Source organism: Sorex araneus, chromosome 1 (genome assembly GCF_027595985.1).
Source record: "Sorex araneus isolate mSorAra2 chromosome 1, mSorAra2.pri, whole genome shotgun sequence".
Lineage (NCBI taxonomy): Eukaryota > Metazoa > Chordata > Mammalia > Eulipotyphla > Soricidae > Sorex > Sorex araneus.
Genome location: NC_073302.1, coordinates 11,165,521 through 11,282,896, shown reverse-complemented (window position 1 = coordinate 11,282,896; position 117,376 = coordinate 11,165,521). Strand labels below are relative to the sequence as shown.

At 53.6% G+C, this 117,376-nt stretch overlaps 2 protein-coding genes across 4 annotated transcripts; one reads left to right on the top strand and one right to left on the bottom strand.

The window, feature by feature from the left end:
* Window positions 1-6,103: 6,103 nt before the first annotated feature.
* RBM18 (RNA binding motif protein 18) lies at window positions 6,104-30,416 on the bottom strand. Its single transcript, XM_055135301.1, has 6 exons — window positions 30,269-30,416; window positions 26,658-26,786; window positions 19,361-19,487; window positions 15,769-15,855; window positions 13,636-13,721; window positions 6,104-8,127 (listed from the first exon to the last, which is right to left on the bottom strand). The coding sequence occupies exons 2-6, from the start codon at window positions 26,768-26,770 to the stop codon at window positions 7,968-7,970; spliced, it is 573 nt and encodes a 190-aa protein (XP_054991276.1). The 5' UTR covers window positions 26,771-26,786; window positions 30,269-30,416; the 3' UTR covers window positions 6,104-7,967.
* Window positions 30,417-30,431: 15 nt separating this feature from the next.
* On the top strand, window positions 30,432-101,615 carry MRRF (mitochondrial ribosome recycling factor). Of its 3 annotated transcripts, none has more exons than XM_004613347.2 (7): window positions 30,432-30,502; window positions 38,444-38,642; window positions 49,294-49,449; window positions 58,575-58,693; window positions 65,831-65,922; window positions 89,033-89,192; window positions 98,198-101,607. In XM_004613347.2, exons 2-7 carry the CDS (start codon window positions 38,459-38,461, stop codon window positions 98,273-98,275), a joined length of 789 nt encoding a protein of 262 aa, XP_004613404.1. In that variant the 5' UTR covers window positions 30,432-30,502; window positions 38,444-38,458; the 3' UTR covers window positions 98,276-101,607. The 3 variants fall into 3 exon arrangements, with proteins under 3 accessions (XP_004613404.1, XP_054991261.1, XP_054991266.1); XM_055135286.1 differs by lacking the exon at window positions 30,432-30,502 and adding an exon at window positions 38,098-38,233 and having other exon boundaries at window positions 98,198-101,608; XM_055135291.1 differs by lacking the exon at window positions 30,432-30,502 and adding an exon at window positions 45,739-45,916 and having other exon boundaries at window positions 38,504-38,642; window positions 98,198-101,615.
* The last annotated feature ends 15,761 nt before the right edge of the window (window positions 101,616-117,376 follow it).

Below are 117,376 nucleotides of genomic sequence, written 5' to 3'. Positions count from 1 at the left end.
GCCCCCGCCTGGCATCCCAGTGTCCTTGTCATCACTGATGGAGAATGTCAGGAGCATGGAGGCCTGAGTTGAGTGGGGAGTCCTCGGCTATGTGCTGCTTCTCGAGAGAATTTCGTCCTGGACACATGATCTGAAGCAAATCTCTCTCTCTCTCTCTCTCTCTCTGACCTTTTTGGTCACACCTGGTGATGCTCAGGAGTTTCTCCGGGCACTTCACTCAGAAATTACGCCTCGCGGTGCTGGGTGAACCACATGAGATGTCGGAGATTGAACCTGGGTCGGCTGCGTGCAAGGCAAATGCCTCACCCACTATATCATCACTCTCCGGCCCCTGAAGCCAATCTCTCCCACTAATCTTTTTCACAGCAGAGAGGAGGGAAGACTTAAAACAGGCTAGACTGGAATAAACCTTGAATGAAGAAAACTTCTGACGCAGGAGTTTCAAAGCATAAAGGCCGAGACCCCATGGATGGCTTCTGAGTCTGTAGGGGACCCGGTCCTGTTGGGGGTTTGGGACATGACTGAGATACAGGCTGGGGACAGATTTGAGGGGAGTTCTTTCTGGAGTGCTGAAGGGATTGGAAAAACGTCAGTGAGAAGACTGAGGCAGCCACGGAGGCAAGAATAGGAAGAAGGAATATAATAAAAATGGAATGTGCCACTTGATTATAATATGATCATTTTGGGGAGGGTGTGTCACATCTGGTGGTGCCCAGAAATACTTCAAGCTCAGTGCTCGTGGGTCACTCCAGTGCATGTGGCTGGAGTCCATGTGCTACCAGGGATCAAACCCGGGTCACCTGCATGCAAAGCAGGTGCTCAGTCCACTGAGCTCTCTGTCCCTAGGCAATGTGATTTTTTTTTTCTTGCTTTTTGGGTCACCCACGGTGATGCACAAGAGTTACTCCTGGCTCTGTACTCAGGAATAACTCCTGGCAGTGCTTGGGGGACCATGTGGGATGCTGGGAATCAAACCCGGGTTGACCACGTGCAAGGCAAACGCCCTCCTGCTGTGCTATCGCTCCAGCCCCGGCAACATGATCATTTAAAACATAAGAGGGCCTGAGAGCTGGCCCTGTGTCCGGAAGCCTCTACAGAATTCCCCGTGCACTGGGGCTGGGAGGAACCCCTGGCCATCTCTAGTGTGGCCTCAAAAACAAAACCCAGGTAAATGTAATCTATACATGTTCATATGAGAGATGACCACATGAACATTGACACGCGGGACACATAAAAGTCAGATCTGACGTAACACAGAACCATACCTGTAATATGCACGTCATACAATGCTACATCACACCACTGACTATTCCTATACGAAGCTGGTGGTTTGAGGACTTAAAGGCCGGAAGTGGACAGCCACTGGGTCTCTCGTTTTTCCTTCACTGTCTTGTTTCAAACACAACACGGCAGTGCCTGGGGAATGGGGCAGGGGGGAGGGAGGAAAGGGGCCAGTTTTGGTTCCATGGAGGGAGTGCCAGGCGGCTGAACTGGCCGTGTGTGTTTCTAGCTCAGGGCACAGGCTGGAGCCGCAGCCGGGCACTTCAGGACCTCAGGTCAGGGATGGGGGCAGAAACGTGGCAGTGACGGGGCTTATTCCCCAGGCAGAAAAAGGCGACTCGAGTGCTTCCCAGTTTGAGGAGGAAGCAACGGACTCTGGCTCTTCTCTTCTGTGCAAATACTTCTTGGCTTGGTTTTATTATTTTATTTGGCCATACCCAGCGATGCTCCGGGTTTACTTCTGGCTCTGAGCTCAGGGATCACTCCTGGCAGTGCTCAGGGATCACTCCTGGTGGGACTTGGGAAAGTGTATGCAGTGCCTGGGGTTGAACCCAGCCTGGCAGCATGCAATACTAGCGCCTCGCCCGTTGTGCTGTGTCTCCAGCCCCTGTGTATCCTTTTTATGATTATTTTTGTTTTGGTGCCACACCCAGAAGTGCTCAGGGCTCACTCCTGGCTCGGTACTCAGCATCACTCCCAGCAGGCTCCGGGGGTAACCACCTGGGGTGCCAAGGACTGAACCCCCGGGTTAGCCGAGAGCAAAGTGCAAAGCAAGCGCCCTACCCGCTATCTCTCTGGCCCCAGTGACTCCTTTATAAAAGTGATGAAGCGTATCTCAGGGATAAGTGCTAAAACAGAAGCCTGTACTGAAGAAGCAGGAAGGGGCAGCAACCGCCTTGCAGGGGTGAGGATGGGCGGGAAGATACGGAACGGCGCTGGGAGGTGGCGCTTGCGGAAAGGATTGTGCAGCCGGAAGGAACATCCTGTACACAGACACCGGGGTTGGGAGGTGGCCTTGTGCCTGGGGTGTTCCGTCGGGGTAGGTGGGGAGTGGACGCTGGGGAGAATGCAGACTGGGCGAGGCCCCGACTCCTGGCTCGCCCGCCGGGGAAGCTCCGTTGTTCTGTGAGCGGGAGAGGGCGCATCGTACCCAGCTCGGCTCAGGGCTTACTCCTGACTCTGTGCTCAGGTGGACACTCTTGGGGCACCTGGTGGGGTACCTGGGGATTGAACCAGGACTGGCTGTGTGTCAGGCTAACTTCTGTACCTTTTAGCCCCTGAACCTACAACGAAAAATGTTGCCTCCAGCTTGGAGAGATCACAGGGCACCTTCCCAGCGATGTCACTCTGCAGAGGCAGTGACCTGAGCCAAGCAACGCTGACCGCAGAGGAAGGAAGATACGATCTTAAATCCAAGGATAAATCACAGCAGATTCTTTTTTTTTTCTTTTGGGGTCACACCCAGCGATGCTCAGGGGTTACTCCTGGCTCTGCACTCAGGAATTACTCCTGGCGGTGCTTGGGGGACCATATGGGATGCCGGGGATCGAACCCGGGTCGGCCGCGTGCAAGGCAAACGCCCTACCCGCTGTGCTATCGTCCCGGCCCCAATGGCAGATTCTTAAAAAGATTTGTTTTGGGTCTACACCCGGCGACGCTCAGGGCTTATTTCTGGCTCTGTGCTCTGGGGTGACTCCTGGCGACTCTTAGGGGAACATGTGCGGTAGATCAAACCTGGGGTTAGCCATGAGCAAAGCATGAGTCTTAACCCGTTACTATCTCGCTGGCCTTTTTTCAAAACCTAGAATTCCCCCCCTGCCCCCCCGCCACTGGCCCTCTGGTTACTATTAGAAAAGCCTGCCTGAGAACGAAACTTATTAGCCCAGAGGAAAACTCAATCTAGATTCCTGGGCCAGACAGATGATATAGGGGCTCAAGGTTTGCCTTGCACACCGCTGACCCAGGTTTGATCCCCACTACGCTGCATGATCCCCTGAGCCCTGCCAGGAGCCCTGAGCACTGTCAAGCATGGTCCCCAAACTAAAGCACAAGAGAGATTCCTGATCATATCATTCATTTGAACACCTTTTCCGTTCCATGTGCCGATACTTTTGCCTCTGTTGGGAGTGAGGAGCTTCTTGTCATGGGAACTGAGTCTTGCCGACTGGCTGGCACTGCCAGGGCTGGAAGCGCAGCTCAGGCCTAGTTGGTTGCCAAACTCTTGGGGCAAACGCTTCCTGTGCCCTCGCCTGTATGAGGGGACGCAGCCTGCACATGGTCTACATGAGACGTGTAGAGGCCTGAAGAGGGACTGACAGTACTCCCTGTCCATCATTCCCTCCTTCCTCCCCTTTCTGCTGCTCTTTTTTTTTTTTTTGAAGGGGGGAGTCGGGGGCTGGGACCACTCCTGGTTCCGTGCTCAGATGTGACCCCTGGTGGTGCGGAAGCATATGTGGTGCCAGGGATTCAAAGGGGACAGATGTGTGTGTGTGGCAAACTTCTTTTTTTATTTTGCTTTATTTTTTTTTTGGGGGGGGGGTCACACCCGGCGATACTCAGGGGTTACTCCTGTCTCTGCACTCAGGAGTTACCCCTGGCGGTGCTCAGCGGACCATATGGGATGCTGGGAATCGAACCGGGTCGGCCGCGTGCAAGGCAAATGCCCTCCCCGCTGTGCTATCGCTCCCTTTTAAAGCCCAACTCTGTCTCTCCAGCCCCCGCTGCTTTTGAATTTGCTCCTAACACCAGAGCTTTGGGCCCACCAAAGATGAAAAGGCATCGTCACTCATGGGATGTCCTGGAGAGCGGGTGCTCTTAGCCCAAGGTCAGAGGGCGAATCTCGTCAGCTTTATGGGTGGTCGGAGCTGAATTACTCAGCTGTCCTGTTCTGCAGTAGGGGGAGCAGCCCTCGAGGGTCTGTAAATGGACTGGCATGGCTGCTTCCCAGGAAATGTTTATTTATGGACACCGACACTGAAAATGCATGCAACTCGCACGTGTCACAAAGCAGTCTTCTTTTGGTCTCCTCTAGTCATTTGAAAAACACGGAAGCATATCTCACAGGGTCCCCTGAGCAAGGCCAGGATTCATTCCTGAGGGTAGAGCCAGTATCCCTGAGCATCACCAGGTGTGACCCAAATAAATAAGTAAATAAATTAAGAAAAAAAAGATAGATCTACCATGGGTTCAGATTCTATTTTAGGAATGTAACAATTATATATAGGAAATATATATTTTTTTCTTTTTGGGTCACACCCGGCAATGCACAGGGGTTACTCCTGGCTCATGCACTCAGGAACTACTCTTGGCAGTGCTCAGGGGACCATAAGGGATGCTGGGAATCAAACCCGGGTCACCTGCGTGCAAGGCAAACGCCCTACCCGCTGTTATCACTCCAGCCCCAATATATAGGAAGTATCTGTAAGGCAAGAATGAACCCCATTTTTTTCTACATGGGGTGCTGGGGATCAAAGTGGTTGGCCACGTGCAAGGCAAGCGCCTTACCCTCTAGAGTATCTCTCCGGTCCCTGAACCCCAATCTTGTAAGAAATCAGACAGGCTTGCTGATTCAGAAACCAACTGCTCGTGCCTTCTCAGAAGGATCAGCGTTTTAAAAAAGTTCTGAAAATGTGCAAGTTTCTCACTTTAAAAACCTTTCCAGGGGGCTGGAGAGATAGCACAGCGGGTAGGGCGTTTGCCTTGCACGCGGCCGACCCGGGTTCAAATCCCAGCATCCCATATGGTCCCCTGAGCATGGCCAGGGGTAATTCCTGAGTGCAGAGCCAGGAGTAACCCCTGTGCATTGCCAGGTGTGACCCAAAAAGCAAAAAAAAAAAAAAAAAAAAAACCTTTCCTGTGTTCCTCTTCCCCATTGCCGAGAAGCAAATGACAGAAAGTGAACTGGGGAACGTTAAATTTATCAAGCCGGAAAGTTGGAGATGAGACTTGGAAGACGTCCTCACCTCTCTGGTGAACAGCTCACTTCCTCATCCCTGTGTAAATAAAAACACTTCTAGAAAGAGAATAAAAAAAAAAACTAAACAAACAAACAAAAAAACACCCCAAACCTTTCACTAACCTGCTTTCGGCATACTGAGGACATAAAACTCATTTGTTGGAAAGCTTTTTTAGTTTTTCCTTTCCTTCTTTTTTGGGCTCATACCTGGCGACGCTCAGGGGTTCTTCCTGGTTCTGCACTCAGGAATTACTCCTGGTGATGCTCAGGGAACCATATGGGATGCCAGAGATTGAACGTCAGCTGCATGCAAGGCAAGTGCCCTACCCACCTGCTGTACTATTGCTCCAGCCCCTCAATGGAAAATTCTACTTTGAAAGAGAGCCAGCGCCAGAGCTGGAGAGACAGCCCAGTGGGTAGGGCGTTTGCCTTGCACGCAACTGACCCGGGTTTGATTCCCAGCATCCCATAGGGTCCTCTGAGCACCGCCAGGAGTAATTCCTCAGTGCATGAGCCAGGAGTGACCCCAGTGCATCGCCGGGTGTGGCCCAAAAAGCAAAAACAAGAAAATGAAAAGAAAACAAAGAGGGCGAGTGTGATCCGAAACACAGGAGCACACTCCTCTCGGGAGCTTCCACCGCAGACCTGCAGGGGAACAGCTCATCTCTCTGCTCTGAGCGCAGAAGCTGGCAGGCACACGTGTGGAGAGGGGTGCTGGGGCACCTCTAGCTGGAGCCTTCTGCAAAGAAGAGGCTGTCAAGACGGCGCACCGGCCCGGCCCGAGTCCCAGTCCCAGGCGGAAACGGCCTGTGGAGAGAGTGGAGGAAGCGGGGGGGGGGGGGGGGGGGAAGAGAAGACACCACCACACACAATGTCTTGCGTTTATTCACACAGGAGAGTAAGAATCGGTACAAATAAACATCGCTTTAAATACAAATAAATAGCTCTGGTTTCTAAAGGGAAAGACTCTAGAATTCAAAGTGAAGTATTTTCTAAGATCCTATTAAAAATAGAAGACTATTTTGCATCAAGTCAGTCCTATCTCACCATCGCCCTCTGAGAACGTAAGGAGAAAATGGTGAGCTCTATGCTCTACGAAGTTACCAGACCAAAAAAAAAAAAAAAAAAAAAAACCAAAAAAGAGGGGTGGGGGAGTGCAATTGTGCCACCCTCCTGGATCTGTCCCCCGAATGGAAGGGACGCATGTCAAATCACTAAGAAACGCAGAAACTACGCAACAGACCTAAGGTCTCTTAAAAGGGCTACCTAGGGAAAGGCGCTAAGAATTTCTCGGACTCGGTTCTAAGAACCTGGAGATCTCGCCAAGCTGCCAGTTTGAGTTCAAGAATCTTAAACTCACGGAGGCCTCCCGGGAGACTTGATGTTCCTCTGATCCAAGTTTCCTCTCACTAGGAGCAGTGCTCGAGAGTCACTCGCTGAGGGAAGCAGCAATGCTGGGGCCCCAAGGACCGAAGCTACGGACAGAAACTAAGTGACCGACGTCGCCGGCGCTGCCAGGCTCGCTGCTTCTCCCCGGGCGCTGCTGCTCCCCTTGGAAGGCTCCTGGCAGAGTCTGCCCGGGGAGAAGCTTTGGGAAAGAAGCTCCGTCCTCTCCCGAGGCTTTAAACCGGAAACGGGGAGCTCGCTGCTATGGTGCCGCCTGGCTGGGGCTCACGCCTGGGCCTCTGGGCCCTCCCTCCCGGCCCCGGGCACTCACACGTCCTCTGCTCGGACCCCTCCCTCCCGGCCCCAGGCACTCACACGTCCTCTGCTCGGACCCCACTAAAATGACTAGAAAAAAATGTTTGCGAGCCATCATCCAACGGTGTCTAGGGTTCTCAAAGAAAAAGCTTGCTTTTCTACTCTGTTTGACCAGGACACAATTCCAAATAGAACATTCTCATGCTATACAAACAACCTCATGCAGGTAAGAGCGATTTAAAAAGTCCCACAGTTAAAGAACATTTGATATTACAGAAGGCGGCAGGGCTCTTTAAAAAAAAAAAAAATCACTACAGAATAAAATTCCAAATAGAATTTCATTATGGTTGGTGTATGATACTGAATTTTGTTCTCGTTTTGTTGATGTCGAGTTTTAAGCCACACACCATGTCTGCCTAGTTGAGATTTTTGAACCAAGGAGCATCACTCGAAAGAAGACCTCAATACTTGCTCTAAGAACCAGCTTTCTCTTGCCGAGGACTCTCTCCCGCAGCGCAGCTAGCGGGGCTGCCGCAACGAACTCGGGAACACCAGCTCCCAACAGGATTCCAAAGACTTCACTTCCTTCCCCGTTTCTCGCTTTGCAGGTTGCAAAGACACTTGAGCACAAGAGGGAAAAAAAAAAAAAAGCTCTATTATTTTTAAGACGGATGTTAATAAATTTAGTTTCCTGATTGAAATAGTAACTTTTTTAAAAAAGTTTGCCTTTCTGGCAGCAATATATGTTGTTTCTGGAGCTACAAATGCAGACGGACCAGCCAACTAGCGCATCCCAGAGTTTGAGTCACAGATTTGGAGGGAATCCTATTTATTCTGGACAATGCTCAATTCCACACATACTTCAGGGGAGCAAGAGCCGTGAGAACATCCAAAAGCGTTACGTCACCACGGTCCACCGTGTGCTGCGTGCGCTGCTGGGCAGTGCCGGTCACGCGAGAGGGAGGACAGAGGCGCAGGCGCTGAGGGGTCGGGGCCCCGTGCGCCTGCGCGGGGACGGGAACCGCAGCCATCACCTCCGGGACCTCCAGGCTGTTCTCGAGTACGGAGTAGTCCTTTTTTTATCCGGTGGCTTGAAGTAGGAGTACACCGGGGCGGCGGGGTACTCGGCATCCGGGTTCTCGGCCATCATCTTCAGCTTCGCTTCGATGGCTTTGATCTTCGCGGTGACACTGTGGAGAGGACAGCAGAGGGTCAGAGTAGGGCTGGGGACGGCAGGTCTCACCTGTCCGGGACACATGGGGACGGACACACACACACACACACACACACACACACACACACACGCTGGTTTTAAGAAAGACTCGAAGGTCTGGACGTTCTGTGGTCACACACACACACACACGCTGGTTTTAAGAAAGACGCGAAGGTCTGGACGTTCTGTGGTCACACACACACACACACACACACACACGCTGGTTTTAAGAAAGACGCGAAGGTCTGGACGTTCAGAGGTGGTGTGCCACCTGGCGGCAGGCAGACACTGGCAGAGACGCGAGGGTCAGGGGGCTTTGTGGCTATGCCAGTCTATATCGCCCAGTCACACAAACTCAGAGCCCCTCCAGGAACAACTTTCACGTATCCGAGACACCTAAAGGTCGCTAAGCACCAGGCAGCGCTCCGGGTTTTGCTGGGAGCCAGATGCCGTCAGGAGCGTTTCAGTCACTATCACCGAAGCCCCAGGCCCAGAGGCTGCTCACCGTCTCACACCTGGCAGTGAACAGGGACGCAATAAAATGAACTTGTGCAGGAATCAATAGCAGGGCCGGGAAGAGGGAGTGTACACCCAAAATGTTTTGCTCCCCTGCCCCACCTGTGTTGTCTTTTTGGGTCATAACCGGGAGCACTTGGGGCTTACACCTGGCTCTGTGCTCAGGGATCACTTCCGGCAGAGCCTGGGTTGGGGGGGACCATGTGGGGTGCTGGTATCTGCCTTTTTGAGACAGACTTATTCCACTACTTCACTGACTTAGCTTCTATGAGACACTAGCAGTCACTAAGATCACAGACACAAAGTAGGCCCGTGGTTGCTGGGGGGTGGGGGGGAGTGGAGGAAGTAGAAACAAAGTTACTGTTTAACAAAGTTTTCATATTACAAGATGAAAACAACTACAGAGGTAGATGGTAGTGATGCTTGGACAACACTATAAATTATTTGTAACAATCGATGATATACTTAAAATAATTAGGATGCTGAATTTTGTTATGGGCATTTTGTAATTAAAAACACTGCAAGGGGGCTGGAGCAATAGCACAGCGGGTAGGGTGTTTGCCTTGCATGCAGCCGACCTGGGTTGATTCCATCATCCCATAGGGTCCTCTGAGCACTGCCAGGGGGTAATTCCTGAGCGCAGAGCCAGGAGTAACCCCTGTGTATCGCTGGGCGTGACCCAAAAAAAAACAAACAAAAAACAAACATTGCAAGAACAGGGCGGAGCAATAGTGCAGTGGGGACGGCACTTACCTTGCACGTGGCCGGCCCAGGTTCAACCCCCGGCACCCGATATGTTTCCCCGAGCCCCACCCGGAGTGATCCTTGAGTGCAGAGCCAGGAGTAAGCCCTGAGCACCCTCAGGGTGGCCCGAGAACAATAACAGAAACTGAAAAAATTCATGAAGTTCTGACAGCAATATTGCAAAGGAGGCTTCTGGTCTTATTTTTCAGATAAAAGGATGCCAGGCACAGAAACCTGTTAGCTGCCCAATGTTCTCTAGCTGAGACTTGTGAATGGACTCTGAAGCCCATTCTACTGACTATGGTACTAACTTTTGGACCATTGACAATGCGAATAATTCCTGGGAAACCATTAGAAATCTCTCTCTCTCTCTCTCCTCTCTCTCAACAAAGTTGTGTCTGTACAGATGTCACTTACATGGTGCTTACACAGCGCCAGAGGCCGTGCCCAATGCCTCTTGGAGTTTTTTTTTTTTTTTTTTTTTGGCTGAGAACTCCAGGTCTTCTTGGCGTGGGGTGGGCGACCTCTACACTCCCCCCTGTACGTTCAGAAGCCCTGGCAGCAACACCCACATTCTACTGCCACTGCCATATAAGCTCTCTGCCCAGTTAAATATTCTGGATTTTCGGAGCGTGTGCCTGCATTTATGCAACATCTCTTGGAGTCTTTTGAACCCTTGCACCACCCTTGTGAGGTTTTATTTCATTTATTTTTGCTCTGGGGTCACACACCTGGTAACTCTTGGTTCTGGGCTCAGGATCACTCAGGGGACGGCATGTGGTACGAGGCATGGAATCTGGGTCAGCCGCACGCAAGGCAAGAAGACTGCGCGCTGTGCCGGCTCTTGGGCCCATTCTTCTAAGGTTTTAGAAGGAAAAGCAAATACGGAGGGCAGAGCTATGCCCCAGGCTCACACATCTCACAGGCCGAGGGGCGGGGACTCAAGTCCAGCCTGCTGGGGAGCAACGTCCTTGCTCCTTCCTCTCCACCAGGCTGGAAGCTGAGCAGGCGTGAGAGGAGAGAGGAGACGGAGCAGAGCTGAGCAGGATCCCCTCCCGCCGCGGGCCAGAGCTGGGTCAGGAAGCAAAGCACACGGGCAGCAGGCGTTTCATCCATTTCTGATGCTGCCAACGGCCTACAGTCAGAGGGACTTAATGGGGATACACCATGGACGACCAGACCCCCTCAGAAGGTAACGGCTCATCCTTCTCCGGGGCACTGGAACGTTCACAGATGGCGCTTTACCAGACTAGCAGCTGCTCCATGAACAGGGCCAGGCGGCCACGCCTTCCCCCAGCTCGAATCACAGGGCAACAGCCTTCTCGAATTAGGCAGGGAGTGACGAGAAAGCTGTAAGCTCAGGCTCTCTAGATTCAAAAACTGATGACGAGCCGGAGCAACAGTGCAGCGGGGAAGGCGTTTGCTGTGTATGCGGCGGACCCGTTTTGATTCCCGGCATGCCATATAATCCCCCGGACACCACCAGGCGTAGTTCCTGAGTGCAGAGCCAGGAGGAACCTTTGGGCATCACCAGGTGTGGCCCCCAAATTCAAAAATTCAAAAAAAAAAAAAAAGATGAAAAACACTAGTGCAAAGTACCAATTTGGAAAATAAACCAGAGTGGAGTTCACTGTTTTATGAGGCTGTCACCAAGCACAAAAGCAGCCACCCACCTGTGATCAAGGTTAAATCCTGATGGGAAGAGGCCGGAGAGATAGCACAGTGGGGAGGGCATTTGCCTTGCAAGCAGCCGACTAGGGTTCAATCCTTGGCGCCCCATATGGTCGCCTGAACCCTCCAGGAGTGATCCCTGAGTGCAGAGCCCAGGAACCACCCCTCAAAACTGCTGGGTGTGACCCCAAAACTAAAAGACAAACAACCCCCGCCTAACCCCCCCTCACCCAGTGCCAACATTAGCAGCAGGAAAGTTAATACCAACAAAGATGAACAAATCAAAAGCTGCAAAAGAAAAATAATAAAAATTTATTTTGGACGTTTTTTTTTTTTCTTTTTGGGTCATACCTGGCGATGCTCAGGGTTTACTCCTGGCTCTGCACTCAGGAATTACCCCTGGCGGTGCTCAGGGGACCATATGGGATGCTGGGAATTAAACCCGGGTTGGCTGCGTGCAAGGCAAACGCCCAACCTGCTGTGTTATTGCTCCAGTCCCTGTTTTAGAATTAAAAAAATTTTTTTATACCAAGCCGGGGGTTGGTCAGAGCTTACTCCTGGCTCCGCACTTAGGGATCGTTTCTGGCCAGGCTTGGAGGACCAACCAACCATACGTGGTGTTGGGATTGAACCAGCGTTGGCCGAGTGCAAAGTCAGTGCCCTGCCCCTGGTACTCTCTCTGGCCCCAATCAGCATTCTATTTATTTATTTATTTTTGCTTTTTGGGTCACACCTGGCAATGCACAGTGATTACTCCTGGCTCTGCACTCAGGAATCACCCCTAACGGTGCTCAGGGGACCATATGGGATGCTGGGAATCGAACCCGGGTTGGCCGCGTGCAAGGCAAACGCCCTACCCGCTGTGCTATTGCTCCAGCCCCAGCATTCTTTCTTTTTAGTCAGCCTCACCTGGTGGCATCCAGGGGCCACACCTGGCTCTGTGCTCAGGGCCACACAGCAGAGCTGGGACTCGCACCGCTCTCGCGGCTGCAGCCACGTGCTAGGCAAGTTCCTTAACCTTTGTAGTATGTTCCGGGCCTGGCAGAGTTACTTTCAGTCTGTTGATCTTGTCATTCTTAAAAATGTCTCAGGCTTCCCTTCCCCGGCAGTTTAATGATATGCGTGCGCCTCCTTTGCATGGTTCAGAAAGGAGATGAGAAAGGCTCTGGCTGTGCTGTCCAGCGCGGTCACACAGCCACTGCCTTCCTGACTGTGGGACAGAGCACTGACATCTGAGCCTTCTGAGGCAGTGAAATTCCTCCATAGCGCTCTCTCTGTCTGTCTGTCTGTCTCTGTCTTTTGGAGCGTGTGTAGTTTTCTGGGCCACACCCGGTGTTGCTCCAGAATCACTCCAGGCAGGCGTGTGGAGGACCAGATGGGTTGCTGGGAACCGAACCCAGGTCAGCCGCAAGCAAGGCAAGCTGCTGTCTCCAGCCGCATCCTTCACGCACCCCCCTGCTTTCTGGATCAGTTTAGAGCTGCACAAAGCCCAGAGTGTCCCTGAAGAGGTGACGAGGCTGGAGGCCCAACAGTCCCAGCTGTAATCTGGACGCTACTCTTTGCATTCCAGGCCGAGGTATTTTACCCCACTAAGTTTGTCTCCTCCTTCGTAAAATGAGTGTAACAGAACTTTTACCAAAATATTTATGATAATTCGCTGACATACAGCATCTGAAGTATTCAGCACAGGCAGTGCCTGCCTCACAGCAACCTCCTTAAATCCTGGCTATTGTTAGCGTTATTGTTATAATTTCTCCTGAGGTTATGATGCAAAAATAAAAGAAAGAAAGAAGGAAAAAAAAAATCCTTCCACTTCTGTTCAGCCGTCCACTTCCCCTTTCTCTACCCAGCCCACTGCTCCTTCTGTTTTGAATTAACTCCAAAGAAGTAACTGACAATTTGTACATATTAGAACCCAAACTGTTAGTCACTGAAACGGCACAGCGAAGGGAAGCCCTGCACACTGAGAGCCTGGCGGGGGGAGCTGAGGTGACCAACACCAACGATACTCGAGGTGTGAGTCAAACGTTTGTTTTGAGGCGACTGGCTGTGCCAGAGGCAGCTGCCTTCCCAGGACTGAGGCCGGGAGCAGTACGAGCAGTACTCCTCTCTCTTTTTTATTTTTATTTTTTAAATGGTGTATGTTTATTTATTTTTTTTGCTCTTTGGGTCACACCCGGCAATGCACAGGGGTTCCTCCTGACTCTGCACTCAGGACTTACTCCTAGCGGTGCTCAGGGGCCATATGGGATGCTGGGAATTGAACCCGGGTTGGCCGCGTGCAAGGCAAGTGCCTTACCCATTGTGCTATCGCTCCAGCCCCCCTCTGCCTCCTTTCTGCAGTTCTATAACTGGGTAACACGTGGTCCTGGGGCGGCAGGAGGAGAGATGCACACACCCTGGAGACTAACCCAGTCCATCTCCCAGCGTGCCAAAGGTTAGCGGATGCTATTGTCAATGCCCGTCCGGAGATTTCCCGGACGCAGAGGAAGGCTTGCCGGGAGGAAGCGGCAGGGCTCTGGGCGAGTGCGCGGCTCCCCCGGGGCCCGCTTACCTCAGGTTGGACTGAGCAGGCTCGGTGCTGGAGGATGGCTCGAGGCTGATGGGGAGGATCTTATCGTTCTTGTTGTGATCGTACCTCTGGAAGGAAGGAAGAGGGAAACCACTCGGGGGAGAGCTCCAGAAAGCCCCCGTCCTACGAGAGTGACCAGCTCACTCACAGACAGCTTGACAACTGCTCCCCACGGGGAAATAATGCAAACTCCACTAAGTATGAATTTACAAAAAAAAAAAAATTAGAATAAGCATCCCACTGAGTCATAAGTCCTCATTTCGTATAGGAGGAACCTCAGCTTTTAAATTCATGCCCAGCACAAAAACACAGCGAGGTGTACTATTACAATCTTATTAAATAAGTGTATTTTTTTTGGGGGGGGGCGGGGAGGCACACCTGGCAGTGCCCAGGGCTTACTCCTGGCTCCGCTCTCCGGGACCACTCCTGGCGGGCCTCAGGGGACCATCGGGTGCCGGGAATCCAACCGGGGTGGGTCACGTACAAGACAAGCACCGCCCTGCTGTACTGTCGCTCCAGCCCACTGGGCTGAATTCAACTGTTACCTATGGCCTCTTAGCTAATCTCTTTTACTGCCCTCCCGGCACACGATCCCTGCTCCCTGAGCACAGAGCTGGGAGTAGCCCTCAAGCACCCCCAGGTGAGGCCCAACTTGCCCAGCGCCCTCGCTGCTTCAAACGAGACCAAAACAGTCACTGGCAGGGCTTCGCGGGGCACCGAGCGTCGGTGTCCAACTCTAAACTGATCTGCACGAGCAAGAAGAGGAGGGACAGTGTTTGCAGCCACTGACGATGCAACGCTCTGTACTGAAGGAGCAGATACACTCAACATCAGATCACCATCTGCTCCCGGTGACAGGGCGAACGTTAGAGAGCAGGCAGGAGCCTCGGGCCCACAGAGTTGCCGAGGAGAGGAGCGCGAGCAGGAGGAGTCGAGAGGGACGGGAGCGCTGGTGTCTCCTGCGTGTCTGCTCATGAGGTGCGGGAGGGACCGCGACAGCCTGGCAGTCGAGACCTGACTTCCTCCTGCATAGAAAACGCATGTGGCAATGCTTCTCGCTGCTTCTGCTCTAACTGAGAGGGCTCCGTGATCACCTGAAGTGCTCGCCAGGCTCCAAAGAGTCTGACTTTCAGCTCGGATGCTGAGCTCTGAGCGTCTGGTTCCCTGTGCCTCTACCGGGCACTTCCTGCTCAGACGCTGCCCCCAGAGCTAGAGTGACGCCTCGACAACTGGAACAGAAGTCTGGTAGCGAGTCCGGGGAGGGCTCAAAGGGCGTCCTGCAGGCCACACCTGGTTCTATCCTCAGCACTGCGGGGGGGACCTTGCGCCCAGAGCCTGGAGCAGCCCCGTGGAAGGAGGGGAATCAACGCGGCACCCCTCCCACCTCTGCTCCGGGCCTGAGAGAACGCCACCCGCCTTCTCCAGCACGTTTTCAGGGGCCAACTACAGAGGAATAAAAGCAGTTTGCCCTTCTCAGGGTTCCAAGGGAAAACAATACGCAGATACCGTAAAGCTGCACAAAAGAACCCCCCAGCTCTCCGGAGTGAGAGGCCAGTGCTTAGAGCAGTCCTTCCGACGGCCCGTTTCCCAGGCACTTAGGACAAACACATGCAAGCTCCCCACAGAACTGGGACGCTGGGAGGAGTCTAATAATGCCTAAAGCAGCTAATTTAAAAAATAAATACAATTTTCCCCTCCGAAGAATGAGAGCGAGTGAGCGAGAGAGAAAGGGAGAGGGAGAGAGACAGGGAGGAAAAGAGGGAGAGCGAGAGAGGGAGAGAGAGAGAGGGAGGGAGGGAGGGGAAGGAGAGGGAGAGACTGAGTATACACATCAGCCACATGGAAAAATCAATCAAAACCAGAATCTGTGGGTATGTGGAGAGAAACAACGAAGGAACTTAATCCCTCCTGAGATGGCTCTCAAAAGAAAAATCTGGCAACACATGGTAAATACAAGGAGGAGACCAAAGTCTGACTGTTCCAGATGTGGAGAGGCTGGGAGGCAAACGGTGAGTGGAGAGAGGTCTCTCGGCGGCTCGTTTGGGAGGGCCGTCACGCAGTCTCTTGGCACCTCCCCCCCACGCCCTGCAGCCCCCCACCCCTACCCCGACTTACCTTCACTTGGGCATGCGCCCACCGTACCACCAGCTTCTTGGACAGAGCCAGTTTGCCATTGAGACACTGGATGGCTTGTTCCGCTTCCTGTCCGGGAAAGGGCTGATGTTAGTGGACCAGGCGGAGGCCCAGGGCACGGCCCGTCTTGCTGGAGGGTCTCACTAGCTTCGAGGGCCGGGATTCTGACCCACTGCTCTTGGGAAGCGACTGGCTCAAGGCAGTGACGGCTAAACACAGGCAGAGGAACAGAAAAGGGCGTGGGCCCAGGACTCCGCACCCCGGCCCTGGCCTTGGCCCTGGCTGCGTGTGTCAGGCATGGCAGGCCCCACGCTGCCTCCCCTGAACAAGTGGATGGGCCAGCCGCGTTTCACAGGGGGTGGGTGGGGGTGGAGGGGAGTGGGGGGAGGTGAGGACTCGGAGCCCGGGGCCTGTTTCAAGCACCACATCAATGTTTGATAGCAGTATTTTTTTGTTTTTTGTTTTTGTGTTTTGGGTGCCGGGCAGCACCCGGGGCTCCCTGCTGGTGGGAGCTCAGGGGGTCACATGGGGTGCCAGGGATCAAACCCAGGTCGGTCGCATGCCAGGAAGATGCCCTACCTGCTGTACTATTGCCCTGGCCCTGGACAACAGTACTGATATTTTTCTACATATTCCACTTGGGTGAGGTAGCACCTACTCTCTCAGAACGGTATTCCAGGGGCCTCTATGCAGGGCCAAGGCTACACCCGGATCAGGGCTGCGCCTTCCTGAACTCAGGCCGAGAAACAGCGCTGGCTTCAAAGGGCACGGGAGGGAAGGGAACCAGGCCGGAAAAGGCAGGGGTGAGTCAAAGTGACCGTGAGCAGGGTATCGGCGCGGGCCAATCGAGGCACCTGGCTTGCAGAGCCAGGAATTCCCTGACCCTTTCCCTACCGCAGAGGCGAGCAGCAAGCCTGAAAGGAATTCCTGACACTGGGTAATGGTCACTCCGGGCCATTCCCAGGAAGCCTGGCCGTACTTGCCCATCCTGCCAAAGCTCTGCTTCGCGTGTGTGCAGGAGGCACGGGGCCAAGTGCACCCCATGCTGACCGGGGGTGAAGGAGCCCTTGAAGGAACAGGAAGAGAAACACAGGAGTCTCTCTGAGGCCGCACTGGGACCCCACGGGCAGTCCAGGCTGCTCATTCCCCGGGTTACATCAGTAAATTGATCTTAAGTTTCTGGTCAAGTTTCACTCAGTCAACGTGAACTTGGAAGGTCTTTTTAAAACAAACAAACAAACAAAAGCGAAAAAACAATTCTGTAGTGCCAGCAGTAATAGGATGTCAGCATGATGTCTGCCTTCAAATTTCCTATCTCAGTGTATCACTTCCAGGTTCACGGAGTCGGCAATACCATTGAATGCCGATGGTGACTGACAGGCCTCCACTGATCCCTCCACTTCCTGCGCCTCCTCCTCCCCCTGCTGCTGCTCTCACACTCAGCCCGGTGCCCGCCTGGCGCTGCCCTGAGGCTCTCCTATGTTCTGGTCGGGGTGATGGAGGCTGTGCCCTCTCGTGGTGCTGCCAGGGTTTCGGGGAGGCCGGACACTGCTTGCAGCACTGGGGGTCACCGACACAACTGCCTACTGGGGAATCCATGCGGGGAGAGACAGCGGGGTGGCGAGCGCCCTGCCTTTCAAGTGTGGGGTAGGAGCCCCAGTGCCACACCGCAGTCCACTGCACCCGGGGGCGAGGGGGCGAGGGGGCGTGGAACCTGGGGGAGCACCACAACCAGCCACCACCTGGGTCGTGCCATCCCCACTGCAGGGAAGAGAAGCGGGAATGCTAACCACACGGCCAGGCCGTCGGCACCCTCAGAAACGTCTGAAGAATTAGAATGACACGTCACTTATTGTCTACGGGACTTGCAAATATTTTAGAAAATAAAAATTTCCAATACGAGAAAGACAACTGACAGCTTCCTACAATCTCAGAATACAGCGGTTTTTTGAGGGCAAGTTGGCAATTGTATTAAGAAAAAAATGTTTTCTTGCTGATGTCCTTTGTTTTCATAAACATACAGAAAATATGCACATTGTCAGACCTGCATGAGATTCCCAACGGATACTTAGGCTTTCGTGGGACAGCCTGAATCGCAAATTTAGAGAGTCTGTCTAATAACTTACCATATGATCATATGAAATGACACATTATGCAGCCGTCGAAGTGACATTGGTGTATTTTTATTTATTTTTGAATGTTGAGGCCGTACCTGGCTATGCTCAGGGGCTATTCTGGCTGTGTTTATAGTGGTCCTTAGAGGAGCTTGGGGGCCATGTATGACGTCAGGGAGTCTAACTGGGGTGGGTGGACTGCAAGCAAGTGCGGTGACCCCTGTACTCTCTGTCTAGTTGCTATTCTCCCTTTTATGGGGGGGTGGTTTGTTTTCAAATTAAGGCCTGCTTTTGGTTGTTTTGGGGCCACAGCCAGCAATGCCCAGGATTACTCCTGGCTCAGCATTTAGGAATCACTCCTGGCAGTGCCCAGGGGACAATATGGGACGCCAAGGATTGAACCCAGGCCGGCTGCATGGAAGGTAAATGCCTTACCCACTGTACTATTGCTCGGACCCCAGAGGCTTACTTAATGTATAACAGAATGCATAAACATTAAGGATACAGCTACCTTGAATTTTTACATATGTACATACATTAATAGCTACGGTGGTAAAACCACAGTATCGTGATATATAATATTATTTTGATGTGTGTTAGGTGACAGAAAAATTTTAATGCACCTAGTGGTAAACATGATAATATGATCCTATCTGTGCTATGAGCTATGAATGTGGAAAGACTAGAAAAATATATAACTATCAGCGTGATTATTTCAGGCTGAGAGAAGTTACTTATTTTCATCTATAAATAAGCACGTTACCTTTAAAACAAGAAAAACATTCAAATATAATTACTAATAAAGTAATTAGCCAGGCAATGTTTTTACATATGAATTATCGAGCTATCGCGGGGACTGAGAAGTGCCTCTGCATTTAATGACATTCAGATTCAGTTTCTTTATAAACGCATGTCAACTCCCAGGCAGAGACTTGCCCCCGCCCCGCCCGCCCCCCCCAGAAGATACCTCTGTGTGTGTGTGTGTGTGTGTGTGCGTCCTGGCCACCGCAGGACTTTCTCTTCTACGTACAAACGCCTGTGCCTGCATTTGTTCCGGGCCCGAGACAGGCACATTGTAAGGAAAATGCAATAAAAGAGCCTGTGGGTGGCTGACCACAGACGAGGGGGGCTTCTGCACCACGGGGCAGAGCTACTGGAAGAAAAGGAGGCTTTGTTGGCCAACCGCGGACGGAAAAACAAAACAGAACAGGGGGGGAGGCAGCCGTGTGCTTCGTGCGGGCACCCCAAAGCGTTTGGTCGGGAAAGTGGGTCAGGCGCCTTCCAGCGTGGGCCCAGGGAGGAGGGCCGATGTGGAAAGCGGTCACGAGGTCAGTGGGGCCGAGGTCCAGCTCGCTGGAGGGCCCCAGGGCGAGGTGCTCAGAGACCCACCAGACGTGGCTCCGGCCGGCCGGGGAGGGTCACCGGGAGCAAGGCCCACCTGACGCCCAGGGCTGTGTTACCTGCTTAGTCTCAAAGTTCACGAAGCAGTACCCGCGGGGCTGGCCCTCCAGGGCACCCGACTTGTGAAAGAGGAAGTCGAACTGCTTCACGGTGCCGAACTTCTGCAGGAGCTTGAGGAGGTGGTACCTGTGGGGAGACAGAGCCCATGAGCCCCCGTCACTCAAAAGCACGAGCTCATTTTTTTTGGGGGGGGCACCCCTAGTGATACTCCTGGGTTACTCCTGGCGGTTCTTGGAGGCCCCATACGGGATGCTGGGGATCAAACCCGGGTCGGCCGCATGCAAGGCAAACGCCCTACGCGCTGCGCTATCTCTCTGGCTCCCGGAGTTCACAGACCCCGGGAATGAACTTGATCCCTGCCCACGTCCCCCACCCAAACTGCTGCGCTCCTTTATTTGGCAAGCAGGGTTGTTTGCCTCCATGTGGAACAGGAACTCTCGTGGCTACGGGTCTGTCCGGCACAAAAATACCAAACAACAACAACAAAAAAAACCACACCTCACAAACAGCTGTCTGGCCCACAAACAGGGACAAAGCTCGAAAATAGCGCCGATCTATTTATTTTTAATTTCTTGGCAACGCAATCGCATTTGTGAATAACTCGAACTTCATCAGAAACACACGCGCCCACACCCCAACGCCAGTCTACCCTATCTCAGAAACAGAGCAGCCCGTACCCGTCAACAACGCGACAACAACGCAACCGCCCTGGCCGCCTTCCCGGCTGGCTTCCTTTGACGGCACTGGGGGAAACGGCCCAAACCCACGCCGCGGCGCGTGGCGTGGCACTAAGTGCTCGGGAGCGACTGCATGTTAGGGCCGTGACCGAGGCGGGTCCCAACAGGGCCGGGGGAACCAGGCCCGTCCTACCGAGCCTCCCGCCTCGGGTCCTCAGCCCCCCCATCCCCGGTGCCTGCACAGGCCGGTCCCCGGGAGTACGCAGGGATCAGGCACAGGCGGGCCGAGGAAGAAAGGCCTCCTGCCGGGGGCTGCCCCCAGCGCCCGCCACTCCGGCCCTCGTCCTGGCCTCGGTTTCTATGGAGCTTTCAAGTGACTCAAACAGATGTGGCCAATCTCAGTTCTGACTTCCTGTCATCTGAGGTGCGGGTGAGACAAAGCGAGCACTCTCCCGCTTCCCTTTTCCTCTGGCCTTCCTCCTGGCATCCTCCGCGCTATTCAAACGGAGTCAAGGCTTTCTCGAAACAATGCTGCCCCTGTGATACTAAAAAGGTATCGGTCCACATGCTAAATCTGTTATTACTGGGAATTCTGCCCCACAGGGAGTCGGCGAAGCCATCCCTTCAGCCACATTTCTAGTCACATTGTTTCGAGGACCCGAGGCAGAGAGAGCCCATGGGGACCACGTGCGGCCCTGGACTGGGCCCTAAGGTACCTCCACGGGCCCATCACCAGGGGTCAGGGGCCCGACAGTGGGCCAGGCAGACAGACAGACAGACAGACAGACGGAGCACAGGGCTCCGCTGGGGCAGGAAGCAGAGATCCCAGTGTGGGCCATGGAATTGAATGTGGGCATCAGACCTGTTTTGAAAGGGAAGAGAGCGGAGAGAGCCCAGTTCCCACATATTCCATCAGGGGACCCACTGCGGGAGGGAAGAGGTGGGGGGACGGGGGAGGGCAAGGTCTGGGTAGGTCGGGGGGTGGGGATGGGGGCTGGAGACTTTTCAGGGGAAAGCGAGATACCTCAAGTGCAAATTCTGGTTTTCCTTGAGTGTTTGAACAGGCAGATGACGGGGCCTCTCAGAGAACAGAGGAACTGTGATTCCCGCCCGCATTGCAATGGGCAGCTGCACCTCTCACATCCTGTGCCCACCCAAACCATCACGCTAACTGCCAGTGAATGGTGGGGCCAACTTGGCTTTAAAAAAAAAAAAATCTCAGGGCTACTGTGGGCCGGTCATCTTTTCATTAGCTGCATTCTGCTTAATAGCAGGAAGGTAAGGCGATTGGCATTTCCTAGGAAATGAATTTTAATTTATTCGGTGGCGGGGGGAGGGTGTGTGGAACGCCGACAGATCATTCTTTAAGAAGCTGACAAACACGCGCTGCCCGAGAAATGTGACCTTAAGATTCCAGGAACATCTGCTTAGGGCCGTGTCTTTCAACTTCTCCGGGATTTCTTTTCTTGTTTGATAATTTCTTGAAATTATCGGAACGCCGAAACAAAAGGAATGAAATGTTTACTATTTTGCTTCCTGGAGATGGGGACTGCAAGCTCTGATAGTGAAAAAGGCCTGAAGAATCTTGCTTTCACATCTGCAAACACTTTCATCTGCCGCTGAAGTCTGAGCGCGCGTTCGCTACTCATCAGCCGCGCTTCTCCAAATGAAATATGGGCCCCGAAGCCCGAGGGAGCCAGGGGATTTGTATGCCAGTTCTATGCGTACGCCTGCAACTTCGTCAGTTTTCTTTTTTCTTGATGTTTGGGTCACACCTGGCTGTACTCAGAGTTTACTCATGGCCCTGTGCTGGGGTGTGTGTGTGTGTGTGTGTGTGTGTGTGTGTGTGTGATTGCTGGTGCGTGTGTCTGTGTGCGTGACTCCTGGACTCCTGGCAGTGCTCAGAAGACCAACCATAGGGGGCCGGAGCGATAGCACAGCGGGTAGGGTGTTTGCCTTGCACGCGGCTGACCCGGGTTCGATCCCCGGCATCCCATATGGTCCCCCAAGCACTGCCAGGAGCAATTCCTGAGTGCAAAGCCAGGAGTAACCCCTGAGCATCGCTGGGTGTGACCCAAAAAGAAAAAAAAAAAAAAAGAAGACCAACCATATGTGGTGTCAGAGGCTGAACCCAGGCTTGGTGCTTGCAAGGCAAGTATCTTACCTGCTGTGCCATCTCTCCGGTCCCTTCATCAGAGTCCTCTGTCCTGGGTCTTGGGAAGGACCTTCCTGGGCCAGGGGAGGGGCTGCCTGTTCTGCCTGCAGGGGGCTCTGGTGTGACCCCCAGTACCACCTGTCCCCCAAGCACTGCCAGGCGCTTGGGGGACAGGTGGAGAAGTGCTCAAGCACCGCCCAAACCCAACGACAAATAACAAACACTTGTTCAAGCTCAGAGGCACGAACATAAGCACTTTCGTAACCGGGCTACCTCCACTACACTGCACAGATAAAGCGGCCTGCCTGCAGTGACGGTCTACGTAAGTGCTACAAGCCACATGGAGCACGTCAAGTCCTGTAGTCACCTGACTATGCAAAGGAGTAAGACTGGGCCCCCTTCCCGACCTGAAATCTCAACCTTTTTTTTCTTCACCATCCCCGTGGGGTGGTTTTGGTGCCCAAGAGCTCTGGGTTAGAGAACATTCTAACAGCTAACATACTAACAGGCCACGAAACAGCTCAGCACTTGCCACAGAGGCATGGGCGTGAACAGAGGAAAAGGCGGCGGAGAGACGCTCCCGGAAAGTGAGGTGCCTGAGCACGACAGTGCGGGGAATGCCAGGGGCAGAGGCGTGAGGGGAGGGGTGCAGGGGAGGGGGTGAGTGCCCAGGCGGCACGGCAGGCAGGGCGCTGGCAGTGAAGGCCGGACGCAAGTCTGGCGGGACTTTTACTTTGACGCTGAGTTGCTGGGAGACAAATGAAAGGGCAGTGGGGAAGGTTCTCAGTGTACGAGTGACTCCGAGAAAATTCTCAAATAATAATAATAAAAAAAGACGATGCGAGATACAGGTCTTTAACGTTCTCTGTATGGGGCGTGATCCAAATGTAAGTAAAGGCTATTTCACAGAGACCAAGGCATGGAAAGAAATCAGGGCGGGAAAATGAGGACTGGGCTGCAAGAGAAACTGGAGGGCACTTGCCTTAGATGCTGAGACTTGACCTGTCCTTCTGAGTTCCACTCCTGACAGTGCAGGGTGTGTGTGTGGGGGGGGTAGGAGGGAGAGAGGGGCACAGAGAAGGGAGAGAGAGCGGAAGGGGGAGGGCGAGAGGGAAAGGGAGACAGGGAGGGAGATGGAGCCAGAGGGGGAGAAGAAGGAAGGGATGGAGAGAGAGAGGGAGTGGAGAAAGAGGGAGAGAGGTTCCCAGATTATTTGGCCTACCACTTCCTTTTCAGGAAAAAAACAAAAAGTTACTTGGTGAGTCCCAGAAACCTTCTGGAAATGAACAAGCAGAAAGTGCTCCCCAGTTGCACCTGGGGTAATACTGTGCACCCCTGGGGGCAGCACCGTCCACTCTGAAAAACATTGACTGCAGCATAGCATGACAGGAACGGGGTGCAGGAGTGTAAGTGCTTGGAATACTCTGGAAGGAAACTCTACATTTCCATAATGTACGACCCGCTTTGCTAAAACATTAGGACTTTTTTGCTGTAACTGGGTAAAGAACCCACGCAGCAGAGCCTGACAAGCTCCCTGTGGCATATTCAATATGCCAAAAACAGTAACAAGTCTCACAATGGAGACGTTGCTGGTGCCCGCTCGAGCAAGTCGATGAACAACGGGACGACACTGCTACAGACAGTGGGTAAATAAAATGAGTAGACAGAGCATTTCATGTTCACCATAAGCTAACACTGGTAGTTATGTCTTTAAAATACAATTGCTCTCTAATAAATTTGTTTGAGAAGGAAAATACCTGTAGAGCACAGAAGAAAGCGAGTCAGAGTGATTTCTGGGGCTGCAGAGGCGGAAATCACGTGTTGAGCCAACAGACCCTGCTGCACAGCCCAGGGCTTGGGGTCTGCCTGTGGCCCAGTGTCAGAGGAGCAGGGACACTGGTTTGGTGTCCATGTCCCTCGCTTTAGGCTCAGCGGAAGGAACAACCCTAGCTCTAACCGGGGACGTAAACTGAGGTGGTAGACGCCCATTTGAACCTTCCCACAAAGCGGCAAGATGCGGTGAGAACAAGAATCTCGTTCCAGGGACAGACAGACAGCGACCGGCGTTTCTCTTGCCAGACTGCGATGCAGACAGGCAGAGGCGAGGACGGGAACCATTCTTGCCACTTAGCGGGACACGGCTTTTCGGCTCAGCAGACACTGAGAGGCTGGGCAGAACCACGGGCCCATCCATCCTCAGAGCTGCACGCTGTAGAGAGAAGGCAAGGGGCTGGAGCAATAATACAGTGGGCGTTTGCCTTGCCCGCGACTGACCTGGGTTTGATTCCCAGCACCCTATATGGTCCCCTGAGCACTGCCAAGGAGTAATTTCTGAGTGCAGAGCCAGGAGTAAGCCTTGTGCATCGCCCGGTGTGACCAAAAAAGCACCCCCCCCACACACCAAATAAAAAAAGAGAAGGCAAATGAATTCAGTCCATTCCCTGATGACGGGGACAGGCTCTGCAAACGTCGTGATTGTCCGCCGTTTCCAGAGGGACAGTTACCTACACTGAGTTGGTTTGAGGTCGAGCAGGATACAGGAACTAAGCCTTATTACAATCCTGATGCGTTAGTTCACATCCATTTTCCACTTTCCTTTTCTTTTCCCTTTGGCTTTTTGGGTCACACCTGGAGATGCACAGGGGTTACTCCTGGCTCTGCACTCAGGAATTACTCCTGGCAGTGCTCAGGGGACCATATGGGATGCTGGGAATCGAACTTGGGTCAGCCGCGTGCAAGGCAAACGCCCTCCCTGCTGTGCTATCGCTCCAGCCCCGCCGCTTTCCTTATTTCAGCTCATATTCCTATCTCCTCTCCTCCCGACTTACAGGAGAGGGGAGCCCGGGTCTCCCCTGTTCCTGCTCCGAGACTACTCCAGAGGGAGGAGCCTGATCATTCACTGCATGCCCGCTATCACTGACCCGACAGCTCAACCCGCTCACGGTTACCCTCTCCAACAGAACTGAAAAACACCCCAAACTCAATTCCCTCTGCCAGGAACTTCCTTTCCTTGCCATGAGAGCAGGAGGTGGGGAGCCAATAATTCAATCAGCCTTGTGATCCCGTGGCCTCAGCGCCTCCATCTCTCGGGGCCGCTCTCCTTCGCCGGAGAAGAGAGCTGGACCACGTTAGGCGTCTGCAAGGGCGCTGCAAGGGTGCTCTGAAGGATCGCCAGGCACAGGTGGCCCTGGGCAGAAGGTGGTGGCTGCACTTCCTCCCTGATCGCATCAGACCATCTCTGAATGGTTATTTTTGCTGAGTGTTGGTTACTTTTAAGACAAGGCTCCTGAGATTGAAAAAAGTTTGTGTGCTACTTAGCACGGCACTCAGGAGGCTCCTGAACCACCTGACGAAGGAATAAAAACCGGAAGGGCTTGGCGAGCGCCTGAGACCCCTTCGAGCTTCCTTCACAGGGCTGTGGTCCAATGGTGCCTTGCTGTGACCACGGCGGTCTCCCGTGGGCTCTGGTCTAATGCTGCTGCTCTGTGGCAGTACCACGACTTCTGGATTCTTCATTTTGAATAGTAAAGGTATGCCGAGGCTGATTCTAGAAAATAATTCCCTACTAGCCTAAGAAGCCAAGTAATGGAAAATAATAAACCATAACTCCATCTGTAGCAGGAAGGAAAAGAAAATGGAGTATGGAGTGCAAAGTAGGATTTTTTTTTTTTCAACCTGATGTTCAGGGCTTACCCTGGCTCTGGGCTTAGGAATTATTCCTAGAGGCGTTCAGGGGACCACATGGGATATTGGGGATCAAACCTGGGTCTGCCACGTGCAAGGCAAGTGCCTGATCCGGTACCTTTTCAGTCTCCAGGCTGGAACATTCTGCACCCACCTTTGTCCATCACGTGATGCAGCCTAGAGGGGCAGGCTTTGGTGACCTTGGGTCAGACTTTTTAAAGTTACTTTTTAAAGGTCACGCCCAGCAATGTTCAGGGGTCACTCCTGGCAGTGCTCAGGAATGCCCAGGATCCAACCCAGGTGGGTTATGTGCGACGCAAAACCCCTACCCATTCTCCTATCGCTCCAGATCTGAAAATAGGGTTTCTTAAACATTTTTCATTGGTGACTACTTTCACCTAACAAACACAATACAGGTAAGCTCTGCCAGAAACGCCCAGTCATGAAGCAGATGATTCTGAACGATCTTTCTGCTTGCTGTGTATTCAGACACCCTTTACCGTCACTGCATTTTCCGTGAGTTCCCTCCCACACTGCTCAGCTACACGGGATTGTGATCATGGTGAAGAAATGAGGGTGTAAAGGCAAGCGAAGTCTATGAGCGGGTGTAAGAACAATGGCAACAGAGAACACGACATCCCTTCCGAAGAGAATTGAAACACAATTAGAAGTAAAAAACACGAATGCCCCGCTTCCCTTGAAGATCTCTGTAAACATCAGTTATTACCACCCCCCCGCCCGCCGTTTTGTAGACTGTTCTTTAAGATGACTGATACTTACTCTGTGATTTTGGGGTCCAGGTTGCCGATCCATAAGCGGTGCCCCTCCTGGAGGGAGCCCTCTGAAAGGATGGATGCATTCTCCAGGGGAAGAGTTTTGGTTTCTGTTTCCATCAATCTCTATGAAATACTAAAGAAAACGTGGACGTTAGGCAGGAGAGAGGACAACACGCTGCTAAAGGAACAGCGAACACGAGGCTTCAGATTCAGCAAACGCTGAGTGGAAGAGAGTCCGGGGTGGGCAGTCCCTTGGAGGCCTTGGCCACCCCCCAGCCCTAGGCCCTGCACCCACTCCCCCGGACAGCTCCTCGGGCACTGATGAAGTTCATGAAAGGGGCGGGGCTTCTGCCCGAAGAAACTCAAGCTTTCCACCTTCTGAAGCCAGGGACCGACGGGGCAGGAGGCCAAAGGCTCCACTACTGTATGAGAACCCAGTTCCACTGCGATTCCAGTTTGGTGTCCCCAAGCCAGCTGTGGATGCCACCAATGCATCTTACTGATCCCTCTATGTTTTCTCATGGGAAGAAGACTACGGTCAGACACTCTGGAGTTAGAACTGGGTGCAGAGCGCTGTGGGACCTGATGAACTCTGGGCTTTAGTTTCTTCTATGTGAAGTGCAGAGATTAAAGATAAAAACCTCACGACACATGGCAACCAGCATTAGTAATCAATAGGTGTTAGCCCTTTCCATTCCATCAGTACTAATCTGGGAGAGTCTGGGAAAACTTACTTCCTCCCTGGTTATCCCAGTGCCAGCACTTTGGAGAAGCGTAACACGGGGGAAGTGACCTGACTGCTCTGTCTTTGTGGCCTCACCTGTACACTGGGTTAGTATCTCCCAGGACTGTGCAGATTCACTGAATTAAAACATCCTCAAGCATTAAAGATACTACGTGGCACCTACAGAGTTTCCAACTAAGGTTAGCTGCTCTCACACCAAAACGCACGAGCAGTACAATGGAAATAGTCATAAAAACAACCTGTGTCAAAAATCCTGACTTTTCGTTTTAGCATTTCCATGGCAGAACCTAGCAAGCTCCCCATGGCGTATTCGATATGTCAAAAACAGTAATGATAGGTCTCATTCCTCTGACCCTGAAAGAGCCTCCAATTGTTGGGAAAGACAAGTAAGGAGAGGCTGCTAAAATCTCGGGGCTGAGTGTAACAGAGATGTTACTGGTGCCTGCTCGAGTAAATTGACGAACGACGGGATGACAGTGATGACTGGAAGTCACATCTCTCTAAGCTTCTGGTGCCTCATCTCTACAGGATGAATCTTGCATACATACTAGACCTGACTGCTTAAGTTTATTGTGAGAACTGAAAAATGAGATGAAGGCTGGAGAGACCATACAGCGGGAAGGGCATTTCCCTGCACACGGCCGACCTGGTTCAAGCCCAGACATCACATATGGTCCCCTGGCACTGCCAGGAGTGATCTCTGAGAGAAGATCCAGAAGCAAGTCCTGAGCACTGCGGGGTCTGGCCCTCTGCCTCCTACCCCACAATAAACAAAACGCTGAAAGACAGAAAACAAACAATGTGGTAGAGCAAGAAAGGATTTTCTAAAAAACTAGGAAGATGGCTGTCTGTGCCAGACTTCAGACGTTCCTGCCAGAGAAAACATGTGTCCTTTATAACCAGGAATGCCTCAGGGGTCAGAGCTGCGGGAGCTGGGTCTTAGCGACCACAGCCGCCATACACTGAGTGCCACCGTGCCATGCCCTTGTACCCATAGCAGCAGACAGCGTGTAACGAAAGGCTAGGACACAGTAGCCCCCAGGTAACTGCTGACTGCGGGGCCACAGCCTGCTTCCCCCGTCCCCAAGGGTATTATGTTTCCTTTCCCATTCACACAGTCTATCGAGTGATAAATGAGTAACAAGCATCTACTAATAATTACTAGATCCTGGCCTGTGTGCTGAGGATAAGAGAAGTGAATGAACTATGGCTCTTACTCCTCACTCCTGAAAGATGAACCAGACACAGAATTCCAGGGATGGAAAAGGGAGGAGGAACGTTCTGCCACCTCCTTGCTTCCCTTGCCTCCTCTTTTCCTAGAGAGTGTTCCTCTAAACACTCTATAAAGTTTAACTGAATTGCTGTTTTTTCGCCACTGGTGACAGAGCAGCGAACACACAAGATCTCAGACCTCAGCCCGCTTATAGTTGGAAGAGAAGGCAGACAAAAGCAAAATAAGCAAGACGTCTTTAGCAATAAATGCTTGCACACACGGCTGAGCAAAGTGGCCTGACAGGGAGACTCAACCGGACAAACTCACAATTACTGGAGAGCAGAGCCAGAGGGTAGCCCAGGGGCTTAAGCACTTGCCTTGCGCGCAGCTCACCTGTCACTGCGAGGTCCTCCAGTACCACGTAGCTGTCATACACTAAAGGCTGCCGTTCCCTCATACTCACTGCGGCAGCTACCCAGACAGCAAAGAGCTGCAGTAGCCCCTAAACGCTGACAGGTCTTCACCCCCCAAAAAGATGACATTAAATGAAAAAAACTACTGGAGAGAAGAGCTCAGAAGATGCCACTTGAGATGGATCTGGAAGGACAGGACCTCTGATTCTCTCCACATCTAAAAATAGCACCAACACCCACAGGCACTTAATACCACAAGGGAGGAAGCATTTTCAGGAAGAAGCATTCAGGACATGGACCCCAAATCCTGGCTTTCAGAACTCCTTGCTGCCTGACGTTTGTAAGACATCACCCCGAAAGTTCCTTTGAACGGGGGCCACTTTCATTTCCACACCCATTTACCGGCAATGCAGTGAGCTCCTGTCCCCTCTACCTTGGGTTCCCCTCGCCAGAATCTAAGTGCCCACAGGGAAGGGCTTTTGCCCAGGGCTGACCGCTGGCACTCAGGGCACTGCTCTGCTCCAGGCTGCTGCTCCACAGTCCCTCCATGTTCGTGACACGCCCCCACTCCTGTCCGGGGTCAGTTTCTTTTCCTCCATGGAATGGCCCAAGGATCCCTAGTCCTTGGCTTGGGTGTGAGGCTGCAATCTGACATCTGTGCCAGCTCGATGCAGAGCGCATGGTGACACGGAGGGTGGAGTGAGAAACCCAGATGGCATGCGACTATCAAAACAAACAACAACAAAAAAACAAAACCACAGCCTTTGCGCGCAGCAACTGAGACAACAACCCCTTCGATGCACAGGGTTGGCCAAAAATAGGAGTCTCCATTGCTCTCCCGGCTGAGCCTCTGCCACCCCGGACGTTGTGTGTGTCCGTGCGCGCGCGCGTGTGCATTGTGCAGGTGTGTGCGCGGGTGTCCGTGCGCGCACGCGCGTGTCCGTGCGCGCGCGCGCATTTGTGTGTGCTCGCGTGAGTCTGTGCGCGCGCACGCGTGTGCATCTGTCTCTGTGCGCGCGCGCGAGTGTGCTGAGGAGCGGCCCCGGCCCCGCGGGCTGGGTTCGGCCCGGCCCAGCCCGGTCGCTTCCCGGTGCCCGGGCATCCCCCGGCTTGTTGTTTCCGGGCCGGCGGCGGGACGATCCGGGGCGGGGCCTCGGCCGCCCGCTCGGCTCGGGCAGCCTTTCTCGGGGCGCCGCTCGCGGGGTCCGCGTCCAGGTGTCGGGACGCGTCGCGACCGGACTAACCTCGTGGCCTCGGCGTCGTCCCCTCGGCTCATGCCCCCCGAAGCACGTCCCGATTCGGCGCCCCCACGGCCCTGTAGACGCGTCCTCCCGTACGCCGCCGGCTGCCTGGCCGCCCGTGACGCACTACGCCTGCGCCGCGGCGCCGCCCCGTGACGTCACGCGCCTGCGCCTGCGCCTGCGCCGCCGCCGCCGCGGGCGCCTGAGCCTTTCCCTAGTGTCCCCGGGCGCCAGTGGGTGAGTCGGCGCGGGCACGAGGCGCACGCGGGGACGGGTGCCGGGAGCTCGGCTCGGACCTCGGGGGCGCCTGAGAGGACCGCGACCCCCAGCCCGGCGCGCGCTCCTTGCGAGTCCGGCTTGACCTTTAAGGCGGGGCGGGGCCTGCGGGTGGGGGCGGGGCCCGGCGCCGCCGCCGCGCCGACCCTCCGGGCCGGGTTGGCCGGGAGTCCTAGCCGGCACCCGGGTTGGGGGGCTGCGGCCACGGCCTCGCGGGGAGGGCGTGTGCCTGGCACGTGGCCGGCCCAGGCTGCACCTGCAGCATCCCACCTGCTCGCCCGAGCACCCCCAGGAGCGGCTCCCGGGTGCGGAGCCGGGAGAAACCCCCGAGCACGTTAGCGCGGTGGTCAGTTCGGGGCAGGTCCCTGCTGGGGTAGGCGCGGCCCCCCCCCCCCCCCCCCCGGCACGGAGAGGAGAGCGCGGGAAAGAAGCACTGGCGTGGGCACAGCCGCCTGCAGCCTTTCCGAGGCTAGTCACTGAGCTTGCCCAAGAGTCTGAAGTCTCAGCTGTTCCTCACTGTTCAGTTACAGTAACTCCGCGAAGTTCTGCATCCCTGACCTCAGTTCTGTTATCCCGTAGTCCTGACCACGCCGGTACTGGCGTGCACATTTTGCAGTTGAGATTGAGGTCCCCAGCGTTTGGCCTATGTAGGGCCACATAATCTAGGAAGCTTTGGAACCAGGACTTCTGTCTTTTTATTTTTATTATTCCCCCCCCACCCCCCCCCCCAATGTTTGGTACTTTTCCCCCTTTGGCCACGCTCTTCCCAGAATCTGGCAGAACTTTATAGTTGGAAAAAAATGAAAACCTAGTCCGATCGTTCAATTAACAGTTGATGGAACAAAAGCAGGGTTGGAGAAATGACTTACTCTGTAAGTCCCCAGGGTGGTTGAGCTGCCACGAATAGTTTTTTTGAATACGAGGTGGCTGGATATCCAAAGAGGAGGTTTGGCAGGAGGAAATCCAGATTTCCTAGTTCTTAGACAAAAAAAAAAACAACCTCTTTTTCCACTTGGTGGAGTGCATCAGCCCTCTTTTGAGCGTGCCAGGGATGCGGTTCTGTTTGTACCAATACCTTAACGTGGCACTGAAGTTCCTGAAGGACATGCCCTTTTTTTTTTTTTTTTTTTGCTTTTTGGGTCACACCCGGCAATGCACAGGGGTCATTCCTGGCTCATGCACTCAGGAATTACCCCTGACGGTGCTCAGGGGGACCATATGGGATGCTGGGATTCGAACCCGGGTCGGCCGCGTGCAAGGCAAACGCCCTCCCCGCTGTGCTATCACTCCAGCCCAGGACATGCCCTTTAATCTCAAAGTGAAAATCCAATAAGTAAGCCGAGAGATGTATTAGGGTCCAGGACCTGCTTTCTGGAGACCGAGAATCCAATTTTTTTTTTTCTTTTTGGGTCACACCCGGCGATGCACAGGGGTTACTCCTGGCTCGTGCACTCAGGAATTACTCCTGGCGGTGCTCGGGGGACCATATGGGATGCTGGGAATCGAACCCGTGTCGGCCGAGTGCAAGGCAAACGCCCTACCCGCTGTGCTATCACTCCAGCCCCCGAGAATCCAATTTGGATGCCAATTTAGTGTTGTTAGACAAGCACTTAATCTTTGTGGGCTTTCGCTCATAGATTTGTTAGATACATTTAGCATCTTCCTTGTTCAGGCACAGAGAAACCCTGGGATACAGCAGTTTCTGACACTGGAGGTCATTCCTTGCGTGCTGATTGTCTTATGGAGGGAATGAATGCAGTCGTTGAATGTACGACTCGTGGTTAAATAAGGGCTCATGTGGTTAAATAAGGGCTATGGAAAAGCACGGGAAAGTGGTTTCCAGCTGTCAATCCAGGGACCGCTCCAGGGCCATACCTGTAAACAAGGTTAAAAAAAAAAAAAACCCTCCCCCCCCCCCCTCTAAGGTGTTAGAAAATGGTCTACAGGACATTTTACATAGCTGGGCCAAGGAAGGTGTCCTGAGAAAGTGGTGCTGAATTTGCAAATTGAAAGGAATGTGGGATGCCCAGGAGGCATTTGAAGAGGCGGGAGAAGCTACCAGCAGCTTGAATAGCACTGAGTGCAGAGCAGGAGAATGAAAGAGAATGAGATTTCACATTGCTTATTTGTAAACTAAGGGTAAGGATTGCGACCAGTTATTGTGAGACTGAGGTAGTACACATAGAAGTATTTTATACAGAATGCGTGTTTGCATGTGCACACGTCATATGTTTAAAAACGCACAGATTCTGGAATTGGCCTGGGAGGGGTTGCTGGGGCAGTGGATAAACCTGGAGTTTGTGTTCCTCATCGTCTTCCTTCTGAAATCAAAAGGCCTCTTCTGTAAAGAAAAGGGAAATTATAGTTTTTCGACTCTTCATTTTAGAAAAAAAAATATATATGCTTCAAGTAGTTTGGTTGTTTTTGTTTGTTTTGGGGGCTAAGCTGGTGATGGTCAGGCATAACTCCTAACTCTGCGTTCAGGAATTATTCCTGGTGGGGCTCGGGGAACCATATGGGATGGCAGGGGTGTAACGTAGATCAAGGCAAGCACTCACCTGCTGTGAAAGCTCCCAACCCCTCAAGTAGTTTTTAAAAAGACTTAGTAGTTTGAATAATGCCTTAGTAGCTGCTATTTATTGTGTACTCACTGGGTACCAGGGATTATACTGTTTCACATACACAGTATAATATCATAGTGGAGAAGTAGACTTTGAAGCCTGAATGATTGAAATCAAGGCGTGGGCAAATTGTGCCACTGTTTCCTCATCTGTCAGATGGACATAATAACGACAGTTGTAGGTTTGTCATGAGGCTCAAATTAGTTAATGTATGAGTGTAGCACTTAGAATTATTTCTGGCACGTAGTTACCACTATGTAAGTAGCATTGTAGTGCTGTCGTCTGGAGCGGGCACCAGTAATGTCTCCATCATGAGACTTGTTGTTACTGTTTTTGGCATATCGAATATGCCACGGGTAGCTTGCCAGGCTCTGTCATACGGGCGGGATACTCTCGGTAGCTTGCCAGGCTCTCTGAGAGGGGCGGAGAAATCGAACCCGGGTCAGCCGCATGCAGGGCAAACACCCTACCTGCTGTGCCATCCCTCCAGTCCTATGTAAGTATGTTTTATTATTATAAAACATCACTGTCATCCCGTTGTTCATTGATTTACTCGAACGGGCACCAGTAACATCTCTGTTCATCCCAGCCCTGAGATTTTAGCAGCCTCTCCTTACTTGTCTTTCCCAAAGATTGGAGGCTCTTTCAGGGTCAGGGAAATGAGACCTGTTATTGTTACTGTTTTTGGCATATTGAATACACAGGGAGCTTGCCAGGCTCTGCCGTGGTTATAAAACATAATATTTTCTTTTGTTTGTTTTTGATTTGGGGTTACTCCTGGCTCTGCGTGTCAGCTCAGTGCAAAGCAAATGCCCTATCCGCTGTACTGTTGTTCTGGCCCCCCTAAAACAGTAATTCTTTTTTTAAATTTTTTTTATTTTTTACTTGTTTTGCTTTTTGGGTCACACCCAGTGTTGCACAGGGGTTACTTCTGGCTCATGCGCTCAGGAATTACTCCTAGCGGTGCTTGGGGGACCATAAGGGATGCTGGGAAACAAATCTGGGTTAGCTGCATACAAGGCAAATGCCCTACCCGCACACGCTCCAGCCCCAGTAATTCTTTTTAAAGACATATTTGTATCATTGTGAGAAAGATGCAGTGGAAACTATGGCTCAGCGATGCTAAAAGAACTACCCAAGGTCGCACTGCAGTGAGCAGAGGAACTGAGATTTCGGTCCCAGATTGCATCCAAAGCCCAGATGCTTCCCGCTACATAGCTTCTCCCTGGAGGTTCATTTTGCTAGGTAAAAGCCGGGCTCCCATAGTAGTTTCTTTGCTGGACATTTTGGTATTGGTTTGAAAATCAGTATGCATGTTCTTAAGGCAAAGGGCCCAAAGAGATTGCCTTTACTGAACTCACACTTTGAGATTTCCTGACTTCTGTGCAATTAAAATACTCCTTAGGCATCTCAGCAATGTGGTTTATTTATAGCATTGTCTTCCGGTTCACGTGTTCTGGATCTGCTTTCGGGTGTTGCATTTTCTGTCAAAGGTTGTTTATTTCTAACCCATTTTTATTTCCTGTTTCTTTGTGGATTGGTATTATGACCTACAACAGGAACACCAGGAAACTTAAATGGAGTAGCTCATTTGAGACCCTGTAGATTAAAAAAAAAACCAAAACAAACCCCAGCAAAAACCACACATTATTGTGCAGCCATATTTGGAGGTGTGTGGAGGGCCTGAGCTTGCCTATATTAGGCAAAAACCTAGATTTAGAAACCTCACTTAGAGCCAGGTCTTTGTAAACAGTTTGCTAAAGTAGGGTGGGGCTGTGAGCGCCACACCTTTGGACAGTGTAATCTAATTGAACCCGGTATCTTCATGGAAAAATGGAGATTATGATGCTCTCTCTGGGGCATTATTGCAGGTTAAATGAAATGATACGGTACAGTAAACAGCCCAGGCCTGACTTCAGTGAGTTGTAACTTTTGATAATAATGAAGAGGAAGAAAGAGTCCTTCCTTTAGGAGGTCCACCTTTTTGTTGCCTTTGTTTTGGGTCTCACTTGACAGTGCTCAGGGCTTACTTCTGGCTCTGCGCAGGGTCATTCCTGATGGGACTTGGGGAACCGTGTGGGTGGTCCAGGGTTGGATAGGGTCAGGATGTGCAAGGCAAGCGCCTCCTTACCCACTGTGCTCTCTGGCTCCAGATACAATTGTTTTTCCTGGCCCTGCACACTCTTCCTTCCCTACCCCCCCCCACCACCATGGTGACCACTTCTGGTGACTTGCAGTTGTGGGGGGCTCTGACCATCCAGTGCTAGGGCCCAGGCTCGGGGAGCTGCGCATGCCCAGTAGTGCTGGGGTCTGACAGGCCCATATCCGGCTGTGTTGGAATGGTGGCGAGGGTGTGTGGTGCAGGGACTCAAACCCAGGACCTGGTGCTTCAATCCTTGAAGCTCTCTCTTTGGCTCTAAAAAATAAAACTATCTAAAGAAATTATTTTTATTTTTATTAATTTTTTTTCTTTTTTGGGTAACACCCGGCGTTGTACAGGGTTTACTCTTGGCTCTGCACTCAGGAGTTACTCCTGGCGGTGCTCAGGTGACCATATGGGATGCTGGGAATCGAACCCGGTCGGCTGTGTACAAGGCTGCCTACCCGCTGTGCTCTTGCTCCAGCTCCTCATTTGCTTTTTTTCTTTTTTCTTTTTGGGTCACATCTGGCGATGTACAGGGGTTACTCCTGGCTCTGCACTTAGGAATTATCCCTGGCGGTGCTCAGGGGACCATATGGGATGCTGGGAATCGAACCTGGGTCGGCCGTGTGCAAGGCAAAGGCCCTACCCACTGTGCTATTGCTCCAGCCCCCTTGGGTCAGACTTTTTAAAGTTACTTTTTAAAAGTCACGCCCAGCAGTGTTCAGGGGTCACTCCTGGCAGTGCTCAGGAATACCCAGGATCCAACCCAGGTGGGTTATGTGCAAGGCAAAACTCCTACCCATTGTTCTATCGCTCCTGGTGGTGGTCAGGGGACCATATGGGAAGCTGGGAATCAAACCTGGGTCAGCCATGTACAAGGCAAATGCCCTACCCGCTGTGCTCTCGCTCCAGCCCCTCATTTGCTTTTCTTTTAAGCAATTTTTGATATTCATCATCAGTTAAGCAAATACTATATTCTTGGCATGGTGCTAGGTGTTTTTTTTTAAAAAATCATTAAAGATATATATACAGTCGAATTCACAGACATTTGAACATCAGTTCAATTGGAAAGGTGCTAGGTGTTTTACATGTATTCACTATTTCATTTTAAGAAGTTGTAGAGAGAAAAAATGGCTTTTTTTGTTTTTCAGAATGGGTAGTGATACCCAGAGAGTTGGGGTGAGTTACCAAAAGTTGAAATTCTCACTAGAACTCACTGTCTCTAGGCTACTCTGTACATCAGTAATTACACACATAATTTCTTTATTATTTCTGACCCTGGCTTGAAATCCCTTAAAAGAAAGGCGGTAACTCTCAGTAGGTACCCTAGTTTTTGACTCCTGCTATCTGCTAGGCACTGTGCCAGCTGGTGTACTTATATCACTTCATTTATTTCTCCCAACCCTAAGAGATAACCATAATTATACCTAGTTTATAGCTAAGGAAACCAAGGTACAGAGTTATTCAGTTAGCCAGGACGGTATTGTTGGGGTTGGATTTTAAATCTTTCTGACCTCTTCATTTAGGTCATTCTACTACATCAAAAATTTTGGATGAGGGTTTTTTTTTTCTTTGCTTTTTGGGTCACACCCAGCGATGCACAGGGGTCACTCCTGGTTCTGCACTCAGGAATTACCCCTGGCCATGCTCAGGGGACCATATGGGATGCTGGGAATCAGACCCGGGTCGGCCGCGTGCCAGGCAAATGCCCTACCCGCTGTGCTATCACTCCAGCCCCCAGTTTTTTTTTTTATTTTTTATTTTATTTTATTTTATTTTATTTTTTTCTTTTTGGGTCACACCTGGAGATGCTCAGGGGTTACTCCTGGCTTTGCACTCAGGAATTACTCCTGGCAGTGCTTGGGGGACCATATGGGATGCCGGGGATCAAACCCGGGTCGGCTGTGCTATCGCTCCGGCCCCTCCCCAGTTTTTTTTTAAATGAGTTATGAGAATATTTTTTCCCCATTTTGGGCCACACCCAGTGGTGTGCAGGGGTTATTTCTGGCTCTGTGCTCAGGAATTACTCCTGGTGGGGTTTGGGGATCATGTGGGGTGCTAGGGATCAAACACGAGTTGAGCATTTGCAAGGCAAGCCCCCTATTCACTATTCTATTGCTCTGGCCCCTGTTTTTTTTTTTTTTTTTTTTGCTTTTTGGGTCACACCCGGCGTTGCACAGGGGTTACTCCTGGCTCATGCACTTAGGAATTACTCCTGGCAGTGCTCAGGGAACCATATGGGATGCTGGGAATCGAACTCGGGTCGGCCGCATGCAAGGTAAACGCCCTACCTGCTGTGCTATTGCTCCAGCCTCCTCTGGCCCCTGATTTTTAAGGAGAGTTTCTTCCAGGTATTTGATGCTAAGTGTTCATAATTTCATAGCTGCATGTTAGCCAGATTCCTAGTAGAAGCTATTAGTGCTACATTTGTATTTGTCAGTCAGCTAGTTCTCTGGTCTATCTCCGAGGTAGCTTTTGGCTCAAACATCCTTCCATGGTCAGAGGCCCGAGTATAATGTGGAACTTGTGTTAACACAAAGCGGGGTACATTTCCCAGAGCTTCAGTTCTATGACATGGAACCTCAAACTTAAACCAGGCTTTAGGCACACATTAAAGTGCGCTCTAATTGGTAATCAGTGCATAAGGAACCAAAGAAAATTTTAATTAAATGCTGTCGTGTGAATTTTCCAGTCATTTTATGCCTGTTGAAATGGTTTTCTTACATCGTTTCAAGTCCTCTTCTGGTGCGCTGCCCTCCTTCTTTATAGTATAACTGTGTCCAGATTTTCTGCCTTTTCTCACTCTGGGGTTGAGTTTGCTTATTTAGAGCAGAGGCTGATGGACACTCACTTGTCATTAGAGGTGTATGGTGCGTGGGAAAGAGCACGTGGATTTGGTGACCTACAGACTTCGCAAGGGAAAGCTCTGTGAGTTTTGGTGTTTCTGTCTTATGAAATGGGCTGTCGTATTTCCTTGAGTAGCTGTTGGGAGGAGGACTCGAGAGCCTTAGATTGCCTAGTCTGGTAACTCAGCTGGTAAGATTTGCTCAGTACAGGGGACACAGTCTTCTCTGGCATTGTGATAGAGTCAGTTTGACATAGATCTTTCTTTCTCTCTCTCTCTTTTTTTTTTTTTAGTTCCCGTCTTCAGCCATGGCCTTGGGTTTCCGGTGCTTCCGCTGGGTCCAGCCTGCCCTCGGCAGCTCCCTTGCAGCCTTCGTCAGACCCGTTTCCGGAGTTCCACTGCAGACAGTGAGCGCAAGCAGGAATGGCCACAAGCAGCTCATGACCTGTCCGGCCGTGCCCATCCGTCATTTTGCTACCAAGAAAGCCAAAGGTAGAGACGTGGGACCTCTGTCTTTAATTCTGTCCTGGCGTTGGCGTAGTGGGCAGGGGACCCCAGAGGAGTACCCAGCCTCCCGCTCTGCCCAATGAGGACCCGAGACCTCGGTTCACTCCATCAGGTCACAGGTCACAGCGACGAGCTGGCATGTTGGATCTATTCTCTCCTCACCCAGCTGCCGGCCGGGCTCTCGTGGGGCTTCAGGAAGCGCTCCGTTCCATCTTTCAGGTTCCCAGGCAGAGGGTATGAGTGCCACGCAGATGAGAGTGTTTGTGGCCGGCCTCAACCTCCTCGCTCCTTATCGCAAGATCTGTGCTGGGAGTAAAATTAGAACCAGAAGGTTGCTGGGAGAGCAGGTCTAGAGCCGTGGATTTAGATGGATGATCTTAATGGCCTGTCTCGCCCGGGAATGCGACCGCTGGGCGGCAGCTCCAGCTGCAGCGTCTCCTCCTCCGGGAAGCCTCTCGCTGACCTCCTGGACTGGGCCAGGACCCTGGTGCGCAGCCCTTGGGGGCTTTGTCGTTTCATCTCTGATGCTGAGGAGAGCGCAGTACTCGTCAGTTGTCGGGCTGACGACTGTTGCCCAGATGTCTTCCCTGCTATGAGGGTGGGTCTGGTCCAGCGCCTATCGGGGCCTGACACTGATGAGGGGTTAGTCCCAAAATTTGCGATGAAGGGCGGAGCAGGTGATAGAGTGGATGAGTTCACCCTCCAGGATGGGGCTGGAAATACGTTGCTCAGTATTCTTTTTTCCCGTGGGCTTTTGTTTCAGGGTTTCGTGCAGGCCTCCCCTTTTCCTCTGATGGGGAAATCGACGAGCTGCTGAAAAGTGCCCGATGTTCTGTTACAAGTGATGATAATAATCTCTTTTGATCTGTATGCAGTTATTTTGGAAAACGTCACTTACATTTAATAACTAAATACTCATAATTATCCTTTGAAGGAATTATGTTGGTCCAGAGAAGAAATTCCTATGTTGTTTTTTGTTGTTCTTTGTTTTTTTCTTTTGTTTAATTTTTGAGTCACCACTGGCGGTTACTCCTGGCTTACTCCTGGCTCTGCACGTAGGGATCACTCCTGGCGGTGCTCAGGGCACCATTTGGGGTCCCAGGGATCAAACCTGGGTCAACCACATGCAAGGCAAGCACCTTCCCTGCTGTACTATCCCTGCGGCCCAGTTCCTGTCTTTCTTGAGTGAAACACAGACCTCTCCATTCTGCACACGAGAAAGCTGAGATCCAGGTGTCGACATTGGCCATTGCTCCTTAGCGGCAGAGCTGGACAGCTGGGCTCCTGCCACCCCAGCTCCTGTCTCCTGCCGCCCCGTTCCAGCTGTAGCCTGTGAGCACCTTATTATGAGAACTGGCTACTTACTTAGTTTCTGTAGTCTTTCACTTACCTTTGTAGAAAGTCTTTGGTTTGCCTTGTTCTTTTAGCCCTATTTGGATTCTTTCATTATTAGGAATACCCCGTGGATTGGGTTATTACCAGAATTTGCTTCATGATATCTTTTGTACAACATGAATTTTTATTCTGCCATGTTTCCTAATCTTTTTCTTTATCATCTGTGCTTTTGTCTTTAACAAATCTTTCCATATCCTAAGGTCAGAAAACTGTTGCATGTCTTCGAATACGTTAAAGCCTGATGCTTTCCATATTGGGTTTCTTAAACTGTATGGAATTTTCTTTCTGAATATGGTGTAAGGTGGGAAGTGTGACTTTGAGTTTCATTTCTCCATGGGTGCGTCTCGGCGTCCCGTAGTGGTTTGCTCGTTCTTACTCTGGGACCTGTGATCCTCCTCTGTCATGGCAGGCTTCTTCTTATATTTATGGCTTCAGTTCTGAGTTCACAGTTTAGGTGAACTACTCACTTAGCTGTCCTTACGCTGCGTTCCTTGCTATCTGAAGCGTGCTCCTCAGCTGAAGTTTTACTCTTTTTTAAAAAACCAGGCACACTTCTCTTTATGCAACCGAGGTTGAACTGTTCGGTATGAGATGCCAAGACAGGCCTCCAATACATGGTGCCTTGGAACTGGGCATCGAGGGAGTGGGCCAGGGCCCCCAGGGCGCGTGTGGATGCTGCCAGGAAGTTCACAAAAGCAAGAACTAAGTCCAGAGCACATCAGAATGTGTCCCTTTTAGGGTTCCTGCCAAGGAGCCCCAGCCCTCAGGTCTGGAGCGAGGAGGCTCAAAGGGCCCTTCACCGCTTTGCGTGCGGGAAACCTTGCTTTACAGACAGAAACCCGCGCTTTTAAATCGCACAACGCGTAAACAGCTACTTTTCCCTTAACATAAGCACTCACAGTAGAAGGTAACACAAAAGTTCCAGGGGAAAAAAAATGTTTTAAGCAGGAAGTAAAAAAAAGCCTGAAATGTTAACAGAAGCTGAAAGCTTTTTAGTTTTTAATGTTTTGGTTTTAGGGACATACCTGGCAGGGCTTGGGGCTACATGGCGTGCTCGGGGGCCCGTTGGTACCGGGCCATTCCTTGCCCCTGCCCCCCCCCCGTCCGTGCCCCCCAACCTCTCCCACCCTCGTCCCCCAGTGCCTGTGCTCAGCTGTTGAGGCATATCTCTGAGCCATCTCTCTGGCCTCTAACACCCTGTCGTTGAGCCAGAATTTTGATGGATTAGCACAGAGGTTCCCAGATTTACTTGGCCTGCCACCCACTTTTCAGAAAAACAAAATTTAATCAGCTCCCGCTCTGGAAATCTGCCATCTTTAATGAAACAAACACAAACACACCCCCACATACACTTTTGCACCTGAGGCTTCTACCTACCCTGTTCCGGTGGGCTCAGGGAACTGTGTCAGAAAGGGTTGGGTAAGAGTAAAAATTAGATGAAAAAACTTGAGTCTGGACACATACAGCAGCTTCAGAGTGTCTCTCCCTGTTCTCGAGGATTTTTTTCGACGACTTTGTGATTCAGACACGCTCTGGGCTGCCGTGGATAGAGTCCTTGAAGGCAGGTGGTGGTTCTGCCTTTGTCCCAGCTGCTTTTGCCACCCCCCGGTGGTGGTTGTGGCGAGGGGCTGGCAGACAGGTCTGGTGGTCCCCTTTCTGGTACCTGATGGGATGGGATGACCCCGCAGTGCTCAGGGTTTACTCACTCTGGCTCTGTGCTCAGGGATCACTCCTGGTCGTGCTCAAGGGACAGTATACTTTCCCTGGGGTGTAACTGGGGCTGGATGTGTGCGAGACAATTATTTGCCTTACCCCTGTGCTATCATTTTTCATAGGATATTGTCAAGAATTTGCTTATTTTTTTAGTTAGTACTTTGTAAGCAAATATATTCTTCCCCTATTTTCCTAAGGGTTTTTGTTTCCAATGGTATTGGGTTGTTTTTTTTTTTTTTTTTTTTTTTTGCTTTTTGGGTCACACCCGGCGATGTTCAGGGGTTACTCCTGGCTCTGCACTCAGGAATTACCCCTGGTGGTGCTCAGGGGACCATGTGGGATGCTGGGAATCGAACCCAGGTCGGCCGCATGCAAGGCAAACACCCTACCCGCTGTGCTATCGCTCCAGCTCTCAGGGTGTTAAGTGTTGATCAAATGCTCTTACTGAGGTGATGGTGTTCTGATCCGTTCCCCTTTTAACACCTGGAACCAGCATCAGCAGCTTTTTCTGACATTAACCTATTTGCCTTCTTGGCATAAGCACCACCTGTTCGTCATAGAGAATGTGTGCGTACTTTGCTTGATATTATCATTTGTATATATTTACTGGGTTTCCTGTAGCAGCTTAGATTCACTGAGTTTTAATGTGAGATGTGTGCTAATTTAACTTTCTGATATGGGTGGGCGTAACTTTCTGGAATTCTCCTTGTCTTCTTCAGGTCTCAAGACTATTTCATCTTGTAACTTGAATTGGGCATTTCATCATCCATCCCTCCTTCCTTCCCTTCCAGTGGTGTGGTATATGGAGTTGGGTCTGTGAAGAGCAGAATTCTCAGTTCTTTGCATGGTTTGGACCTGCTGTTAGTATATATGCATACTTGTGGATAGACTTTAAATCGTGGTTCTGATTTCTTTTAATAATTTAAGACATTTTATTTTTATTTTTATTTTTTTTTTGCTTTTTGGGTCACACCCGGCAATGTACAGGGGTTACTCCTGGCTTTGCACTCAGGAATTACTCCTGGTGGTGCTCAGGGGACCATATGGGACGCTGGGAATCGAACCCGGGTCAGCTGCTTGCAAGGCAAATGCCCTACCCGCTGTGCTATCACTCCAGCCCCAATAATTTAAGACATTTTAGATTTTTCTCCTGTTCTTTAACTTTTAGTAAGTTACATGTTTTTAGGAGATTTTAAACTTTCCTAAAGTTTTCAAAATTATTGGTATAAAGTCCTTAATAATAGTCTCTTAAGAGGATTAAGATCTTTATTACTTTGATAACATATTTCTCTTATTTATTTTCATCTAAGTCATGTTTTCTCCGTTATTCTTTCAAATTTTTTTTCTTTTTTTTTGGGTCACACCCGGCGATGCACAGGGGTTACTCCTGGCTCTGCACTCAGGAATTACCCCTGGTGGTGCTCAGGGAACCATATGGGATACTGGGAATCGAACCTGGGTTGGCCGCATGCAAGGCAAATGCCCTACCCGCTGTGCTATCACTCCAGCTCCCTTCTCCATTATTCTTGATGAAAGTTTGTCAATTTAAAATACCATCTAAGGCGAACCTTTATTTATTTATTTATTTATTTTCAGGATTACACTACTTAGAAAAGAACTATTTTTTTTAAAAATTTTTTATTGAGTCACCATGTGGAAAGTTACAAAGTTTTCAGGTTTAAATCTCAGTTATACAATGCTCGAATACCCATCCCTTCACCAGTGCTCATACTCCACCACCAAGAATCCCAGTATAGCTCCACCCCGCCCCCTCACACCCCAACCCCCCCACGCCCCTAGCCCCCCCACCCTAAGCCCCCCCCCCCGCCTGTGTAACTAATAAATTTCACTTTACTTTCATTTTAATTGCATACAATATTTCAACAAAACTCACTATTATTGTTTGGAGAGTCTCTCCCCTAAAGTCAGACCTACTGAAAAGGAAGCATCAGATAATTTGTTTTCCATTGCTGAGGATGAAGAGGTATGAGGTTGAGTGCCCACACTTAGCGGCCTCTCAGTTTTGGGTTTCTGTAATTTAGTATTTTAGTAACTAAGTCCAGAGAGATATCTGCCAGAAGTTGCATCGTTGCCAACTTGTACTTCTCAGTTACATTATATTCCACATATGAGTGCAATCTTTCTATGTCTGTCTCTTTCTTTCTGACTCATTTCACTCAACATGATACTTTCCATGTTGATCCACTTATATGCAAATTTCATGACTTCATGTTTCCTGACAGCTACATAGTATTCCATTGTGTAAATATACCAGAGTTTCTTTAGCCAATCATCTGTTTTCGGGCACTCTGGTTTTTTCCATATTGTGGCTATTGTGAACAGAGCGGCAATGAACATGGAAATGCAGATGTCATCTCTACTATACCTTTTTGCCTCTCCGGGATATATTCCCAGGAGTGGTATTGCTGGGTCAAATGGGAGCTCAATTTCTAACTTTTTGAGAATCGTCCATATTGTTTTCCAAAAGGGCTGAACCAGTCGGCATTCCCACCAGCAGTGAAGGAGAGTCCCTTTCTCCCCACATCCACGCCAACATCGGTTGCTTTTGTTTTTGGGGATGTGGGCCAGTCTCTGTGGTGTGAGATGATATCTCATTGTTGTTTTGATCTGCATCTCCCTGATGATTAGTGATGTGGAACATTTTCTCATGTAAGGCGAACCTTTAATTTTGATAAACTCTCATTGATCTTATTGATTTTTCACTTTTGTTCTTTACTTTCCCTTATTTCCTTCTTGTTTCTTATTCTTTGAGCCAGTTTGCTCAAGTTTGACCTTTATTCTTGCAAGCTCTTCAGGCTATAAATTTTTGTTTCAGTCCAACTCTAGGTATCCCGCAAGCTTTTGCTACACAGTGTTTATAAATTACTGTCATTTCTAGGTATTTTCAAATTTATATTGTTTTTCTCAAGTGAGTTATTTTGAAACATTAAAAGATTTCAAACGTTTTTTTGTGAAGTTAGTTTAATCCCATTGAGGTCAGGGAATATTTTCTGCGTGGAAAAGATTTCTTTGATATTCATAAAGGTTTGGTTTGTGGGATAAGACGGTTGCTTTTGTGTGAAGGTCAAAGTATGCTTGAGAAGAACATGGATTCTCTTGAAGTTGGGTTCACAGTTCTATATATAATAATTAGATTAAGCTGGCTAAATTGTGCTATTTCAGTTTTCTGGTGTTTTTTGTTTTTTTGGTTTTTGGGTCACACCTGGCGATGCACAGGGGTTACTCCTGGCTCTGCACTCAGGAATTACCTCCAGTGATGCTCAGGGGATCATATGGGATGCTGGGAATCGGACCCGGATTGGTCGAGTGCAAGGCAAACGCCCTACCCGCTGTGCTATTGCTCCAACCCCTGGTTTATTTTTTAGACATGTTCAGTTTATCAGATATGAAGTCAGGTGTATGAAGATCCTCTCTCTTACTGTAGGTCCATCAGACTTTCCTTTCTTTCCAGAACATTTCTTCTCCTCCCTCCCCTCTGTTGTCTGGGCTGGGGGCTGCCACACATGTCTTCATGGGGCTCACATGAGCTGTGCGGCTGGGGGCGCAGAGGTGGCCCACGTTGTCGGGGCCTGGGGGTCACGTCGAGGCCCGTGGGAGACGCTGGGGGCGGGGGTGGGCTCTCAGAGCCCCCAGCTTGCTTGCCGGGCAGTTGGGTGACCCTGCGCTGCCCCCACACCTGCCTAAAGGCCAGGCGGCTGTGTTTCTCGAGGCTGGAATTCTGTCCTTCCGGTGAATGGTTTGTTATTTTTGAGGTGGCTCTTTTTCTAATGATTTGTTTTTTGTCTCCAAGCCTGTTTTGTCTGATATTAATGTAGTGATGGGAGGATTATACCTCTTCCGTCCCGCTGTGCTCAGCTTTCGGTGATCTTATGTTTTTGTAAATCCTCTGTTATTTGTTGCACATGACTCGATTAAAACCTCCTGATTGAAAATCTCTAACTTCTTTTTGAAGGGGAAATTGGTGGCTTGGGCCACACCTGTGGAGCTCCAGCGCTTTGCCCGGGTCAGTGCTCAGGAATCACCCCCAGGAGTGCCTGAGGACCAGGCGGTGCCCGGACTCAAACCCGGCAGCCCTGTGCGCTGTCTCCCAGCCCTGCCCACCTCAGACTGCCAGCTGCCTGCCTCTTTTGGTCTGTTGATTTGTACTGTGGTGATGGCGTATTTGTATCTATTGTTTTGTGCTTTGTCTTCATTTTCTTTATTCCCCTTCCTTCCTGTTGGATTGATCATGTTTTTTGGGGTGGTGGTGTTGGGGAGGGAGCTACAGTTCTTGTGCAAGGGGGCATCCACTTGCGGCATGGGGGGCGTCAACATGACGGAGATCCCAGTGCTCCAGGTTTGGGGGGGCCGCAGGGACGGAACTAGGACTTCACACGTGCAGGGACTGCACTGTGCCACGGAGCCACATTTCTGGGCTCCTCAGTTTCCTCTCCGGGAGGAGGGCCTCTCCGGCAGTGCTTGAGGGCCCCTGCAGCCTCGCCCGGCAGTACTGGGGAGCAGGGATTGAACTCGGAGCTTCCCCAGTGTGGGGCCCGCACTCTGCCACTACAGCTCCCCGCCCCTTGTCCTGTTTCATGGCCTCATTGCTCCACATTATACTTGTCAGGTTAATTGAGATTCCTCCGGGTCTCCGTGGTTCTTTCTCATGGCTGTATCATAGTTCATTCATAAATGTCACCACCTACTCTAATATCGATGGGAATTTCCTCCTCCCCTCTCCCCACTACCATGGTACCGGGGTTAGAACCTAGGACTTCACACATGCCAGGCAAGTGCTCTGCCAGCAAGCTGCCTCCCCAGCCAGAACTTAGACTGTTAACATGCACAGTGGGTTTAAGAAGTGTAGAGTGGAATGGATGACTTCAGTTGTTCCGGCAGCGTTTGGGGGACTTTGTGGTGCCGGGCATTGAACAGGGGCCTCGGTGCTCAGCCCGTTGGGGTATCCCTCCATTCTTGGGCAGAACATTTAGAGGGCTTATGCCTAGATTTCTCGGCTCAAGGGGGGCAGTAGTAATTGATATTCTCTCTATCTTAGGACGATGCTTTGAATAGCTGGTAGAATGTACTAGAAATTGCACCACAAATTATAATAGGCTATACAAATAAAATAGTACAGGATCCGTCTAGCACATTATCGATTCTTAATAAAATGTATTGAGAATGATCTCAAATATCTGTGACTAATGAATAACCCCAAGTATATGGAGTTATGGAGTTATTTACACATTTTAATTCTTTTCTCCTTCCCTAACCTCCCTAAAGAAATACAGAGGGGCTGGAGGAGTAGCATGGTGGGTAGGGTGCTTGCCTTTCAGGCGGCCAACCCAGGCTCCATCTCCAGTACCTCATTGGGTCCTCCTGAGCCGCCAGGAGTGATTCCTGAGCACAGAGCCAGGACTAAGCCCTGAGCACTGCTGTGTGTGGCCCCCAAACAATACAACAACAGCAAAAGAGATACAGTCTTTGCTTTACTCCCGGGAAAGGTCTCTGTACGTGGATGCTCTCTAGTGGCGTGTGATGATCGCGTCCCTGCTGCCCTGCTGCCCGGCCTTTGTCTGCACAGCTGTCAGCTGCTCTGCGCATCCCTGTGTTGGTGTCTTGTCAGAAGCAAGTATGTTTCCTGTGTCTCCAGTAGACCTTATGGAGAGAGTCAGATGGAAAGCGCTGGTCTAAAGTTAGGCAGATCTGGGGCCTGGGCTCGAGCCCTGGCACACATGTGATGATCTGTAAGCCCTGATATGCCCCAAAACGAAATAAGATAAAGTTAGACAGATCTGGAAACAAACCTTGGGTTGGTTTTGTTTTGCTTTGCCTTTGGGTCATTCTCAGCAATGCTCAGGGGCTACTCCTGGCTCTGCACTCAGGAATTAGTCCTGGTGGTGCTCAGGGGACCATATGGGATGCCTGGGATTGAACCTGGATTGGCTGCTTGTAGGGCAAACGCCCTACCTGCTGTACTACCACTCAGGGCCCTTGGATTTGTTTTTAATTTTAGGCAAGTCCCCTTACATTTTCCATCTTACATTTTTTTTCCTGAAAAGTAAGGAGTTATGTGGACTGTGCCCAGTGCTCTTTTAGGTTTTGACTGACTTCATTTGTGTCCTTAGAGCCACCTAGCAATGTCGGCCGACCCAGGTTCCATTCCCCAGCACCTCATATGGTCCCCCAAGCCGCCAGGAGCGATTCCTGAGCAAGAGCCAGGAGTAAGCCCTGAGCACTGCTGTGTGTGGCCCCCAAACAAAACAACAACAAAAGAAATAGAGTCCTTGCATTACTTCTGGGAATGGAATAATGCAAAGGACCATGTCTTGCACAAATCCCACCTGAGTCTGATCCTTTGATCCCAGCCCTTTAATCAGTCATGGTCCACGGACCACGATTGATTATCCCACTTTTATAAAGAACATGTGAGAATAAAGTAACTCACCCTGGGCGTTTCATTGTAAGCAAAGCTCATGCCTTCACTAATAGCTTAAAGTCTTTTTTTTTTTTTCCGGGGAGGGGGATCCCAAGTAGTGCTCAGGGAGTCACCTGCACTACTTGGTCATTTGGGCGGGTGGTGCAGTGCTCTGGCCCTGTGGAGTTGGGGGTGGGTCACCAGGTATACGGTGTTGGTCCTTGAAGGTTTCTGGGACTCCACCTGGCAGTGCTCAGGGTCTGCAAAGTCACACTCAGCAGTGCTCGGGAGCCATGTGGGGCTGGGGTCCAACTCAGGTGGGGTTTGTGCAAGATATGGTCCTAACCCTTGTGCCAAATCCCTTGCCCTTTGAGTCAAATGATTTCAGGAGGAAGGGCTGAGGGTTGGCTCCAGGCACCGCTCAGCGGGCTCAGGAGTCACAGCCAGCTGTCCTCAGAAACGCTCTGTTCAGTTCAGTAGAGCGTTTTATTTTATTTTATTTTTAATTTTTATTTATTTATTTATTTTTGCTTTTTGGGTCACACCTGGCAATGCACAGGGGTTACTCCTGGCTCTGCACTCAGGAATTACTCCTGGCGGTGCTCAGGGGACCATATGGGATGCTGGGAATCGAACCCGGGTCGGCCACATGGAAGGCAAACGCCCTACCCGCTGTGCTATTGCTCCAGCCCCACAGTAAAGCGTTTTAGAGTACGGACAGCGATAGACAGGGATCTAGCATTTCCCAGCAGCTGGCATTTTGCCCCGCATATAAATAAGTAGTTTTGTTTTTTTTTCCCCGTGTGTGTGTGTGTGTGTGTGTGTGTGTGTGTGTGTGTGTGTGTTGAGGGGGACAGGGCATTGGGTGGAAGTTTGAGCCACATCCTGCTATGCTCAGGGTTGCTTTTGGCTCTCTGCTTAGGGATTGCTCCTGGTGGGTCTCAGGGGGACCATTTGTGGTGCCAGGGATAGAACCCAGGTCATCTGCATGCAAGGCAAGAGCCTGCTTCTCTGTCTTATCTCTCTGGACCTCACCAGCAGTTTTTCACTCACCATTGATCGTCTCTGTTTATGCTGCTGTTCTCGCATTCTCGGACGCTGACCGTCCAGCCAAAGGGAAGGGACAGCCCCAGACCAGAGTGAACCTCAACGCTGCCTTGGTTGAAGATATTATCAGCTTGGAGGAGGTGGATGGAGAAATGAAGTCTGTGATGGAGGCGCTGAAGGATAACTTCAATAAGACCGTCAATATAAGGACCTCACCAGGTTAGTGGCCGCCCGGTGTTCAGGGAGGGTGGACGGAGTGGACAAGCATGGCTTTCACAGAGCGGGATTTTTTTTTTTATAAATAAATTTATTTATTTTTAATTAATGAATCACCATGAGGGTACAGTTACGGATTTATACACATCTGTGCTTATGCTTCCCCCATACAAAATTCGGGAACCCATCCCTTCACCAGTGCCCATATTCCACCACCAGTAAACTCAGCATCCCTCCCATCCTCCCCAATCCCATCTCCCCCCCACCCCACCCTGTCACTGTGGCAGGGCATTCCCTTCTGTTCTCTCCCTCTAATTAGCTATTGTGGTTTGCAATAAAGGTGTTGAGTGGCCACTGTGCTCAGTCTCTAGCCCTCATTCAGCCCGAAACTCCCTTCTCCCACATGGCCTTCGACTACATTATAGTTGGTGATCCCTTCTCTGAGTTGCCCTTTCCCCAGAATGTGAGGCCAGCCTCCTAGCCATGGAGTCAACCTCCTGGTAGTTGTTTCTACAATTCTTGGGTGTTAGTCTCCCACTCTGTTATTCTATATGTCATAGATGAGTGCAATCTTTCTATGTCTGTCTCTCTCTTTCTGACTCATTTCACTTAGCATGAAACTTTTCATGCCGATCCACTTAAATAAAAAATTTGTGACCTCGTTTTTTCTAACAGCTGCATAGTATTCCATTGTATAGATGTACCAAAGTTTCCTCAACCAGTCATCCGTTCTAGGGCATTCGGGTTTTTTCCAGATTCTGGCTATTGTAAACAGTGCTGCGATGAACATACATGTGCAGATGCCATTTCGATTATACTTTTTTGCCTCTCTGGGATATATTCCCAGCAGTGGTATTGCTGGGTCAAATGGGAGCTCAATTTCTAATTTTTTGAGAATCGTCCATATTGTTTTCCAGAAGGGCTGAACCAGTGGGCATTCCCACCAGCAGTGTAGAAGGGTCCCTTTCTCGCCACATCCTCTCCAACAGCGGTTGCTTTTGTTCTTTTGGATGTGCGCTAGTCACAGAGCAGGATTTTAATCTCAGCCCTGTCGCCTAATAACTGGTAACCATGGATGGTGACTTGGCTTTTCTGGTCCTCAGTCCTCGTGTCTAATTCCTGTTTCCCAGCCTTGGGGAGGTGTTAAAGGAAAGGAGGCGGCCTCTGTACCGACTCGAGCACAATGCTTGTTGAGAGAACATTCATTTTGCAATTCAGCAAATATTAGTGTCTGTGAACAAGGCATTTTGCTAGTACAGCGTAGTGAGAAAAAGTAGGCATGGCCAATGCTTCTCATAGAATTGTACTCTGAAAAATGGAAGCTTTATTATAGCCATCCTGTGAGCCCCTGCAGTTTTTATTGTGTCTCATAACTCTTTGGTGTGATTTTCCCAATTTGTCCTACTTGGCCTCGCTTATGCCTTCTTGGGAACCGAGTCGCTGCAGCCCTGCCCACCTGAAGCGCTTCTGTACCCCCACGCTTGACCAGGAAGATTCCATTTGGGTTAATGACTTCCTGAAAATGGCTTTTTTAAGTGGGAAATGTCAGAGCTGTGTGGGAGAACTGTTTGCAGATGTGATCGAAGAAGTGGGTTGTCAGCTAATGGTGCAGGCAGGCAGGAAAAATCCAATTGCTGTTAAATTGGCCTTGTGGAAAATTGTCATCCTTCTGGAGTCGATGGGACCCCCTCTGAAGCCGGGGACCCTCTGAAGGGACCTGCGAGTGTTTGCACGGCTCCTGTTCACGTGTCGCCTGGCCTGGTCAGCGAGGAAAGTTGGAACACTTTGTGAACTTGTTCTGAAGAAAACCAAGTGAAAAATGTACAGCCCCGTTTATAAACACCGGCAGAAACGTACTGGTGTCAGAGACAAGACCCGCTAGGAGACCAGAAGACCGTTTCATCATTTGTCAGCCGCTGGGCTGGGCCGTTTCTGCCCCTGCTGACAGTAGAGCGTGCCATTCAATCTCTCCCAACTGTTTGCTTTAAACTTGCTTATTATTTTAGGCACGAGGCTGATAAAGTGCTCTGTCTCCCCTGTGCTTTCTGGCCTGTTAACATTCTGCAGCCGGAACCAGAGCGCGGTCTGAGAGGAGCTCGGGGAGAAACGTGATACTCACAATTAGCCAGCGAGCTCCGCTCTCGTTGAACTTGAAAAGATGATGGGCCTGGAAGGAGGCTGGGAGTGTAATTTGTTAAACGTTAACCTCTGAGAGAGTGAGGGGCAGGAGGGAGGCCGAGGGAGATCCTCGCTGGGGACAGATTGAGGGAAAAAGGATTTGATGCATTATGTCGGTCTGGATTTGGGGCACCGGCGCACCACAATTACATGCTGGGAAGCCCGTGGTGGGACCCTGGGGGCCGACGCGCTCATGGCGGACCAGGAAGGCCGCACTAGGATCCGCTTTCAGGCCTCCCTCGGCATGTCCCCTTAGCTCCTTTCTCTTCAGCGTTCTGTGTGCGGAATGTCCCGTGGGGAGCCTGGGCTGTGAGGAGAGGGGGTGAAGCAGGCTGAACTCAGCCATTTTTTCCCCCCCAAATTAGCCCATTTGTTCTTTTATTACCACCAGGACTAGCAGCTACTTTTTTCTCTTATACTTTCACCTAAATTAGGACTGGAGCGATAGCACAGCGGGTAGGGCATTTGCCTTGCACGCGGCCCACCTGCGTTCGATTCCTCCGTTCCTCTCGGAGAGCCTGGCAAGCTACCCAGAGTATCCCGCTCGCATGGCAGAGCCTGGCAAGCCACCTGTGGCGTATTCGCTATGCCAAAAACAGTAACAACTCTCATAATGAAGACGTTACTGGTGCCCGCCCGAGCAAATTGATGAACAGTGGGACGGCAGTGCTACAGTGCTACCTCCATCTACCAGCATTTTTTTTTTGTGTGTGTGTGGCGGGGAGCAGGGGGGCATGTCCCACTATGCTCAGGACTTGCTTCTGACTTGGCACTCACGGATCACTCCTGGCAGGCTCGGTACCATATGGGGTACCAGGGATTGAACCTGGGTCAGCCACATGCACCTTAGTCACCATATTGTCTCTCTGGCCCCTTCCAGCAATTTCTGTTTCCAAGATAGTTGGTTGCTTTTAAATATTTGTCTGAGATACAGATTTATTGATCAAGGCATCTATTGAGCCCACATCCTGTGCTAGTTACCTGGCGCTCGGGTACAGAGAGGAAGGATGTTCTTCCCCCTCGGAGAGCCCAGAGCAGCCTGGAAAGGGAGAGACAGGCTAGTCAGCCTGTAGGAAGGAGGGGAGGACCGTGGTGTGGAGATTGACGGAATCTGGTCTGAGGGCAGGCTCCACTATTAAGGTCTATTGTGACCTCGGGCAAGTTGCTGTCTGTGCCTCAGTTTCCTCCTCACCAAGTGACGGGAGTAATAGTTACCGTCTCGGGAGGTATTGTGATGATGAGAGCCAATGAAGCATAGAAAGCCGTGAGCACAAGATTATACTCAGAGGATGCGTTCAGTGCTTATTGGTCATCGTTGTCATAGACATGTGCTCGGGATGCGTGTAGCTCATAAACGGGTGAGTAACTGAGTCTAGGAAATCACAGAAGTCCTGAGATTGGATGCTCTTACCGCTGTTAAGGAACAAGCCACAGCAAAGTGAGTAGGGAAAGACAATCTAAGGAGAAGGAAATACACATGCTGAGGGGCTGGGGAGATAAAACAGGAAAGTCAGGAAATCATAATAATAAAGTTAACATCTTTAGGACACTGGCATCTACCAGGGGCAGTTCTTTGTGCTCCTGTAAATTATTTCTTTTTATATCTTCAGAACAGCCCTGATGAGATGTGCCCAGCACTTACACTCATTCAGAGAGCAGGAATCCTGCCCCGAAGGTTGGGGCACCTTCTGGTTTCCCCTGTGACTGGGTAGTGAAGTGCAGGGGGGTCGAGCCAGGACCTCAGCCTGCTCGTTGGCTCGCACAGACATGGAGACATTTACCATCATACCTCCGGCCCTTTGCCGAGAGAAGCCAGTGATGTCACCAGCCTTCTGTCTTGCTGTGCCATTGGATCTGGTTCAGTACTTCCGGCCTGATCTTTGGGACTTTGTGTGGGGCCGTGTTAGTCTACCAACAGTTTGCTGGGCCAACTCCCTGTTTACTTTTTTTTACTTTTTATTTTTATGAATCACTGTGAGATACAGTTACAGACTTTTTTTTTTTTTTTTTTTTTGCTTTTTGGTTCACACCCAGCGATGCTCAGGGGTTACTCCTGGCTCTGCACTCAGGAATTTCTCCTGGCAGTGCTTGGGGGACCATATGGGATGCCAGGGATCGAACCCGGGTCGGCCGCTTGCAAGGCAAACGCCCTCCCCGCTGTGCTATCGCTCCGGCCCCTACAGTTACAGACTTACAAACTTGCATAATTACATTTTGGTCGTACAATGGTTGAGTACTCATCCCTCCACCTGTGCCCTTTCTCCACCACCAATGTTTCCAGTATCCCTCCTGCCACTCCCACCCCTTCCCACCCCCTGCCTTTGTGGTAGGCACATTCCCTTTTACTCTCTCTTTCCTTTTTGGTGTTATGGTTTGCAATACAGGTACTAAGCGACCATCATGTTTGGTCCATAGTCTACTTTCAGCACACATCTACCATCCCGCGGGAGGCCTCCAAGCATCATTGACTTAGTGGTCCCTTCTCTATCCCAGCAGCCTTTTCCCCCAGCACATGAGATCAGCTTCCTGGCCATTATCTGTACTATCCTTGGGTGTTAGTCTCTTATATGTTACTTTATATTCCACAGATGAGTGCAGTTATTCTATGTCTGTCCCTCTCTTTCTTTTTTTTTTTTTTTTTTTTTTTTTGCTTTTTGGGTTACTCCTGGCTCTGCACTCAGGAATTACTCCTGGCGGTGCTCAGGGAACCATATGGGATGCTGGGAATTGAACCTGGGTTGGCTGTGTGCAAGGCAAACGCCCTACCCGCTGTGCTATCGCTCTAGCCCCTGTCCCTTTCTTTCTGACTCATTTCACTTAGCATGATACTCTCCATGTCCATCCACTTGTATGCAAATTTCATCTTTTCTAATAGTTGCATAGTATTCCACTGTGTAGATGTACCAGAGTTTCTTTAACCAGCCACCTGTACTCCCTGTTTACTTAGGAGACCTCTTGTACTCCCTGTTTACTTAGGAGACCCTCTTTCTCTTCGCCTCTCAGATGAGTGTCCCTGAGTGGTTCCTGCTGTGTATGGTCAGACTTTCCTTCCGTCCTCATTTGCACGGGTCACCAGGGAGTTTGAATATTACGTCCTTTCTCACCCGTAGCTGTGGCTTTATTTGCTTGCTTTCTGTGGGAATCTGAAAATGTGGCTGGGTTTTTGCACAGTGAGACACGGATGAAGATCAGCTCCGGGGAGCAGTCAAGTTTTAGCAGTTGGTGTATTTTGCTTTTCTTCTGAGAGATCGAAGTGTCAAAATCAAGGTGGAACAAGGGGCTGGTCCCAAGCTGGCTGCATTTAAGAGGCGTTGTGGTGAGCTTAAAGGAAAAAAAAAATTACAGTCTCCCTCAAAATCGCAGACTTTTCAAGCCCCTCCAGAAGGAGGCTCTGGGGGATGGGCCTGAGGCTCTGGGAGCCCCTGGGGGTTCTGGTGGTGTGACCACATCTGAGATCAGGGTTCCCCTGAAATACGAGGCTTCCTGACTGGATCCATGAAGTGCTCCGGAGTCTGGCACGTGGCTCCGGTGTCCCCGCCCTTGTGGTAACCTGGGCTCTCGGCCCCTGAGCCCACGGGTGTCGCCTTTGCTCCTGTGTGCGGTGGCCCAGGGCTGTGACTCAGTGCTCAGTGTCATGCAGCTTCGAGTTTGATCCGGCGGCGCTGTCGAGTGGGGTCTCCGTTGCCACGACAAAGGGTGCGGTCTCTGGCAGACTGCAGCCACACATGGTCCCCCCAGGCGAGCACCTCAGGCAGAGTGTTCTGTGCCCATGGTGACGTGTGTGTGAGCCAAGTCGTCACAGCAACACCCACAAAAAAGGGATGATGAGGGGAAGGGGCAGAGTGAGAATGAAGTGGAGGGCTGGAGAGAGAGTGCAGTAGGGAAGACACTTGCCTGGCGTGTGGCTGACCCGGGTTCCACCCCCACCGTGGGCTACAGGCCACTGAGCACAGAACCAGGAGTAAGGCCTGAGCACTGCTGGGTGTGCCCCCACCCACCAAAGATAAAAAATAAAAACGGGCTGGAGCGAGTGGGTAGGGCATTTGCCTTGCACGTGGCCAACCCAGGTTCTATTCCCAGCATCCCTCTGAGCATCCCATATCGTTCCCTGAGCACTGCCAGGAGTAATTCCTGAGTGCATGAGCCAGGAGTAACCCCTGTGCATCACCGGGTGTTACCCCCCCCAAAAAAAAAATCAAAAAAAGCAGAAAAAACCCGAATGAATTTGGAAATAGTAATGCAGTGTCACTGAGGTATTTGGGGGAACTAAAAGAGCTAATAAGAGGCACCTGTGTTTTTCTTTTGTTTGTTTTGGTTTGGGGGCCACATTGGGCAATGCTCACGGCTTCCCTCTGGCTCTGCACTCAGGGATCGCTCCTGGCAGGGCTCGGGATTCCTTTGAGGTGTCAGGCATTGAACCAGCGTCATTCATGTTCAGGGGAAGCAAACACTCTCCCCGCTGTGCTAGCGCTCCAGTCCCAGAGGTACCACTTGGAGTTTTTGAAAAATTTTCAAGGCTCAGCTCTGGCATGTTTTTTTTAATATCTATAATATACTTATATATTGTTTTTAGTTATGTTCTTTCTCTTAATCCTATAAGGGGTCATATTTGACTGCCTTGTAGCTGAGGTCCAGAAACGATAAATAACGTGTTAAGTTCATCCTATAAGGGATCACATTTGACTGCATTGTAGCTGAGGTCTAGAATCAATAAATAACATGTTGGAGTTTTCATCCTCAGCAAATGGCGGAGTCTTGCTATAGGGCTGCAGCTGCTTCCCAGAGATAAGAGATAATCTGAAGTGATTAGAGATCTCCACGTTAGACCTGAGTCCTACAATGCAGGAGGAAAACAGAGAAAGCACTGCGGGGTGTGGCTTCAGCGGCGTCTTCAGTGATTCGGTTCCATTGGCAAGGACAACAAAAGGCGAAAGTAAATGATGTCAAAGTAAAATGTTTCCGCACAGGCAAGAAGCTATCATTTTAACAAACACATTTTACTGAATGGAAGAAAATAGGCGCACACTATACATCTGACAAAGGGCTGCTCTCCCTGATCTAGGGGGTACTCGGGAAACTGAGAACAAACGACCCCACCAGAAAACGGGGAAAGGAGCTCAACAGACACTGCAGCAAAGACATGGCGTGGCCAGTAGGCCCACGAGGAAATGCTCAGCATCACTGATGCTCAAGAAAATACAAACAAAAATGACAGTTGGGCTGAGGAGACAGTGCAGAGGGAAGGGCTTGCTGGCCTGTGGCCAGCCTGGGTCCAGTCCCCAGTATCCCGGGTGGTCTCTCCTGAGCCCACCAGGAGGAATCTCTGAGCACAGAACCAGGAGTAAGCTCTGAGCATCACTGGGCGTGACCCTACCCCTGCAAAATAAAAAAAAAATGACATGTCACCTGACACCAGTGATAATGGCCTACATTCAAAAAGGCTGAAAACCAGTGCTGCTGGGGCTGTGAAGAAAAAGGGATCCTCATTCACCGTTTTTCTTTTGGGGCCACACTGTCTGTGTTCAGGGCTTACTCCTGGTTTTGTGCTCAGAGAGCAACCAGCTAGGTTCCAGGGACCAAATGTGGTGCTGGGGATCGAACCTGGGTTGGCAAGGCAGATGGACTCCCGGCCCACCGTACCATAGCTCTGGCCCCGCCTCATTCACTGTTGGGAACACAAACTGGTTCAGCCTCTGTGGGAAACAGTTTGGAGACTTCTCAGAAATGGAAGGAGGGGCCCAGAGAGCTAGTCCAGAGGCTAAGGCGCTGCGTGGCACATGGCTGCAGCCATGATAATGGTTTGAATCCCGGCCATGGCAGGTGTGGCCCCAAGCACACAGCCAGGTGTGACCCTCACCCTCGAGCCAGGAATGGAGTGTCTCTGGATGTGGTTTACCCCCACCTCCCCTACCCCATCTCCCCCAAAGTAGAAGAATTGCCATGCATTCCAACAATTCCACTCCGTGTTATCTATCCCAAGAACACAAAAACAGGAATTCAAGAAGCGTACATGCCGTCTATTGCTGCGCTGTTTGCAGTAGCCAGCTTCTGGAGACGACCCAAAGGCACAACAGGTGCGTGGAGAAAGATGTGAGCTAGACACAGCAGAATAAGCAGAGCTGTAAGCAAAGATGAGATCTTCACTCCGCCGCAACAGAAATGGAACTAGCGGGTGTCTTGTTACATGAAAGAAGTCAGTAGGAGAAAGACAAATTCTGAACCATCTCGCTGATGCGTGGCATGTAAAGAAACGCAGCAAGAGAATAGCGATACCCGATGGGAAAAAAAGCCCTTTGGACTCTGGTGACAGCTGAGGTTGCCAAGTGTGGGGGAGTAGAATGGAAGGGCCCTGTGGACGGTGGGGGGTGGGTAGTGGCACCTTAGAGGTGAGTGTATTGGGGTAATAGTACATGCCAAAAACATGACATTTACATGCTTGTAAGCCTGTGTTTACCTCAGTTAAGAATGGAGGCAGGGGGGCCGGAGCGATAGCACAGCGGGTAGGGCGTTTGCCTTGCACTCGGCCAACCCGGGTTCGATCCCCGGCATCCCATATGGTCCCCCAAGCACCGCCAGGAGTAATTCCTGAGTGTAAAGCCAGGAGTAACCCCTGAGCATCGCTGGGTTGTGACCCAAAAAGAAAAAAAAAAATGGAGGCAGGACCACACACACACACACACACACACACACACACACACACACACACACTCTCCCGCAGGCCTATGAGAACCGGAGTGGTGTTGGCCACCCTAGTTGCTGGGAGAGAATTTCACGCCCGTGTCAACATTTGCGAGCTCTTCCCACACGTGGCCACTGCTTTGATGAAAGCCCCTTCCTCAGCCTTGCCCTGCTGACCCGAGACCCCTACATATTGGTCGCATGTGAATTACATGAGGCCGTGGCGGTGGGGCTGCCATGGCCTTTCTGAGGCCCTACGCTTTTTCTTCCAGGGTCCCTTGACCACATCACTGTGGTCACCGCGGATGGCAAACTTGCTCTAAACCAGATTGGCCAGATCTCCATGAAGTCGCCCCAGCTGATCCTGGTGAACATGGCCAGCTTCCCAGAGGTGAGGTGACCGTGCTGAGAGGGTCCCTTTCCTGGGGTTCTAGCGGAGTGGAGGCATCTAGGTGCCTTCAGCTCGGGATTAAACCAGAGGGCAAAACGACGGGAACTTGAAGATGAGGAAAAGCTCTCTTCCTGTTTCTGCTGAAAAGCTGCAAAGGCCAGGCAAGTCCTGTGAATGCTTCAAGTGGCCCCGTCTAAGGCAAACAATGGTGGGGAGGCAGAGGCTGGCGCCTGGCCAGGCCGCGAGGGAACCCATGTCCCCGGCTCTGGGGGTTTTCATTTTCAGGCACTGATAAGGTGCTTACATGTAAGATTTTGTTAAAGTTTTGGTAGCAAATTTACTTTCGTTTGTTTGTTATAAGATTGTGATCCAGATAGAACACAGTAGTGGGTCAGATTGGGCCTTTGGGCCATCATTTTGTGACTTTGGTCTCAGTCTCTGGTGCGCCCAGCAATCACTGTGCCCTTCAGACTTGAGTGACCGTTGCAGAACTTGGCACAGAGCTTGGGGCTTTAGAGGCTGGAGGGTGCCCAGAGTGGGTGATGCCACCTCGGGGGGCACAGGGAGTGTGTGTGTGTGTGTGTGTGTGTGTGTGTGTGTGTGTGTGGTGGTGGTGGTGGTGGTGGTGGCAACCTCGGGTGTAGTTGGGGGTAGGGGCTGCTTCCTACTTGTTCACTTAAAGAAGGTAAATTTAGAGGGAGGCTTTGAGCAATTTTATTTTTCTGCAAAGGGGGTGGTAAGCCAAATAAGTTTAGAAACCTTCGCATGAGCCCATCTCAGCCACACAGCTGTGAGTTTAAGTCTAGTTGAGGAAGATAAATGGGTTTTACCTTATCAGCCTCAGGGGAATGGGCCTGGGTTTGGAATCCCCAGGAGCACATTCTCGTGCCTTCTCTCCTGCCGGTTCGGGCTTTGCCTTCAGCTGGCTGCCTCTGTACCCCTCCGGGTCTGCATCAGCAGGCGGGGACGGAGCCCGAAGCCCTTCCTCTGCCCAGGGGCCTCAGGCCCTGCTCCTCATGGTGGATCTCAGCGTAAACGTCACTCTCTCTGGGTAGCTTTCTCTCTGAACAGCCCCCTCCCCACTTTTTTTAAATTGACTCACTGTGGGATACATTGTAACAAAGTTGTCCAGGATTGGGTTTCAGTCATAACAGTGATCCAACACCTGTCCCTTCACACTTCCAGCCGCCAACGCCATCTGCGGTGACCAGCCCAGTCTTAATCACCCCTCCACGCTAACCTCCCTGACCCACCTCTCTAGTCAGTGTTAGTACTCGGACTGATTGTTACTGGGAGCAGTGCATTTGTTTACTACACGGTTACTTTTTATCTCACTCTCGTTACTTCCTAACCATGGCATGTAGGAATTCTCTGGAGCTCCTTCCTTGTGTCTGACCCCCGCAAGCTGCTCCCGATGCGTGAATACTTGTCAGGTTGGTGGCTAGGTGGCTAGGAGGCGCTCATTCCTGGTGCAGCCGTGGAGCAGAGAAGTGGGCCCAAAGGGAACTGTCAACTCTTCCTCATTCTGGCCCCCTCTGGACCTCTGGGGCCTCTCTGCTTGTTCATCTAGTCCCACCGGCACTGCAGGCCAATTTGGGGAATGGCCTCCTAATTACACAGCTTGAGACCTCATCAGGCAGATTGCTTTTCAGAGCCAGCCACTTCTGTTATTAAACAGCGAATGGCATTCACAGGAGCAGCAGCTGATTGGCTGCCAGAGCATCTCAGGAGGCAGGAGGAGGTCTTAACAGCTTAATTTTGTCTTGGGAAGTTGGAGTAGATCTTCATTTTTCAACAAAAACCATCTTTGCCATTCTTCCAAGTTGAAATTCTTTGGGTTTTGAAAAAAAAACAACCAAAATCTTGACAAGCATGTCAGTGGAGAGATTCTTTCCAAGGACAGAGTGAGGAAGTGTGAGTTACATTGTCTTTTGAATTCCTTTATCTCATCTGGTGTATATATTAAACAAATAGCTCTAACTAAACATTTCCTTCCTCTGGTTTAGAAGCCGTTCATAGAGTGCCCAGGTTCGTACTTCAAAATGCTGAGCTAATCCTCCTCGTGTTTATGTAATTCCTTTCTGTCTCACATGCGGTTGGCGTGCTTTCTAACCTGAGCGTTTTCTGTGTCATGCTACAGTGACACGATGCAGATTTACATGCGTAATCTTTCCAGATGCATTGAAGACAGAAAACTGTGTTGCATTTGTTTAACATGTGTCCTGCTTGATAAATGATACACACAGTTGCTGCCTTCCATAAACTTGCCTGCAGCAAGACTTAATGATGGGAAAGAAAAGAAGGGAGCAAAAAAACCACAGCATGATTTGAGCAAGGCAAAGAGGAAAAAAAAATATCTGCGGGCTCATTATAGCTCTCAGGGAAGGAAGGACGCTCATGTGCAGGGGGTGTATGTACTGTCTCCTGTTCCGTTTCACATGTGTAACCCAGAGACTTCTAGATTCTGAGCAGCTCGAGTCCATTTTGCAGATGGAGAAACTGAGACCCAGAGAAGCACCTGCCCCTGGTTCCCACCGCTGTGAAAGGCCTAGATGTAAATGGACGTCTAATGCTCAGTTTGATGCTCGTTTCCATGGTCCCCCACGCCCCCAGCCAGGCAGCAAGTATGGTGCGAGTCCCTGCACGTTCTGAGCTTTGCGGAGGTGTCGGGAGTTTCACTGATAGAGGGGGCAGGAAGGATCTCTGCCCTCTTAGACTTCGCTTTCCAGGGACACGGAGGTCGGCCCGTGCTAGGAATGTGTGCTCTTGGCGGTCTAAGGAAGCGAAAGGCCAGTCATTGAAATGGCCCTGACAGAATTGACTTGAACGCAGATCCTCGGGTCTTGTTGCTCTGATCCCCAAGTTTTTGTTTCTTAGTATAGATTTGCTTAAGAGAAGCAAGGATAGGGCCAGACAGAGAGGACACTGTGTTGGCCGTTGCCTTGCCTCTGGCCGACCCGGCTTCCATCCCCGTCACTGTCCCCATCACTGTGCCATCACCTCCTGGACCGCAGAGCCAGGTGTGGCCGCCCAACAAAAACAAACAGTGAACGGCAGGAGCAGACGCTGCTAACGATCAGTGGTGCCCGTGGACTTTTCTCTGAGCACCTGCGATCAGCCGGGCAGTGCTCCCTTTTGCCGGCGGGGCGTTGGGTGCTCCTCCTTCCCAGAGAGGGCAGTGCCATGGCAGTGACCGCTTTCTCGCTGACCCATGCATACGTGGCTCAGAAGTGCTGTTGGAAAGTGACTGTACTCCTCTGCCTCCCTGCAGCCGTGCCCTGGCAGACTAAGGTGTGCCTGTTTCCCGTGTTCTGAGTGATTTCCACGTTGCTGCAGCTGAGCCCGGGACCTCACGCACGCAAGGCCCAGCTCTGCCGAGCCACATCCCCGGGACCCCCGTATTTATGATAGTTTAGAACTATCCCTTTCAGGAAGGTGGGGCTCTTCCCCCTTTGGCCCCCAAGCCAAACCTTTCGCAATCCACGTTTTTTTTTCTTTACCCGTAAGAATACTGAAGAAACAAAAGCACCAAATAAGGTGCCAGTGGGCTACACACGTGAGCTCAGCAGGGAGGTCACGTGAGGTTAGCAAGGACGTCCCGTTCCTCTGACAGGTGAGAGCAGTTCAGCGCGGCACTGGGAAGACCTGCCAGTGTGGCGCCAGCAGTGCGTCCTGGGTTGCCCTCCGGGGAGGTTGTGTGGATGCTGGTGCGGGTGACACGGAGGGGGGCGGTGCTGGTGACGGATGGGCCAGTGGTAAGTGGCAGGTGTTCCGAGAGAAGCTACAGAGGAGGAGGAGCAGCAGCTGCTCGGGCCACCCCCTTCCTGCGGAGCCCAGTCCTCCTACTGTCGGACCCAGTTCGTGTCTCATTCCCTTCAGGCTCTTTTCTTGCAGGAGCAGTGTCATTGTATCTCTTTATCCAGCTCAGGTGTCATTGTATCTCTTTATCCAGCTCAGGTGTCATTGTATCTCTTTATCCAGCTCATTAATTAATTAATTTGGTTTTGGGGCAACACTCGGCTGTGTCCAGGGCTTACTCCTGGCTCTGTGCTCGAGAGCACTCCTGCCAGGGCTCGGGGCACCCCTGGGGATGCCAGAGATTGAACCCAGGTCAGCTGTGTGTAAGGCAGATGCCCTCCCCGCTGTGCCGTTGCTCCGGCCACTTCCAGCTCTTAACCGTGGCTGTCCCCTTTATCCACCAGACATAATTCCAAGTTATTTCTGACTATTTACAGAAGAACGCATGGGGCTGGAGCGATGGTGCCACAGGTAGGGTGTCGGCCATGCACCAGCCGACCTGAGTTCAAGCCCCAGCACCCCCCTCCCCACCCCCGCGCCATCAGGAGAGTTCCTGAGTGCTGAGCCAGGAGTGACGCCTGAACGTTGTTGACTGTGGCCCCTCCCTCCACCCCAAACAAAAAATGTGAAGAAAGCAAAGCTGGGGCTCGGGATAAGGCTCAGCAGTGAAGAACACGTAGCCTCGTGTGTGTGAGGCCTGGGGTTCAGCGCCTGGCACCGCGAAAATAAATACTGTTAATAAATTAATCTCCACCCCCACCCAACGCGTTACTGAATGCATCGAACGGGAACAGAAGCTTCCAGACTTACTTGGCTGCTGCCTCTTTTGTGCAGGACAATAATGATGGTAATAATAATCATGGTAATCACTCTTTTTGGGGTAAGCAGTGACCCCTGGTTGCACCCAGCGCTACCCCTGCCCTTTGGGATGGTTCCAGCCCCCACTCGGAGGCCGTGTGACTCACCTGGGAGACATAGAGCTTGACAGAGGCATCTGAGGTCACTGAGGCGGAGGCACCCCGAGTCTCCTTCCAGCCCTCCCCGGAACCCAAAGTCATCTAGGGGAGGTGCTTGCTCCGCCGCCCTGGCTCTCAGAGAAGGCCAGCGGTCCTCAGAGGTGAGGCCTTATCCCAAGTGCCTGGCGTCCCCAGTGAAGGGACTGGGCTGGGCGGGGGCAGGGGTCAGGGAGCCCCAGGAGCCCCAGTAGGCAGGTGGGACCGTTTTCAAATGGATTGTTGGAAGCAGTGGAAGTTCTCTTGGTTCTGTGCACAGCTTCCTAAGGACATGATTTGTCTTCCACACAGAAGTTCTGGTTTGGAGAGGTGTGTGTGTGTGTGTGTGTGTGTGTGTGTGTGTGTGTGTGTGTGTGTGTGTGTGTGTGTGTGTGTGTGTGTGTGTGTGTGTGTGTGTGTGTGTGTGTGTGTGTGTGTGTGTGTGTGTGTGTGTGTGTGTGTGTGTGTGTGTTGGGGGCTTCCTCTCAGAAGACCGAGGGCCCCTCCCAGCAGTCCTTGGACTAGTGGTTCAGTGCGAGGATGTGGTGTGGCCTTTGGGGCCTCCAGGGCCATGCCCGGCGCTGCTTCAGGGACCGTTTGGTGCCAGGGATTGAACTGGGGTCGGTCACATGCCAGGCAAGCATCCTGCCCCTGTACTGGCTCTCCAGGCCCCCGTTTTGTCTTTCTGACCTTGTAGTGATATTTCCCATACCTGCAGAGCCAAGGTCATTTTGAAATGAAATAGATGACTTCTTTAGGCTCTCCACTGAAAAATAAAACCTGGGAAAGGAAGGCGGGTGATTTATTTAAACCAGAAAGTGTAGGAAGGAACACAAGGCCAAGCCCTGCCCAATCTCGGGGTGTGGATTGGTTCTGACTGGTCCCAGAGTTCTCTCTTTGGGCTGTGGTGGTGCTCCAAGGCAGTGTCATGGGGACTCCTCGCAGTAATACTTGGTCCAGCTGTGTAGGCTTGATGTCTCAGGGCTGTGCTTCACGGCCCGGGGACCACCAGGGCATGTCCATCAGTGTCGGGAGACCCTTGGTTGGGGCTTAATGCATGCCAGGCCTGTGCCCCAACCCTTTGAGCTACCTCCCTGGTCCTGAACCCGGAATTCTTTGGGAAAACCTGTCAGAGGCCTTGTTTTATGCATCCCATACCATCTCATCAAGGAAAACCCCCGTGGCATGTCTTTTTAAAATTTATTTTATTTTATTTTATTTTTTAATTTTTGAGTCATACCTGGCCATGCACAGGGGTTACTCCTGGCTCCGCACTCAGGAATTACTCCTGGTGTTGCTCGGGGGACCCTATGGGATGCTGGGAATCGAACCCGGGTGGGCCATGTGCCAGGCAAATGCCCTACCTGCTGTGCCATCACTCCAGTCCTCGGCACGTCTTTACCTTTCAGGACACTATCTCCGGTGTGGCTGCCACGTGACTGGTGGTGATGGGAGGCACTTTAGGACATCTGTGCCGCGTGCTCCTGCCGGCACATGGGAGAGCAGGACCGTGGGGGCTGGCAGACCCTCCCAGCCCCAGGCAGGACAGCGCAGTGGGACAGTCACGTCACGTCACATCACCTCTGTGATGGCTCCAGTGCAGCCTCTCGGTGGCTCAGCGGGTCCGTCCCTGTGTCTGGCCTGGGTGTCCCAGGCACGGGACTGGGCACTGTCTGTGAGGCGTCAGGTGCTTGTGGGTTCAGATCATGAGGGGGTGGTTCGGGGAGGTCGAGTGCATGTCCCAGGGTCATGTGGACAGAGTGTTTGCTGGGGGGGGGGGGGTGGGCGCCCTCCCGCTGGGTCCACTCTCCTTTCCTCCCATGCAGACCCACAGAGACCCTTCGTCCCCCCTGAAATGTTAGTGGGGTCCAGTATGAGTGGGGATGCGAATGAGTTAAATTTATTTACCCAGTCCAAATCGGCGCTGGTCTATTTGGAGTGTAAGATGTCAACTGGAATTTTTAATGTCTAGAATCTTTCATCTGCCTTTACACCAATCTTTGCACAGACCAGCCCCCCACCCACCTCCCTTGAGGGTTCATTGTGGTTCTGATCTGTGTTGCCTCAAACCGTTGAAATCTTTTCAAAGAGGCAGAGCTGTTTTCTTTTTATTTTTTCTTTCTCTTTGCTTTTTTTCCCTCCCGCAGTACGCTGGTACCAGGAGTGGACATAGTTTGCTATTCAGCTTGATCAAAGCACTCTACACCAATGTAACTTCCTGATCTTACGGGTAACAGAACTAAATGTTTCCATGTTCTGCCAAGATGGGTTGCCAGTTATCGACAGAGGACTTGCATCTGGAAATAATTATTTACTAATTCTGTTTACCTTTTGATCTGGTTTTCAGTGTACAGCTGCAGCTATCAAGGCTATAAGGGAAAGTGGAATGAATCTGAACCCAGAAGTGGAAGGGACGCTGATCCGGGTACCCATCCCCAAGTAAGTGGGGCCCCCCGCAGATCAGGATGTGACAGGGGCTGTGGTCCTTGGGAGGAAGTGAACATCTCTGCCACGGTACTGCCAGGTGGGTCGCCTGCTCCCCCGGGACCTCGACGCAGCCTAGAAAACTGACAGCGTCGGAGATCTAGTTTAGTGATGGGTCCAGAGATGCTCTACGGAGAGCCTGCCGAGTCCCGGAGGCTGGGGACACTGCACCCAGCCCGGCCAGCACTCTGCTCTCCTGAGCTTTGAATTCTGGTCGGGAGGACGGGACACGGCAGCACGTCATTCTCGGGAGCGGCCTGCTATGAGGAGAGAGAAACAAGCGGTGTCTGCTCAGGGGTGACCTGCTGAGGCGGCGGTGTGGTGGGGCTGGACTCCGCCTGACGGAGCAGGTGGTACTGTGAGGAGAGCTGAGAGAGCTAGAGGGGGAGAGCCGGGCTGGGAGAGCTTTCCTGGCTGAAGCCCCGCGTCCAGGCTGGCCCTGACCTTGACACTCACTGGAGGGCCTCTAACCCACACTTTTTTTTTTTTCCTGTACCTGGTGGTGCTTGGGGATCACTCGTGGTGCTGGGAGTCTCACGTGGTGTGGCTGTCTGCAAGGCGAGCATCTTACCTGCTGCACTGTCGCCCCCGTCACTAACCCACACTTCCCGGAACTAGTTTCGCATCAGTCCCTACTTGTTCAAGAGTACTGGATGTGAGGAACAGAGTACTGCCAGTTACTTAAATATTTATTTATAACTTAAAGTCTTAAAGAACTGAAAACAAAATATGTTGGTTTTTTAATTAAAAATGAGAAGCAGTGGCAGGAAGGATAGCACAGCGGGTAGGGCGTTTGCTTTCCACGCGGCTGACCTGGGTTCGATTCCCAGCATCCCTTATGGTCCCCTGAGCACTACCAGGAGTAATTCCTGCGTGCATGAGCCAGGAGTAACCCCTGTGCATTGCTGGGTGTGACCCCCCCCAAAAAAAAAGAGAAACAAGGAGGCCTTGTCAGTGTTTGGCAGAGAGGAAGCCGGTGTGCGTGCAGCTCAGAGGGGAGGGTTGGGCCGGAGCGAAAAGACTGCTGGCTTCCGGCTGCACGGGCCTTGCTCACCTCACAGTGGGCGCCCACAGGAGAAGCTGAAGCTCCGGCGGGACTGATTCTCATGTTGGCGTGTTCTCTGTGGCTGCTGCCGCACAGATAGAACAGCGGGGCTGGGGAAGACAGACACAAGGGCAGTAGTCTCGAGCGACTGTAGTGTTCCAAGTGACAGATAAATCTCTGATTCCATAGCAGGCAATTAGTCTCTCCCTGTGTAGTCTCTCTCTCTCTCTCTCTCTCTCTCTGTCTCTCTTTCTCTCTTTCCTCTATCTCTTCCTCTCTCTCTGTCTCTCTTTCTGTCTTTCCTCTATCTCTTCCTCTCTCTCTCCTCTCATCTCTCTCTGTGTCTCTATCCCTCTATCTCTCCCTCTCCCCCTCTCTCTCTTCCTTCCTCTCTTCTCTCTTCTCCTCTTTCTGTCTTTCTCCCTTTCCTCTATCCCTCTATCTCTCCTTTTCCCTCTCCCTCTCTCCTCCCTTTCTGTCTCTCTTCTCTCTCTCTCTCTCTCTCTCTCTCTCTCTCTCTCTCTCTCTCTCTCTCTCTCTCTCTCTCTCTTTCTCTCCCTCTCTCTCTCTCTCTCAGGCTTTTGGGCCACAGCTCTCTGTGCAGGACTTACTCCTGGCGCTGTGTTCAGGGATCATTGCTGGAGGGGCTCAGGGGACCATATGTGGTGCTGGGGATGAACCCAAGTTAGCCACATGTAAGGGAAGTGCCCTGCCCGCTGGACTGTCGCTCTGGCCCGGTAATCGCCTTCTCTGGTCATTGTCAGCCAGTGTTTCTGCAGTGTCTCGCATCAGTCCCAGATAAGTGTTGGATCAGCACATCCGGTTGCTTAGCTAATAGTCACTGAACAGGTCACACACGTCTTCGTTGGGATGTACCAGAAAATAAAACAAGCACCAAAGGGCTTTGTCTTCTTGGGGCTTGCCTTAGACTTGAATGAGTACAGTAGACAGGAAAACAAATACGTGATGTAATAATGTCAAGGACACTAAAGCCAAGCACTGTGAAGTGAAAAAAAAAAAATCAGGAAGTGAACTGGCGTGAAGCCAGTGGGACACTTGTTGATCCTGGCATCCCATCGGGTCCCCAGAGCATCACCAGCAGTGACTTGGGATTCATCCCCGAGCGTAACTGAGTCAAATCAAAACCAAACACCAAGAAGAGGGAAGAACGGAGAATTCCAGAAGGTGAGACCCGGGGGCAGAGATATCGAAACCTCCACACCGCTAGGAGGCTGTAGTAGCAACAGCGGTTGCGTCTTTGCGTGTGGACACACATGCCTTTATTTTGTGTGCAGTTTCTGCAAGGCGTACCTTCTCCCAGATTTGGAGTTAAGGCGTAGAGCGGTTGTGTCTCCGAGGTCCCGAATGTGCACTGAAACCAGGGCCTAAGGCCAGGGGGCGTGGATGCGCCCAGGAACTCAACCCTGGACTCTGTTCCTGCTCAGGGGCCGGAGACAGACCGTCTGACTCTAGTGCGTGGTTGTTCATCAGCAGCGGGGGCATCGTCTAGTGTCTGTGCCTCAGAGTCGCGTGTCTAAGATCCCGGTAGACCCGCGTCTGCCCTGCTTGTCAGTCCGTTGATCTGCTCCTCCAGTCGTCTGCAAATGAGCACCCGGGCAGGCTCCGTGCCGGGTATTGGGGGGTGCAGGTTTCACGGGCGCCTTCTTGGGTCTCCTCGGCCATCTGCCGGGCACTTTGTTCCTATAACCGACGGTTTATTTGTGCACTTAAAGTTTATAGTAGAGTTAAGGGACTTGCACAAGAGCACACGGCCAGTGAGTGGCAGTCAGGGTTTGAATCTGAGTTTTGCTGTTTTGAGGGCTCCTGTTCTCTCTCCCGTATTCTCTCGAGAAGTAGGTAATTAAGAAAGGGCTGCGTCTACTCCTGGACACTTGAAGCGAGCTAGGCAAGCAGAGTGGGTGGTACTGGGTAGGTGTGTTCTTCAGCTCTGCCTCCCCGATCCGCCTTAAATGTCAGTGAAGACCTCCAGGGTCTCCTGTAGCCTCCCTGCCCAGATGAAGGGATGGTTTTCAGTGCCCCTTGCGCTCTGCTAGAACCAGATTTCCGTGGTACTATGAATTTATGCCTTCAAATGCCAAGATGGTCCTGCTTTTCTTTCAGAGTCTAGCTGATGTATGATTCCACGGCCCCTCGGGAGTTAACGATCGCCCTGGGTGCTTTGTACATAAGTCTGAGGGATCGGTGAGGTTCACTCGGCCTTCCACAGACGTGGGGATCTGTTACATTATAGTTCTCATTACTTTATGTTGGTTAATGGGTGTAATCCAAGAGAAAGTTGACGGACCAAAACCGTCTGCTCCCGCAAGCCTCATTTTTTACAGACTTTCTTCTCCCTGACAAGGTGGGGAGGTCACGAGGCCCCTGACTGAATCGTCCGTTTGGTAGTTTTCCAGATAAAAAATGAACGATCTGTTCTTTATTATTGAGTCGGTGTGGCGTGAGAGAATAAAGGCTGATTTTGACATAAAGAGGACCGGAGTTCGCCTCAGATTTGGCAGTGACTTTCCCATGACTCCAGACCAGCCTTTCACTCAGGCAGCTTGCTGCCTTCTAGGGCTTTCCATATAAAAATAAATGAAGTAACAGCTAACGCTGAAATTTTAAAAATAGGTCAAGTAATCTGACTTAGCAGTTATCTAAGTATTGGGTACTAATAGGCAGTCCAATGTGAGTTTTCTGGAAAATGTGAATTTTCTGTGCAGGCAGCATTTCAGGAGAGGTAGAGTGAGGACAGGACGCACTGTTCGGGGAACGAGCAGTGGTGGTCGTGGTGCTGTTTGGTCACAGAGTCGTGGGATTCATTGCATTCTGGCTCTTCTTGCTGTGTGACAGTGGTGACTGTCCCCACTGCCCTGGGTCCCTGAGAGCTCGCCTGCCGGCATCAATGGGCCTCACTTTTGTAGGTCTCGGGGACACTGAGAGAGGTCAGAGGGTGAGCAGTGCCCCGCTGATGCTCTCGTCTCGGCCTTCCCAGTGGGCAGAAACCTCACTCCCTTCCTCAGGTGAGGAAACTGACTTTTTTTTTTTGCTTTTTGGGTCACACCCGGCGATGCACAGGGGTTACTCCTGGCTCATGCACTCAGGAATTACTCCTGGCGGTGCTTGGGGTCAGCAGGTGCTGTGGCTCGGACCCTGAGCCTGGCTCTCTCTTTGTTTGTTTTTGTTTTTTTGTTTTTGCTTTTTGGGTCATACCCCGTGATGTTCAGGGGTTACTCCTGGCTCATGCACTCAGGAATCACTCCTGGCGGTGCTCGGGGGACCATATAGGGTGCTGGGAATGGAACCTGGGTTGGCCGCGCGCAAGGCAAACGCCTGTGCTGTCGCTCCAGCCCCGGGAAACTGACTTTCAGAGAGGTGCTCACGGCTTTCCAGACGCTCGACAGACGCCTCACTGCAGAGCTGGTGTTCTGAGTTTGGGAGCCGGGAGGGTCCGAGTGGTGTCTCTGGAATTTCCTGTCTTGTTCTAGGGACAGCTGCCGCTCCTGCTCGGAGGGCCTTGCTCGGGCCAGCGAGTCGGCAAGCTCCGTCTCTGCCCGCCCCGGTGCCCTGAGCTCGGTCTTCTCCCGGCCTGCGGGATCTCCGCCAGCACGCTCCTCTGCTGCCTGCCATCTCACGTAGTCTGACTGGGCCACTAGGCCAGGCCTCCCCAGGGCAGCCACACAGCACGCGTGGCGCTTGCGTGCTCCTTGTCCCCAGGCCGTCTCCTCTCGGCTCAGGGATCCAGCTGTGTGTGGCAGCATGGATGTCTCCTCGCGATTTTCCTCCGTAAAGGATTGTTGCGGTCTACACGTCCCTCATTGGCCGTGGATGTAGATAGCTTTTGTTTCCTTTTTTTTTTCTTTTTGGGTCACACCTGGCAATGCAGGGGTTACTCCTGCTCTTCACTCAGGAATTACTCCTGGCGGTGCTCAGGGGACCATATGGGATGCTGGGAATCGAACCCGGGTTGGCCACGTGCAAGGCAAACGCCTACCGCTGTGCTATCACGCCAGCCCCTCCTTTTTTTTTTATGATGGGGAGGGGTCTTTCAAGTGATTCTTGGGCACCCAGGCCCGAGGTTCAGTGCTCCGGCCCATGACACGTGGGCTTCACCGGTGCTGGGGCCCAGGTCAGTGCCTTGCACCTGTCAGGCCAGGCACTCTGGCCCTGCGGGATACACCCCCTGGCCAAGCTCTCGGTTCCTTGCTAGCCAGCGCCCTCGTATCTTGGGAGGTTGGTCGCCCAGGCAGACCATCTAAATATTCCCTTAATCTGGAGTCACCAAAATAGTTCCTTCTTAGGTACTCAAACTCTGGATCCTTTTTACTCACCCAGCACCCCCTGCCCCCCCTCACCCTCCCCGTGACAGACATGATGCTCGGATCCCCGGGATGCTGTTTGTCAGCATCTGACTGATGAGGGAAGTGGCTGCTCCAGGCTGAGGGTAGCCCTGGCTGAGCAGGCCTGACGCTCTGCTCTGTCAAGTCCTGCTCTCGCCCACCCGGAGTGGGACTCTCTGGAACCTCACTCCTCCCCTTGGTCAGGAGCCCTGGAAGTTTGCTTATGCATTTATTTATGTATTTTAAGGAGTTTTATTGGACCACCATGAGGTAGTTACAAACTTGCATGATTACATTTCAGTCACACAGTGCTCGAGCCCCCATCCCTCCACCAGTGCACAGTTTCCACCACCAATGTTCCCAGTGTTCCCCCCACCCCCACCCCACCCCACCCCACTCCCTGCCTCTGGGGCAGGCACAATCCGTCTTACACTCTCTCTCATTTTGGGCATTATGGTTTGCGATACAGATACTGAGGGGTCATCGTGTTTGGTCTTTGGTCTACTTTCAGCACACATCTCCCATCCTGGGTGATTCCTCCAGTCATCATTGACTTAGTGGTTCCTTCTCCATCCCAACCGCCTTTTCCCTCAGCACGTGGGGCCGGCTTCCAAACCATGGCGTGATCCTCCTGGCCCTTATCTCTGCTGTCTTTAGGTGTTAGTCTCCCATTATGTTACTTTATATTCCACAAATGTTACTTTGCATTCCACAAATGAGTGGAATGTCTGTCCCTCTCGCTCTGACTCATTTCGCTTAGCATGATGCTCTCCATGTCCATCCACTTATATGCAAATTTCATGATTTTATCTCTTCTGACAGCTGCATAGTATTCCATTGTGTAGATGTACCAGAGTTTCTTTAACCAGTCATCTGTTCTCGGGCACTCGGGCTTTTTGCAGATTCTGGTTATTGTAAACTGTGCTGCAATAAGTTTGTTTTGATTGAGTCAGTTTTCTGTCTCACCTCTCCAGGGCCCTCACTGTACCCACAGACACAAGAGCCCCCTCCCTTCCCCACTGTTCCTGGCAGTGGCGGCAACCAGGAAGCTGCTCAGGGGGCCGGGGGCTGCCCTGGCTGTAAGCGAGCTGAAAGGATCCCCCGCAGAGGCCCCTTCCACGTCTGTCCTCTCGCTCGACTCCCCTCCAGTGTCCCCGTGGGTTTTATTTTAAGGAGAATTAAGTGAAAAGGCCAAATGGCACCATCCTGTTGGTCATAGGCAGGCATGCTGAGCGCTTGGTTTTCAGCACAGTTTTGGGCACAAATCAAACGTGGCTGTTTCCCCGGTTTCCCTTTTCTTGTAAGAATATATACACTTTAAGTATTTAAGTATTATACATCCTCGTTCTGTACTTTGTGAAAATTTAGCAGTGCATCATTGCCTTCTTTGATGAGATTTGTCCTCACTCCCCCCACCCTCGGGGCCACACCTGTCGATGCTCAGGGCTTTCTCCTGACTCTGCACTTGGAAATTACTCCTGGTGGGCTCAGGGGACTCTCTGGGATGCTGGAGACCAAGCACAAGGCGGCCATACGCAAGGCAAACTATCCCCTCAACTGTTGCTCCAGCCCTCGTTTATTTATTTATTTTTTACAAGCACACAAACTTTCCTGATTACATTTCATACAATGATCGAGTGCCCACCCCTCCAGCAGTGCCGGGTCTCTACCACCAATGCTCCCAGGATCCCTCCCGCCACCCCCACCCCACCCCCTCACCACCTACCTCTGTGGCAGGCACATTCCTTTTTACTCTCTCTCTTCTCCCAGCTGCTATGGTTTGCAATACACGTACTAAGTGTCCATCATGTTTGGTCCATAGTCTACTTTCAGCATGCATCTCCCATCCTGAGTGGGCCCTCCAGCTATCATTAACTTAGTGGTCCCTTCTCTATCCCAGCAGCCTTTTCTGCCAGCCTGTGAGTCCGGCTTCCAAGCCATGGAGCTATCCTCCTGGCCCTTATCTCTGCTATCCTTGGGTGCCAGTCTCCCATTATGTTACTTTATATTCCACAAATGAGTGTAGTCATTCTGTGATTCTGTGTCTGTACTTCACTCTCTGACTCCTTTCACTTAGCTTGATACTCTCCATGTCCATCCACTTATTTATGCAAATTTTATGATTTCATCTTTTCTAACAGCTGCATAGTATTCCATTGTGTAGATGTACCAAAGTTTCTTTAAACAGTCATCTGTTTTCGGGCACTTGGGATTTTTCCAGATTCTGGCATTGTAAATAGTGCTGCAATAAACGTACAAGTGCAGATGTCATTTCTACTTTATTTCTTTGCATCTCCAGGATATATTCCTAGAAATGGTATTGGTGAATCAAATGGGAGCTCAATTTCTAGTTTTTTGAGAAACATCCATATTGTTTTCCAAAAAGGCCAGTCCTCTTTAAAAAAATTTTTTTTTTCTTTTTGGGTCACACATGGTGATGCTCAGGGGTTACTCCTGGCTCTGCACTCAGGAATTACTCCTGGCGGTGCTCAGGGACCATATGGGATGCTGGGAATCGAACCCGGGTTGGCTGCATGCAAGGCAGATGCCTTCCCCGCTGTGCTCCAGCCCCCGCCAGCCCTCTATTTTATAAAAATTCAAAAAAAAACAACTTTGTAACCGCTGTGGTTTACAAAATTGTCCATGATACAGTTGTTTTGAGCATCATTGTTCCAACACAGTCCCACCACCAGTGTGACCTCTCCTCCACCATTGTCCCCACTCCCCCCCCCCATGCCTGCCCCCTTAGCAGGCACAAGATATTGCTTATTACAATAAAATGGCCAGTGGATCATCCAGAAACACTCCAGCAGAAGAGATTTTGTGAAAATTGTTTTATCTCACAGTGAGATACTAAAGCCGCTGTCTGGGGGTTTCCCAAGCTTCCTGTGTTGTCCTTGTTTCTTACGCTCAGTTGGTTCCTGTGCGACTCTCCCGTGTAGTTTGCTGTACTCCTACTGGGCCGTCAGCTCTGTGGAATTTAGAGGTGTGGCGTGGCCACGTACACACCCACGTGCTCCAGGGACTCCAGGACCTGTGGGACTGGGCTGATGAGCTTCGGGGCTCGGCGTCGCTCGGCTGGCGTCTCTTTGAGGTTAGGGGTGACCCTGTGAGGCGGGGCTGTTGTTTCCGTGGTAGCGGCTGTGGGGTGTGGGTGTGGCTGCCGGGGCTCCCGGCATTCAGGGCCGGGGCCCGCTGCCCGCCCTCACTCCAAGAAGACCCCAGAGTTCTCAGCCCGAGAAAGCCCAGTGTCACTGGGATTTTTGTTGGCCTGGCATCTCTGCAGAGGGTAGTCAAGAAGTGGTGGGGGTGAGGGGGCTGGAGCGATAGCACAGCAGGTAGGGCGTTTGCCTTGCACGGGGCCGACCTGGGTTCAATTCCCAGCATCCCATATGGTCCCCTGAGCACTGCCAGGAGTAATTCCTGAGTGCAGAGCCAGGAGTAACCCTGAGCATTGCTGGGTGTGACCCCCCCAAAAAAAAGTGGTGGGGGTGGGCCGTCCCCATGGCACCCCAGTGTTCAACAGGGAGCAGCCCGGGGTACCCTGAGTTTTGGCGGCTTGGCTCGCGTCTCCCCAGGGCTGGTGGGCAGCTGCGGGGCGGCAGTGGTTCCCGTGGCCGCCTCACTCTCTGAAGGGTGGGCTCTGCTTCTGTCTCATGCACGGCCCACTTGACGCGCACACGGCCGTGAATCATCATCACTCCCACGGTGTATGTCAGCAGGAGTGCTTTTCTCTCCGCGGACTGAAAGGCAGTAAGGCCACGGGGTAGGGGCGGTGAGGGCAGTGCCGTGGCCAAGTCGTGTGTTTGCGGAGGGCTTCGGGGAGGAGGGGGCATCTGAGCAGAGACCTGGTGGTGGGAGAGTCCGTTCTGCCTCTGCGTGACACTGGGGCAGGGCACGGAGCAGCAGCGAGGGGAGAGAAACAGAAACCGAGCCCAGAGGAGGGGGGAGGCCAGACCACGCACGCGGCTCGTTCCAGGCCGGCTGCTTCTGCGTGTGCCTGCGTGTGCCTGTGTGTCTGCGGGTCGTGTGTGGGGTTTTGAGCCAGGGACTGGTAGGCTCTGACTGCTTTTGAAAGGATCTCTCTCTCTCTCTCTCTCTCTCTCTCTCTCTCACTCTCTCTCTGTGCTCTCTCTCTCTTGTGCACTCACGCTCGCTCTCTCGTGTGCGCTCTCAACTCGTGCTCTCTCGTGCGCACGCGCTCGATCTTGCTTGCTCTCTTGCGCACGCATGCGCTCTCCCTCCTGCGCTCTCACGCATTCTCTCATGCGTGTGCTCTCTCGCACTCTCTCTCGTTCTCTCGCGCTCTAGCCTCTTGCTCTCTCTCACGCTCTCGCTCACTCTCACTCTCTCGCACTCTCGTTCTCTGTCGCTCGCGCTCTCTTGCTCTCTCACACTCTCTCGCACTCTCTCTTTTGCGCGCGCTCTCTCTCACGCGTGCACGCACTCTTGCTCGCTCTCTTGCTCGCTCTTGCGCATTCTTTATCTCTCTCGTGCTCTCTCTCGCTCTCTTTCGCTCTCGCACGCACTCTCTCTCTGTCTCTCTCTCTCTTTCCCCCTTCTCTCTCCCCTCTCCCCCTTTCTCTCCCTCTCCTTCTCCCTCTGTCCCTCTCTCTCCCATCTCCCTCCCTCTGCCTCCTTCTCTCCAGGAAGGCCAGGGGACGGGTGGGCTGGACTGGTGTGGTGACCACGGAGCTGGTGGGGAGTAGTCAGATTCTGCGTGGACTTCAGAGGGAGAATGCCCGGGATTGCTGCTGGGCGGGTCACAGATTTAGAAAGAGAGGACTCGCAGGGTTTAGGCCTGAGCCCCCGTATAAATGTCACAGACTCCATACGATTCTTTTTTTTTTTTTCAAACATGGGATGCGACTGTTGTATGAATTTTCGGGGTTTTTTTTAAGTACGCGACAAGGGTGATCCAAAAACTCGAGCTCCCACACACTGGGTCTCCTTCCTCTCTCCACCAGCCTCAGGCCGCACCCTGGGCCACGGCTGTCACGAGATGTCACTCGCCCACGTGAAGGGCACGCTCAGTGGCTAGTGGTGTGTCTGAGGGCTGTGGAACCCTCCACTCGGTCCCTGCCCGGGCCAGGCCAGGCACCCACTGGTGTGGTTTTCATTTCCTTCCTTTCCCCACGGGGGATGTTTCCTATCCATGGAATCACACGGTCGGGGGTCTTCGGTGACAGCCTCTTCGTACAGCCTAACCGAGGCCCCGGCTTCCGGCCAGAGAGCCCCTGGGAGTGTCCAGGTGTGGCTGCACCGGACGCTTGGCTCGTTTCCTCTGTGGTGCTGTTATGAATAAGCTGCTGGGAATATTGTTGCACAAGACTTGCTAGAAACGAGGGCCGTGTTCCCCTGGGACTGTAGATTTGGGTCTGTTTTTTATTTTTGGCAGCGCCGGGCACTGAGCCCGGGCTACACACAGGCAAGGCCAGTCCGCTTTCCCCCTGGGTCTGGACATTTGAGTGGGGTTTGCTGTGTCACGGGCTGCACAAGTGTTCGCAGGGACACTGTCTTTGATGTTCCCGTCAGTGACATGTAAAGGTTCTGGTGGCTCCATCTCCTAGTCCACACTTGGTATCTTAGTTTACATTGTTATTGCCTTAATTTGCATTCATTTCTCTGTGAACAGAGATGGGAAACATCTTTTCTGGTTTGCCACTGGTATGTACATCTTTGGAAGTGTTTGCTCAAGTTCTTTGCCCGTTTTTAGTGGAATTGTCCTCTCCTTGAGTTATTAGAGTCCTTTATATATTCCAAATGCTAGACTTTCAGAAGTACGATTTTCATCTTTCTATTTAGTTTTAGTTTTGGAGCCATCAAAGTGGTGCTCAGGGTTTATCTCTGCCTTTGTGCTCAGGGAATCGCTCCTGGCGGGGCTGGGCAAACCGTAGGGCTGCTGTGGATCAAAACCAGTTGGCCACGTGCAAAGCAAGTGCCCTGTCCACTGCACTGTCTCTCCAGCCCCATCATCTTTCTCTTCTTTAAATTGTAAAAATAATTGATATTTATTGCAAGTGTTTAAATTTGACAGAAAGGGGCCGGAGAGATAATGTAGTGGGTAGGGTGCTTGCTCTCCATGTGGCTGACCCAGCATCCCATTTGGCCCCCCTATGCACTGTTGGGAGTGATCCCTGAGCACAGAGCCAGGAGTAACCCCTGAGATCCACTGGGTGTGGCTCAAAAACCAAATAAATAAATCCTACAGAAAAGAATAAGTTACTTTACTGTTCTCCAGGTAATCTCAGAAAAATTTCTCTCAGTAAATTTAATATATGGCCTTCCAGAGTTAAAAAAAAAAAAGGAACATCTTTTATGTACAGGGCGAGACAAGATGGTACAGAGGGTAGGGTGCTTGCCTTATATGCAGTCAGCCTGGGTTCTACCCCGTATGGTCCCATCACAGTTGGGTGTACCTACCCCCCCCCTCCAAGCAAAACTAAAGATGCACATACACACCTCTATATGAGAATATGTTTTACATGACTGGTGTTTGTCGCTCCGGCACGCTGGGGTCACGGGACCAGCTGGAGCTGGCTGTGGGAGCCCCGCCTCTCTGCCCATTGCACACCATAGCGGGGGAGGGGCACAGCCCTTGGAGGGCGAGTGAGCTCGCGGGGCCGTACGGAAGAACCAGACCCGTGCGCGCTCTGAGAGCCTCTGCAGGGAGAAGACGCGGTTTACGGCAAAGCAGCGCCAGGCTTACGTACTCGAGAGACAGGGAACGAACTTCCCGTGGTTGCAAAAGGCCTTCCGGGTGTTGTGGTTTGTCATTCCCTTCAGTTCGGGGCCCTGTTTGTTCAGTCGTCCCCTGGCGCCACCGAGCTGACTGGATGCCACAACTGGCTACCAGGGGCGTGAGGGCAGCGGAGAGGAGGGGGCCCTGCTGGGAAGTCAGAAGGGGCAGCTCTGGGGCAGGGCCCGCTGGCCACTCGGTTCAACCCCAGGTGCCCCCCAGTTGTTCTAGCAACACCCAGCCAGTGTCGAGTAGCTGAGTCCCACAACTGGCTTCTATTTTTAATCTTAATAATATCTTAAGGTTATTAAGATGTGGACCTGGAGTGATAGCACAGCAGGGAGGGCATTTGCCTTGCACGCGGCCAACCGGGTTCGATTCCCAGCATCCCATATGGTCCCCTGAGCACCGCCAGGAGTAATTCCTGAGTGCAGAGCCAGGAGTAACCCCTGAGCATTGCCGGGTGAGGACTGACCCAAAAAGAAAAAAAAAATCTTGTGTATGTCTTCACGGTTGTCTGAGTATTTTTGTGGAGCCAAGAAGGGCTCCTGTGAGGGGTCTGTAGCAGGTGAGGAGCCTGGGGGTGGGAAAGCTGAAGTTACGCTTCCGGGTCACAGGGGAGGAAGCCAGGGAGTCCGCTGCTCCGTCCCGATTGGCTGCCTCCGCAGCCCAGACTCTTGCTTCCCTTGCTTTGGGGCCACATCCAGCTGTGCTCGGGGCTTGCTCCTGGCCCAGCACTCAGGGGCGAGTCCTGGTGGGCTGCGGGGGATGGGACCCAGGTGGGCCGCGTGCGGGAGCGTGTCCTACCCGCTGTGCTGTGGCTCCAGCCCCGAGAGCCTATGTTCCCGTTTCGCTGTCAAGTTGCTCCGGGGGCCACTGCCTGGAGCGTCCCCTCTCAGCGTCCGTGTCCTCCGTGTGCGGACGATGCAGTTTCGGGAGAGAGAGGTGATCCCCTCTTCTTCCACGCCCCCACCCCCCTGGGCACAGATCGTCAGCGCCCAGGAAGACCGGCGGCCTTGCTCTGGGTCGCACGGGGCAAGGCCAGCTGGCTCTGGGCACCAGGTCTGCTGCCCGCGCCCACCCCCCGTGGCCCCCGTGCCACCCCTTGCCGCTTCCACAGGCCCTTTGTTCTGCACCTGAGCCCTGCTCAGTGGGCTTGCTTCCTGCCCGGCCTGCGGCTCGGGGGCTCCCTCTGGGCCCAGAGGTTCTGATGGAAACACCCTGGCACCGGGACTCAGGAGGGGAGTCGCCCCGCAGAGAAAGGCCCTCCCCTCCCGCCGCCTTGCTCTCGCCCGCCTTTTCACTGGACCTTGCGCTTGGCTGCTGTGGGTCAGTCCTGTTCCCGCCCCTCCTCCCGCCTGCCCTCGGCACTTGGGCTCGTGGCGGAGCTGGAAGAAGGCGGTGACCGAGGCCCGGCAGCCGGCACTCCTCGCAGTCGCTCGGACTTGGGTCTCCTCATCCCCACGGCAGCAGGAGCCGCTCAGATCTGCCGGGCGGCCTTGGTTCCCGGGGGGTCTGGAGATCCAGCCAGACGGGGCTGGGCTCACAGCCCAGGTCTCCCACGAGCTTGTAGCGGGGCCTGGGCAGAGTTGCTGGTCTGCCGGAGCTCCCGTTCCTGCGGATGAGATGCAGGTGAAAGTCCTGTTGGTGTTGCCAGGGTATGGTGAGGACTGGCTGGGCCCGTGCGGGGAGGGGAGCAGGGGGCCTGGGCCCATCAGGGGTAAGACTGAGTCCCTCCTCTCTCCCTGCCCCCCTCCGGCCCCTCCTGGCACTCCTTCGCTCGAGGGGCAGCAGGGAGCCTTTCACCTGTTGGGGTCTTATTGGGGTCTTCGCTGTGTTCTGTGTTCCTGGAGCCGGGCCCAGCAGGGAGCAGGTACGGCAGTGCACTCAGGAGTCGGGGACTCAGGGTCAGGAGCACTCAGTGGTGGGTGGTCAGTGTGGTCACCCACGAGTCCCACCGCATTCATGACAGCCTTTCCCTTTTTTTTTTTATTTTTTATTTTTTGCTTTTTGGGTCACACCCGGCGATGCACAGGGGTTACTCCTGGCTCTGCACTCAGGAATTACTCCTGACAGTGCTCAGGGGACCATATGGGATGCTGGGAATCGAACCTGGGTCGGCCGCGTGCAAGGCAAACGCCCTACCCTCCGTGCTATTGCTCTAGCCCCCGCCTTTCCCTTTTTCTGTAGATGAGGAAACTGAGCCACACGGGAACAGGCTTTTTCGTGCTGAGGGCCAAAGAGCTGTAATAAGTGCGGGCGCGAGGCCGTCTGCGAGAGCCTGGCTTGTAGACACCAAACTGCGCCCAGTAAGACTGCCCCGCTTTGTCCTCACAGCGGCTTCAGCAGCTTCATCTTGTTGCTGTTGTTTTGGGGCCACACCGGGCGGTGCTCAGGGCTCACTGCTGCCTGGCTCTGCGCTCAGGGGTCACGTCTGGCGGGCTCGGGGCACCGTAGAGGGTTGGCAGTCAAACTCAGGTGGGCGGCGGCAAGGCAAAGGCCCTGCCGCTGTGCTGTCGCTCGGCTCAGGGCCCGCTGACGGCTCGAGAGAGAAGCAGGGGCCTGCCTGCGCAGAGTGAACCCCTGCCCTCTGTTCTGGACGCAGACGTGGAGAAACGGTCAGGAAAGGGGAGGTCTCTCCCGCTCCCCTCACCCCCCACTGTCTTTCTCGCGCTCTCTGTCTGTCTCCGGCCCCTTTTATCTCTCTGCCTCTCTGTCTCTCTCTCACCCCCTCTATCTCTCTCTAGAGCGCTCTCTCCCTTTCTCTCTCTCTCCCTCTCTCCCTTCATATATATGGGCTGGAGTGATAGTACCGTGGGCAGGGTGCTTACTGTGTACATAACTGACCTGGGTTTGCTCCGCAGCACCACATGTGGTCCCCTGAGTCTGTCAGGATTGATCCCTGAGCACAGAGCCAGGAATACAGGAGTAAGGCCTGAGCATGCCAGGTGTGGCCTCAAAACAAGACATATATATACATGTGTGTGTCTGTGTGTACACATATATGTATTATATGTATGTGTGTGTTAGTGTTTGTTGGATCATACTCAGTGTGCTTGGTTGCTTCACGTGGGGTGTGTGTGTGTGTGTGTGTGTGTGTTTGCATTCAGGTCATACCTCTTGAGTTCTACTCTGTGTGCATGTGTGTGGGTGCATCGTGTGTGTGTGTGTTCAGGTCACACCCAGTGTGTTTGTGTGCTCTTGTGTGTGTGGGGGGGTGCTGCTTCCCCACGTCCAGCTCCTTGCCAGGGTTGCTCCTGGTGGTTCCGGGGGTGGGCCCCGGGCCTTCCTCACGCACGTGTCCCCCAGCTTGCTGACTCTGCCCAGCACCAGACACTTGGTTCCTTAGCCCCCCCGCTCTCGTTTGACAGCAGTGGAAGTGATAACGGATAATGTTTATTGAGTGTATCGCCGTGTGTCGGTAATCAGTCCTCTTGGCCCTTCCAGCACCCCGCTGGGTTCATGGTGTCGCGCACAAAGGCTCATGGGAAACCAAGGCAGCGAAGGGAAATTCCTCAGGCCCTGAGCTCGGACGTACTAGCTCTGGGCCTCGTCCAGCAGCGGCCGGTCTCAGAGTCTGTTCCAGATGCTCCCGAGAGCCGCAGCGTCAGCGAGGAAAGCTGTGCTCCTTCCCAGCCTGGTGGTGTGGCGGTGGGGCAGCTGGCCTGCTCCCGACACCAGCTCCCGTCCTGAGTGGCCAGGAGGAGGAGGAGGAGGACGGCAGCCTGAGGACACCACTCGCCGGCCTCCCCCTCCTGCTGGGCAGGTGGATGTGTGGCGGCCAGGCCCGGCCTCAGGACGGCCCTCTGACTGGCGTCCAGTGGTGTGGCCTCCTTGTCCCCAGAGGTGGCTGGCGCTGCACGTCCTGAAGGCCCGGGTGGTTCCCGGCGGGCTGTCAGGCCTCCCTGTGGACGGGAGGCGGGCTGCCGGGCCGTGGGGGGCGGGGGGCGAGGACGGAGGAGAGGGGGACCGTGTACCCCCCAGCGGAGGAAGTCTGGCGGGCTACACAAACAAAGACACTTCCTTCAGGGCCAGCGGCCCCCAGCCTCGGGCAGCGCCCCCGGGCCTGTGTCTCTGCTGATTGCAGGCCAGGCTGGGGGGGGGAGAGGGGAGGGGCGCCCAGAAGCCCCAAGGAGCTGGCAGGGATGTGTGTGACAGGCCAGTCCCTGGAGGCGCAGCTACCCCCCCCCCCCGCCCCCACCCCGGCTGCCAGGGCAGGACTCGGCCTCCCCTCGCCCGAGACTTCTCCCTTCTTTTTAAAGCTCTTGGGCATTATTGCTTACTACGCTTTATTTTGAGCAGTGGGAGCTACTAGACTGTTACTGGGGGGCTACTAGACTGTTACTGATAATTTCATACGTAAAACTTCCGGCCCCTCACCCGCCACCAGCGTCCGTCTCCCGCCACCAGTGTCCCAGTGGCCGCGTCCTGCAGGTCCGTCGCCCTGTCACCGCTTGCCCGTCCCCTCATCTAGCCCGAGTCTGGGGCTCTGTCGCCAGGGCAGGAATCTCCGTGCAGCTGCCCTGCGAGGCCCCTCGGAGGGGCGGACCCCGGCCACGCACCCTGTCTCCACCGCCTTTCATTCGGCTCGTAGCCCTGAGATTTTAGCAGCCAGCAGTCTCTCCTTACTCGTTGGACGATCAGAGGCTCTTTTCAGGGTCGGGGAATGAGACCTGTTATTGTTACTGTATTTGACATATCGAATACGCCACGGGGAGCTTGCCAGGCTTTTCCATGTGGGCGGGATATTCTTGGTAGCTTGATGGGCTCTCCAAGAGGCATATATGTATATATATCTATATATCTATATATAGATATATATACATCTCTCTCTATATATATATCACTTGTATTACTTGTCATCCTGTTGATCTTCGATTTGCTCGAGTGGGCACCAGTAACATCTCCAGCCTTAGCCCGCATGCTTCTGCGTCGTGTTCCGTCCTGCTCGCTCTGGGGGGGCCGGGAGTGTGGCCAGGCCTTCTCACACACCGGCCGGGCCGAGTGCCCTGAGCGACACCCCCCGTCCCGCCTTCTGTTTCTTACACAAACGGTGGCGTTTCTCGGGCTGGGTATTTGGGTGTCCGCTTGAAGGCGAGCAGCCCAGTGGGGATTCCAGAGCCCAGAGCCCCGGCCTTCTGGGGCGAAGCCGCGGCAGCTAGTTCGGATCCGGAATGCTGGTACAGAGACCAGGATCAGGCCCTGCCTGCAGCCGCCCTGGGCTCCCTGGGCATGGCTGGGTGCAGCCCCGAAGGCTTCTGGTGCTGCTGAGCGTGGCCTGGCCCTGGAGGCCTCTGGGACGGCTAGGTGTAGCACCCTGGGGCCAGGGGGCCCCAAGAGTGCCCCGAGGACCCCAAGCAGCGCTGGGGTGAACTGGGTGATCCCCGTGGCTACAGGCCCAAGCCGTGCTGCACCCTCAAGCCCTCTCGTTGAACTGCCCAGGGTCATGCTGGGAGGGACCCCGAGGCCTCCTGGGCACTTCCTAGGGCCCCCCCATCCCAAACATATGTCTGGGGCCCAGGGGCGTGACTCGGTGGGAGAGTGCCTGCCCGTGTGAGGGAGGCCTGAGGGCCAGAGGTGATCTGTGAACCCCGCGGGTCAGCACGCACACTCGGGGCCATGGCGGCACCCGCGCCAGGAAGGGCGGGGAGGAGCGAGCGGCAGGTGCTGGCGCCCTTCGCAAGGCCCCCCGGGAGCCGAGAGCCTGCCACGCTCCGGCTGCCTTTCTCCTCCGCCTCCTCCCACCCGCACCTGCCGCGGAGTTTGGAACGTGCGTCCCACTCCCACTGGAGCCGTCGGAAGTCTCCTTTCTCTCCGGGGGGCCCTGCCGGGCCGGCCGCGCGGGGGGCATGCCCTCCTGCATTGTTCACAGGACGCACCGAGTAGCGTGGGCAGGAAGGGCCCGCGCAGGATGTGCCCAGAGGCCTGCCCGGTGCGGTGTGTGTCAACAAAGCGTGACCCTGCCAGCTCGGCCCAAACCCTCCCCATGCTGGGCGGGGCGGGGGGCTCTGACCCCAGTGGAAGAGTCTGCTGCCTCCGTCGCCCCTCGGAGGAGCTGCTCTGGGGTCTGCCCGCAAGAGGCTGGGGGTCGACTTCTGCCCTGTGCTTCGATGTGGTTCGTCACTGGGCGTCACCCCTAAGCCCCACCCGCCTGCGTTTCTTCAGCCTCGTTCCCGTGTCGGTGGGCATCCAGAATGTTCCCAGGGAAGAGTCTGCGGGACACTCTTGGAGGCGGGGGGCCCTGGGGGTGGCTCAGGTCTGGAAGTTTCGGCTTTGCCAGCTCGGTGCCCGGGGCTGCCCCCGTGGTTTTGCCGTCTGGGCCTTCCCTGTCCGAGTGTGGCCTCTGCAGCGTGTAGCCGCAGCCAGGAGGTGAGACCCCCCACAAGCACCTGGGTGAGCACCGCAGTGACCCCCCGGAATCCCGAGGTCACCTCGGGAGAGCTTGCGTGCGAGCATCGCCAGCAGGAGAAGGACGACGGGCAGGGGAAGGCCCGACCGCAGTGCGCTCCCGTGAGGGGCCTGGAGGGACGCGGCAGGAGCCCCCAGAGGTCATCCCTGAGCACAGCAGCTGTGGGTCAGAGCTCCCTCCCCCAGGTTCTAGTAAGATCCACGCATCGCATCGAGGGGCTGGAGATGACAGACAGCACAGTGGGGAGGGGCTTGCCATGCTCCGCCCCCCGTGCTGTGTCTCGGGCCCCAGCCGCCCTTTTACTCTAGTGTCTGGCACAGTAAGTCCCCGTCAAAGGAAACGACACATTCGGTTTAGAGGGGGGCGATGCCGAAAGGAGAGCGCTTCAGAGGGGCTCGGACAGCAGCGCGGGTTGCTCAGACCTGAGTCTGCAGGGTGGGGGGGGGGGGCGGGGGGCTAGGATGGCTGGGTCAGCCCAGCAGGGCGAGAAGTGGGGTGCGGAGGGGAAGGAGCCGGGGTATGTGTGTGTGTGTGTGTGTGTGTGTGTTTAAAGCACTTTAAAAAAAAAAGTAATGTATGGGGCTGGAGCCATAGCACAGCGGGGAGGGCGTTTGCCTTGCATGCAGCCGACCTGGGTTCAAATCCCAGCATCCCATATGGTCCCCTGAGTACCGCCAGGAGTAATTCCTGAGTGCAGAGCCAGGAGTAATCCCTAAGCATCGCTGGGTGTGACCCAAAAAGAAAAAAAAAATAATGTATGCTGTAACTAGTGACTCCACTTCATTTTCCTCGAAGCCAGGACTCTGTGGCGGAGGATGTGCAGGGTGCAGGCGTGCGAGCAGAGTTGGCCCTGCGGGGCCTCTGTGGCCTCTTGTTCTGACCACCTGGCTCCCACCGAGCTTCAGCCTGAGCCCCCCACCGTCACCGTCCCTCGCCCCCCACCGTCCCTTCCTGGCTGGCGGAGCTGTGCTTCCCCCTTCCTCCTCCCCCTTCTGAGCAGCGGGGGTCTGCACCTGGCCTGCCTCCTCTCTGGGCACCTCGACCTCGCCGGGGGTCTGGGCGAATCACAGGACCCTCGCTCGGCGCCTGGAGAGCAGATGCGTGCCAAGGGCAGAGCCAGCTGAGGCCGAACCCTGGAATCCAGGCTGGTGCCTTCTCCCAGAACCCCGAGAGTGCGAGAAGGGGGTGATCGGATGTATTAATCACTGGCTTGGAAAGGAATGAAAATATTTCCATAGTATAGTATGCTTCTTTCCTAAAACAGATGTGCCCTCATTGTTCCATGAGGAAGTAATTAAGCGTATTTGATTAAAACACTCAGGAGCGCTATCATTGATTCGAGGCTACCATCCGCGCGGGGCTCTTCCTGGGAACTTGGCTGCACCTCGGGTCTACTTCTCGCCCCTCGGCCCCGTGCGGTGCTTGCTGTGTGCTGCCGGGGACCAGACCCAGGACCTCACACGTGTAGGGCAAGGGCTGGACCGCCCAGCTCCGCCCCTGGCCTTTGTAGCAAGGTGAGGAGAGCGTGGCTCAGGGGTTAACTCACTTCCTCGAGGTCCGGTTCTTGGTGCAGTCAGATCGCGCTATCTGACTTCCCACGGTCCCGACTGTTTGCTGACCCTTCCCTGTATACCATTTGGTGTGGGGCTGACTCTTGGCTCTAGTGCTCAGGGATCACTCCTAGCGGTGCCGGGGGACCGTATCTGGTACCGGGCAGTGAGCCCACCTTGGCCGTGCGCGTGCAAGGCAAACGCCCTCCTTGCTGTGTTCCCTCGTGTGATCTTGTCTGTTAGGCATCCTTCAGCTCCACACCTAGGCCAGCCCGCCCGCCTCTCTTCCTCACAGCCCTTCTGTACCTTCCTCGCTGTCCTTTCTTGCCGGTTCCTTAGCATTACCGCCGCTGTGTTCACATCTTGAACCTAAACAAGAGTTGCATTCTGACCCCTAGGAGAGCTGGTGTTAATATTGATGTCACATTTACATTAAAAACAGCACATTTTACTAAGGTCAAGCGACATATGTAATTATTTTTTTGTTTACTCTTAATATTTTTGAGTCCTATTTTATATGTTTTAGGCTATTTGGTCTACCTGCCTCCCCGCCCCTGGTAAAATTTTAGAAGTTGGCTCGATAAAAAAAAAATTAATTTTCCTAAAGCTTATCTAAACAGTAGGATACCTAATCCCAATTACATATGGAATCTAAGATTGTAGAACTTCTTGCTAGAGAAGTTTAAGAAGTTTCTTACAGACTCGGGCTTTGTTATTTTCTGCCCCTCCTAGTATTTCAGCGGGATTAAGTTTTTGGAATCAGTGGATCAAGTTTGAATGTTCCTGTTCCTTCCCTCTACCGACATGTGCTTTGGCAGAACAAAAAAGAGGCCTTAAACCTGTCAGCATGATTTTTGTTCAATGCATTAAAAACCATAAAAGTAACAAGATCTGATCCAAATCCCTAAACTCCTGACATGGTGGTTTTGTCCTTTGCAGTCCCGAGATGCAGACCGCTGGCTTCGGAAAGCCCCGCCTGGAGCAGCCGTCAGGGCAGCCGCGCGTAGTTTACCCGAGATGGATTACGAGGGGTGGGCAGCGTGGGTTAGTGGAAAGGTTCCGGGCCACAAGGGATAGAGGCCAGCTCTGTCACCCAGGACACGGCTCAGGTCCTGAGTGGTCTGCTGGCCTCTGTCCCCCCTGACGGTGTCCTCGCTGGACCACGGACCTGTCAAGATCCAGTTCCAAGGGTGGTTGTAACGGGGGAAGTGGGGGGCGGTTGACTTCTCAGGTGCCCACTAGCGGGAGTGATCTGCGCCCGTTCGTTCTGGGAGTGCCCGCTGGTGGGCCAGTTCCGGAAGGATTCCTTTCCTCGACAGTCATCCTCTGGATCTTAGCCACTCTACAGTTCTCTTCCCGTGAGGGATGGAAAACCAGCGAGATGCCGTTAGGCCCCTTGCTTTTGTTTTTGTTTTTGTTTGGGGGCCACTCCCAGCTGTGCGCAGGGCTCACTCCTGGCAGGGCTCGGGGGACCATACGGGGTGCCGGAGAAGCCAAGCCAGGTGGGTTGTGTGTAGCAAGCGCCCTTCCTGCTGGGCTGTGACCTGGCCTGGTGCCGTTCAGTCTTTTCACACTTGCCATCACCGGGAGAGGAAGCCCTAGAGCTCCAGGCATCCTTGCTGAGCAGGTATTAGTGGCTTGTTTATTGGTTTGTTTGTTGGTTTGTTTGCTTGGTTTTCTTTTTGGGTCACACCTGGCGATGCACAGGGGTCACACCTGGCTCTGCACTCAGGAATTACTCCTGACGGTGCTCAGGGGACCCTATGGGATGCTGGGAATCGAACCTGGGTCGGCCGTGTGCAAGGCAAACGCCCTCCCCGCTGTGCTATCGCTCCAGCCCTGCAGTGTTTGAGGACCGTTGAGGTGAGGGGGATGAAGCATGTGTCCATGGCAGCTGTTTCAGGACCCAGGAGCCAGAGGGACGTGGCTCACTGGCTCCTATATATATATATATATAGCTTTTATAAAGTTGTTCACAGTAAGTCATTACGGATAATATTCAAACACCAATCCCACCTCCATGCACCTTCCCACCACCATAAGAGGAAAGTGTGTGAAGATTGTTACATTTCATCCTGGAGCCATTTAAACCCTCACATAGGATATTATAAGCATGTATGTTAAAACCAAACAAATGTGTGCTGCTTTTGTTACATCAGTGGGCTAGAGAATGAGAGGTTGCGTGGCTGTATTTGCGGCCAGGTGCTCTAGAACATTCTGTGTTGCTCTCTTCCGGGAGCTTTATTTCATGGTCTCTGGATCTTTGCCGTTGATGAGATTATATGGTGCCAGAAAGCTCCTGGAAAACCGGGGAGCTGGGGGGAGGAGGCCCAGTCCCGTTCCGAGCGAGCTTGGAGATCTCAGTCACGGGTCCCGCATACCTGGGTTTTTCTGCAGGTTCCTTCATAGGTGAGGCTCATCCGAGCGTGTGGAGAGTGGCCTTGAGCATGGCTGTGGTTGGGTTCTCGAGGTTTTCAGCTGCCGGAGTTCTGCTCGGGGCGGGCAGGGGTACTCAACCCGCCTCCCTTTCGAGGTGCCCCAGTGAAGACACCCTGGTGCAGGGCCAGGATGTTCAGTACTAAGCATCTTAATGCAGCATCTCAGACCATTGTCACGCCCCCCACCCCCTCCAAAAAGATCTAGGTGAAATGTTTGCCCCCTTAGACAAATGTTGACTTTGAGGGGACAAAGTCATTCCTCCATCGAGGGAGTGGCGGTGGCTCTGAGGAGAGGAGGTCAGTCCTCCATGTAGGGAGTGGCGTGGCCAGGGCTTGACGGCCGTCTGCCTGGTCTGAGTGCTCACTCCCTCAGCGCACATCCCTGGGTGCGCCTGTGGGCGTGTCGCAGGAGCCTGCCACTATCCGAGTAAGGGGACAGACCAGGTTCCTCACTGCTGAGCAGGTGGCCGACGGGAGGCTGAGCCCTTGGCCAGCTCCTCATTATGGAGGATAACTTCGAGTTCGTCCCTGTGTCTCCTGTCAGGGTGACCCGGGAGCACCGGGAGATGCTGGTGAAACTGGCCAAACAGAGCACCAACAAGGCCAAAGAGTCGCTCCGGAGGGTCCGTGCCAACGCCATCAATAAGCTGAAGAAATCCAAGGACAAGGTCTCCGAGGACACCCTGAGGCTCATAGAGAAGCAGGTAGGTGACCCGGATCCCCCTGTGGGTGTCAGCAGTGAGGAGGATGGGCACCTTGTCCCTGGCTCTTGGACCCGTGGAGCAGCATTGGCCGAGACTGTCGGGGCCGTGGGAGCATGGAGAAGGAGCCAGTGCCGATGACCTGCGAACTGTGTTCTGGGTCTCTGTGCCGAACACAGGCCCCCACCACACTTGCCCCCGTTCCTGCAGAGCTCGGAGGAAACCGGATCAGAGACGCCACTGGCGTGCCCCGAGTGGAGGCTGCTGGGTGCTAGGGGTGGGACCCCGCACGGGCGCACGGGCTGCAGAGCCTGCCGCCAACGCTCGTCTGCGTGTGGCCGGGAAGCCAGGAGGTGCCATTGTCCTTAGCGGGCCGAGGGCTGGTGTTAGCTCTGGAGCAAGACCCAAGGGAGCTGCTGGGTCCAGGGAGACCGGGAGGGAGGGAGCAGCCGCAGAGGGATGGAGCGAGAAAGAAGAGAGCGTCGTTCAGCCAGACGAGACAGCACGGAGAGAGACACGGTGGGGCCGAGGATTGGAGCGGGAGACCCGCCCGGGGATTCCCTCATTCCTGTGCGTTTTTATCAGTCCTCTGTGGCCACGGTAACAGTTCACGGCACACTGCCTCAGTGCCTGGGGACTTCCCTCCGTCTCACTGGCCCCTGTCTTTCTGCAGCTCCGCCGGGCCGGGGCTGTCCTAGGCCAGACTCAGTGGTGGCGCCCGGCCGTGGCTGGGGTCCAAGTCCCCTTCTGCCTCTCTCTCAGTCTGCTGGAGTCCATGGGCTCCCCAGGGCATCTTTCATGGCCACTGCATCTCACTCACGTACATGTTAACCGTCTGCTCCTGTCCGTTCCGTGACCAAGCGAGTCACGTGGCCCATGCCCGTTCTCTGCTGGGAACATTCATCTCCGTGGAGGTCTGGGAAAAGAAGCAGATAATTTGAACTAATAATCAAACATATCACGGCGTCCTCATCACTTGAGGCGCTTGTAAAGGTGCATACCCTGGCAGTCCGTGTGGTCACCCAGGGGGCAACATTCCCCCCCCAGCTTACTTAAAAACCATCATTTGCAAAGTTGTTCATGGTGATTTGTTACAGGCATTCAGTGTTCCAGCACCAACCCCGCCACCACAGTCACCTTCCCTCCGCTGCTGTGTCCGTTTCCCCAGCCACCCCTCAAGGCTGCCCCCGTAGCAGGCCCACAGTGATTTATTTTTAGATTGTTTGCTACCACTCAGTGGCTAGCAGAGTGACCTCCTAGCCACAAAAATACTTAGGTAAAAGAAAATTTGTAAATTGTCGTATCTGACCCTGGGGACTTTAAGTCCTCGTCTGACGGTTGACCAGGCTGTTGTTGCCAGTTAAGCTTTTGTTACCGTTTTTGTTAGTTGAGATTAGTTGGGGCTGGAGCGATAGCACAGCGGTAGGGCATTCGCCCTTCACGCCGCCGAACCGTGTTCGATTCCTCTGCCCCTCTCGGAGAGCCCGGCAAGCTACCGAGAGTATCCCGCCCGCACGGCAGAGCCTGGCAAGCTCCCCGTGGCGTATTGGATATGCCAAAAACAGTAACAAGTCTCACCTTGGAGACGTTACTGGTGCCCGCTCGAGATTAGTTGGCTCCTAGGTTTCCTCCCATCCAACCTGGCGTGTTCCTACGGGGATGTCAGTGTTGCAGAGTTTGGAAATGTGGCTCCAGCATATTTTAACTAGGCGGTGCACTTACATGAGGTTTTTGGCAGGTTAGCATCTGTCTCTGTGAGCTCCGTCCTGAGGTGGTGGGCCTGGCCAAGGCTTGGCGCAGCTGTTGGGGTGAGAGTGAGGGCTGCCGGGGCCTTGGTGGGGCAGGAGATTTCGATGGACGTCTGGACCGAGCCTGTAGAACCCTCTGGCTCAGTGGGTCCGCCCAGGAAGGTCTGTGCTCAGAAGTTCCCCAGGGCTGGAGTGCCGGCTCTGCACGGGGAGTTGGTGGGAGGGGGTGGGGGGCTGTCTGGGTTCAAGCCCCAGCACCGGACGGTACCCCAGGTACCACCCGAAGCGGCCCTGAGCGATGAACGTGCCAGGAGTACCCCCAGGAAGAGCAGCAGTGGTCCCCAAGGACCACGAGGTGTGGTCCCTAGACAGACAGACAGACAGACAGACCATCCCCAGATGCTGCCATGTGTCCTTTGCCCCAGCAGCCACACCAGGTACCCCGGGTGACACCAGAGGGAGCAGTAGGTCTTCCTCGTGGGATTCCTTGCAGTCGCAGAGCCCCCAGCCCTCGCCCCCAGCCCTCGCAGGGTTGCCTGGGGATGTGCCTCCCTTGCCCGTCTCCCAGGGACTCCCGCCCGAGTCCACTCTCGGCCTTCCCGTGGCTTCCCCCTGGAAAGCCTCCAGGTCCCCCAACCTTCCAGACGGGCCTTCTCTGAGACCTGGGCACTGGCTTCAGGGACCAGACGCCAGGGAAGAGTGACCAGGGGACCAGCCTTGCAGACGGAGACCCCGCCAGCCCCGACACCCGCCCTGCAGACCGGAGCGTTTCCCTTGGTGCGCGTGACTTTCTGCCTGTTATTTTTCAAGCGGCCTGAGACTAGGCCAGTCTAGCTCAGCAGAGTGATTGACTGCGTTAGCAGTCCGTGCAGCCCTTCTGTTGGTCTCTGGCGTCTGGGTCTTGCTGCAGGAAGAACCGTCCCATCCGGCCTCTTTAGTACCCAGCCCGTGCAGTCGCCTCTATGGGTCCATTGTCCGTTGCGTGTTGGTTCTTGCCGTTACTCCTTCCAGCCTCTCTCACTGTCCTGTAAGCAAACGTTTGAGTGAGAAATCACTCAGGAGACAGCCGTCACGTCTCTATTTTGTCTTTTTCTTTTTTTCCCTGACAGAAGCTGTTGATCCCGAGATTTTGCTGTGTGTTTGGCTTTATTTTTTTAAAGAAGCCAGGCAGAGACTGCTCGTATAGCTTCATTCAAACAATTTTCCGAAATGTATTTGTTTGTTTTGTTCCTGATTGTCAAAGTAACGTAAAATCATTGTATAAAATTGTAGAAAAATGTTGAGAGTTCTTAGTCTTAAGAGGCCCCAATTTTAAAAAAGTAAAAGGGAATAATTTACCCCTTAATTCTACATCGTAGAAACAACTGTTTTTAATATTTTGGAATGATTCTTCCCCTCCCTTTAAAAACTAGGGAGTTTTGTTTTTTAACTAGTTTTTAATATGATTGAGAACATACAGTATACGGGCAATTTTATAGCCAGCTTTTAATTTTCTGTTTGGCATTAAACCCATTGGTATTTTCTTGTTTCTTAAAAAAATCTCTTTATAAACAGCCATTTCTAATGGATGCAAATGAATCCATAATTGTGGTTATACCATAATTCACTTTTAAGAGCCCTCTCCTTGCTCTGGCCTACACTTTTGTTATTATAAATAAGGCTGGAGTGCATATTTGTGGACATAAATCTTTGTTGATACAATTTTTCCAAGATACAGTCTCTGTACAACCGCAGAGTTGCAGCACAAAAAGGAAGGCATATTTTAAGTTCTTGCTTCCTACTGCCTAAATCACAGAGTGTTTTTTTTAATATGTCTATTAAAATTTATTTTCGTTTTTTTCTGATCCCTAACATTTGAACCTGCAGTTTTTGATGTGCCGTTGGAAAGTGTTACTTCCACACCCCAGACAAAAGATTGTTTATTTTTTCCTTCCTTCTCTGGTTGCTAGCGCTGGGCTGACCAGAACCGGGCCCCTCCCCCAGTGCTCGGGATGGCCCGGTAGCTTCAGGCGCAGACTGAACCTCGCGCGTGGCCAGGAACCTGCTTGCCTTGGAGCTGCATCCCCTGTGCCGGGTTGTTATTTTTTTTGGCTAGTTTCATCCAGACTCTCTGGAGAACAACACAATAGTGTATGCCAGGATGAACTCATTTCCAATTTAGAGGCTGATTTATCTGGAATAAATCGCCCAAAATCTTATCTTCAGGAGTGTCCCTTGAGGTATGATAGATGATGGTGGAAAACTAGACTGTCTGAATTATGACGTTGGGAGAAGTCGTTTTAATATCCCATTCACTGTCGTCTCTACGTAGGTGGTTATGAGAGTATTGCCCAGGGCTGGGAGCAGAGAGCTCATACTTTGTATGCGGGGGGCCTGGGTCCCGTCCCTGGCACCACGTGGACCTCTGAACATCACCAGGAGTGACCCAGAGAACGTGGACAGGAGAATCCCGAGCACTGCTAGATGTGACCCCTTCCCCTCCAAAACAAACGAAGGTTTCCTTAGTACTCCTTTCTGGTTTTTTGTCATCTGGGCCACACCTGGTGGTGCTCAGGGCTTACTCCTGGCTCTGTGCTCAGGGATCACTCCTGGCAGGCTCAGGGAACTATATCTATGGAGTTCCGGAGATTGAACCCGGGTTGGCTGCATGCAAGGCAAGCCCCTTTGCCACTCTACTGTCTCTCTGGCCCCTTCTTAGTACTTTAAAAAGAAATTTTTCTAAGGAGGCAAATTAGTAGCACTGTCGCACTGTCGTCCCATTGTTCATCGATTTGCTTGAGTGGGCACCAGTAACATCTCCATTGTGAGACGTTTTTTTCATTGTTCCTGTTTTTTGCATATTGAATATGCCACGGGAAGCTTGCCAGGCTCTGCCATGCGGGCGGGATACTCTCGGTAGCTTGCCGGGCTGTCCGAGAGGGATGGAGGAATCGAACTAGGGTCAGCTGTGTGCAAGGCATACGCCCTACCCGCTGTGCTATCGCTCTAGTCCAAGAGGGAAATTACACAGCAAAATTACAGTGGAAATTCCATTTTTATAACGAAATGTCTGACATTCATAAAAAGGTTGCCAGCTTCTCTGCGTCAGAACGGCAGTGATGGTCATTTCAGGTAATGGGATTACGAATGATTTAAATTGTATCCTTTGTGAGATTTGTTCCCCCCCCCCCCCAAAGATTTATTTTGCGGTCAGATTTAAAAAAAAGTAAATCGTACAGGAATGTTTCCTCTTTGATGTATCGGAGTGACATGGTTGGGTTGTGAGGTTCCGTCCCTGTAATCATGTCTGACCCTCAGGCCCCCGGCCCAGGCCGGCTCTGCTGAAGAAGGCCGCCCGCCCGCCCGCGCGCCCAGCGCCGTCTGGGGCCCTGCCATCTGCCAGCCTGCTGTTTCACCTTCGCCGTGGCTGGCTATAAATGGGCCTGCTGCACATGAAAGCGCTTGGCAGAAGCCACCCGTAAATCTGGCCAAGATCCTTTCGCTGCTGCCTTTTTCTGACAGCGGGGCTCTCTGCAGTGGGCTCGGCAGTCTCGTGGCGGCCGGAGGGAGGCTGCGGGCGGGAGCCGCGCCCGCCTGCCCGCCTGGCACGGTGGGTGTTCTAAGCCCCCCCACCCCCGAGCGCGGGCAGAAGGACTTGCTCCTGGCCTGCCCCAAGGGCGGTCCTCGGCCTCCTGGCCCCCCCCCCCCGAGCCCCCTTTTCCGTCTCTGCCAACCTGATCCCTGCTACCTCTGATCCTTTTTGGGGGGTGCAGTGGGGGGTGGGGAGGCAGACCCGGCAGTGCTCAGGGCTCACTCCTGCTGTGCCAGGAGTTCACTCGGGGTCGGCTGTGTGCAAGGCAAGCCCCCGTGCACTCCCGTTCTCCCTCCCTCTCTCTCTCTCTCTGTCTCTCTGCCTCTCTCGTCCTGCTCCCTCTGCTGTGTCCGAGCTGGCATGCTGTCCTGGACAGTGGCTGGGCCCAGCCGGCCCAGGGTTCAGGTCCTGGCTCTCTCACTCGGCCGGTGGCCGATGAATGTGGTGTGGGGGCCCCGTGAGCCGCTGCTTCCCTCCCCGGAAGCGGGCACTTCTCTGAACGGGGCTGCTGGCCCTCTGTGGCCGCCGGCCCCGTGTCCATCCCGCCTGCTCTTTCAGCCCCATGAGTCTGGCTGTGGGGCCAGGACTGACGAGGTGGCGGGCCCTTGCACAGCCCGCCTCCGGGGCTCCCAGAGGGCCGTGCCCCAGGACTGACTGCTGCCTTCACAAGCTCCTCCGTGCAATGGGGAGGATGCCGCGGCCCTGCCCTGGGAGACGCCCCCTGAGGTGGGGGAGCCCCGACAATGCATGTGTGTCGTGTGGACTCCCATGCAGCTCTCTGCGGCCCTCGTTGGCATGGCCCTCGTTGGCATTCCTGCTCCGTTGGAGGGAGAAAGACAGGGAGGGGCGTGTGTCGAGGGCCGGGTGGCAGTACCTGCCACGGGAATGGCAGGAGGGAGCTGCTGGGGGTGCCCTGTCCTTGGGAGCCCCCATGAAGTCCCCACCGGGAGACAGGAAAGCGCAGGCAGCCTGTCCCCCAGGGCACTCGGGGTGCACGGAATGTTTAGAACGTTGGTAAATATTTTCATTAATTGCTTAATTTGAAAAGAACTCAGGAAGTGATAGTAAAAATCAGAATAACACGAGCGGCATTTGCATAGCAAATAACCAGCTCAAAACCGACTTGCATATTCATGATTTCCTTTAACCCTCGCCACTCCCTGCACCCTTCGAGAGCAGAGGAAACCCGAACTCGGAGCCAGCAGACGACTCCCACAGAGTCAGCGCCCTGAGAATGAAGCCAGGACCCCCTATCAGCTTGTCTCCTCTGCCCTCTTCCTCCCCGCCCCCGCCCCCACACCATCCTCTCCCTGCCCAGCCCCCATTTCCCAGAGGCCTGCAGCCCTTCTCTCTGGCCCTACAGGATGCCCCCCACCCCCCACCCCGATGCAGGGCAGCTGCTTGGAGGCATGAGAAACTCGCCCAGCGCTGAGGTGTCCATGGGCGTCCTGAGTCCAGAGGCTGCCCCTGCAGTTTCGCTTTCCCATCTCAGAACCAGTTCCCAGTCTGTCCCCAAACTCGTCACCCCAGATGCTTCTGCAGGGCCATGGCCAAAGACCCCCTGAGCACAGAGATCTGTCCCCTGCACGGCGTCCAGCACAGGCTCCCTCCGACCTGAGTGAGGCTCACTGGGCCTGACAGTGTCCACTTCTGGCCCGAGGGTCTTTTCACTCGGAGCGTTTGCCCTGACCATCACCTCGCCAGGCCCTGCTGCGCCTCAGCCTCGAGCCCCCCTTTTTTTTTTTTTTGCTTTTTTTTTGGGTCACACCCAGCGATGCACAGGGGTTACTCCTGGCTTTGCACTCAGGAATTTCCCCTGGCGGTGCTCAGGGGACCATATGGGGTACTGGGAATCGAAGCTGGGTTGGCCGCGTGCAAGGCAAACGCCCTACCCGCTGTGCTATTGCTCCAGCCCCTCGAGCCTCCTTTTTAAGTTGTATTTTGTGTCTCAGCCTCAGAGGCAGTATGTACTTCCTGCAGAAAGCCTGGAAAAAGCAGAAGCACCTACGAACATTCACAGTTCCTCCGTTTAGCAGCTATTCCTGAGCACGTCCTCGGTGTTGGGTCTTATGTTAAATGTGACAGATAAGGGCATGAATAATGCATCACCTGTCTTCCTGTCGCTGAAAGATAATCACTATTAATATTTTGACATGTAGCCTTCCAGTTTAAAAAATATGCATATTTTTAAAATATATTCGAGAACGGTTTCTACTATGAATATACACAGTTTTGGAACCTGATTTTTCTTTAATTCAGGGGATTACATGAGCTTATTTCTGTGATGCTATAAATATCTTTGAAGCATATCATTTTTTCTGATTATAAAAGTAATTCGTGCTTGTTATCAAACTGAAACACTCAACATTTCAGAAATACACGTTGAAATGTTAGCCCTACGTATATCCTCTCCATAGGAGGGCTCTTTAGAAAACTGGTGCCCTGAACTATTTTTAATGGTTCAATATAGTAAAGCTACATTCCCATTCTATCGCTTTAGAGCGTCTGATTTTTTTTATTATTAAAAATAAAGATTAAAGATATATTTGCATGTAGAACTTAGGAATTTTTTTCAGATTCTAGTCAGGTGGTAATTTCCCAGTTGACAGAGTTTGAGGTTAAAAAATAGTCGGAGCATTTGCATCAATGATATGTGAGCTTATCCATTTCACCGTAACTTCCTGGCAGTGAGTATTGTAATTAAAAACCACAACATCAAATTTTTGTTAACTACGATAAATGAATTGTATCTTGTTTTAATTTGCATTTCTCCAGTGCCTGTTGCATTTTCCTTGTTTGTTAACCAGATGTACTTCATCTTTTTTCAAGACATTTTTCTGCTTAATTACTGGGGTCTTAATATTCTTACAGTATAAAGGCTTTTTATAGCGAAGTGTCTCAGGTGTAGGAAATTCGAGAGGCTCATGAAGGGACAGATAAGGATAGCTTCTCTTGTATTCTGTAATGTAGCACCGTAGCATTGTTCATTGATTTGCTCGAGCGGGCAACAGTAATGTCTCCATAGTGAGACTCATTGTTACTGTTTTTGGCGTATCGAATACACCACAGGGAGCTTGCCAGGCTCTGCCATGCAGGCGGGATACTCGGTAGCTTGCCAGGCTCTCTGAGAGGGATGGAGGAATAGAACCCAGGTTGGCCGCGTGCAGAGCAAATGCCCTACCCGCTGTGCTATCGCTCCAGCCCATTCTGTAATGATAGTTACTAATTTTGAGCTGTGAAAAAAAAAAAACTGGGTTGGGATTAATGTTATCACTGCTACTTTCTGCTGCGTATCCTGAAACGACTGCTCTCGCTGCCTCAGTTTCTTCGTCTGTGGCTGGGGATGTTGCTAGTGGCCCGTCCCGAGTGGTGGTACCTGTGTAGAGAGTTCTTAGGATAACGCCAGCGGGGGCGGGTTTGGAATGGTGGTGCCCCCGTCACCTTCCAGGCCGGCTTCTCAGTCTTTCTCATCTTGTATTTCTTTTTTCTTTTTTTTTTTTTTTGCTTTTTGGGTCACACCTGGCGATGCACAGGGGTTACTCTCTGGCTCTTCACTCAGGAATCACCCCTGGCGGTGCTCAGGGGACCATATGGGATGCTGGGATTCGAACCCAGGTCGGTCGCGTGCAAGACAAACGCCCTCCCCGCTGTGCTATCACTCCAGCTCCCCTCATCTTGTATTTCTGCAGATCAGCCAAATGGCCGATGACATCGTGGCAGAGCTGGACCGACATCTGGCCGTGAAGACCAAGGAGCTCCTCGGGTGAGCCGCGGAGGCAGGCAGTGCTCCAGAGCCTGCTGTCCGTGGCTGCAGTGACTCTGCCCTGCACCCGTGGGCATCTCTCTACCCCGTGCCCTTGGAAGGTGAAGGAAGGCCGACACCCATCGGCGGCCGCTTCAGGGGGACCCAGACTGTTCCTCGTCGCCTGAGAATCTCCACTTCAGATGGCCTTTACTTGGGACGTCTGCCCCCACCGTCACCTTGCCAGGCCACCAGGGCCGTCCGCCTCCTTTTCGAATCCGCAGGCCCTCACCCCGGTCCGGAAGCTGCTCGGGTGACGTGCGTCTTTCCCTACCTTCGCCGGAGGCCCGCTATACCCAGCAATAAAATCTCAATAAATTGGAGAGAGTCACAGTCCCAAAGGAAGAGCCTGGGCAGGCCTGGTCAGTGCGCCCTGCGGGCGTGTGTGCGTCGGGGCAGCTGGAGGGACACTGGCCCGGGTCAGTCCCCCCTACCCCGCCCCGCATCCCACCACTCCTGCTCATCTGTCTCAGCTTGTGTTGTGCTTCCTGGGGCCGGGGCACTGCTGCTGCTCTCAGACTGCTGCCCACTGTTTTGTTTTGTTCTGTTTTGTTTATCTGCACCCGCATTGTTGTTCTTTGGGGTGATTGGTTGGTTTTCAGCAGCCGCAAGTGTCGCCACAGTGCCTGGAACGTGGTCGACGTTCACAGGAGCTACGCATTGAGTTCAGGCGCTGCTCGGCGAGCGCCGGCCTCCTTTCCCTCCCTTCCCTCCTCACATCTTCATTCTCTTTTCCCTCCTGCCTCCGTCCTCCCGCGCTTGCTTCGGAATGAGGTTCCTTCCCCCAGGGGCCCGCCTGCTGGGGACCAGGACAGTGGTGCCTGTGGCTCATCCTTGGACACTGGGATCCGCTAGTATTTTCCCCCAACTTTTTTTTTTCTCTTTCACTTGATTGTTTATTCATTGATTCCCCCACCCCGCCCCGCCCCACCCCGCCATCTGGGCATGACAGAGCCATCATGAACCCCACACGGGCAGATGGCGCAGGAGGCAGTATTTGTCATCTTGACCAATAACTTGCAAGATGTGTGTTAGCTCATTTTAGAAAGCGGAAAACAGACTTGACACTATTTGATGATTTGCCTAAAGGCACAAAGTTAGTAAGTGGAAGAGGGTTTCATTATTCATTGTGGGTCTCCTGTCCGGCCTGGGTACACAGTGCACACACCCCCAGTGTAAAGTGTGTGTGTGTGTGTGTGTGTGTGTGTGTGTGTGTGTGTGTGTGTGTGTGTGTGTGAGGTCCAAGAGGTGAAGTGACCTGCCTGGGTACACAGCGCACATACACCCAGTGTAAAGTGTGTGTGTGTGTGTGTGTGTGTGTGTGTGTGTGTGTGTGTGTGTGTGCACAGAAGCCCCCTGGGCAGCCGGAGCTTGGCTGCTTGATGCTTCTGGTTCCATCTGGAGTTCGAGGTGGGACAGTCCTCTGTCCCCTCCGCTGGAACCACTGGGGCTCGCTGCCCAACAGCCAGGGGGTCTCGGAGTCAGAAGTCATCAGAGATGACAGACGGATGCTAACTCAGTGACTGCCCGGCTTCCCTGTGCTCATCCAGACCCCATCCGGCAGCCCGGGGGCGCCCTCTGGTAGTTGGAAGTCAGCCGGGGAAAGGGAAGGGAGAGAAAGAGCCGTCGAGGACCCTTTCTTGGGGGAAGCCACATGGCAGGGGCTTCTCAGGAGTGGCTGAAATCCCTCACTCCCTGCAAATGTGCCTCTCCAAGATACAGGATTTTTTAATAAACAGAGGAAATGATAAATTATGTTGTAACTCCACTCCAAAGGCATTTGGTTCTTAACAGCCAAATCCTCTGTAGTCTTTAAATAAACAAAAACTTATTTGGTGAACAGACGTGGGGAAAATGAAAGATTTTCAGTTCTTGGGTTCCACATGTCAACAATTTCTCTCCTGTGTGTATGTTGGCCAAAGCCGTATATCATGATAAATGAATCAAGGAAAGCCTTCCAGCCCAGGCGGCCAGACAGCTCGGCAAATGGCTTTCAGCTGATTGCTCAGTTCCAGTCGACGTTCACCCCAGAGTTTCTCTGTGACTCCGAGCGGCAGAGCGGCAGCGTGGCAGGGACGAGAGTGAAACTATCTGTTTGCATGTGCTGGGTTCGGGGTGATGCTGGAGCTGGTTCTCCTCCTTCAGTCTCTCAAGAAAGGTGGGGGCAGGAAAGCCCAGTGGGTGAGGCTGACCCAGGCTCAATCCCTGGCACCTCAAGTGGTCCCCCCGAGCACAGACCCAGGAGTAAGCCCTGAGCACTGTTGGCTGTGACCCCAGACTCCCCTCCCCTCTGCCCCCGCCCAAGGAGAGACTGCGTATGTCCTCACGCTTGCTGGAAGAACATACCACCACCACTGCCATTCCGTTAATTGCCTCCTGAGTCCCGTGGAAAGACGGGCCAAAGGGAATTCAACGTCTTTTCATCTGTTTGCTCTTCTCTTCTTCCTGACGTGTGTGCATGCATGTATGTACCTATGCATGTATGTGTGGGAAACCCGCAAAAGGAAATCTTAACAAAAAGTTAAAAGTGAGGGGGCTGGAGCGATAGTACAGCGAGTAGGGCATTTGCCTTGCACACAGCCGACCCGGGGTTCGATCCCCAGCATTCCATATGGTCCCCTGAGCACCACTAGGAGTAATTCCTGCATGCATGAGCCAGGAGTAACCCCTGTGCATCGCTGGGTGTGAACCCAAAAAGCAAAATAAATAAATAAATGTGGAACTCCTCCCAGATCCCAGTCGATTCCCCGTTAGCATTTAGGCATATGTCCTTCCAGACCTTTACACATAGATAATTCCATCACGCCAGGAGCAGGACTGTTCTGGTCACTTATGGGTCTCACTTCTTTTGACCCAACAACCATTCACATGTGTCCAGAGAGACATCCTTTTTTCGTGCAAGAACATCTTCTGTTGCCAGAGCATATGGATGTAGGATGTAGCATGACGTGCTTCACTGTCAGTCCATGCTACATGAAAAATCATTCCAGGGGCCAGAGAGATAGGGTCAGGCACTTGCCAGGCTCGTGGCTGGCCTGGGTTTGATCCCTGACACCACATATGTTCCTTGAGCACAGAGCCAGGAGTAAGTTCTAACCACAGCCGAGTGTGGTCCATCCCCCTTTCCCCCTCAAAAGAAAATCATTTCAGGGCCAGGATGTTTCTCAACAGTGAAAGCACATGCCCCGTAGGTGTGAGATCACGGGCTGGATCCACGGCATCTTGAAAAAATAAAACTTCTGGGGCTGGAGCGATAGCACAGTGGGTAGGGTGTTTGCCTTGCACGCAGCCAACCCGAGTGCTTTGATTCCCAGCTTCCCGTATGGTCCCCTGAGCACCACCAGGAGTAATTCCCGAGTGCATAAGCGAGGAGTAACCCCTGTGCATCTCTGGGGGTGACCCAAAATACAAAAAACAAAAAATAAAAGTCATTTTCAGATGTAGTGGTGGATGTTTCCATTTAGAGATTATTTCTCTTTTGAGATAAAAAAGAAATTTTTGTTTTGTTGTTTTCCCAACCTCAGACACTCATCCATTATCCACTGTAAACCAGGAACGTGGTGGGCCCTTTACATATGATACTGCATTTAAACTTCCAGATCACTCTTGGGGTACATATTGCTACTCTGCATGCTCAGATATGGGGAAACAGACTCAGGAAAGATACTGAACTTAACCAAGGGTACTTTAAAAAGGTTACATAGCCAGCAAATATTGGCGAGGACTTTGAAATTCAGATCTCACTTAGTTTTTATTTTTTTGGTTTGATTTGATTGGGGGCCACACCCAGCTGTGTGGAAGGCTTACTCCTGGGTCTGCCCCCGGGGCACACCTGGCCAGGGTTCAAGGGACCCTACATATGTGGTGCCAGGGATCAAATTGGGTCAGCCATGTGCAGAAGTAAACATTTTAAATAGCCCCTACCCCCGAACTAGCCGCAGCCCCTCAGATCTGACTCGGAAGGGGGTCCGTAATCCCTTCTGCACTGGGCGTTCGTCCATTCAGAATGGACTTGGCCGTGTTCTGGGCCCCGGAGTGATAAAAGGCGAAGCAGAAAGCCCCTTTCATGAGACAGCTGCTTGCCAGCCGCCAGCCACCAGCACTGGCGGACGCTGAAGGAATGGCCGCTCTTGGGGAGACAGAAGCGATGACCGATTCATGCCTCTCTCCTGGCCAGACTCCTAGAATGTGTCCTGGACCAAGGGGCGAGCAGACTGGCCGGCCGTGAGCAGAGAGAATCGTCTGATAGCATCGGTGACTAATGCTGGCTTGCTGCTCGCACACCCCTTTCCCTTCAAGCCATCAGATGAAGATTTGCTGGTTTTTTTTTTGTCTTTTTCGAGGGGAAGCGTTGGGCAGTGGCGGGGGGGGGAGGGGAATCGGCATCACACACAGTGATGCTCAGGACTTACTCTTGGTCCTGAATGCAGGAATCCCACTCAGCAGTGCTCGAGGGACCATAAGGGATGCCAGAAACTAAACCGGGTCGGCCGTGTGCAAGGCGAGCGCCCTCCCCGCTGCACTATCGCTCTGGCCCAGAGCTTTGCTGTTTCTTTTGCTCTCCTAGATAGATGCTCACAGTGTGTGTGGGAAAATCACTTTTCTATTTGGGGGGGCACACATCTTGATATATACATAGGGATGTTTATAGGTGATCTTGCTTGGCTTTTTTTTCTTTCTCTTTTTGGGTCTCACCCGGCGATGCACAGGGGTCACTCCTGGCTCTGCACTCAGGAATTACCCCTGGTGGTGCTCAGGGGACCATATGGGATGCTGGGAATCGAACCGGGTCAGCCACATGCAAGGCAAATGCCCTACCCGCTGTGCTATTGCTCCAGCCCCTTGTTGGGGCTTTTGTAATTTTCTTTTGATTTGGGGGCCACACCCAGTGGGGGGTGGGCACTGGGCGGACCCCCTTTGCTCCCAGAAGTGCTTGGGTGCCAAACTTGGGCCTCACCTGTGCAAAACATGTGCTCCAGCCCTAGGAGCTGTGTCTGGGGTGAGGTATCATGTATTCAGGCCCCCCCCCCACACCTAGTCCTGAGCTTTGGTTGGCTCTTGTGGCCTCTGGGAGTCTCTCTGCGTCTTCCTCCAATTCTGCTTTCATGACAGATCCCTGGAGGTGGGAGAACTGAGCTCTCGGTGCCACCCAGGGCTTGGAATCTGCCTTCTCTCTCCTCACCTCAAGATTGCAGTCTTTGCTTTCTCTCAGGATACCCATTTGTTGGATAGGTCATTCCTGTTCCTTAATTTTCTTATTCTGTTTCATTAGCGGGGCTTTGTAGGCAATTGGAATTTCTCTAAGCTAGCAAGCAAGTTTACAGAAGCCAAAAAGGGCTGAGCTAAACAATCCAGAAGCAAAAAAAAAAAAAAAAGTTAAACAATAGTTAACCAGAAACCAAAAACAAAGTAGTTAAGAATAGTCAATCAATAAAGTAGTCAAACAGTAAAGGAGTCAAATAATCCATCATTGCAGGAACGGAAAGGAAAATGGTTGACCACACCTAATGATCCACAGGCCTCTCGAATCCTGTTTTTCTGTCAAGTGAGTGTCCACACTCTGGGTGCCAAGCCATAAGGAACGCAGTTTGTTTCTTCCTCGGGGGAACACGGTCAGCCTCCCACAGGGCCACGCCTGGCTGTGCTCAGACTTACTCCAGGCTCTGTGCTCAGGGGTCACTTAGGGATCACTCCGAGATCATACCTGGCGGGGCTTGGGACGCCGTATGTGGTGCCAGGGATCCAACCTGGTCTGTGTGCAGTGCAGATGCCCTACCCACTGGACTGTCTGTCCAGCCTGAGCCATTCCAAAACTGAAAATAAGTATTTCCAGGGCTGGAGAGAGTATACAGGAGGGAGGGGGTGCATTTGCTTCCATGCAGGTGAGGTGCCAGTAACCCCGATCCGTCAACTGGCAGGGGTTACTCCTGAGCACTGAGCCCTGGAGCACTGCCTGAGACTCCCCTCGCCAGTTTGGTGTTGTTCATGGTGATAAAGTACCATAAAATGTACCATGTGGGGCGCCTGTGCGCGTGCACTGTGTGAAGTACATTCATGTAGTTGGGCCAACGCCTCCCATGCCTGTCTTCTCCAGATGGAATCTGCCTCTCGGGGTGACTTCCTGCCCCGCCCCCAGCTCTGCTCTCTGATTCTGAGGACCCGGTACCTCGGGAGGGGAACCACGTAGTATCCGGCTTATCCCCGTGTTCGTTGGCCGGCTTACTCGCTTAGGATGTCTTCAAGGTTCGTCCATGTGTCAGAACTTCCTTCCTTATTAAGGCTGAGTGATGTTCCTTCACGCACTTGGGTGACACGTCTTCTGCTAGACGACCTAAACTCACTCGCTGGTGAAGCTGTATCACAGCTTCAGAGAGCCCGTTGGCTTTATGGTGGGGACGGACAACCAGCAATGCTTGGGGACTCTCCTGACAGTGCTCAGGGGACCATGCGGGCCTGCCATGGTGTGTGTGTGTGTGTGTGTGTGTGTGTGTGTGTGTGTGTGTGCTTTCTCCTGGCTTTGTTCAGGGGCTACTCGAGGCAGGGCTCAGAGGACCCTACGTGACACTGGGCGTCACACAAGGCCCACCCCCTGCACGGCAAGCTCCTTCCGTGCTGTCCTGTCTCTCTGGACCCTGCATGTGATATTAACACGAGGTGTTTCGGTGCCTTAAGCTCTGAGATTCGGGGTTAGATCCTCGATCGGGAAGTGCTGCTCCCGCAGCAAGGACACTTCTCGTGGTCGAATGGGAGGAGGCGGCCTGCCCGTCTCCTGGCGCGCCTCAGTCCACCCGGAGCAGCCTTTGCACATGGCTCCTCTGCCGAGCCGCCTTCCGCACCCCCCAGGCCGTTGGTTCTGTCCCAGCCCCTCCCAGTCCATAGCCACCCAGGCCCCCCGCCCCTCTTCAAGCCGGGCTGTCTCTCACCCCTCAGTGCAACTAGCACACAAGCTGCGTGGCGTCACTCGCTTTCCCACTCCCGTGCTTAAAGGAGTGGCCTCTGGGCTGCCTTGGCCTGCGCCGACTCCTTCAGAAGCCGCTGGCAGAGCTCGCCTGGCCCCCCAGCACCCGTTGGTGCCCAGGCCTGCCTTGGCATGAGCTCATCCGTCTCTCTGTTGCTCATTACCTGAAAGCATTACCTGAAAATTTCATTATCTGAAAATGCCCAGACACCTGCAGCTCAGCCAACTCTTCCCCAGCATGCATGAGTGTCGCCCACATACACACGCATGCACATGTATACACATGCATGCACACACACGTGCACATATGCACGCACGCAATGCATGTAGACACATACATGCGCACACACATGCATATACACATGCATACATGCATGCACATGCATGCGCAGGCACACACATGCAGGCACACACATGCACACACATGCACGCATGCGTGCATGCGCGCACATGCACACACACACACATTCCTCTGGGAATGGCATTGCCCTCCGCCCAGGGTTCCAGCCCTGTTTCTCGCTCACCCACAGCTCCTGTCACTCCTGCCTGCCCCGTGCCCTTCTTCCTAGGGACACCCCGGGGGCCGTGCGGCAGGGACACAGGCTGGCCTCACGCAGTCTCTGACCCCCCGGGCAGGCCGACAGCTCTAGGTGACTGCTGGTAGGTCCCCGGGAGGAAGCGCCTGTTCTCCTCATCTCAGTGCTCGGTGCGGAGCAGGGGGCAGAGACGCGTCTGTCCGGCTGGCAGTGTCCGCCAGGCCTCGAGGGCCAGCGGGGCCAGGAGGAAGCAGGAGTCTCACCCGCAGGTGCAGGAAGTAACCCCGGCTGCCTTGAGTTTCTGGGCTCGAGAAGCTGCCTCCTGCAGTTCCAGATCCTGGTTACCTGCCCCCTCCTGCCCGCTGCCCCCACCCCCCTCATGCTGACACCTGTGCCAGGGATGCTGCTGGGGGGGGAGGCTTGGCTTTGCACCCCCTGCCAGCGTCCGGACAAGAGCAGGCGCCCCGAGCGTGCTGGGCGGGCTTCCCCTGGAGGCGAGGACCGCCCGTTCCCTGCAGCAGTGCAGACGGGGACCCAGCCCCTGGAGTCTCTGCACAGTGGCTGCTCTGCAGCTTGGCCACATGCCCCAGGAGGGGCTCCGGCGCGCCCCAGGGACGGGCCACATGAACCCCCACCACCCCCCGCACCCCAAGTCCCCTCTCAGCTCCCAACTGTAGGATCCTGAAGGGTCGCGGCCAGGTCCGGGGCTTGGCAGCGTGCTAGCTCGCTCGCGCCAGAGCGCTAGTTCCTCCTTAGCGTTCCCCAGTGAGGAAGCCGGCACAGAGCCGAAGTTACGTGCTCAACACTGCCCGGGGCACGGGGAGTCTCCGACCCCTGTTGTTTTTACAGGACCCAGAGGAACTGGGAAGGGCCGTGGGGGTGGCCGGCACGCCCGGGCTGTCCCTGTCCAGCCTCGGCAAAGGTCACACTTCCCCCGGTTGGGACCTGAGGGCGCTTGGACGAGGTCAGTGCTGACCCCCCGACGTGACTGTCATCACCCATCGGCGAGACAAGTCCCAGGCCACCTGGCACGTGCTTTCAGAAGAGGACGCTTTTCTTCCATGAAGGACTAATCCATGTTCTTGGGATCGTGCCTCTTCCTTACTTTGTGTTTCAGCATTAACTAATTTCTTATGGCAAGAGGTAGGTAACGGGAAAATAATTCACATTTAGGGGAAAAAAATTAGCCACTTTCTGGCAGCCCCCTTCATTTTTATCCCCCACGTGACTCGGTCTCCCCAGAACTCCCAGAGTCTCCCGGGGAGACCGAGTCCAGGCGCGTGGAGCACGGCAAACAGGCAGTTCGACCCGCGTGGGTGGCGGGCACCCAGTGGGTGAGGCAGCAGAGGCGGCGAGGCGGGGGGTTAGAAGCAGGACAATAGTCAATCAGCAGGGGGCAGAGAGGCACTGGAGGGGGGAGGGGGGGGAGGAGGTGTCAGAGGAGCACGGAGAGGCAGACGCAGAGAGGCCCCGGGGAAGGGGTGCAGAGAGGCAGAGACGAAACGCATCCTGCAGGCACCCGCACCGCCGTAGGTGACAGGCACGGCCACGGTGACCAGCACGTGGAGACCGGGACGCCATTCACAGAGACATTCCCAGAGACCTAGGAAGAGAACAGAGACACGGGGGAGAACATCCAGAGAAAAGCAGCAGGTTTCGGAGCGGGTGCGGGGTGGGGGGTGGGGATGTTGGTCTCGTGTTTTAAGATACGGGGAAAGAAAACCGGAAAGAGATACCCACGTGGAGAACTCCAGGAGAGGGAGGCGCAGGGGTGGGGCGGGGAGGTTTGTGCGAGGGGACCGGGTGTGGGGCGGAGGGAGGGAATGACACCAGCTGGTTCTGCAGGGACCAGATAAGGCGGCCTGCCAAAGGCAGGAGGGGAAGGAAAGACGGTCACCAGTCCCGGGGGAGAAGGCCAGGGAGGCCGCCCCAGGCCCCGGAGAACAATGGGCACTTGACTTGGCAGGGTCATTAATGAGACAATTAATGGAAAGAGTAACAGAGGCCTGGGGGGCAGGGGGGCCCTGGCGGAGGGGAGAAGTGGAATTATTGTGCAGGGACTGGGGGGCTGGCCCTCACCATCCCAGATGTCCGGCATGCCAACTACAGCTTCCTGGCCCGGGCCTGGCCTCACCCACCCACCATCACCCCCTCCCATGCCCAGTGCACCCCCCCCCCAGCCTGGCCCCTGGCCAGGCACCCAGCTGCAGACCCGCTGGCTTTCCCGTCCCATCCGCCCCGGCTGCTGCCTCACCCTCTACCTGGAATGTCCCTTGATTATCCCCATCCCTGGAAACCCTGCCCAGTCCGGGGGGAGGACACCCGGGCTCACGTTCCCACAAGGACGGAGCCCGCGAAGCTCACGGGGCTTCTGGATGTGGGGGGGGGGGGCTCGGGAATTAGGAGGGCGAGAAGAAGTTCTGGAAAAGTGTTCCTGGCCACTCCGCACTGCAGCTCGGGGGTGAGCAGCCGTCCCCGGCTCGGGGCCAAGCTGAGTGCCCAGCCCAGAGGTGGTCCCTGGCGCGACTCGAGGGGTCCTGGGGCTGAGGACCGAAGTCGGGCTACTGGCTGCAAGCTGTGCTCCAACCCTAAGGCCCATCTCCCTAGGGGCACCCCCAGACTATTTTTCTTAAAGGCGGGGGATTGTGAAAAGACTCCTCAAACGCTGCCATTGGTTTTGGGTGGGGGGAGAGGGAGGAAGGTTCGGTTCTTTTGGACCACACCTGGGGGTGCTCAGGGCTCACTCCTGGTGCTGCACTGGGGACCAGCTATGGTACCAGGAATCAGACTCGGGTCAGCCCTGTGCAAGGAAAGTGCCGTGACCCCTGTGCTAGCCCTCTGGTGGGGTGGGGGTGGGAGAGTTTTAGAGAGAGTTCTGACTTTCGGTGGCTTTCGTTTGCTTCAGGGGGGCCACATCCAGCAATGTTCAGGGCTGACTCCTGGTTTTAAACTCAGGGCTCACTCTTTGAAGGTGTTCAGGGGACCAGATGGGGAGCCTGGAGCGAATCCAGGCCAGCTATGTGCAAGGCAAATGCCCGACCCGCTGTCCAGTCTCTGGCCCTTTGAAGGAAACTCTAGAGTCCCTTACAGACGCATATGATGAAGGCCTGCAAGTGCTCATTTTTGACTCTGAAGGTAGACTTGGTTGTTACAGTATGTTCTGTTCTCTGTCTCTCTCTCTCTGTGTCTCTCTCTCAGTCTCTGTCTCTCTCTCTCTCTCAGTATCTGTCTCTCTCTCAGTCTCTGTCTCTCTCATTTCTGTACTTATAAGACTGTTTTCAGAGAAAAACCAACCTATCATCTAAACTTAAAAGTCTTCCTCCTGCAGGAAGCCTTCCAGGATTGTACCCACCTGTGCCGTGCTCTTCATTTCCCTTGGCACTGAACTCTCAGGGCCCAAAGCGCTTTCTTCCCTGTGTTTTCTTCATCAAAGGTCACGGACGCTTTTCCCCACCGGACGGGAACCTTCAGTAAGGACCTCCCCGCACCAGGCAGAGTGCGGTGCCCGGGTGTCTGTGAGGCTGTAGCTGATGTCCCCCTCCCCTCTGCGGTAGGTGACAAACCAACAACGCTCAGATCCTGCACCCCGGGGTGCGGGCAGGGCTCCTGGCACGCACAGCGTGATTCTAGAGCAGGGACCCAGGCAGGGAGCTGCCGCTAGTTCCGGGAGGAAGGGCACTCTTGTTGACTGTGGCTGGAGCGAGCCAGTGGGTTATCTGTGGCCCCATCACTGCCAGCTCTGGTGCCCCCCAGCTACCGCAGGGGCAGAGGCATTGAGCAACTTATACCCCGACAACCATTCAAAGCACCCCGTGGGGCCAGAGCGAGAGCACAGCAGGGAGGGTACTTGCCTTGCACGCAGCCCACCCAGGTTCAATCCCCGGCATCCCACAGGGTCTCCTGAGGTCAGCCAGGTGTGACCCCTGAGCACAGAGCCAGGAGTAACCCCTGAGCACCGCCGGGTGTGGCCCCCAAACCCCCAAACCAGCAAACAAACAGCGTGCAGCCGCATTCACGGAGCCACTTACTCTCTAAGCGACTGATGTACCAGGAGTAGCACAGCACATTCGACAGGGTGTAAAGTAGAAGGCAGCCCATCTCAATAAAAAACATATATATTTGGGGCTGGAGTGATAGCACAGCGGGGAGGGCATTTTCCTTGCACATAGCTGACCCGGGCTTGAGTCCCTGCTTCCCATATGGTCTCCCGACCACCACCAGGAGTAATTCCTGTGTGCAAAGCCAGGAGTAACCCCAGAACATTGCCAGGTGTGACCCAAAAACAAACAAACAAAATATATATATGTAAGACCCAACCTATAACAACATGTTAGTGATCTCTTACCACTGTATCACTGCCACTGTCATCCTGCTGTTCATCGATTTGCTCGAGCGGGCTCCAGTAATGTCTTCATTTGTCCCTGTCACGTGCTAGTGTAGCCCAGTGGCGTCTGCTCGCTCCAGGAACATGAAGAGCACGTTGTTGTTACTGTTTTTGGCATATCAAATACTTCATGGGTAGCTTGCCAGGCTCTGCCGTGCAGGAAAAAATAAATAAATGAATGAATAAATAAAAATAAAGAGATTGTAGCCACATGCTCCAGGAAAAATTGTGTTGCTCTCTTCCGGGAACTTTGTTTTATAGTCTCTGGATCTTGGTCATTGATGAGATTACATGGGGGGGGCACGGGAGGGGGAGTTTATGGGTGTGACTGCCAAGCTACTGGAAAACTGGGAATCTGGGCGGAGGAGTCCTGATCTAAGTAGGCTTGGAGATCTCAGCCGCAGGTCCCACATACCTGGGTTCCTCTGTCGGTTCCTTCATGGGTGAGGCTCGTCTGAGCATATGGAGAGTGGCCTTGAGCATGACTGTGGCTGGATTCTGGAGGTTTTCAGCTGCCGGGGCTCTGCTTGGGGCAGGGATCTTAATGGCTCCTGGGTGAGATACAGCAATCTTCACACACTTTCCTCTAAGGAACTTTTATTTTTTCTTTTTTGGGTCACACCCAGCAATGCACAGGGATCACTCCTGGCTCATGCACTCAGGAATCACCCCTGGAGGTGCTCGGGGGACCATATGGGATGCTGGGATTTGAACCCAGGTAGGCCACGTGCAAGGCAAACGCCCTACCCGCTGTGTTATCACTCCAGCCCCCTCTAAGGAAACTTTTTAGGATCATTTTTAGTGGATTATTCATAACAAAGAATACAAAATATTGGGGCTGGAGTGATAGTACAGCGGGTAGAGCATTTGCCTTGCACGCGGCCAACCCGGGTTCGATTCCCAGCATCCCATATGGTCCCCTGAGCACCGCCAGGAGTAATTCCTGAGTGCAGAGCCAGGAGTAAGCCCTGTGCATTGCCGGGTGTGACCCAAAAAATAAATAATTAAATAAAATTATATATATATATATATATATTATTTAGGATCTGCCTGTACTTAGGGGCAGGGTTGGGTGGTGGTGGGAAACTATGAAATAATGGTGGTGGGAAGGTGTAATGATGGTGGGACTGGTGTTGGAATATTGAATGTAGTAAATGACTGTGAACAACTCTATAAAAATAAAAATTTTAAAAACACCATAAATTAAAGTACCCCTGAGCTCCAGCCCCCTCCCCCGGCAAATATCGGCTCGGCAGGGCCACTGCGGCGGTCAGAGGAAGGACATTGCTCTGGCCCACCCGTCAGGGTCAGGCACCCATGCCCTGGCCCCACTCTCTGCAGAGCTTTTCACTCAGGCTCTGGCCTGGGCACCGTGACCCTCTGGATTCCCTCAGCAGCCTCCCCTGCCTTGCGGGTAAGGACTCGGGGAGGCTGTCACATGCCCAAGGCCCCAGGAGGGCAGCAAGTGTCCAGTTGGCCCATTAGGGGAGAATGTCTTGGACCTGGGGTGCATTGCTTTCCTACCTCGGGGAAACGCCCATTGCGCAGAATGGGCTACTGAGGCTGAGAGGGAAGATGCTCCCACTGACAGATGGTGGTCAAGCCACAGAGCAGGGCCCTGGCTCCCTGGCGCTCACTGATACTCGCCCTGCAGCAGAGGGGCCACACCTGGGGCTTCCCTTTGTTCTGGGGCCTCATCCCGTAGTGCGTGTGCGCTAGCTACTCCTGAAACAGTGCTCTAGGGCTCAGGTCCAGGGCTGGCATGCAAAGCATGTGCGCCAGTGGACTGAGCCGTCTCCCCGTCTCCTGCTCTGGATTGACGTCGCGGTGGTGGTGACTCTGTTTGTGTGTGTGTGTGTGTGATGATGGTGGTAGTGGTGTGTGTGTATGAAGGTGGTGACTATTTGTGTGTGTCATTGTGTCAGATGGTGGTGGTGGTGTGTGTGTATGTGTATGTGTGTGTGAGGTGGTGGTGACTTGTGTGTGATGGTGGTGATGTGTGTGTGTGATGGTGGTGATGTGTGTGTGTGTGATGGTGGTGGTGTGTGTATGTGGTGTGTGTTTGTTTATGTGTGGTGTGTTTTTGTTTATGTGTGGTGTATGTAGGTGGTATGAGTGTTGGTGATGGGTGTGTATGTATAGGGGTGTGGGGTGTGGGGGGGATTTGTGTGTGTGGTGTGGTGTATGTTAGTTGGTGTGGGGGTATGGGGGGTGTGGGTGTTGGTGTGTGGGTATGGGTGTGTGTGGGTATAGTGTATGGGGTGTGTGTGTATGGTGTGTGTGATGTGGGTGTTGGTGTGTATATGGGGTGTGGGGGGTTGGGGTGTGTGTGTGTGGTGTAGGGGTGTGGGTGTTGGTGTGTGGGTATGGGGGTGTGTGGGTATAGTGTGTGTGTGTATGGGGTGTGTATGTGGTGTGGGTGTTGGTGTGTGTGTGTGGTGTGTGGTGTGTGTGTGTGTATATGGGGTGTGTGGTGTGTGTGTGTGGTGTGGGGGGTGTGGGTGTCGGTGTGTTGGTGTGTGTGTGGTGTGGGTGTGTGTGTGTGTGTGTGTGTATATGGGGTGTGTGGTGTGGGTGTCGGTGTGTGGTGTGTGTGTGGTGTGGTGTGTGTGGGGGGTGATAATAATCCAGGAGGCGTTTGTCTGCACACGCCGACCCCAGCCTGACCCCAGCGCCCCTGTGGTCCCCGAGCCCCCCCAGGACTGACCCCAGAGCAGAGGCCGGAGTCAGCCCAGGGCACAGCCTGGTGTGGCCCCCAAACAGCAGGGCTGTGCCTGGCCCTGCTATGGCCCACACGCCCCCCTCCCCGGTCTCCAGCCCACGCCTCACCCCTGCAGCCGTCCTCCTCCTCCTCCTCAGCCAGGGTGCCCGCCAGGCACCCCTACCCCTGGGCAGAGCCACTCCTGGCCCTGGCATCTCCCTTCGGGGACTCTGCACGCGGCACCCCTCCATCCGCACACCCCAGCCCCGGCTCTGCACATCTGCTAGAGCGCAACCTCAAATCCCTGCCTCCAGGCAGCCTTCCCTGACTTCCCACAGGAGGTCACCAGCCCTGGTGTCTGCGGGGGCGGGGGGGCCCTGCCGCAGGTGACCACCTTCCCAGGTGGCCGTCTTCCATATCTGCCTGCCTTCCGCCCAGGCCCAGGGCCCGAGGGGGCAGGTTCCTGTTCCCCACCCACCCCTGCCTGCTCCTGGTCTCCGACATCACCCACTCCGTGCCCTCGGGAGCTCCCGGTCTAATTGGGAGAGGCAGACGTTAGAGATAAACAATATAACGGCAGGCAGGGGTGTGTGTGTGTGTGTGTGTGTGTGTGTGTGTGTGTGTGTGTGTGTGTGTGTGTGTGTTGGGGGCAGTGCCACTTTTGATGGGTGGTCAGGGAAGGCCTCATGGAGGAGGTGACAGTTCCTGACGCATCAAGGGTCCCGAGACAGTGTCCCAACTCGGGCTGTGTGGGGCCCAGGTGTGCCCCCTACCCCGGGTCCCGCAGACCAGATCTCCAACCCTCTCCCCCCACCCACCCCCCCGCCCCGAGTCCCCCCGCCCGCAGGCTGGAAGGAGGACGTCAGCCAAGACCTCTGGCGAGGCTGCAGCTCGCAACAGCCGTGATTGGGTTCGCGCGGGGCGAGGGGCTGATTGTGTCCGGGGGATTGGCACCCCCAGACCGCGGCCGGCAGGGTTTGCCGCGCACACACCCCCGGCGCGGCGCGGGCCGTGCGCAGCCCAATCTCGCCTCCTATATTCAGAGTTGATTAGACGCTATTTCTGCCGGGATTTTCAGAAGGCTCAAGAGCTTTTTTAATCACTACAGTGGCTCATTACGGCTCCGCAGTGACACTCGTGTCCTTCAGTTCTCTCCTCAGATTAGACTCTATAGTCAGATGAATATTGGATGATTTCATTACATACAAATGCAATCAACAGTTTTGCATAAATTTCTTCTCTTTTCTGGAGTTTCAATTGACCCCAGCACCCATGGTGGCAGGCGCGATCCACATGCAAATGAGCCGGTTTGCAGCCGCGCGCGGGGCCGGGAGGGGGCGGCCCTGGCTCGGGCGCCGGGGAGCAGCCTTGATTGCGCGGCCGCCGGGGAGGAGGGGGCGCCGCTCCGGTGAACTGAGGCACCGGGAGGCTGAGGGTGTGGAGCCAGCTCCGGGCCCGAGGTGGGGGCTTCCGGCGAGCCCCCCCACAACGCGGCTCCCTGGCCGTCGCCAGCACAGCCCAAGAGAAGGCACCGGGGCAGAGGGGACCAGGACAGAGGGGGGGTCCCAGGTCTGTTTTCCCGTGGGGGCTTTCCAGGGGCCGAGCCCCCCCTCCCCCGCTTTGCTCCACCTCCAGGGGCAGGAGGACAGGACTGCAGCCGGCAGGGGTGGCCGCTTGCCAGCCGCTGGGTCCCTCCTGCGCCCCGGGCCCTCGTGTCCCCCCCCGCCCCCCCACCCCCCCGGGCAGCTGTGGGGCCCCTGGTGTACTGCGTCCCAGCCCGCAGCCTCTCCCCGCAGGGGCCCTTCAGCCTCCGGCCCTGGGCATCCGCCTGCTGTCCCCCTCCGGGACTGTCACTGATCCTGGCCAGGCCCGGCCACGGCGTCGGAACGAGAACTGGGGGGTCCCGGGGGGCAGGGGGCCAGGTGGGCTGGGGGACCCGGGGCGACCAGCCGTGCCTCTCGGGGGTCTCGGCAGCTGTCTGCCCCCCATAGCCTCACTGCAGGCCGCTCCCCTGTGAAGCTCCCCTGGGAACACAGGCACGGCCTGGGCTCGGGGGTCCAGGGAGGGAGAGTCCCGGGGGGTCCCGGGACCCCGGGCATAGAGCCATCAGGCACCCGACACGGACAGAGCCCCGGCTCTCCTGCACATGCGGGTCCCTGCGGTGGTTTCTGCCCCCAGGAGGGCTGGGGGAGGGGCTGCTTTCCTGCCTCTCTGGTGCGCCCCCCTAAGCCTGAGCCTCAGCATTCTGGACAGGGGGTCTTCATTCCCAGCTGGAGGGGCCCCCAGGCCTGGCGCCTGCCTCTCTGACCTTGCTGCATTTCTTCTCCAGGTGCACCCCTTCCCTCCCTCTCTGCCCTCTGTCTGTCTGTCTGTCCATCCCCTAGGTGTGTCTGTCTCTCAGCCGCTCTGTGTGTGTGTGTGTGTGTGTGTGTGTGTGTGTGTGTGTGTGTGTGTGTGTGTGTGAGGGGCCCGGGGTTGGTCGGTCTGGACCCCCGCGGTTGCCCCTGAAAGCTGTGGCTGCAGCAAGGAGGCGGGGGAGACTCCAGCAGCAGGGGGCCGCTTTCCTTCCAGACCTTTCTCATGCCCTGGCCGAGGGCTGAGGGGGCCTGGTGGGCCAGGGGTGCAGAGGGTCCCCAAGCCCGTGAGACTCCCACTCAGCTGCCGCCTCCCCTGGCCTGTGACGTCACGTGCCCCTGGCTCAACGTGGGGCTGGTACTACTCTTGCCTGTGCCAGCCGGGGGGGGGGGCATCATGCCAGCAGAGCCGGGGGCTGCGCTGGCGGTGGTCTTCCAACCCCCCCTCTCCCAGGAGCCTAATGTTTCTTTTCCTTTGCTTTTTTTTTTTTTTTAGGTCACACCCGGCGATGCACAGGGGTCACTCCTGGCTCTGCACTCAGGAATTACCCCTGGCGGTGCTCAGGGGACCCTATGGGATGCTGGGAATCATACCCGGGTCAGCCGTGTGCAAGGCAAATGCCCTCCCCGCTGTGCTATGGCTCCAGCCCCTTCCTTTGCTTTTGATTGGGGGGCCACCCCCGGAAGTGCTCGGGGTTGACTCCTGGCTCTGTGGTGACTCCTGGCGGTGCTCAGGGGGGACCATCTGGGGTGTTGGGGATTGCGCCCAGGCTGGGCAGGTACGTGACCCACGCGGTTCTCTCCGGTTCTTACTGGCTTGACTGGAGCTGCTCATGTCTGCAGCAGAGAGGGGGCTCAGGGACTAGGGTGGAAGGAGCTTGCTGAGGGCGCCCCAGACGGCTCAGGGCGGGCCGCTGCCACCAGGCACAGAGTGCCCTGGCCTCCCACCGGCCCTATGAGGGGCCTGGGGGTGCCGTCACCACGTCTGCTGCCCGGCTGGGGGGACGGGCCTGAACGGCCGGTGTGCTTCCTGGGCTGCACAGCTCAGAAGTGTCCTAGGGGGACTGGAGGGATAGCACGGCGGGACCCACCCGGGTTCCATCCCCCGCATCCCCTAGGGTCCCCCGAGCACCCCCAGGCGTAGTTCCTGACTTCGGAGCCAGGAGGAAGCCTGGAGCATCGCTGGGGTGACCCAAAAAGAAAACAAAATGGTCCTAGAAAGACTTGGATGCCGGCTCCAGTCCTCCTCCAAAGGGAAGGCGCCCCTCCATCTCTGGGCAGGGAAAGGTAGGTGAGCACTGAGACCAGGAGCCTTTCCAAGGGGCCTGGGGGAGCGTCCGGCACGCAGCCAGCCTGGCTTCCAGCCCCTGCACCCCCTCGAGGGCCCTGCGCAGAGCCAGGAGTGGGCACCTGGCTGACGCCTGCACCTTCAGGTGTGGCCCCGAAGCAGGAAAGGAAACCTCCCCTGGTTCCCTCCCTTGAGCACTGCCGGGAATGATCCCCAAGAATGGAGCCAGGCACCGCCTGTGGCCCCAGACACTCCCCATCCCCCACCCAAATACACAGATCAAGCAACCCTGTAGGTTGGTGCGGGGGAGGGAAGGAGCCGGGAACACAGGGCCCACGAATCTGAGGCCGGAGGTCTGGCTGCATGATCAGGGAGGGCTTCCTGGAGGCAGAGGTATATCTCCCCCCAGGGGCTGAGGGCCTGGGGAGCGGGGGCGGGGCCTCGGGGCCTCCAGCACTCCGGAGCAATTGCTATAAAATAAACTTCATAATCAGGTAAATGCGTGCGTGCGGGGACGGTTCCCGTGCAGCTGCGGGCGTCCCGGGCGCCGGAGGGGACCTGTGTAATCTCAGGGTAATGGAAACGTGGTCCAATTACCACGGAGGGCTGAGGCCCGGCCCGGCTGGAGGGCGGGAGCGGGGCCTCTGGCGGCGGAATTAGAACATTTAAGCTGTCAGGCTGAATCCGGGAGAGGCCTGATTACCTGGCCCGCGATGGGGGCCGCTTTGGTTTGGTGTCGACTGTAATTTCCTGGCCGCCAGCCGTGAAGCCAGGGCCCGCCTTCCTCACCAGCCTCCCCTGGACCCACCCCCGGGGGCTGGCCCGGGCCCCCCAAGCTGCCCTCC

What these genes read in the sequence shown, in the direction of transcription:
- RBM18 (XM_055135301.1), bottom strand. Translation starts at nt 26,770, where the DNA reads ATGGAAACAGAAACCAAAACTCTTCCCCTGGAGAATGCATCCATCCTT. An exon ending in CTGGACCCCAAAATCACAGA is followed by an intron (nt 19,488 to 26,657) that starts GTAAGTATCAGT and finishes GTCTCCCCACAG; the next exon opens with GTACCACCTCCTCAAGCTCC. An exon ending in CCTGCTCAGTCCAACCTGAG is followed by an intron (nt 8,128 to 13,635) that starts GTAAGCGGGCCC and finishes TCCTCTCCACAG; the next exon opens with TGTCACCGCGAAGATCAAAG.
- MRRF (XM_055135286.1), top strand. Translation starts at nt 38,459, where the DNA reads ATGGCCTTGGGTTTCCGGTGCTTCCGCTGGGTCCAGCCTGCCCTCGGC. An exon ending in ACATGGCCAGCTTCCCAGAG is followed by an intron (nt 58,694 to 65,830) that starts GTGAGGTGACCG and finishes TCTGGTTTTCAG; the next exon opens with TGTACAGCTGCAGCTATCAA. An exon ending in TGAGGCTCATAGAGAAGCAG is followed by an intron (nt 89,193 to 98,197) that starts GTAGGTGACCCG and finishes GTATTTCTGCAG; the next exon opens with ATCAGCCAAATGGCCGATGA.